The 141510-nt window shown below is 46.5% G+C and overlaps 4 protein-coding genes across 12 annotated transcripts in view; all 4 read left to right on the top strand.

Moving 5' to 3' along the window:
- Positions 1–1875: 1875 nt before the first annotated feature.
- Positions 1876–55673, top strand: DVL3 (dishevelled segment polarity protein 3). Of its 3 annotated transcripts, XM_081007942.1 has the most exons (17): positions 1877–2165; positions 32003–32072; positions 37306–37427; positions 38043–38149; positions 38858–38993; positions 40298–40391; positions 40586–40655; positions 41712–41851; positions 44364–44440; positions 45124–45191; positions 46113–46163; positions 46279–46428; positions 48257–48388; positions 49131–49298; positions 49912–50124; positions 51451–51843; positions 52280–55673. In XM_081007942.1, the coding sequence occupies exons 1-17, from the start codon at positions 1999–2001 to the stop codon at positions 52309–52311; spliced, it is 2190 nt and encodes a 729-aa protein (XP_080864068.1). In that variant the 5' UTR covers positions 1877–1998; the 3' UTR covers positions 52312–55673. The 3 variants fall into 3 exon arrangements, with proteins under 3 accessions (XP_080864069.1, XP_080864070.1, XP_080864068.1); XM_081007943.1 differs by lacking the exon at positions 46113–46163 and having other exon boundaries at positions 1876–2165; XM_081007944.1 differs by lacking the exon at positions 46113–46163 and having other exon boundaries at positions 1876–2165; positions 51451–55673.
- A 4211-nt stretch (positions 55674–59884) lies between these two features.
- On the top strand, positions 59885–92131 carry AP2M1 (adaptor related protein complex 2 subunit mu 1). Its single transcript, XM_081008164.1, has 11 exons — positions 59885–60037; positions 69855–69971; positions 76517–76782; positions 78619–78701; positions 82069–82204; positions 82317–82458; positions 84595–84714; positions 85649–85784; positions 89935–90032; positions 90174–90285; positions 91011–92131. Exons 2-11 carry the CDS (start codon positions 69898–69900, stop codon positions 91143–91145), a joined length of 1302 nt encoding a protein of 433 aa, XP_080864290.1. The 5' UTR covers positions 59885–60037; positions 69855–69897; the 3' UTR covers positions 91146–92131.
- A 1924-nt stretch (positions 92132–94055) lies between these two features.
- LOC308478437 (matrix metalloproteinase-23-like) lies at positions 94056–115771 on the top strand. Of its 4 annotated transcripts, none has more exons than XM_081008213.1 (9): positions 94056–97644; positions 98283–98410; positions 100544–100680; positions 106394–106561; positions 107233–107397; positions 110346–110459; positions 110631–110763; positions 114000–114237; positions 114885–115771. In XM_081008213.1, exons 1-8 carry the CDS (start codon positions 97492–97494, stop codon positions 114214–114216), a joined length of 1215 nt encoding a protein of 404 aa, XP_080864339.1. In that variant the 5' UTR covers positions 94056–97491; the 3' UTR covers positions 114217–114237; positions 114885–115771. The 4 variants fall into 4 exon arrangements, with proteins under 4 accessions (XP_080864339.1, XP_080864340.1, XP_080864338.1 ...); XM_081008214.1 differs by having other exon boundaries at positions 114969–115771; XM_081008212.1 differs by having other exon boundaries at positions 94056–96269; positions 96714–97644; positions 114000–115771.
- Positions 115772–123898: 8127 nt separating this feature from the next.
- LOC308478406 (cytochrome P450 2J5-like) overlaps positions 123899–141510 on the top strand; it is a 22326-nt gene continuing 4714 nt past the window's right edge. The window contains exons 1-8 of one of the 4 annotated variants that reach the window (XM_081008105.1): positions 125190–125325; positions 128475–128577; positions 130137–130299; positions 131125–131274; positions 134753–134913; positions 137021–137197; positions 139653–139794; positions 140612–140799. In XM_081008105.1, the coding sequence (XP_080864231.1) occupies positions 128575–128577; positions 130137–130299; positions 131125–131274; positions 134753–134913; positions 137021–137197; positions 139653–139794; positions 140612–140799 (984 nt within the window). In that variant the 5' untranslated portion in view covers positions 125190–125325; positions 128475–128574. Of the gene's footprint in view, positions 125326–127935; positions 128578–130136; positions 130300–131124; positions 131275–134752; positions 134914–137020; positions 137198–139652; positions 139795–140611; positions 140800–141510 lie in introns of those variants that run through there. The other 3 variants (XM_081008103.1, XM_081008104.1, XM_081008106.1) reach the window with 3 other exon arrangements.

Genomic DNA, 141510 nt, shown 5'->3' on the forward strand with positions numbered 1-141510 from the left:
CACTTTAAAACTGCCTTTTTATCAGTTCTCAGACTGTATTTAAGCTCCAGAACCAACATGGCTATAAGAGAAAAACATTAAGCACCCTTCATTCACTGCATCACCAATTAATTTAAAGCTTATCAGTAACCTAATGCTTACTTAAAGTAGCTTTATTGTCTGTAGCGACTTGAGCAACCACAATTTATTTTAAAGTCAACAGACGCTCTGCCTCCACTCATGTGCATATGGTACCTGCAAGAGAGATGGGAAACCACTAGCTCCAAAGAAGCAGGGCCTGCTGGCTAGTCCCAACAATGCATACTGAGCACCTGTCCTTGAAAACAACAAAACAAGCCTAAGTGAACATTTTTGCTTCTGAGCCAAAGAGAGATAGTAATACGTTTGTGCATATATGCTTGTTTTTGTTTTAACGGGGCTTGGCCTGGGCTTCCTATGGAATGTTTTCTGGTGCTGATTACTTCCCCTCACGCTGCAAGTTTAGCCCTGAAACATCTTACGAACAAAAAGAGATCAGGCCATGGCCCATCTAGTCCAGCATCCTGTTCTTACAGTGGCCGACCAGATGCCTATGGGAAACCCTTCAGCAAGACGTAAGCACAAGGCCCTTCTCTCTTACTGTAGTTTCCAGCAAGAAGCATTGCTGCCTCCATCCGCGGAAGTATAGAATCAGAGAGTTGGAAGGGACCCCAAGGGTCATCTGTTCCAACCCCATGCAATGCAGGAATATGCAGCTGTCCCGTATGGGGACTGAACCTGCAACCTTGGCGTTATCAGCACCACACTCTATAACCAACTGAGCAGGATAGCCCTCTCCTCCATGAATTGTGATATTTTGTTTCTGTCCTTAACCCATATACACTTTGCACATACCAGAGGAATGAATGATCAGTTTATTACACAAAACTGAATTTATATCTTCCCTTTTCCTGCTAGATCAAAAGAATACTGTGCGGGGCGGACTTGTTTCCATTTGTTATTATGGCACGTATTTTTGTATTCCAAACCGCCCCGTGATCTTCGGATGAAAGGCGGGGCAGAAATTCAATAAAGAGGAACAGCTGCTCTCTTAAAGCCATCCAAGCTGGTGGCCGTCCCTGTCTCCTGTGGGAGGGAGTTCCATAGTTTAACTCTGCTTATCCGTCCTGAATCTTCCAATATTCAGCCTCGCTGGATGTCCATGACTTCCAGTTTTAGGGAAGAGAAGCTTCTGTCTTTCAACTTCTCCGCAAGCTGTGCATAATGCCATGCGCATAAAAAATACTAAAAAGCATTGGAAGTACTCAACTGAGGTTCTGTTCCCCGCCCCCCAAAATGACCTGCTTTTTGGTGGTGTGTGTGTACATACACATATATACACCCATGATTTCCCCCAAAAAGCTCAACATCTTTGGCTGCCCCCCCCAATGATGTCATGAATTTCTATCATGGCAATATTTTAGTACCTGTTTCCTACTTCTCTGTGGCGCCCTTGGGAGTCCTTAAAGCGGTCTGGGTACCACCTCCCTCGGGGCAAAATGAATAAATGAAGAAACCCCACCCCCCCCCAATACCCGGCCTCCCCCTGCGAAGAAGCTTCTCCCTGAGGCGCGGCTGCCCCTGGCCACGGAGGCTCCATTCTGCTGATATTCCCTGAAGGGCAGCCCCGAGGACGAGGCGAGGGGCGCCGGCTGCCGTGGTGGGGACGGGGCCGAGGCCGGCGTCCGCGTGAGGCGGGGCTGGAGAGGCGGCGCTGGCGAGGCCCGGCGGCCGCGGAGGGGAGGAGCCGCCGCCGCCCCAGGAGGCGCTGAGGCGGAGGCGGGAGTTTGCGCGGTGAGGCGGCGGCCGAGGGGACCCGGCCCGGAGAGCGCGAGGCCTGCGTGGCCCGCCCAAGCCGCCCCCCTCCGGCTTCTGGAGAGGCCGCCGCGGCCGGCGGGACGCTCGGCTTGGGCTGCTACTAGGCCGCGCCTGGCTTTGCTCCAGAGGTCCCGGCGAGGAGGAGCGGCGGCGGCGGCGGCCATGGCGGCGGCGGAGACCAAGATCATCTACCACCTGGACGACCAGGAGACGCCGTACCTGGTGAAGCTGCCCATCCCGGCCGAGCGGGTGACGCTGGGCGACTTCAAGGCGCTGCTCAACCGGCCCAACTACAAGTTCTACTTCAAGTCTATGGACGATGATTTCGGGTGAGACGGAGGCCCCGCTCCCCTCCTCTTCCTCCCTCCTTCCTTTATCTTCTTCCCCCCCTTTCAAAATCAACGCCTCGCCACGGACACGTCTGCAGCAGCAGCGGCGGCGGCGGCCGAAGCCCTCGGGATCCTGCCGCAATGAATGGCCCCCCTTAGCCCGACCTGTGTTGCTGACCTCCTCTCCCTCTGCTCCTCGCGAGTAGTGCGGAGCGAGCACAGCCCCCTGCCCTGGCTCATCTCTAGTGGGACCCCCAACAGGCAGGCAAGAGCTTCTCCTTTCATAGGAGGGGACCCCATCCCCCCAGGGTCCTGTACTCCCCCCCCCCGCAATGCAGGGATCTCAACACAAGCATCCATGGCAGATGGCCACCCGTGTTTTGCTTAAAAACCTCCAAAGAAGGGGGAGCCCACCACCTCCCGAGGTTGTCCCATTTCCTTCTCAAGCTGATAGATTCTCAAGCCTTTGCAGAAGAGCCGAGGGAAGGGGAAAGAAGGGGCTTGGGGAGACATAAACCCACCTGAGCAAAGCCCCGTTCACCCCAAAGAGGTTAAATGTGGAGTGAACCTTAAATGCTCTTCTCTGCTAGGAAGATCTTCCAATGGCCAACCAGTGCCAGAATCGAGGTGTCTCTTTCTGGCTGCCTCTCACACACATTTCTCCCCATGTCACGTTGGTGGTTCTTTGCATTGGGGATGGAGGACTTGTGGCCTTCCAGATGTTGTTGGAAACCCCCCCCCCCATCACACCCAGCTAACATAGCCAGGGAGGCTGGGAGCTGGGTTCCAGCATTGCCTGATTCCCCAGACCTCCCTTGCAGGCTCTCTTCCCTCGAATGCATTAGAGCAAGGCACTTCATAAGTTCCCACTCCTGATAAATTTCATTCTTCCTTGAGGAAGGAGATTGTTGTTTGTGGGAACGGAGGAGTCTTCCAGCACCAGCCTTACTGCCTGCATGCAGCCCAAGCAAGGAGAGAATGGGGCCGCTGGTGACTTAAGTGCGGTTGTAAGAGATGTGCCCCAAGAATCTCTTGCCGGGTCAAGTGGATGGGTTCAATAGTTACCCTTTCTTTCCCCAGCATCCTCTGCAGTGCACTTCTTAGCTTGTGCAGTGCAGACCCCTGAAAGGCCTTTTGTATGCAGTTACTATCTAAAACTGCCCAGAAGAAGCAGCTACTGTAGAGTCCTGCTCTTTCACGAAACCTCAGCGCTCCCCAACATCCAAATCTTTGGTGTGTTGGGGACACTGACATCCCAAGGGAAATTAACCATGGTCTCTCTCCTGTCACTGTGCCCCCCTCCCTGTTTTGATGCTTCCTTTTGCAGGACAAGGTGGTGTCTCTGAGTAAAATGCAGGAGAGGTTGTTTTCTTTTGGGCTGGTTTAGCTTCCCAAAACCTATTCCTTGTAAAACCCTGCCCTCTGCTCTGATTGTGTTCTGCTCTGTTTTGTGAGCCTCTCCCACAATCCTCTGAAGGCCGTGTAATTTTCCAGACTCTGATTGTATGTCCTAAGACACAAAGAAATTCCTCTTTAAGGAATTGGCTATGTACGGCTGCTGCTCCTTTCCTCCTCCTTATATTTCTGTGACACTCTATTTCCTTCTTCCTAGGATCTTTCTGTCTCTTGCAAATACACACACACACACACACACACACACTTCACACCTTGCTGTCTTTAACATCCTATCTCTGTGAATCTTTCCTGGTTTCCTGCTGCTCCTAGGGCTCCAGTAGCATTCACAAGATTGAAGTGTTCCTTTGGTGTTTGCTTGTGAGAACTGGACAGCAAGTTTTGTTAGAGCTTTGTAGTCCTACAAAGACATTCTGCTTGTGGCCACCTATCCTGGGGTTGTATCCTGCTCAGAGCTCTTGTTATAAAAGCTGATCTACAAGTTGCAGCACAAGTTCATGGACCAGCCTTTTTGGTACTGTAGCAATTCACAGTAGAAATCGGTATTTGTGTGCATGCTCCCCCATACACAAAACATTCCAGCAAGAAAGCTAAGGTAGAATCTCTCTTTCCATGGGTAGGAAGCATTAAATGTGTGGCACATTTGATTCTGTGACTTTCCCCAACTGCATTCTGATATAGTACAGTCCCATAGCTCTCCCCACCCTCATCCTCCTGAATTTGCAGATGACTGCAAAGGCTGGTTTTGACCTAACAATGCATGTTTGGCTCAGAAGTCTGCACAAAGCTTGTGGAAAATGTAGGGAGTAAATCAATAGGAGGCATTTCCCCCCATATAAAGCACAGGCCATGATTTGCTGGTTTTCCTGGCATATGAAAAGTTCCAGGGATGCTGAGTTTTTTTGGCTCACATATTTGCTGGCTCTGTGTTTGCCATTCTTGATTTCAGTATATTGTATCTTGGTCCCTAAGCCCTAATATTTTAGCTGAGTCTGCTGTGTGTTGCTAAACAGCTGTTGCCTCCCAGGCAGAGAGGGCCTGCCCTTTCCTTGGTGGAGGAAATGCTGTGGATATAATGTTTATAAACCAGCACATTAGGATCTTTGAAATCTTACACTGGAAAATAATTGGTGCAGGTCTGTTGCAATCTTGCCATATGGACTGAAATTGTATAGTGGTAAATGAAACATATGGGAAAAGTCAGGCTGTTCATATCCAGCACTATGGTAGGATAGTGACTAGCGGATCAGAACGTGACCATGGAGACTTGCGTATGAAGCTTTGCTTGGCCAGTATCAATATCTCAGTTTAAGCTGCTTTGTAGGGTTTTTGTGAGGATAAAATAAGAATACTGCGCACCCCTCCTCTAAGTTCTCAGAGGATTGGTGGGATAAAAAATGTGACACAATGATAAAATACTTCATTTGGTGGCAAAGATTCAAATTATTTATGCAGAAGAAACTCTTTAAATAAATAGGGTGAACACCACATGCCTGTCCACCAGTCAAATGGACATCACTGGCAAAATACCGTATTTTTCGTTCCATAGGACGCGCCGTCCCATAGGACGCACCTACTTTTTTGGGGGGGAAATAAAGGAATTTTTTCCCCCTTTATTTCCCCCCCAAAACCAGGTCAGGGAACAGTGGGATGGCGGCGCTGCACCTCCCCGTTGTCCCCCGAGCTTGTGGGGCTGGCCGATGTCTGCCCGGCGTGAGGGGCGCTCTGCTTCAGGGCGCCCCACGCGCCGGGCGGCAGGCTGCAGACACCTGCGCGAAGCACGGGGCGTCTTCCGGAGGGCGCCCCATGCTTCGCGCTGCCGGCTGCCGCCCGCAACCCGTGCGCGCTCGGGGGGAGATCCCCCAGGCGCGCAAGGCTTGCGGACACCTGCGCGAAGCACGGGGCGTCCTCCGGAGGGCACCCCGTGCTCCGCGCTGCAGGCTGCCGCCCGCAAGCCTTGCGCTCCCGGGGCAGATCCCCCGGGTGCGCAAGGCTTGCCTACACCTGCACGAAGCACAGGGCGTCCTCCGGAGGGCGCCCCGTGCTCCGCGCTGCAGGCTGCTGCCCACAAGCCTTGCGTGCCCGGGGGAACTCCCCCGGGGTGCGCAAGGCTTGCAGATAGCTTCCTGGAGCCTGGAGAGCGAGAGGTGTCGGTGCGCACCGACGTCTCTCGCTCTCCAGGCTTCAGCGAAAGCCTGCATTCGCCCCATAGGACGCACACACATTTCCCCTTCATTTTTGGAGGGGAAAAAGTGCGTCCTATAGGGCGAAAAATACAGTAGATTCTGCCTGCAACCCCACTTGATTTTTTCCCCAGAGGGTTGAAGGTGGTAGGGAGGAGACATCGGAAGGGAAGGTCATCTCACACAAGCAGTGATTGTCGGCAATGTTAGAAACTAAGATGTGGAAGCTAGGAACTAAATGGCGCATTAAACCTAGGTTATGGGTGCCACAACAAAGTGTCTAGGCGGTTTTTATAACAAGAATGCAAAGCTGGAAATGAATGAACTGCAGCTACAATCTTATGTTCATTTTTCACATGGTCTAGTTTTCATCTTGGTATGAGCTTAAGAAGTGTGCATGCACACGAAAGCTCATACCAAGAACAAACTTAGTTGGTCTCTAAGGTGCTACTGGACAATTTTTTTTTTAAAAAAAAAATATTTCTACTGTGTCAGACCAACACGGCAACCTACCTGAATCTAGTTTTCATCTGAAGACTGAAAAACAACAACCCATACTTCCCCTGCCTTCCCTCCCTAATATTCTTATGAGGGCTCCTTCTCCAGTCTTAAGAGTGGCTGGAAGTGGGGAGGCAGAAAAAGGTCTTTCCTTCCAGCAGTGGCAGTTTTAATCTGAAATCCTAGGTGCCATACTGCACCCAGAGCTCAGGAACTGCTCGCATTAATGAAATTCCCTGTGGCAAAACGCGCCTAGAACAATGGGAGTTAAGAACACTGGTTTTCGGCAAGAGTATGTAAAGGTGTACATCAGCTCAGTTTGTGTATTGCACGTTTGCAAAACGTCTGCTTTTTTTTAAAGACAAATAGTGTGGATAGCATGTTAAGCCAGGCCTTAGATCTGCATTTAAGTACTACCTTTGCAAGGATACATTGTGAGTAAAAGAGGAAAAAAGGGCTTCTAGCAAAATATTACTCAGTGGCCTGGTTTGCGTGTTACACTAAAGTTTAAACATACTATGGTTAAATGCGTCCATGCTGCTCAAAAGTTCCTAGGGTGCTCCTTTCCTGTTCCTGCTGTTGCCATGCCAGAGACAAGAAAGCTGGAGTCTGGCTTGTCATGTTATCTGAACCTGGGCTCTTCAAAACAAACCACAATCAGGAACCAGGGTTTACTTTTGGCTTAGTGCTAGAGAAGCCAACCATGGGCCTGAGTTGGAGAAAACACCGCTGAGACTCTGGCTTTTGTAATCTGCAGCACGGCAAAAGCAGGAGTTGGGGAAGTGCTTTGTGGGAAAATCCTGAGCAGTGTTCACAGACACACTGCTCAATCACATTAAATCATAGCTTGCTTTAAGCTATGGGTTAAAGCAGGGGTGGGACACCTCTGGACCTCCAGAGGTTGTTGGATTACAGCTCCCATCATCCCTGACCATAGGTCATACTGGCTGGGACTGATGGGAGTTGAAGTTCAACAATACCTGGCAGGCTACAAGTTTCCACCCTTGGCTAACAGGATGTGTGGACAGGGCCAGTTTTCTTTAATATGCAAAAAGGAGATAGGATGTTTAAGAGTAAATGAAAACAGGACTAGGAGATAAATAAGGACATTTATATCTATATAGTCAAGTCAAGTAACCTTTATTGGCATCACATAAGAACATTCAGAATACATTCAGAATAGATAGGCCAGTGCGATCTCGTTGCCACCCCAACGGCACAGTCACCCGCCAAAGGGCAGAAGAGGCGAGCAATCCGTCTCATCTCTGTGGGTTTCCAGCAAGGGCAGGATCCTGTAGCATACTTCGGGGACAAAAAATCAGATAGAGGAACTTAGCTACTGTCTTGGTGAGCTCCTGGTCTTTCCCTTGTAATAAGAAGTGCATGACCTCAGTCTCTGGTTTCCACGTTGGAATACATAGATAGTCTAGAAACTGTTGGCAGAGGTCATCATACATTTTGCATTTAAGGGCCATGTGAATATCTATATAGTAATGGAACAAAAGATTCCTCAAAATAACTTGAGAAGTGCATTCCTATATAAGCGTACTTAGAATTAAGTCCTATGAGTTCAGTGGGGCTTCCTAGTTAAATGGCCTAGGATTGCAGCCGAAAGTGGATTACACAGCTCCCAAATCCTTTGCCAGTGTACATTTTTACATAATGAAGATTTCCACTTCCCGTGAGCATGTTCTAAAATTTAAACAGTACTGGAGAAATATAACAAATATATCATTTAAGAAATAAAACAGTTGAATGTTGGATATCATTTCCATTAATTTTGTTACTTTACTTGAAAGACTTCCATAGGAAACCATTATAGAAGCCATTACCATTGTATCAACAACGGCTGGAATAGGCATGACAAAGAATTGTGTCACTAAACTGTGATGGCTCTAGAAAACAGTGGGGTTAACTTAGTAGACATAGGTAGTCAGCATGTGGGAACAGACCCGACATCTCAATAGCTTCATTAAAAACATGTACTGTAATTTGTGAAGTACTTCATGCCTTTTTTACCTTTTACTTTTGAAAACTGCTGTGAGGTAAGCCAGTATTATTCCCAGATTTGCAGACTGAGGAGCTGAAGTGGAGAGGAGATGACTTGCTCAAGGCCTTGCCAGGAATCTGTGACAGATCTGTCTTTGGAGCCCAGCTCCCCCAGTTCCAAGGCCAACTCTCTTTCACAAGTTCTTGTTACACCTAACAAAGTGGGCTTGAGTCCACAAAAGCTCGTGCTGTAATACATTTGTTAGCCTTTAAGGTGCCACAAGACTCTTTGCTGTTCTTGCTACAGATGTTTTTCTTTTAACGGTGGGAATATTGAGTTACATCAGTAAGCAAATCAAGGTGTTTTTTTTGCGAATTTCCATATGTTTTGCTGTTCAGGTATCACTAATGTTATTTAAGCAAAGGTTCTAAGGTTCAAATGGAAAAGGTCCTATATAAATGGTAGACAGTAGTGAATTTTGGAGAGTGGTTTGTGTTAGGAGCAGTTGCCTTGGTTTCATAAATGGTTCCACAGAGAGAGAAGGGCAGGGTTTAATCTCGCAGGTCACAAATGGGATGTCTTTTAGATCCCAGCAAGGGCTGAAAGAACAAATGCGGAATGCTCAGGAATGGGCAGTAAACCTTGACTCACTTGGGCCCCAAAGCAGCTAAAACAGCTGTGGAGGAAATTCATCCTACACCCTCATCCTCTTGAGAACTGGGTTGCTTGCAAAGCAATGCAAATTTTACAAGATGTCAACTTAATAAAAGCCACTGTGTGTGTAATAATGGGCAGTTATGTAATGTGGCCCAGTCTGCCTGGGCCTGGGCCCCACTTCTATTCAGAAGAGAATCTCTTTCTCTGCAAGACAATAGGAACACCAGGCCTGGAATGTTGTTGTGCTCAGCCCTAGGCTTCTCAAACAAGAGGAATGAAGAACTGCTAATTTGGAGAAGAGCTTACTCATGTGTCTACTTGAGATTAGCATAAAGACAGCGGGCAGTTTGGGAGGGGGGAAGCTGCAACTCTGTAAATGCATTGAATTTCTCCAAAGGCTCAGGGGTGGGCAGCTGTTTTCCCTTCCCTCTTTTATAGTTGCATTAATCCTGCGAGTCAACAATATTCCTGTTTTACAAATGAAGATTCCTAGTCTTTGCAAGTATTATTTGCTCCTGTCACAAGAAGTGGAATGTGATGGTGGGGAGAGGCTAGAGCAGGGGTGGTTTGCCTGTGGTGCTCCGGATGTGGTTGGACTCAAACTCCCATCTGCCCCAGCCAGCATGGCCAGAAGTCAGGGAAGATGGGAATTGTAGTCCAACAACACCTGGAGAGCCACAGGCCAGCCACCTCTAACATAGAGAATCCCGAGTTCCATGAGGGAGGGTGTGACACTGATGTGATGGATGAATGCAGAGATGGCAAGGAAGCCCCTTGATGGAGAGAATAAAAAAACAAACTACTGAACCCTAAGAACACCTACAGTTGGAAGCATGCCAGACTGTGGGCAAGAGTGAACCATTTTGTATTGGATCCCTGAGTGATGGATTGGCTGCCGATCTTCTGTGAAGAGTTTTCCACCTCCTGTTTGTTCTAAGGTCCTGTTTGTTCAGCAACATGTATTTCGTTGTGAGCTGAAGTACTGTCTTTAACTGCCTTCTCACTGTTCCAGACAATTTGCCTTTTGCTTCAGGTTGTGTGGTGTCTTGTAACTGCTGTGTGCTTGGGTTAAAGTGAATGGCGGTCACCTTTTATATGGTTTTTTTTAAAGCCCTTCCCACTACATTCCTCACTCACTCACACAGGGACATGAATGGCATGTTGGCATCTTGTTATCTTGTTATGATGACTGGCTTCTCCAGGTTTTTTTTTTAAATGTCAATTAGTGTTTTGTACAGTTGTTACTCTGCTTGTTCTTGTGGTTCTGTCCTGTTTTGCACAGCACTGTTTTTAGGAGTCAGAAGTCCAGCAGGTGTCTTCCTAACTGCTTTCTTCCTAACTGCACATAACAGCCTCTCTCGCAGTGTTTGGGATGGGCACCCTGACACTTCTCATAAAAGCCAGATAAAACTATCAGTAAAGGTAAAACATACTAAACGCCTGGGCAGTGAGCCTTCCCCTGGTGCAGAAAATACAACAGTACTAGGCAAGCCTCCAGAAATAATATACTCCAATACATATTTTACTGGTCTGCGGATTCATAGTGTGACAGTCTCTCAGTGTGTTGCTGATTTGATCTCAATCTCTTTGGTCAAGTTTGCATTCTCACTCTTTCCATCAAACAGATGTTTCTGTTGTGGCCATTGATGAAGAGCATGATTACCAACAGAAGCTGATCCTTCTGGTCTTTCCTACATAACATTTCTGTGTTTGGCACTCTGGTTGCCTGTGCCAAGCATACAGCGCTTTACCACAGACTTTTGGGGCTAGTATGACACCCCCTCTTCATTACTAGGAAATTGTGGCAGCTTTCATAGAATCATAGAACTGTAGAGTTGGAAGGGACCACGAGGGTCATCTGGTCCAACCCCCTGCAGTGCAGGAATCTCTTGCCCAACATGGGGCTCGAACCCACAGTCCTGAGATTAAGAGTCTCATGCTCTACCGACTGAGTATCCCCTATATAGAAGTTCAGGAAGCATGTTAACGTGTCGCAGCTCTAGGGTGATTGGCTAGTGGTGACAAGGTTGTGCCTGAAGTTCAGCAGTAGGTTAGTAGTAGTGCTGTGCCAAAACGGTTCCTCCAATTTCTCCGAAAGCTTTTCCTCTAGGTGTGAGAGAGGCTTTACAATTTCAGTTAGTGCAGGGTTGAGCTTAATTTGCCCTTGAGAGATGGCTGTGCACGGTGTCAATTGGAAGGTATGTTGAGGTCCTGTAGGGTTAAAATATATAATTTTGCATCACAAGGGTGTGAAGACCTGCTCAAAACCTATCAATTTGGCGATTGGAGCAGAAGGTATGTGTTAATAGAGAGATAGTGACACCCCCTTAAGCTGTTGAAGGTCTCCAGGCAGGGGAATGTGTTCATTATCCTGCCAGCTGGCAGGCGGTGCAAGGTCGGGACAGCTGTAGGCCTGTACTCAGCTGCTGCAAAGCAAGGGTTCTAGCATTGCCCTATCCTGTGAAAGCAAAAGGGTTTTTTCTTCCTAGGTGTTGGACAGCTTCCCCCAAGCCATCAGATTCCTGAATACCAAGCTTGCAATATCTTGCTCTGCTGAGAGTTGGTTGCATCTACAGTTAGACACTTCACACCCACACCAGAATTATGAAGTTTGATTGCTTTTGGCCATTTTTCTGGATAAATTTTGGAGTCTGTGGCAAGTGATGGGTGGAGAGTGGACAGATGCTTTTGTGTGCAGTGGTGAGGAGACTACGAATGTGAGAGATACCTATCAGGATAATGAAGGTAGCCATTCAGATATCATCTTGGGTAGGTCAACTCACAGGCAGATTTGGATTCCTTGCTTATCCTGCCTTCTAGCTATGGCAGCCTGACTTGTTGCTGGAAAATATTTTTGATGGGAATTACATAGTTAGAAGTTAGAATTTCACCTCTCCAATGTATGCCACTTCATTTATTTCTTGAATTTATTTATTAAAATTTATGCAGTATACCGCTTGATTGCAAGAAAACACCTCAAAGTGTTTATAAATATAACCTGCCCCTCACTTTATGGTCCCAGAGAGGGTTACATAAGCAGTCACATTTTAAAAGAATGTTCAATTCATTGAAACCATACATTAAAACCACAATGCTAAAGAAAATCACAGCAACAGAAAAACAGGAGTTGCTTGTTATTATATTATGTATGTTTGTGGTTTTATACTGTAAACCACCCTGTGATCCTCGGATGAAGGGTTGTATAGAAATACAATAAATAACAAATCACCATCATCTTCAGAGGGGAAACATCCACTCAGCCCAAAGTCTTCCTGTTGACTTACTTGATGTGCTGTTGCACATTAATCTAACCTGGAGAGATCATCTTGGAATTCCAGTTCTCCAGGTAGATGTGTGTGCTGAATGTGGCCCTCACATTGCCTTGGGATGCCAGGTAAGGCATTGGGATGGAGACCATTTGTCTTCTCCATGAAAGTAAATGGTGTAGGATTCTTTCCATCAACTTGTATGAGGGGCCATAGTTGATACCCACTTCACCCCAGACTTGGTTGTTCAGGGTCCATCTCCCTTACCGTCCAGCAGTAGTACTCCATTGGGGGCCCCCTCAGTCACCCCTGCTCTCTGTCTGTGCTCTACTCCCATCATGATGCCCGGATCAAAAAAGATGAGGACTCTGGAGTTTGAAGAGGAACCTTGTGAATTAAGGATAGGAGTAGAGTGAGTTGTAACAGCCGGAGTATGAAATTTCAACCAGGAAGGCTTAGGTTTGTCTCCACTGAGCCCTGAGGCTCGCTGAACTCATTTGGGACCATCACTGTCTCTACCATAAAATGAGAATAAAATGTGGGAGCAGAGGGAACAATATGTGGCGGAAGGATGGGAAAAATGAAAGAACAACATTGTGCCACTGCTATTTTATAAAGTAAACATCAGCCTGGCAGCTGGCAGGCAGTCTGAAGCCTCTGGGTCGCTAGGCCTGGTATAAATGCCAGGAGCCTGGTCTTCTTGCCCGTACCTGTTCAACAAAGCGGCACCTTCTAACTGCTGCACACCTGGCTCCAGTTTCAGCAAAGGACAACAGGAACCCTGTGTTGCAAGCTCACCATCTCAGGTCTAAAACAGGTATGGCCCTAACTGCCCCCCCTTTACTCCTATTTGAGAATGCCTGGCTAGGGATTTACTTGCAAAGTAAACACTCTACTGCTAGCTGCAACCCTTCCCCTAACAGAGAAGCAAGCGGTCTTTCTGGCGATGAGATAGCTGCTTTCCCCTCCTGATTCTTGCGCCTCTTTTTGCAGCTGGTGTTTCCAATTTTAAGTTCCGAGAGATTCCCTGGTCTCAGCTGGTGAGTGAAAATTAGTATCCCAAGTAATTGCTGGTCTGATGACTAAGCCAGGGCTGCTTAATTATCACCCATCTTTCACGGGATGGGTTCAAGGCTGAGCTTTGTGGGACTTCGCAGAGGAGAGAACAAAGAAAGCGCTGCTGGAATTCCCAGTGTGTCAGCCAGACGCTGCTGGTATTTGGCAGCCTCCTCTCGCACACATGTGCATGGGGGAAATGTGTTGACGTGGGCAGAGCAGCAAATTGATTTATTTTTATTGTATGTCCTGTTTGAAATCAGTGCCAGGAACCCCTGTCCTCCTAGCAGAGACATTTTCCAAAAAGAGGATGGATCTCCTAATAAATTGCAGTCCTCAAATGATGTTCCACCTTCCCCTGCCTTGTGAACTGCTAGCCATTTGTATCCCAAGTTGACATTTCTTGCTATTGTTGACAGTTTGCAGGAGCCCCTTGGCTGTGTCATGCCGCTGGCTGATGATGGCTTCCTCTGTCACTTGAAGTGGGTTTTGTGGAGGGCCAAGAGAGAATGTGAGGACACTATTTGCAAGCTTTGGATGTGCTGTGTGGCTTGTTTGCTTTATTAATTTCCATTGTTGCTCATCTGGTTGAGTGGCAGGGCTGCCTTGCTTCTGAGCTCCAGGCACTGACTTGCTGGCTCCACCCAGATATTGTCGTCTGGCTCCTTAAAAGAGCCGGGAATGTTCTGCCCTTGAATTACCTTGGTTCGCCTATTGTCCACTGAGGCGCATTTTGCTGTTCTTTTGGTGCAGAATGATGTGATACCATGTTTTTTCTCTGTCCTTTCAAAATATTCCCACAACTCCACTTTCTCCCTAAAACCATTTTGTCCTCCCAACTGAATTTAACCCTGAGTATGTGGTGCTGTGGGTTAAACCACAGAGCCTAGGACTTGCCGATCAGAAGTTCGGCGGTTCGAATCCCTGCGACGGGGTGAGCTCCCGTTGCTCGGTCCCTGCTCCTGCCAACCTAGCAGTTCGAAAGCACGTCAAAGTGCAAGTAGATAAATAGGTACTGCTCTGGCGGGAAGGTAAACGGCGTTTCCGTGCACTGCTGTGGTTCACCAGAAGCGGCTTAGTCATTCTGGCCACATGACCCGGAAGCTGTACACCGGCTCCCTCGGCCAATAAAGCGAGATGAGCACCGCAACCCCAGAGTCAGTCACGACTGGACCTAATGGTCAGGGGTACCTTTACCTTTACCTTATGTGCACATTTGTCCATTGTTACCCTTGCCTCTCCCTTCTGTGGTCTCAACCCCTGCCCCCAACAAAATTAGTGTGTAGCTTCCTTGGAGCAAGGACCTGCTGTTTTGCTTATGAAATGGGGTGAACTTTGGCACTGTGTAAATAACTACTGATCCCCATCCCCACCCCGTGGGACTTGATGGCAAGTAATACCTGAAAGAATTCATCTACCTTTACTTGGGGGAAAGGAAGCCTATAGTTTTATTTGGGAAATTTTTGCAGCCATTGCAAATAAATCAATACAGTCCCCAAGTTTCCCTGGACCATTTTGTAGTACACTTCCTAGAGTTCCACTATCAAAAGCTCGTTCTCCTTTTCATACCTATTTCAGCACCATAGGCTTATAACACACCTCTTGTTTAGATAGGTTTCTGTAAACTGGTAGCTAGCTCGTTGCCGTTGCTGCTTTTATTATTATTTAAATGCATGGACTTGTAAAGCTCTTATGGAAGAGAGTAGTGGAAGGTTGTTTTAATGGTTTTTTTTTAATGCCGCTTTCAGTGCAACACTTAACACCAGGTTAAAAAACTAGTGAGCTGCAAAGTCGCTCAGAGGTCTCTGTGATGCAATGTAATGGCTGTTCCCTGAATAACGGACATTCACGTTTAACTTGAGGAGCACAGTGCTTTACTGTGTTTTATTGATGCAGGGCATTTTCCATTTCTGAAAAGAATGGCCTCAGATTCTGTACATTTTGGTGGTTTTTGAGGGAACCATCTAGACCAAATCTGCACAGTTGGCAGCATCTTAACCTATGAAGAATTGCCAGAAGACCCCGTGCCAGGTCAGGTCTTGTTAAAACAGTGAGTCATCCTCCCCCTCTGGCTACTTGGAGAAGAGGACTTGCGTGGTTTTCTGGTTTAGCCTGAACTCGCCTGTCTTAGGCTAACAACGAAGCTATAGCAGCAATTTGTTTGATCTGCTGATGCATCTTTTAAGATTTATTTCTTAGGACTTTGTTCAGATCCGGTTGCCATTTAGAATGCGAACACCTGCTGCAAATGGAGAGTAAATTTCAGCTTCCCAGAAGGACACATCCGGCACCTCTTTGAGGGCCTCTGTTATTCACTGCTGAGAGGGCTTCTCTGTCAGCATTATTGTGTCAAAGATAGGGTCGCTAGATGTCCCCGTTTCCCGGGGACAGTCCCTGGATTTGCAAATTTGTCCCCGGACAAATTCCATCCCTGGAATGTCCCCGGATTTCATTGAATGTCCCCGGGAAACGTGGCAGCAGCAGCGGTAGTCTCAGTAGCCCGGACCAGCCTGGTAGCTCAGTTGGCTCTGGCTGGCTTCAGGAGCTGCCAGCTGCCATGGCGCCCGCCATTTTGCCTTGCTGGAAGTCCCCATATGATGTGTTGCGCACAAGACACATCATATGGGGACTCTGTGTAGGGGCTGAAGATGCGGTGCTGGGCACCACCGGCGGGCAAGAGCTGCTCGGGGTTGTTGATCTAGGTGCGCCACTGTGACTTGGTGCTCAGCTCGCTGTCGGTACCACTGTCCAAGACCAGCAGCTCGGGCTCCGACTCGGCCTCCGGGTGGTGCTTGGGCAACTGCGGCTGCTGCTCGGCCTCTCCATTGTGCTCCTCGACTTGCAAGCGCCGGCTCAGCTTGTTGGCCAGCTCATCTTTGGCCATTGCGGACGAGAGGCGAGCAGGCGACGAGCTGATCCGGCCCAAGCGCGCCTCCTTCCGCTCGCTCCTTGCCGGCTCTGCCCCGGACCCGCTAACTGGGCATGCCGTGGCGCAGGTAGGCGGCCGCCGGACGATTCCTGAGCAGGAGACGCCCAGACAGAGGGGCAGGGCAGCAGCAGGAGGAGGGGGTTTCCGCTTACGCTTACTCCTGAGTAAGCCTGTAGGGGATCGCAGTGCAAGGAGGGAGAGGGAGGGAGGGGGGGAAGCATGGCTAGTTCTCCAAGAAAGGCCGGGACCCAGAGGAAGGCCGTGCAACAGAGGAGACCACAGAAGAGATTACGTCTTTCTTTTTTTAATAACTTCTCCCCTCTTTTTTATTTAAAAAAAATATTTATTTATAGTGTCCCCAGACTTACTGAAAAAAATCTGGTAACCTTATTCAAAGAGTTTTATTGAAGTATAATACACAAGGCTTGGAATTTTCTCATAATGAGACAATTGAGTTTAACTGCCGATAAGCCTTTTGACTGGCCAAGAAACCGAAACTAGGAATCATGGTTTAAAGTCTTCCTGTAAACTATGGGTTGGTGTGATGTCTGAGTTGACGAACAGTAGTTAGGGCAATTGCCTCGAGTGCTGAGCTGATGGAAAAAGAAAGCATGCGAGCATCTCTGAACTATTGGATGTTCAAACCATGGCTTGGGTTGTGAATCCATCCTTTTGAGTGTGGTGTAGTGGTTAAGAGCGGTAGTCTCGTAATCTGGTGAACCGGGTTCGCGTCTCCGCTCCTCCACATGCAGCTGCTGGGTGACCTTGGGCCAGTCACACTTCTCTGAAGTCTCTCAGCCCCACTCACCTCACAGAGTGTTTGTTGTGGGGGAGGAAGGGAAAGGAGAATGTTAGCCGCTTTGAGATTCCTTAATGGGAGTGAAAGGCGGGATATCAAATCCAAACTCTTCTTCTTCTTCTTCTAATCAAACTTTTATATGGATGTACTCCTTTCTGGCAAGTATTTCCTCTGCCACCTCTCTTCCTCAACATATCTTACCAAAGGTTTCCTTTTCCTTAAACCTATTACAGTACTCCTGCTTTTTCTCAGAATATTTCCGGTGCCTGGGCGATTGCTGTAAAGGTAAAGGTACCCCTGCCCGTACGGGCCGGTCATGTCCGACTCTAGGGTTGTGCGCCCATCTCACTTAAGAGGCTGAAGGCCAGCGCTGTCCGGAGACACTTCCGGGTCACGTGGCCAGCGTGACGAAGCTGCTCTGGCGTGCCAGCACCAGCGCAGCACAAGGAAACGCCGTTTACCTTCCCGCTATAACGCGGTACCTATTTATCTACTTGCACTTAGGGGTGCTTTCGAACTGCTAGGTGGGCAGGAGCTGGGACCGAAAGACGGGAGCTTACCCCGCCGCGGGGATTCGAACCGCCGACCATACGATCAGCAAGTCCTAGGGGCTGAGGTTTTACCCACAGCGCCACCCGCGTCCCTTGGGCGATTGCTGACCAAAGACTAAAGTCCTGCAGCTGTGCAGCATCAAACTGTTCTCTCCTCAGTCAACAATATGTCTGCTGTGTCTTCCGCACAATGGACCCTGTGATTCAAGGCAGCTTCTGAGCTGCCCCATTGCTGTTCACGGCCTAATTCCCTCGTAATTAAGGAAATAGCTGACAATGCGCAAAATGATGCAGCACACGGTGCTTCCTTTGTGCTGGGTGAGATCATCACTTGGACTGGGGTGGGGGCAGAAAAAGTATGTTGAATTGAGTGTTTGTCATTGTGTGTCAGCTGACTCATCCTGCCTGTTGCTTACCTCTGGTAGCAGCATCTTCTCCCACAAGCAAGGGAAAAGCCTGGCTAGACTAGGTAACACCCCTTAGATTCCAGTGCTTAACTCCCACAGTCTTCCAGGTGTGACTTTCCACGGCCCTCAGATCTTGCTAGCTGCTTGGAAGTCCTGTGTACTAGATAATCTAGTTGTGAGAAGCATGGTCTGGCTACTTGGCCTCTGGCTCCGTTTGCAGATTGTCTTTTAGGGTAAGCATGCAGAGTGACCCCATATTCACAGAGCACTGTCTGCATGCTAAAGCATTCCCACATTTACCAGTTTCTGCCAACTTCCGCTCACTTCTGATGCTTGGGATGATGCTACTCCAGGTAGTGCTATTTGCCCATCCCTAAAGCTTTCAACGGGGACGCAGGTAGCACTATGGGTTAAACCACAGAGCCTAGGACTTGCCAATCAGAAGGTTGGCGGTTCGAATCCCTGTGACGGGGTGAGCTCCTGTTGCTCAGTCCCTGCTCCTGCCAAACTAGCAGTTCGAAAGCACGTCAAAGTGCAAGTAGATAAATAGGTACCGCTCCAGGCGGGAAGGTAAACGGCGTTTTCTTGCGCTGCTCTGGTTCACCAGAAGTGGCTTAGTCATGCTGGCCACATGACCGGCTGGCTCCCTCGGCCAATAAAGCGAGATGAGCGCCACAACCCCAGAGTCGTCCGCAACTGGACCTAAGGGTCAGGGGCCCCTTTACCTTTACCTTTAAAGCTTTCAATGGAGCCTGGACTTGCCTTCATTTTTAGGTATCTGTAGCACGGAGCACTTTACTCTCTACCGTGTCAATTTCTGGCCAAAAGTTCTTTTCAGATTTGTTTTCCTGAACTTACTCGTCTACTTCCTTCAAAACCCTGTAGTTGGCATATCATATGTTCTCTTTAAACCCCTATAGTCATTACTCACTCCTGCAATTAAGAGTGAATTGGGGGGGGGGGTCCCTTCACTTGCTGCCCCTGTTGTTGTGCCCCCTGGCAGCTCTACTACCACACTGTCCACATGATGGCAGCATGCCTGCAGTGTCCCAAATGCACGTAGACTCAGTACCAACTGCTGAACAAAAGGGAGGCATTGTAATAAATTAACAAGCAGAAGGCAAGTTTCTCTTGATGTGTGTGAAATTTTAGTTTTTTCATATATCATGGTTCTACAAGTCCATATACATAAGAGCCTAGATATTAACTTCCATTACTTCATGTATTCAGGCTATTGTGCCTACAGGAGATAGGATGAGTGCATTGCCCTTTTGGCAATGATCTGTGCAAGCCTTAGCAGAGAAGCAACATGTTGGCCTTGCATTAAGCCACAGCTTTCCCCCTTAAATTGAGTCCAGATGTGTGATGGAGCTGTAGCAACATATGGAAAAACCCCACTGGCTGCTTGTGAGCAGCAAGTCACTTTGGCAATTGCAAGAGCTTGGCTTGAGGCCTTAAGACTAATTGCCAGTTGTCTTAAGCCACACGCCCCAGCCCAGGGAGCTAAGTAGCTGGGCAGGGGAGGGGTGTGCGATGATAACTAGCTTCTCAGAATTTACTTCTGACATTTTATCTTAGCCTTTGCTGCTGTAGGTCCCCTTTGAGCAGTGTAGATAGGGCTTGGCATCAAAATTAAGTGGGTCTGTCTAAAAATTAAATATTCTGTGTAGCCCCAGTGGGTCCTACCCACTTCATAGGCAAACTTCATCCACACTGCACTTGGCAATGAAATTTGAATGTCATGTGTGGGGCCTATATTTGGAGTGGCAAAGCCCCAAGCAATGTAGCACACCAGGGCACGCACATTTGGCAAAAGAGTTTTCACTCATAACTTGTCAGTTTTTACTCTCGAGCTGCAGTTACTATTTTGAGACGCCTGCAAATTCATTTCACATTCTTGATCTGGCACTATGCTGTCCTGTGGGGTTGGGAGCCTCCAAATTAGCTGCTGCTTATTGACTTTGTAAGAAACATCTACCCTTCTGAAAGCTGAAATGTGGCCAACTTCTCATCCAAAAAAATCTTTAGAGGGAAGGAAGAGTCCAAGTGAATGCTGTGTATGCTATGCTTTTGTCAGCTTGCATTTCTATGATTCAGGGTTGATTTCAACTTCTAGCTGGTTCAATATTTTGGAGAGGAAGAAGGGCAACACCCTATTTCTTGAGGGTGTGTGTGTGTGTGAGAACAAGAGCTGGGAGCCTCTGACTGTGAAGTTGGATGAGATGTAGTATGGAGGGAGATAATAAGGCTGTGTGTGTACTTAGTCCTCAGAGCCCTGTTCAGGAGCAGAAGGGAATGGCCGTATGCAACATGACACTCTGCTATTAGCAGGCAGGATAAAGCATTCAGATTGGGCCGGAATGTGTATAAATGCTAGGATCCTTCTGTCCTGGTCCGGTCAACAGAGCAGGACCTTTCTCCAGCTGCACTTCAAGCTTCAGTGAAGCCCCAGTTCAAGTAGAGAGGTAGCCCCCAAGAAAAGGAGAAAATTTAATATATTTTATTGGAGAATTTCAGTAGCTCGTAGCTGTTGTCACTTTTCTAGTTGTAGCAGGGAGAGGGCTTATGTGGTCCTTGCAGGCTTTGGGATGAGCTTGATAGGCCAAGGTGCCATGCAAGAAAAATCCCGTTGCAGAGAGAGGATAGCTGCCAGAAGGCCATATTGCCTGTGCTGGGAAACTTCTCTGTCCTATTTTAGCTTGCCTTTGTTTCTTTGCTGAAACATACCTTGTTCTTCAGAGGAGGATTGCATTGACTCATAGAATCGTAGAGTTGGAAGAGACCCTGAGGGCCATCTAGTGCAGCCCCCTGCAATGCAGGAATCTCAACTAAATCTTACTTGACAGACGACCATCCATCTGTCCAATGAGCTTCTTGGCCTCATTGGCTTCTCCTACCCGTTGCTTCTTTTTGTTGCTTGATAGTTGGCTTAGAAGATCCATTTAGAAGTGGATACTAGCAGTTTTGTAGAGGAGCATGCCTGTGTCATTGATTGCTTGCCCTGGCCTGAAAGAATTGAGTTTTAGTAGGAGCCTAACAACTTGAGAGATGAGGTTTGATACAGAAGGTGTCACTTTCAGTTGATGGAACCTTTCACCTTCAGGTTTGATAACCATGTGCCTGTGAGCAGCCACACCACAGTGGTCTCTCAAGTACCATTGGTTGGCAACTGGCTAGAATACTTTTAACCAGCTGCCTTGTATTAAAAATCATCAGTTATAAATACAATTACATTTGCATAGATTAGCATAATAACAAAACTGTTTAAATTCATTGGGAGTTTACTATAGATCCCCAAGCCAAACGGAGGACATAGATGATGCCTTCCTGGAACAGATGGCCAAGCATGCAAAAGGAAGGGAGATAGTAGTAATGGGGGACTTCAGTTACCCGGATATTTGTTGGATGTCAAACTCAGCCAAGAGCATAAGGTCAAACAGATTCCTCACTGGCCTTGCAGACAACTTCATTGTCCAGAAAGTGGGAGAAGCAACAAGAGTAACAGCCATTTTAGATCTGGTCCTAACCAATGTTGATGACCTGGTTAGTGGGGTAGAAGTGGAAGGATCATTAGGCGCGAGTGATCATGCTCTTCTGAAGTTTACTATACAGCGGAAAGGAGCAGCCAAGCATACTAGGACTGAATTTCTTGACTTTAAGAAAGCCGACTTCATAAAACTTAGGGAAGTGCTGGGTGAGATCCCATGGACAGTAATACTAAAAGGAAAGGGAGTTCATGATGGCTGGGAGTTTGTTAAGAGGGAGATAGTAAAAGCACAACTTCAGGCAATACCAATGAGACGGAAACATGGAAGGTGCCTAAAGAAGCCAGGGTGGCTATCTAAAGAACTTTTAACTGAGTTAAGATTAAAAAAGGATGTGTACAAAAAATGGAAAAGGGGGGAAACCACCAAAGAGGAATTCAAACAAATAGCCAGCACGTGTAGACACAAAGTCAGAAAAGCTAAAGCACAGAATGAACTCAGGCTTGCTAGAGAGGTTAAAAGCAACAAAAAAGGCTTTTATGGGTATGTTCGTAGCAAAAGGAAGAACAAAGAAACAGTGGGGTCACTCAGAGGAGAAGATGGTGAAATGCAAACAGGGGACACAGAAAGGGCTGAACTCCTCAATGCCTTCTTTGCCTCAGTCTTCTCCGATAAAGAAAACAATGCCCGACCTGAAGAATTTGGAGCAAATGATTCAGCAGAGGAAACACAGCCCAGAATAACTAAGGAGATAGTACAAGAATACTTGGCTAGTTTAGATGTATTCAAGTCTCCAGGGCCAGATGAACTGCATCCAAGAGTATTAAAAGAACTGGCAGATGTGATCTCAGAACCACTGGCAGTCATCTTTGAGAATTCCTGGAGAACAGGCGAAGTCCCGGCAGACTGGAGGAGGGCAAATGTTGTCCCTATTTTCAAAAAGGGGAAAAGAGAGGACCCAAATAATTACCGCCCAGTCAGTCTGACATCAATACCAGGGAAGATTCTGGAGCAGATCATTAAGCAAACAGTCTGTGAGCACCTAGAAAGGAATGCTGTGATCACCAATAGTCAGCATGGATTTCTGAAAAATAAGTCATGTCAGACTAACCTGATCTCGTTTTTTGACAGAATTACAAGGCTGGTAGATGAAGGGAACGCAGTGGATGTAGCCTACCTTGATTTCAGCAAGGCATTTGACAAGGTGCCCCATGATATTCTTGTAAAGAAGCTGGTAAAATGCGGTCTTGACTATGCTACCACTCAGTGGATTTGTAACTGGCTGACTGACCGAACCCAAAGGGTGCTCATCAATGGTTCCTCTTCATCCTGGAGAAGAGTGACTAGTGGGGTGCCATAGGGTTCTGTCTTGGGCCCGGTCTTATTCAACATCTTTATCAACGACTTGGATGATGGACTCAAGGGCATCCTGATCAAATTTGCAGATGACACCAAACTGGGAGGGGTGGCTAACACCCCAGAGGACAGGATCACACTTTAAAACGACCTTGACAGATTAGAGAACTGGGCAAAAACAAACAAGATGAATATTAACAGGGAGAAATGTAAAGTATTTCACTTGGGCAAAAAAAATGAGAGGCACAAATACAAGATGGGTGACACCTGACTTGAGAGCAGTACATGTGAAAAGGATCTAGGAGTCTTGGTTGACCACAAACTTGACATGAGCCAACAGTGTGACGTGGCAGCTAAAAAAGCCAATGCAATTCTGGGCTGCATCAATAGGAGTATAGCATCTAGATCAAGGGAAGTAATAGTGCCACTGTATTCTGCTCTGGTCAGACCTCACCTGGAGTACTGTGTCCAGTTCTGGGCACCACAGTTCAAGAAGGACACTGACAAACTGGAACGTGTCCAGAGGAGGGCAACCAAAACGGTCAAAGGCCTGGAAACGATGCCTTATGAGGAACGGCTAAGGGAGCTGGGCATGTTTAGCCTGGAGAAGAGGAGGTTAAGGGGTGATATGATAGCCATGTTCAAATATATAAAAGGATGTCACATAGAGGAGGGAGAAAGGTTGTTTTCTGCTGCTCCAGAGAAGCGGACACGGAGCAATGGATCCAAACTACAAGAAAGAAGATTCCACCTAAACATTAGGAAGAACTTCCTGACAGTAAGAGCTGTTCGACAGTGGAATTTGCTGCCAAGGAGTGTGGTGGAGTCTCCTTCTTTGGAGGTCTTTAAGCAGAGGCTTGACAACCATATGTCAGGAGTGCTCTGATGGTGTTTTCTGCTTGGCAGGGGGTTGGACTCGATGGCCCTTGTGGTCTCTTCCAACTCTATGATTCTATGATTCATTGAAGTAATATATACATTTCAGCATAACAGCCTCCATTAGCTTGAATTGTGCTTTATATTGCATCTAGTGGTTTTCCTAGGTAGGGTCATGCATCTCTTTGAATGGATCAGGGACACCCATCAAACCAGATGTGTACTACAGTGTATGTTTGGCTGCATATCCTCATAGCCTGCAAAGGGAGGTCTCCCTTGAGGGGTTGGGACACATGTCTCTGTGAGTTAAATATATATATGGACCTGTTTTTCTGCTTTATCATTCTGTTGGCATCCTGTAACCAAGATGGCCAGTGCACAAGCTTTTGATGTTCTGTGGCCTGGCCCTGTGATGGGAGCTAAAGGGGAGTGGGGAATAGTTCGAGGATCGCATGATGTGGCACACAGCTGTAGCAGCTTTTTGGGGGAGAGCATCCACTGAAAGATGCAACTGGTGTGGATGTCATTGCAATTTGTTGTTTCTGTTGATGGAGGCAAGGACGGTGCAGTCTGCCACAGCTGTTACTCGTTGACCAGTGAAATAAATGACTTTGTAAGACAAAGAGGAAACAAAGCTGTAGCTGAATGGTCAAGGGAGATCTGGAGTGGAATTCTTAGGCTGGGGCTGAAAACTCTTGATGTCCCTTCACAAAAACACTTGGCAAGATCCAGGAATGAGGCTTTGAAGCTGGTCGCAGCGGATAACCAAGGCCAGCCAACATCTTTCTGGCAAGTTGATACCTGCTAGAATCATCAAATTGTAGAGTTGGAAGGGACCACAATGGTCACCTATCTAGTCTAATCTTTTGTTTTGTTTTATTTGTTAAAGTCATATCCTACCATTCCTCCTAAATCTGTGATAGAACATTACCATTAAAAATAAAATCATGTTTGGAACATTTAAATACAGTAAACATAGCAAAGCATTAAACAAATGTTAAAAGAGATATGACTAAATCATGTGTCTGGATATGCCCACTGAATCAGAAAAGTTTCAGCAGGCGTCACAGTGTTAGGATGTCATCTGCCTAGTGCTAGTGGATAGGGAATTCCAGAACGCTGGGGCTGCCACATTAAAGGAATTATTGTCTGTGCCGTTTTGCATGAAGAAAGTCTGAGTTTTGCGCTCTGGAGAAACAGTGGAAATAAGCAAGTTGGTGGTATTCAAAGTTTTACTCAAAGTAGACTTACTGAAAATAATGGACCTAACTTAGCTATGTTTTGGTGTGTCTACTTTGAATAAAACTTAAAAACCACCCCATTTGCTGATAACCAGTTGAATGTTATTTCTAAACCAGTTGTTTCTATTTTTCCTTCTTCTGAAATTGCAGTATTGTTGGCATTATGGGGCTAGTGGTTAGGCAGCTTTTTGTGATAATGCTTCTAGGTGTGGGGTTGAAGAAGCTCAACTCTGTACTTTTCTCTTTTCTCTCTCCTCCTCGGCCCTTCCTGCCCTCCTGCTGAGTTGAGGCTTTTCCAGGAATGAGCAGTTTTGCTCACAAAGCACATTCCATAGCCTCAGTTCCTTTTTGGCAAGAGCATTTGCCTGCTATTAAACCAGAGCCAGGCCCAACTTGTCAACCCTTTTTCTAAGGCTGGGGCTAGAGGGGTGCAAAGCAAAGAGAGGGGTGCAGAGGTACTCTATTTAGCTGCCTGCTTGAGGGTTGGTTCTGCCTTGATACCTGCTAAGCCCTCGGTGTCTGAGGAGCACACACGGCTACTACCCTCCCCCCCTCCCGGCCCGCATTCTGGCCAGACAAACTTGCATGGGAAAGTCTGAAATCCATTTTACTACACCGTCTCCTGTGAATTAATTGAACTTTGTTGGCATACGTCTGTCTCAAGAGACAATGGAGTACATCTCCAGTGGTGAAGTCAAATCTGTGTTAGCAGCACTGAAATGACTTCCCCAGGGTGCAGGCCTGGGCAGTGTGTATGTAAATTCTGGGCTGCCTGGAAGGTAAGACCACCCTCTTGGCCTCGCTGGTGTGATCCAAACGAAAGTAGAGCAATACCTTTGGCACCAGCTTGGCTGCAGGCGTTGTCGGAAGGAGGCGTACAAGGCGCCGTCCCACCATCTTAGGGACTCTGGATTTGTGTAGGGGTTTACACTTTAGACTTTTCTTCTCCCGAAGAAATCCTGCAAGGTAGCAGAGGTTTAGGATCAAGAGTTTTCCTTCTCCTAGGTACACAAGCTCCATCTGCCCCCATATCCCTCTAGACCACGTGTAGAAACTGCCTTCTTGACCGTTGGACCCACTACTGGTCTCATCTGTTCAATCCATCAGAGCCTGTCTTTAATGCAGGGAAAGTCCCTAATTCACTGAGGGTTTGAGACCCATTGGCTCCCCTCATCTTTAGCCAGCCAGTCAGAGCTGTTCTAGAAGCTGTCAGCATTTACAGTGTGTGCAGGGCTTAGTTAAAGCACCAACACCTACCCACAGATTTATTGCATTCCTGCATTGCCCTTTTTCCCTTTATGGATCTCAGTGTAAAGGTAATGAACTCCTGGTCTCCCACTCTGTTATAGGCCAGCCTCAGATCTGCTTAGCATCTGTGATGGAACGACAGCAAGCACCTTCAGGCCATTTTCTGGGGCTGGATTTGAACAAGAGTTCACTTTGCAGCCATATTTGTGGGGTAAGATACAGAGGGTGGTGAAAGGCTTATTGCAGCCACAATATAATCATGTCTAGTCACAACATTTTAACTATCTTAATTACTACATGCAGAGGTAGAAAACATGTCACTAATGTGTTCCCTAATGGTCATTGTAGCCTCTTATTATCCTCAGAGCAATTTCAGCTTTCAGTGTGAGTAAAACACACTTCTAGGCAGTCAAGCTTTACAAAAGGTCGTTCTTCTCCCCATTATTTGTTTTTTCTTACAGGCTACAAGTAATTAAATATAGTTAGGTGTGTGTGCAGACAAGTAAGAATATTTGGAGGTTAGCCATTTCTGTGGATTTACTGCCAAGCTAGGATACAGCAAACAAAATAACAGACTTTTGTAGCTGGCAGCACAGCATCAAGTGACTTGTGTTGACAGTGGTGTAGATTGTGTTATATGAACAGAGGACACATCGCTAGATTCAGTCAAAGTAGCAAATTCATCTTGTGCAATTTGCCGTTCCTGTGAAATTTTGCCGTTGCTCATTGGGATGGCATTCCCAGTGAGAAACCGCTTATGACAAACACAGGTTTGATAATCCTGGTGTGTGTTAAGTTGCCTGTCTTATTATGGGCACTGCTCTTGAAATATAATCAGTAATAATTTCTAATAGCTAACAACATTCAGGGTGGGATGGGCAGCATTTGGCTCAACAAGCGCCTGGAATCCCTTCCAGTATGCTGCCTGGTCAAGGTTTGTGCGCACTGCAGCCTCCGTGTCCTGGGTGTCAGAAGTGGAGTGGATGCCAGCCTTGGCATCAGACTTGCTCTCAGCTCCCTCCATTAAAGGGGGAGGGCTCTTGTGTAACAGGATGGTTCCTTGACTGGAGAAGATGAGAGAGACATATCTGGAAGGCAGGTGATGGGAAACACTTCTCAGAATTTTCCTGAACCTTCTTTGGGGGGTGGGTCTCCACCCCCCCCCCACCTTCTGGGATGCTCCCTGGGATCAGACATCTTTCGGGGGGGGGTCAGCATCATTTACCCCGACCCCCTGGGACTCTCCTCCAGGTCTAACTCCCATTTTTCCTTGGGGTCTGACCACTCTTCCAGGGGACTCATGACAGATGGGAAGGGCTTCCAGCATTGATACATCTCTCTTGAAAAATGTAAGTCGCAGGCCATATGTATATTTAACCTTCAAGTAGATCCCATTGAACACAGTGAGGGTGATCTGAGCCTGGGTGCACGTGATCCAAGTGTGTGGGAGAAAGAAACGGAAAAAACCTGAGCACCCGGAATGCTTCCATGAATTGCAGTTAATGTAGAAGCAACATGTTCAGCATAATGAGACTAAAGATTAAGCAGTTCATGCATTGCAGTTTGACAGATATAACCCACATGTTTTTATTCCATTTCCCCATGAGGGAAATAGATGCCCCTGCAAATGAAAATGACAATCCTTGGGTTGCCAGCTTCTTCAATAAGTTCTGTTCTGACCCTATTGACATAGTGCCTGCCACCAAAATGTATTTTGAGTCAGACTGTTAGTCTGTCTCGTTCAGTATTGATTTTACTGACTGGCAGCAGCCCTCTTGGGTGTCAGGCAGGGGGTCTTCCCAGCCCTACCTGGGGATGCTGGTGATTGCACCTGAGATGTTCTGCAAGCATAGCAGGTGCTGTACCACTGAGCTATGGCCCTTTCCACAAAAGGACCTGCATGCAGGTGATAAATTTAAAAAACCTGAGCATCCATAATAAGCCTCTTTCACCTAGAGTTATGATCCTGTGTCAAGGTGGTCCCTTGGTGCTCTGCAGATTGCACTCCTGGTTTTGTGAGTAAGGGGTTGCCCACTGGCTTGCAGTTCAGATTCTTGGCACAGAGCCTTCTGGAGCTCTTTGAACCTCTTCTGCCTGCATCTCAGTAAGACACAGCTAGCTGGTTGGTTGGTGCAGAAGATGTGGGAAATGGTGTCACTTTAAAAGACTCCATTCAGATTAAATGAGTGCATCTGAGCCTTCAGGGCTACAAGGAGCAGGTTCCTTTGATGTATAAAGTAGGGACAGAAGGCGTCGTCTGGGTGGGGCAGAGTTAATTAGGATGGAAAACCCTATTTGCCTCCTGCAATTTTCTGTCCATGTTTTGAAACAGGCAGAAAAATCCTGCCTGCAGAGGAGTTCTGCAACTGGAAGAAGCACCAGGAGTTTCTGACTTCATCTTATTATCCCAGTTCCTAAGCGGATACAGGAGGCATGCAAGAGGGGTGCACCTCCAAAGCTAATCATAAAATGAGAAAACGTACTTAACATGCCCGCCGAAACAAACATGTCTTCACCAAGTGCCTGAAAGGGGCCTGTCTGATCTCAGCTGGGACTGAGTGACACTGAATTGAGCCCACAATATTGAACACTCCTGGTGGATCTGAGTCGTGTAAGACTACTCACAGTAATTCCTCTCAAGAGCTCTGTGATTGGGCAGGGATATAAGGCATCCATCAGTACCTAAGGTATCCTTGAACCCAAGTCGTTAAGGGCCTTGTAAATTAATACAAGAACCTTGAATTTGGCTCAGTAGGAACTAGTTGTTGTTGGCACCTGTCTACCTTGAGAGACAATGGAGTGTGCTTGTGGGGGTGAAGCCAAACAGCTGCACTGGGAGCACCAAAGTGACCTCCCTGGGATGCAAGCCTGGGCAGAGTGTATGGAGGCCCTAGGCTGCCAGAACGACAACACAAATACACACGGGCTCACTGATTTGGTCCAAAGGAAAGGAAAGCAATACGTTTGGCACCAGCTTGGCTGCAGGTGTTGCCAGAAGGAGACAGTGTACTAGGCGCCATTCAACCATCTTAGGGGCTCCACTTTGGATTTGTGTAGGGTTTACTCCTTGGCCTTATCTTCTTGCTTTTAAACACTATAGTTATATGATGGTAATAGCCTGTCCAGACTTACTCTGTGTCCACACATAATTTCTAACCCTCCTTCCCTCCTGTGCTGTAGACTGACGGGCCTTTAAAGCTCAGCTTGCACATTTTCCAAACCCATTTTGATGTATGGATCCTTGGAGCACTGGGAAAGCTGAAGATTATTGAGGCCATATAGGTGGCCATTTTTCAAATAATATTTGTGCTGTACAGATTGTAATCTTCATCTTGTGCATGAAGTTACTTGAGTCCGGTTTTTTACAGAACTCAAGTTCAGGCCAGAAAGCCAAGGATTCTTGTGTGACCAGAATAGCCAGTAGATTTATGAAGGGTGGGACTAGTCACCACCCCAACCAGTAGAAGCCACATTGTGCCTCAGTCAAGTTTCTCAGCTTTTTAGGCAACCATGAGGACTAGAAACCCAACATTCAGAAAGCTGAGCTTCTGAGGATTTTGTTGGAGTGAATACATTTTTCTCAGCAGAAGTGGGCTTGGTTGATCATGGCACATTCAGAGGTATCTTGCCTGAAGAACATAGGATTTCCAAAATATGAAAGTGATTGACTCCCCTTTTTAAAAAGATGGGGCCTCTCCTAACAGTAACACAGCGTCTGAGCTGAACCCTGTGGGCTGCCTTCTCTGCACCCTCCACCCCGTCAAGGCGTTGACCCAAACGATTGTACTTTCTTGCATGGTTCCATCTGGTGAAGCGACTTCAAAGTCTGTCTCATTTTGGCAGGAACATATGGCCTTCCATAAGTGAGGAGGGTTTTGCGGTGGGGATATCTCAGCCTCTGTTCAGCCTACACACACAATTGCTTTCATTTATGGAGCTTAGACACTGTGTATATTGAGGAGAAAAGGCCATATTTGTGTCTTGTCTTATGCCCCAGGATGCTCAAACATGTTGCTACATGTTCTTTGCTGGGATGGAAATAAAGCGATTTAAATAAGAGTCAGCTGAAGATTTCAATCTTAAGCTTTTAAAGGCCTTTTGTCAAATAGCTCTTGTTTTGCTGTGTGCCAGGGGAAGGTTAAGCCCATGTGCCTCTAAATCATCTTCACCAGCCAAGGATGCCTGAGGCCAGTTGCTGGAGGACTAAAGGAGGGCAAAGAGGCCAGCAATCAGACAGCTCCGCTCTGTTGGCCAGGCAACAGCAGACGGTCAGGCTCCTTGTCTTTAAGTTATGCCTGGCCAGTCCAAAGACCTTTTGCTGCTTCCAAATTCAAGCCAGATGTTGCTCACACCTGTTCCCTTCTGTCCTCAAAGGGGCCTCTGAGAGCTTGAGTGCCCCAGAATCCCTGCCACTCTGATCTGGAGGCATTGATACACTTGCGGAACAGAAGACAACAGTCCCTTCTTGTTCACAAATGTTGCATCTGTAGCATGGCTCAGCAAACTAAGGCCTGTGGGCCAGATCAGGCCCAATTGCCTTCTGGATCCGGCCTGCAGATGGTCCGGGAATCGCCACGTGGATCGCCTGCACGCGGATCCCTCATATGGCAGCTGCGCCTCCTCCCTCCCTCCTCCTGGCTTCTCCCTGCCCTGCCTAGAGGAGGAAGGGGGCTGGGTTTTGTTGGTGCCAGCAGCAGCAGCGCTCGAGTGGCCGCCATTTTGAGCAGCCCCTCTCTGCAGCCCTTTTGCACGCTGCTCATCGTCCCTCCACTGCTGCCACCAGCCCCTGCTGCTTGTAAGACACAGGTAAGCAGCCACAGGGGCTCGTAGTGCTCTTGCATCATTTCCCCCCCGCCAAAATATAGTCTGGCCCCCCACAAGGTCTGAGAGACAGTGGACCGGCCCCCTGCTGAAAAACTTTACTGACCCCTAATCTATAGGTTCACTTCATTTAGCCAGCAACTATAGATTTTCTTTCATATCATTTGCTCCAAGTAGGCTTGCATTCTAAGGAATCTCTGCTATTTTTTTTTAAAGGAAACATTAGTCTTGGCAATGCATATAATATAGGCTCCCCATAGTTTATGCAGGTTACAGAACCCAGTTTTCCTTTTTACAGGATTGGGACCATCCCACCATGTCCCCTTTGACTTCTGTCTTCCGGATATGTTACGTTATAGTCTGCCTTTCATACCTTAAAATACCCTTGTGGTAAGATGTTGTGTGTAGTCTAGGAGCCAGCAATAGAAAGGGGATCAGTTCTCTTCCTCAGAATAAAACATCAATTGAAATATTGAGACCTGACAGGATAATGTGGCTTACTTTGATTTATCATTTTAAAGTGAACAATGTTTTCACCTGTCATTGTGCAAAACAGCCTTGTTCTCCCCCCATCTTTCTTTTAAGGATTCCCATGCAGATTCGTGCTTAGTCATGTAGTTTTCCGGGCAGCCTAGACACGTCTCTACATCTCAATCTTGCTTCGCTTCACAGGGCTCTCTAAGGAACAAATGAACTGTTAAACACACACACTTCCTTTTATAGAAATCATAAATAAGAAGCAGAAATTTGAGAGGGCTTAGCTGCAAGTTGACAGATCCACAAATATGACCTGAGAAATAAGCAGATTAGGAAGTACAGATGTTTCTGCTTGGATTTGAGCTGTCTTGATTGGGTAGGTAGGGCTTAGGATGTGGAATTGAGATGCATTAATGTATCATGCCCAATCTCTGCCTCTTAAGAAACATCCTCAGGTTTTATTATCATGGCAATCCAGGTTCTTCTGGGGTTTTTTGCCCTAGAATCAGGCTGCCAGCTCTGTTATTTTTTGACCTCATGTGCTGGCCTGTACTTTGACATCTGTCTCTCTCTTCTTTTTGCAGCGTTGTGAAGGAAGAAATCTCAGACGACAATGCAAAGCTTCCCTGTTTCAACGGCCGCGTGGTGTCTTGGGTAAGCTGGATTCTTGACTGGGTCTTTTTCCAGGCATCCGTGTACAGGAGTGGCTTTACCATGTGGGCAGGTTAAGCAGCCGCTTCAAGTGACATATTGGAATCCAATTAGCTGAAGTGCCCCTCCTCACAGGGCCTGTAACTGCAATGCCTAATTCTCAGGTTTACTGTGCCTGTGTGGCCTCCTCATCTTTGGTTCTCTGGCCTCTACCCACCCAGCACCTCCTTTTCCATTTAAAACTGAGCATGCTCTATTCCACCTTGCCCAACTGGCCGCAAAGGAGCAGCAGCAGCAGCAGCCTTGCCTAGGAAAAAGAAAGGCAAACACAGCTTGTCTACTTGCTGGTCAGCTGGCAGGCTCGCATGCCGGTTTGAGCACTTTATACCACACTGGGCTAGGAGTTCAGCTCAACCATTGGAGAGGAAGGCAGCAGAAGCCTTAAAACTTGGAAGGTGAAAGAATGTGAGAGTTAGCGGCTGTGTGCATGTGCAAGTCTTCCCGGTAGTCCTAAACTGAAGCAATTCCCTGTTCTGTCTTCACTTGCCCTGCTTATACTTTGATGTGAGAGGAGCCAGGGCTTTTTATCCCCCCCCCCCTTTATCCCTTAAGAGGTTTTTGCAAGGTAGTTCCTTCCAGTGAATGCCTTAATTTTGCGCATGTTCAGCTGAAACCAGGTGGACCACCTCAGAGTAAGGAGCGTTGGGGTTCACATTCTAGGCTCTGGAGCACTTCATCAAGCAGGACGCAATCCATAAAACCCATTTTTGGATTCCTTTGGACTCTTAACCCAGTGGGTAAGAACCTAGCAATGTAAAACTTTCTTAAGCATATCTACTCAAAGGTAAGTCCCCTTCCGTTCAGTGGAACATACACTGAAGCAAGGGTGCATGGGATGGCAGCCTTGGCATGAAAGAGGAAGGAAGCAGGGAGAGACTCATTGGCAAGTGACAACCTCTTCTTTTCCTTCCATGGCTGGATATTGGATAAGCTCCAGTGCATCCTCATGAACTAACTGATTGTTGCTGGAAGTAGATGGATCTTTGGTATGTAGTCATCAAAACAATTCAGTTTTATGCCACTGATAGAAAAGTTGGGCAAGTTATTGTGTTTGGGGACATGCTTTAATCAATTTGAATTAAAATTAATCAAGACCTTAGTAATATGTAAGTGCAGCATGGTTCACCAGTGTTTCCCAAACTTGGGTTTGCAGCTGTTGTTGGACTATAACTCCCATCATCCCTAGCTAGCAGGACTAGTGCTCCGGAATGATGGGAACTGTAGTCCCAAAACAACTGCAGATCCAAGTTTGGGAAACCTTGGTTCAGACAATTATTCCTCATTCTATAAACCATTAGAAGAAAGGATCCTGGCTAATTTTCCTGGTTCATTAACCAACACTAATGTAGATTAAAATGCTGAAACTAGGTCAGTACACGTTTTCATAATGGGAAAGATCTCGTACCACTGCTAAGCTCCCAGCTCCTTTAAAGTCTCTTTCAGTGTTTGCCAGTGGAATGTAAACATCTACCCTAGTTAGGTCTAATGCTAAACTAGCAATCTGCTAAACAAATCAAGACAATCTAAATTAAAACCTCTAAAGTCACAGGCTGCTTGGTAGGTTCGATAGGGGTGAATGTGTAAAACTGATTTCTGACTGTTGGATATGCTGTAAAACAGCTGCTGTGTAATGAAGCAGTGTCTTTAGCAGCCTCTTTTTGTATTTATTTTCAGACACATCCAGATAACTTCTGTGAGCTTGCTTTTACAGCAGCCATAGAATGGGCTGGGCTGGGCTGCCATAGTGTGTTTTGCTTCAGGAAGCAAATGTCTTAGCCCAGTACTGGCTGCACAAGCCAGATGTCGTCTTCTAATACCACAGGTCCCAGTGGAGTGTTAGCTCTGTGAGCTTAGAGGCCCGGATTTAGGTTGACGCTTATGCTAGATTTGGATTCTGAATGCTTTACCATCAGTTACCCCTTTTATGACATGAATAATATCAAGACTGCTCTTGTCCCTATGATTTTAAGGAAATCCTGCACAAGTTGTGCTCTACCAGGTTGAGTAGACCTCATGTTTTGGGTGCCTGCCTGAGGCTGGAAAAACCAAGGGGTGGTTCACCACTGAAAGCCCGCAACTCATGACTGGTGCAATGTGTTGGTTTTATGGGTAACACATTGTGCTGGCCTGTTCTAGGGTGCAACAGTTTGCACGGTCGCTTTACTGTGGAAAAAGTCCTTCTTAGCTTCTCTCTCAGGGCAGTCAGTCACAGAACTGCTGATGCCATATTAATATTGCCAGATGCTCCAAAAATTGCTGCGCTGGCTGGTGGTGATGGGAATTGTAGTCCAAAACATCTGGAAGGCACCAGTTGGGAAAGGCTGTTGTAAATAGTTGAACTTCAGCAAGGCCTTCTTTGGGGCTCAGTCCTATTCCTGTAATGCAGGGACAGTGATAATGTATGTGTTCATACATCATGCATAGCCACTGCTTCCACCTTCTGTTGCACTGTGTCACCCACTTCTGGAAGGGGGCCACCCACCCACACGCAGGAGGAATCCAGAGGATGGAAGAGGAGGAGATATATACACACTATGAGCAGACATCTGTCCTCCCTGCTGCCTCGCTACCCCCCCCCATCCCTACTCCACCACCCTCCATTACAGATTTTGACCCATCTTCTCTTTCTCATAGAACCCAGTAGTCCTCATTGACCTGTAACGAAAAATGAATGAGGCTGCAGTAGGAAGATATTTGATGGGGTGGACAACCTGTCTTGATTATCTGATACTGGTATCAGTTATCACTTACCTGGGATTTGGGAGGGGGTGAAGAGACACCATATTTCCACAGCATCAGCTGTGTTTTTGTTTGGATAAAAGTTGAGGGGCAGTCAGAAACAGAAACTGAGGTAGGGGAGAAACAAGTCTCATAGATATAATCGGACCAAAAGTTAGCTGCAGCTGACACTGCAGCTTCTTTCCCCTCCCCTCTGATAGATGTCAGTGGCTGCCGTCAATCGCCATGGGAGACATTGACAGAGCAGCAGCTGGGAAGGTTGGGGTAGCGGAGAGGTGAGGGGCAAAACCTGCCCCCTTTTAGAAATAGATGACCTCAGAAACAGCTATTTGCTGTAGAATATCCTGCTGAACTATATAGATTACCAATGCTTAGTAGCACCCAGTCCTAGAATAGTCATTATTATTCCACAAATATGGCTTCTAGCACACAATCCTGAAAACTTCATTTTGAAGAATAAACGAAGCTTCTAGCCCATTTACCTGCAAATCGGGAAATACTCTAAACCTATTACTGTGTTAACAATCTGTGCTAGACAGAGTGTTGTAGGACTTTTGAATAGCCAGGTGTGAGACCTCTGCATTTATTCACCTGTCTCTTGGCAAGGTCCTGGCCCGCCTCCCTCCACTATCCTTTCCTTCCTTTTGCAATGATCCCACATTCTGCAACTCCCGAATATTATCCAATTAGAATAATCAGGTTTCCTAACTGGCAGGGTTTATTCCGGGCACAGAATTTTGAGATTTTTAGGCACAGCCTTTTGGCTTTGTATGCCATCTGTTTCCTAGCAGGACAGCTGGGCCCTTTGAGTGAAGAGTGGCCTCTTCCTTTGTGCATTGTGCCTGTCGCCTCCTGCTCTCATATCCCTCATGACTGTGGGGTGGGGTGAGGGTGTGTGTGTGTTGCTGGGTCCAGACACTGAGGAGCTATTTCAGGAGTGTGACTCTAATTTTAGGAAGATGGGGTGGGGGAGTTCAGCCAGAGTCCGTCCAGACAGCTCAAGAGGCCAGGGATTAGGCAGGATTGTTCATCCAAGGAATCCTGTCTTCAGGCATGTTGGTAGACGGATTCCCAGCCTGTCGCTCCTGGGAGAAAGAATCCACCTACTTCCTGTAGCTGCCAAGTTGGCTCTCAAGGCTCTTCTCTACATAAAGGTAAATGTACCCCTGACCGTTAGGTCCAGTCACGGACAACTCTGGGGTTGCGGTGCTCATCTCGCTCTATATGCCAAGGGAGCTGGCATTTGTCCGCAGACAGCTTCCGGGTCATGTGGCCAGCATGACTAAGCCGCTTCTGGCGAACCAAAGCAGTGCACGGAAATGCTGTTTACCTTTCCGCCGGAGCGGTACCTATTTATCTACTTGCACTTTGACGTGCTTTTGAACTGCTAGGTAGGCAGGAACTGGGACCGAACAATGGGAGCTCACTCCGTCGCGGAGATTCGAACTGCTGACCTTCCGATCGGCAAGCCCTAGGCTCTGTGGTTTAGACCACAGCGCCACCCGCATCCTTCTTCTCTACATAGGTTTCTTTAAACATATGCATTCATTTTAGCAGGAGGAAGTTACTATTAAATGATGGTTTAGTACTTTTAGGAAGTACTTGATGCAGGGGAAATGGTTGCAGCAGCACCGGCAACAATTAAAGAACATCAAATATTCAGTGGGCTATCCTTGCATCTCTGTTTTAGTGTCAGTAAACTGTTAGGGACGTGGATGGTGCTGTGTCTAAACCACTGAGCCTCTTGGGCTTGCCAGTCGAAAGGTCGGCGGTTCAAATCCCCGCGACGGTGTGAGCTCCCGTTGCTCTGTCCCAGCTCCTGCAAACCTAGCAATTCGAAAGCACACCAGTGCAAGTAGATAAATAGGTACCACTTTGGTGGGAAGGTAAATGGCATTTCTGTGCACTCTGGCTTCTGTCACGGTGTCCCGTTGTGCCAGAAGTGGTTTAGTCGTGTTGGCTGCATGATCCGGAAAGCTGTCTGTGGATAAATGCCGGCTCCCTTGGCCTGAAAGCAAGATGAGTCCCGCAACCCCGTAGTCGCCTTTGACTGGACTTAATTATCCAGGGGTGCTTTACTTTTTTTACCTTAGGGTGTCCCCTCCCCATCTTTTGTAGCTTTGTTTGTTAGTATTATTATTTTTAGCCTCCAAAGCTGATTTTTAGTCTTCCTCTGAAGCCGCTTTTTGCAGGTGCCTCTGTAAGTGCTGTGGTTTGTCCTTTATCCCTGCAGTTAGAAGTTAGATCTTGGCTCCCATCCCAGCTGCACAACCTCAGAGTGACATCCTTATTTCTTATAGTGTCACTAAACAGATGTACCTAACTAGACCAATAGGCTGCTTTGTTATATTGCAATACTTTGAACCTACCCTTCAAAATGGAAGAATATTTTTATCTGCCTAGGCTAGCTTACCTTCAGCTTGTTTTCTCCTTTCAGCTGGTGTCTGCTGAGGGGTCTCATTCGGATGCCGGGTCTGTCTGCGCCGACAATCAGCCAGAGCTGCCACCCTCCATTGAGCGTACTGGAGGGATAGGAGACTCCAGGCCTCCTTCTTTTCAGTAAGTTGTGTGGCTGTGTATGTGTATAAGGAGCAGCCTTACCTTGAGCAGGGAGAAGGTTGAGCAGTTTCTTTGCAGGAAGCGTGTTCAAGGTTCCATTCTCTTCTGGCGAAAGGGAAGCTTAGTCTCTGCCTGTTTCAAGTGGCAGGGATAAAAGTTAACACTAGAGAGACCCAATTCCTGAGCATGGTGGCCTCATGACCAGCCTTGTGCCTGGAGTGCTCTCAGCATGGGATCCGCAAAGGAAACTGAGACCACTGTTGAACCTACTGGGCTTCTTTCCTCTTCTAACACTTAAACTTGACGCAGTGGCTTATGGACACTGCTCTGGCACCCACCCCTGCTGTATGTAGGAATGTCATACATATACAAAGAAGAGTGTGCATTTGGTTTTTAAAAAAAGAAAGCACAGGGAATGCCAAATATTCAGGCCCCCATCCTGCCGCCTGACATGGTACAGTCCAGAAAAGATTGCACAGCACACCTTTTGCATGTTTTAAGTTCTGCCCTCAGTCTTTTCTTTTAAGCCTCACACTTCTGTGAGCAAATTTGAAGGAGGTGCTTCTGCGCAGTTTTCTACTATGTGTGTGTGTTCGTTTGTTTTTTACTCTGCAGTCCCAATACTGGAGGAAGTCGAGAGAACCTGGATAATGAGACGGAGACTGACTCAGTGGTATCGATTCAGAGGGAAAGGCCGCGCAGGAAAGATGGACCTGAACATGGTGAAGTTTATTTTCTAGAGTTCAACTGGCTATAGTAGTAGTCCCTACCCCACCTCTAAGTCTGCTCTGCAGGCTGTGCCCTTGACTCTGCTGCTGTGTGCATGGGTCAGGTTCGTCCCCATCCCCGGGGCCTTGGGAGGTCCACCTTCTCTGCCGCCATCCCAAGCCAACAATTTTTGAAATTCCCTTGCAATTCAGGGCCCCAGCAGCCCAGTACCCACTCAGGGCCTGGCTCCTCCATGGACCCAGCTGCCCATCTGACCAAATGGGCAGACTTTAAAACAGAGAAGAAAAAATGATCTGACAAGTTGTGGAGAGAGGGACCCTGCTCAAAGATTGCTTGGGACTCAGGAAGACCTTCCCCTTCCCATACTGCTGCTTCTCACAGAGTGAAAACTGGGTTCAGATTTTTTGTTTTCTGCCAATGGAAAGAGTTTGCCAACGAGGGCTGCTATGTTGATATAACCCTTTCCCACTCAACCCTGCCAACCTCCTTCAGGGTTGTTGTTCTGTAGGATTGCCTAGTTTGCACAGTGTGTTATGAAGGCACCATTATTTGTAGGCCCCCCTATATTTTCGCTTCCCCATTGCTAGGAAGGCAACTGGTGATCCTTTCCCAGGTGGGATATATATTTGTTTGGCTCTTTGAAGGCCTTCTCTTCTGAATTGCTCCCCATGGCCGTTGACCCTCTCCTCCTTTTACTCCAGCCCCCAGGGTGAATGGGACAGCCAAGGCAGAACGGCGGCGGGAACTAGGGGGCTATGAAAGCTCCTCCACCCTCATGAGCAGTGAACTCGAAACCACCAGCTTCTTTGACTCAGATGAAGATGATTCTACAAGCAGGTAAAGGGATATTCATGGCTTGGGCCAAAATGACCTGCTATGACTGGAGTCTGGTGAAGGATCCCAAATAAAAACTCCTCAGTTCCTCTTTCCAATCTAATGCTTCTCCCTTGACTCGCCCCAGTCATTTCTTCCTCCAGATTCTAGTCTCCCTGGAACAGTTGTGGAAGCAAAGAACTGATTTGAGTTCCAGAGATTTGGCCTTTCTTCACATTGTGGCAGTCAGCCAGGGTTTGCAAAAGTGTGTGGACTTGCCAGGGACCTGACCCTGACTCTCTTGACTGTACATGTAGGAGACACTTTGTTCAACTGTGCTTGTCTTATTTGCACACAGTGCAGTATTTACCTGTGTATCGTTTTTCTTCTAAAGAAGAACCATAGCTTCCGTATTAGCCTGGAGTTTGGTAGACTGCGTGCAGGATATTTTTCATCTTCCAATTGCTCACATTGCCAAGCTGGTTTAGGCAGTTTTCCCTCTGTCCTGAACATTGCTCTGCCACAGTTAGGAACAGCTGCAACCAGAAACAGACTGTTGAGTGATGTGAACACCTCCCCTGCCCCCAAAATACTCTGTAGGTATGTTTTGTTCACCACCGGCTTTTGTTAGAAAGTTGCCCACCAAACATGTTCAAAGGAGGACAGTGTGTATTCCAGTTCCTCCCCAGTTCCCTTAACACCAGGAATGGGGTACCTATGATCCAGATGTTGTTGGGACTCGCAACGCCCACCTGCTCCAGTCAGTGGTCAGGGAAGATGGGAGTTGTAGTCCAACAACACAGGCTCCCCCTCCCTGCTTTATGCAAGAAGCAATAAATGAAACTTTTTAATGGTTCGCCAGGTTCCCCACGGAGTCATATTTCTCCCACAGTGTAAATCAGTCTTTGCCGAACTGGTGGCCCCCAGATGTTTTGAACGACAACTTCCATCAGCCACGGCTATGCTTGTAGAGGCTGATGGGAATTGTGGTCCAAATCTGAAGGGCAACATGTTGGCAAAGCCTGGTACAGAGTGCCTCTGCAGCATGTGGCCTAGCCTGTTCTAATCTCTTGGAACACATTTTTGTGATGTATCTGTTCATTTGCTGCTTTGTTTTTGTGTGTGCTTGGGGACAAGAAATGGATGGAAGAGGAGGTCCTCTCTTGTGCAAGGGATTGGCCAAGGTGGCTCCCTGACATCTTCTAATTATGTTCCTAGTTACCCAGAGGGTTTTGTTTTGTTTTGTTTTGTTTTGCCTCCTTGCTCCCTTTTTCTGTGGTTTTCCTGGTGGCCAGCTTGTGAGCCTTGTCTTTGCCTCCATACTGTAGGTTCAGCAGCTCAACAGAGCAGAGTAGCGCCTCCCGGCTGATGAGAAGGCACAAGCGACGCAGGCGGAAGCAGAAAGTACCACGCATTGAACGGGTGAGATGCCTGGGAGGGTGTCTGGGAGTGGCGGGAGTGCTGCAAGTGACCTCACGAGTGGTTGGGCACAATTTAAAAATTAAGGGAAAAAGGGAGAGAACCTATGAGGACATTGTTACCCCACCCTCTCCACAGGTCTTGTAAGTGGCATGTAGGTTACGTTTTGGGTCTCATCCTCTTCCTTTCTGTTGTAGTCCTCATCCTTCAGCAGCATCACAGATTCTACCATGTCGTTGAACATTATCACAGTTACCCTCAACATGGGTGAGTACAGGTAGTTGCTTGAAGCCATTTGGCCCACATAACCCAGACTAGGATGGCGGGAAGGAAGTGGGCAAACGGATATTTTGCATCTCAGGCCTGATTGCTGAAGAGCAAACTACAGTAGTACTTTGGATCCCAAACACCGAACGTTTTGGCTCCTGAATGCTGCAAACCCGGAAGTGAGTGTTCCAGTTTGCGAACGTTCTTTGGAACCCGAACATCTGACACGGCTTCCAATTGGCCGCAGGAGCTTCCTGTAACCAATTGGAAGCTGCACCTTGGTTTCTGAACATTTTGGAAGTCTAATAGACTTCTGGAACGGATCTCATTTGACTTCCGAGGTACCACTGTGCTGGATTTCTTCTACCATAGACAAAATGTTATTTCAGAATGTAATGTTAAATGGCCTGTGCCATTTATTTATTTTTTACTAAGTGCTACATGTTTATATCATTTTCCATTTGTCCACAGTCTCTAGTATGTGCTACCACACAGGTAATGCCTATCTCTGTGTGTTCCCCTCCTTTTCCCCCTTTTCCTTTTTTTAAAAAAAGCAGTTTCCTTTTTTGCTTACCAATAAAACAAGAAGATTTAGATTTGGTCATCCAATCCCCCCCCCCCAACATTTTCAGCCTGTCTCTATTTTCTGTTGTCTAAAAATACCTCAACACTACAAACAACACAAGCAACACGATGACCAGTATACTAGCTAGCACTGCAATTCTTATTGCATAATATACATAATTTGGTACAAAACAAAATAGTGTTTTTGTTTTTGGTTTTGGTTTTGTTGTACCAAATTATGTATATTATGCAATAAGAATTGCAGTGCTAGCTAGTATACTGGTCATTGTGTTGCTTGTGTTGTTTGTAGTGTTAAGTTTGCAACACAGGGGTTTGTTGTTCTGTCTAAAAATACCTAACAGGCATTCCTTGTAGCTAGTTAATGGCCTGACTAGATTAATGAAATGCTGGCCATTGGTTGTGTGCTGTTCTAACTGCACAGATATCTCCCCTTCGGGTCCCTTCCAACTCTATGATTCTATGTTTGTACAGAGAAGTACAACTTCCTGGGCATCTCCATCGTCGGGCAGAGCAACGAGCGTGGTGACGGCGGCATCTACATTGGCTCCATCATGAAGGGAGGGGCTGTGGCAGCCGATGGAAGAATTGAGCCCGGAGACATGCTGCTGCAGGTGCTTTTTAATTTTTTAAAAAACTTTGAGAGCCAAATGTCCAAGAGGCCTTGGTTTCATGCTATACTCACAATACGCGAAGCTCAATGCGATGCGACGCGCAAAGGGCTGGGGAGGAGCAAAGCAGCTGCAGGTTTCTGTCCAGGAGCCCACACAGTTGAACAGTGAGCCTAGGGTTTGGCTGAGCATGAAGTGAGAACCAGGCCTCTTTCTACAGAATCTGTTATCCTGTGATCACGACAGAGATTTCAGTTATGGCTCAGTTGGCAGAGCGTGAGACTCTTAATCTCAGGGTTGTGGGTTCGAGTCACATGTTGGGCAAAAGGAGGCTGGGCTTAGATGATCCTCCTGGTCCCTTGCAACTCTACAATTCTGTGATTCTATACCAGAGAGTGTACTTGCTATCTGTGGAAGGTGGAGTTCACATTTCCGTAGAGAAGCACAGCGACCCAGGACAGAGAAAAAATCAGGATGGCTGATTTAGAATGTCTTGTTTGTGTAAATGATGTGGTTCTTATCTCAAGGGAACCCTGGGGCCATGATAAACCCTCTGGGCTGTGTACCTAAGGCTTTGAAAGTTTAAAACCTGCCTGTTACTAGGCAAGAACCGTCAGATCTAGGAAAGAGGCCATAGGTGGGGGGCAGAGCACACACTTTGCATGTACAAGCCCAAAGCTCAGTCCATAGCATTTGTTTAAAACCTCTTTAGTCAGCCCTTCACTGACAAGGAACCCCAGGGCAGAGAACAACAAAGCAATTAGTATTCCGCAGTACAAACACTAGAGCCGATAATACATCAACGCAACCATACCCCACAAATGCTTGGGTGAAAAATAGGTCTTCAGGTGGTGGCAGAAACTGCTAGGTGATTTCTGTTTCAGATAGAGAGTTTTCTATCTCAGAGGAATTGGCACCAGGGGACCACCACTGAGATAACTGCATAGCAGATCTCAAATGCCTGCAGCACAGCCGGGAAAGTCTGCCCTGCTGATCTTAATGCAGAGGCAGTTTCATATATATGAGCAGATTTTTCAAGTATTTAGGCCCCATGTTCTGTAGGGCTTCATAAATCACCCCTAGCCCCTTGAATTTTGCCCAAACAGCATATTCTGAGCAAATGGAAATCTTTCAGGGTAGACGTTCCATGCCCCCAATGGGTTAAGCCACTTAGAAGCCTAGCTGTCACATTCTGCACTCGCTGCAGCTTCTGGATCTTCATCAAGGGTAGCGCCCCCCCCCCCCAGCGATTATAATAGTCCAGCCGGGGAGTCACCACTTCATTGGTCACTGTAATCAGGCACTCCCTGTCCAGGAACTGCTTTACCTGATGAACCAGCCATAGCTGACAGAAGGTGCTCCATGCTAGCCATCTCATTGTCCAAGGAAAGGGCAACCCCACTTGGAACAGGCCAGCAATCTACTTCTCAGATCTGATAACAGCCCATGCACAGCGCCTCTGTCTAGTTTGGTTTCAGTTTTGTGACCCTCCTCCAGTCCACCACTGTGTTTAGGCATTGTTCCAAGACGTGTACAGCCTCACCTGATTCAGATGGGAAGGAGAAACATGGCTGGGTGCCACTTTGCTCCGTGATGCTAAATAGCATGAGGGATACAATGGAACCTTGCAAATCCCCGCAGCACAAAGTGTGCCACAAGGTTGAGCAATAGCTCCCTTCTGAAACTGGCCCTGCAGGTAGTAGTGGAACCCCCAGATCACTGTAGGCTTCCTAACCCACGGAGCTGGTCCAGGAAGATGCCTTGGTCAATGGCATCTAAAGCCACCAAGAGATCAGGAGAAGCAACAGTCACACTCCTGCTGTCGTGCTCCTGATACAGGTCCTCAGTCAGGGGAGCCAAGGCTGTTTCAGCCTGAAGCACAGGACTGAACCCAGACTGGAAAGGGTCAAGGCAATCAGTTTCTTAGAAGACTATCTGATGTGGAGCAGCCACTGCCCTCTCCAGCACATCTCTACCTAGAAAAGGTGGTAGGGCTGGGAAATACTTCTACCTGATGGCAACCAGATTGATCCATCTATCCCAGGGGTCAGCAGACTTACTGCACCTCGGGCTGGTGTCTCCAGCGCCAATCGTGCAGTGGGCTGGAGGGCGGGGGAGCGCGTGCCCATACGTGTGTGCACACACGCTATTTCCGGCGCACTTCCGGGTCAGAGGAGCATCGTAAATAGCTTGTGCACATGTGCACGGGCCTCCTCTGACCTGGATGTGCACTGGAAATAACTTGCACATGCGCATATAACGCTTGCACATGTGCACAAACTATTTCCAGTGCTTCGGAAGTGGGCAGCCGCGCAGCGCAGTGCCGGTAAGAGCGGGCGGCAGCAGTGGGGGTCGCTGTGGGCTGGATAAATGAGTCCCTTGGGCCTTATCCAGCCCGCAGGCCTTAGTTTGGGGATCCCTGATCTATCCCAGTACTGCTGTTGGGCATCTCCACATGTTCATTTAAGATCCATACACTTTTGTGGGGCTCTTACATTTTCATCTTTCTGTGCAGGTGAATGACATCAATTTTGAAAACATGAGCAACGACGACGCTGTGCGAGTGCTGAGGGAGATTGTGCACAAGCCAGGGTAGGTAGCCTTTTCTCCCCCTGCAGCTCCAAGGCAGCTCACTCTCTAAACCTACAACTGTTCTTGGGAGTGTGGGCTTGGTGGCGTCTGGTAATGCAGGGCTGGCGCTCAGTTTCTAGCAGTGCCCCCTGGTGCCCTGCAGAAGATCCATGGCCATCTTGGACTGCTGACAGTTCCAAGTGAGCCTAGAGGACAGTTAAGTCCCGCAGATCAGTAAAAATAAAAATTTTCAAGGAAAGATAGCCCAAGGCTTACAGGTTCATTGTGTGTGAGCAAAAGACAGATAGTGGCACCAGCCTTCATCTATTCTAGTTGCTGCATTTGGGTTTGGTGGCAGTGGAATTCTGTTTAGGCAAAAGGACAGCCTTTCTGGCCCCTGACACTTTGTTTTCCCCTTTCTATTATATTATGTTATTTACTTTGATATAGCAGAAAGAGGAAAACAAAGTGTCAGGGGGCCAGTGTTCAAAGCAAGTGAGAGCTTCTCACATGTTTCCCTGTCTTGTTCCATCATAATACCCCAGTACTGAGCTTTAGGGATGTAAAACTCACCCACTCAGTTTATAGGGGAAGATTTATTCTTGTTTCTTCTGCATGTCTAGATGTGTGTATGTGGGTGGCTTTTCTGCGAACTGAGCTGACCAGATCTGGTAGCAGTGACAGCCATTATGTTTCTCTTCCAGGCCCATCACTCTGACTGTTGCCAAGTGCTGGGATCCCAGCCCCAGGGGCTGCTTCTCGCTACCCAGGAGTAAGTGGTTTTTGCTTCATTTCTTGGTTTGCTTAGTAGTGTGCATGAGGACTGGTGTTCTATAGAACCAACAGTTAATAACGTGCCCCACCCCAATATTGTTGCAGGATGCAAGTGGCCAAGGGAGTTGCATGTTTGGATGCTCCTTTACTGGGACGGAGTGGGGGCTCCTTGTACCCAGAAAAACAGCGTATGGGAGAGAAAGCTAGGCCCTTCACCCTGCTAGTTTTTCTACACACAGGGAGATTTTACATACATGAGACCCAGTGTGGTCTAGCGGTTAGAGTGCTGGACTGGGATTTGGGGGGCCGGGGTTCAAATCCCCACTTAGCCATGAAGCACCCTGGGAGACCTGGGGTGCCAGTCTCAGCCTAACTTACAGCACATGGTTGTTGGGAGGGCAAAACGGGGGGGGGGGGGGAGAAGCATGTTTTGCCACCTTGAGTACCTTGGAGAAAGGTGGCATAAAAATGTAACAACAAATAAATATTTTGTAGGCGTGATCCCTCACCTGCATCAATAATAATAATAATAATAATAATGATGATGATGCTGATGATGTATTACTTATACACAACCTATCTGGCTATCTTGGAAACACCTGACTGCTTCTTTCTGTTGAATGTATAAATCGGCCCTAAGGGTGCGATGGAGGTTTCGAAACCTTTTTTTCTGGCCCTCTGTGCTGCGCTCTCTCTATCTGCCTCTCTCCTGCCCCTCTCCATCACCCCATGCCTAATCAGTCCCCTATTCCACATCACACCCAAGACAAGCTACCAAGTTAGCAGGCCAATTCCCTGCATGCAGCCCATGCCCCGCATACCCCCCCCGTGCCCCCCTGCCCCATGCCTGCCTCCGCCTAGGGGGAGCTCCCCCCCTGCACCCCTCATGTTGATCCTCCCTCTCTTCTTTCTCCCCCAGTTGCTCCCCAGCGGATCTGGGCTGGGCCAGACTCTCCATGCTCCGATCCGGGTGAGTCCCGGCTGATGCTGGGGGAGGACAGGACTTGCTCAGAGGTGGCAGGTTTGGCGAGAGGGGATGACTCTTGAGGAGGGGCCTCCTCACGTGCCCTGTGTGTTCCCTTTAGGTGAGCCCATCAGGCCCATTGACCCAGCAGCCTGGGTTTCCCACACCGCAGCGATGACCGGCACCTACCCAGCGTACGGTATGAGCCCATCCATGAGCACAATCACTTCCACCAGCTCCTCCATCACCAGCTCCATCCCAGAAACCGAACGTAAGTCCTCGTGCCTGTGTGTCCCCCACCCCTGCTCGGCTTCTGGTCACCTGCACGCCGTAACCTGATAGGAGCAATACATGCACAGGGGCAAAACCCAGATTTGAGGCCTGGAAAGAGGATGGTTTCCCTCAATAGATCTTGAGCTGCTTGGAAAGAGGTGTTTGCTCCATCTTTTGCTAAAGCAACAGGGATGCTTTTAGAAGCTAAATATTTTAAACCAAAGATTGGAGGATGAGCAGGATGAGGGACCTGTGTGAGGCTAGGTGAAACAGAAGGCCACAGATTTCTTCACTTGGTTGCTTCTTCTAGGATAATGAGCAGTTCCTGTTTGTTTGTGTTTGGTGGGAGAATCAAGAGGGTTGCAAAAAGGAGGGAGGAGAACCCTGACAACTTTACAGGGCTTTACAGGGTTTTATTTATTGTATGTATTGGTAGCATTTTTACATCCATGCCTCAAAGCGACTTACACGTTGAAAATAAAAATAACAAAAGACATCACATAAACAAGTAGCAGTGTGCAGTGATTTTTCTGGTGGAGCAATATCCTTCTCAGTGAAGCAGCATTGACTGAATTGCTTGAGATAAATGGCTATGTTTGGGGCTTAAACACTGCAGAGTCCCTTGTAAATGGATTGAAGTTAAGCAGTCGCTGGCTGAAAACCCTGAACAGTCCCAGAACAACTTCAGGGAACATGGGTTATTCAGGTGGACGCAGTGCTGGCTTCCTGTTAGGCAAATGGTGAGGAAGTTGGAAGATGTGATGCTGAGCACAGGAGAACTTACCCTCTCTTCCAAAAGGGAGCTCAAGAGAGGAAAGGTGGATGTGTTAAGAATTGTGCAGCAAAGAGGTGCGTTTGGGACAGCTGCCTCATAGCGCTGGCCTCTGAGTGGGTTTTGGCCAGAGGCTATGAAGTTGGCCCGTTGAAAAGACTGGCAAGACCTGGTGCTGCAGCGTTACTGAAACTAAGCAGATGTGTACCTGATCAGGTGTTTAAGCTGCTCTGAGCTTTCTTTAAAAAGCTGTTGTTGAAGGATAAAACAGTCTGGGTAGTAATGGAGGTTGCGTGCCGGGGACTGGCAGGGCTCTGCAGAGCAGATGGAAGGTGTAGTGGGCCAGAAGCTGACCTGGGGGAAGAGGGTCATGATTTATGGGGTTTTGTGCCTCCTGCGAGGCAGCAGCCAGAGATGGGGGAGGAAGGACAGGATGTGCTAGGAGAGGAGGGAGATGCGGTGTCTGAATACCCTCCCCACTGTCCCCCAGGACTAGGAGCAGCTTGAAGAGGCAGGCACAGCTACAACTTCCGTGTCGAAGGACTCACAGGCTGTCAGATGAGGGTACTTAAGTTTGGGGTGGCCACCCATTGCGCCAGCAGTCCAGCTCGGAGCATAAGCCCGGGGAGGTGCTCTGGCTGCCTAGTCACCAGAAGTGTGTGTGTGTGTGTGTGTGTGTGTGTGTGTGTGTGTGTGTGTGTTTAGTGCACCTCTGGGGCAACTGTAAATTTGTGCTTTGTCAGTAAGGGATTAAACCACTGGCCATTTGTCCTGCTTGGGCTGGGTGTGCTCAGGGCGTTGTGGTTAGACTGCAGTTGACTGTTTCTAGGAAAAAGGCAAAGAGCAGCCCGTTATGAGGCCTGCTGCTCTCTTTTTTTGCACCTTCAGTGGTTCTTAGCGGGAATCCTGACCCAAGAAGGATTGCAGAAGCTTAGGGTGTGCCTGTGATGTATTGTTCCCTTGCCCTACCCTCCTGTGTGTGGCACCTTCATGTGCTCCTCTGCCTTTCCATCCCCTCTCATCTCTGCCTCCCTTCCCTCCGTCCGACCCGCAGGTCTCGATGACTTTCACCTGTCCATCCACAGCGACATGGCCACGATTGTCAAAGCCATGGCTTCGCCAGAGTCGGGCTTGGAGGTGCGCGACCGCATGTGGCTGAAGATCACCATCCCCAATGCCTTCATTGGTAAGACGCAGGCCCTCCATAGGGCAAATGGGTGAAGGGCCACGGGAGAACCACTTGCTCTTTGCCTCTCCCAAGCAGATAACGGTCTCAAGCCCCTATTTGAGATAAGCGATGGGAGCTTCATAAGGAGGACAGGTTAGATGTGTATCAGAGGGAAAACATACTAACCTGTTTGCAAGAGAAGTGTCTCTAAAAACAGGATTATACATGGCATCTGCTGCAGAATTGGATTCCTTAGAGTCTCAGCTTTCACTCTCTAGCCCTCAAGATCAGCAGAACAAAGAGGATACTTAGCATTTACACAGTGCACTTAAGTGTTTTATGTGTCCTGTAAGATGGGTCTTACTATGCCTGTTTCAGAAGTGGGGCTGGGGTGTCCTTGAGGCTTAGAGCATAATAGCTTGCCTGAATTGAGTTCGGGGTGAGAATTGAGTTCAGGGGTGAGTTCAGGGGTCAGAAACTTCTGGTTCACAACCTTCATTCTAAGCCACTGTGTTGCACCAGATCGAGCACAGAGGTTGGCAAGATGTTATTGAGCACGTCAGGAGGAGCATCTAGGTACATTGTGACTCCATCATGACTTCTGAACATCATCTTCTTTATAGCCCAGTAAGCTGGACTAAGGCAGCAAAAGAAGGCTGGGGCCAGCTTCCCTCCAAGCACCTTCCTCTCCTCAGAGCAGAACAGGGTGCTGTCTGCTTCCATCCTTGCTGAGTCCCTCTTTGCTGCTGTCTCTTGGCAGGATCCGATGTGGTAGATTGGCTCTACCACCATGTAGAAGGCTTCACAGACAGGCGAGAATCCCGCAAGTATGCCAGCAACCTCCTGAAGGCCGGTTACATCCGACACACTGTCAACAAGATCACGTTCTCGGAGCAGTGCTACTACATCTTTGGCGACCTCTGCGGCAGTAAGACTCCTTCTTTGCACTGTGCAGGGGGTTGGGGAGCAAGAACAGGTAGTGGGTGGTTCTGGCAGGCTCTCAACGTGGCCATCTGTTTCCTGGGAGAGCAGAAGTAGGAGAGCCCTCAAAGCAAGTCCATGTGGCTTTACAGAATCATAGAATTGTAGAGTTGGAAGGGAACCCGAGCTCCTCTAGTCCAGCCCGCTACAATGCAGGAATCACAGCTGAAGAATCCACAACAGATAGTCACCCAAACTCTGCTGTAAAATCTGCAGCGAAGGAGAGTCCACCCCCCCCCCGAGGGAGTCTGCTCCACTGTCAAAACAGCTCTTATCACCAGAAAGTTCTTCCTAAAGTTCAGTTGGAGTTTCCTTTATTGCTGAACCTGACATTGTCTTTTCCCTTTTGTCCTGTATTTTGGAGTCAGACTAGTCACCTCCTCTGTGGGGATCTTTAGCTTTCAATCAAAAACTCCCCACCAGGAGATAAGCATCCTTCCATGCCGCTCTTTCCCTCTTTGCACTACAACCTGAATTTCATAGGTAAGAAATGAGGATAAGCTCACTTATGCCCTTGCTCCTGGTGTAACCTTTGCCCTTTCTCTGTCCCTATTTCACAGACATGGCCAGCCTGTCCTTGCATGACCACGATGGGTCCAGCGGCACCTCCGATCAGGACACCTTGGCTCCTTTGCCTCACCCAGGAGCTGCCCCATGGCCCATGGCCTTCCCCTACCAGTACCCGCCACCCCATCCATACAACCCCCACCCTGGATTTCCTGACCCAGGCTACAGCTATGGAGGCGGAAGCGCGGGCAGCCAGCACAGCGAAGGTAAATGTGAGCCGTGTGGGACATGGGCGGAATTCCTCCCACGCCATAAAGATCGTATCACATGCAAGCACTTGGCTTGTTAAGTCTGAACAGCTGGGCTTCCTCTTGAGGAGCAACCTCGCTTCTGCCCAGAGATAAATGGGCCAAGTGGGTTGGGGAGGGGGGATTTGTTCCTTTGGATTGCAGGTGTTTGTTAGGGTCAAGTTCTTGTGAGTGTCCCAGAGCCTGAATTTGCTCAGTTGTGGACCTCTTTTGGCATCTCTTTGTCAAAGTCAGGAGGTTTAGTGGCTGATCACAAGGTTGTGAGATCTGCTTAGAGACCCTGTGGTTCCCAACGTGGGGCACCTGCCCCACGGGGGGTGGGGTTGATTTTTAAGGGGGGCAATTTGGGAATGAGTTATTAACAGTGAATGGCCTTTTAGGCTTCCTCCATATGAATAGGAGTTCACTTTTTGAATAATAAGAATATATGTCACGGTGGGGGGGGGTGTGTGTGTGACACCAGGATTTTAGAGATGCTTAGGTGGGGCATGGCAAAAAAAGGTTAGGAACCACTGGCTTAGACCTTTGGGGGGGGATTTCATTTAGGGCAGAGAGATCTGCTGAAAATATTAAGAGCCTTCTCTGTAGCAGCACCCAAATGATACCCAAAGGGCCTTCTCGGTAGTGGTGCCTGCAGTTTGGAACGCCCTCCCATCAGATGTCAAGGAAATAAACAACTATCTGACTTTTAGAAGACATCTGAAGGAAGCCCTGTTTAGAGAAGTTTTAAGTGTTTGATGTTTTATCGCTTTATTATTATTATTATTCTGTTGGGAGCTGCCCAGAGTGGCTGGAGAAACCCAGACAGATCGGCGGAGTATTATTATTATTATTATTATTATTATTATTATTATTATTATACCCTGGGAGATCTGTTTGGCTCTTGCCCTGGCCGTGTTTTAACGCTGCCTGGTGGGCTTTCTTTATTTCTGAAGGCAGCTGTTTATAGGGAAGTTTTGTAATGTTTGATGTCCTACTGTGTTTTCATTTAGTGGAGGATGCCCATAGCCTTTTGTTATATGATTGCCACTTTCCTTCTACTGGAGATCATATAACAACAACAACAAAATTAGTATAACACCACTTTGCTTCCTGCTCTCTCTCTCTCTCTCTCCCCCCCCCCCCAATTTGCCTGGCTTCCCACTTTTGTGCTGCACTTCCATGGACTTTGGGCCCAATCCAGCAAAGTGACAGTTGAAGGCTCATGTGAGGTTATTCCTACCTATTCTGATGGGCCTGACCCAAATATTCTCTTGTCTCCCCCCCCCCCAATTTCTTGTGCAGGAAGCCGGAGCAGCGGCTCCAACCGCAGCGGCAGCGAGAGGAGGAAGGAACGAGAGCCCAAGGCCGGGGAGTCCAAGTCGGGCGGCAGCGGCAGTGAGTCGGACCACACCAGCCGCAGCAGCATGCGGAGGGAGCGAGCGGCCAGCGAGCGCTCGGTGCCGGCCAGCCAGCGCAGCCACCACTCGATGGCTCACAGCATCCGCAGCCACCACAGCCAGCAGTCCTATGGGCCTCCCGGCCTGCCGCCTCTCTACAGCCCTCCCATGCTGCTGATGCCTCCGCCGCCTTCCGCCCTGGGACCCCCGGGGGCTCCCCCTGGCCGAGACCTGGCCTCTGTGCCCCCTGAACTGACGGCCAGTAGACAGTCATTCCGAATGGCCATGGGCAACCCCAGTGAGTTCTTTGTGGATGTAATGTGAAACGCCGCCCCTCCCTCCGCCTGCCTGCCGCCCCCGTTGGTTTTGTCTCCTAGGAACAGCCCGGCCTGCGGGGGATTCCTTTTCTTTTCTTTTTTTGGTCTTGGCAATTATGAAAAGGGAAAAACCCCCGAAAATAAACTGAACTAAATGTTTTTGATTCTAATCCCTGCCTGCAAGAGGGCCCAGCAGCCTCGCCTGAACCACCCCTGGACTTGATTGCAGAGGCGCGTCCCCCACCCCCTTGCTTGTGCCAACCCCTCCCCCCATAACCCCTTCTCTAACCCATTAATCCGCATCTGCCTGGGGACTCTGCTGCTCGCCTGTGTTTTCCCTGCCGGCTCACTTCTCCTGCCCTAAACACATGCCCTCTTTCTTCTCGCCCCTTTTTTGTGTCCCTCTCTGTCGAGCAGCCAAGAATTACGGGGTGTTTGACTTCCTCTGAGCTGGCCGCCCGTGCTGGGGAGAGCCGCAGCGTGCTGTGGTGGTTTGGCTCCCCCACAACCGAGGAAGATGCAGAGCCCTGCAGGCAGGCACTTGGCCATGTGGGGGCTGAAGATGGCTTCTTTCCATCCTGGTGGAAGGTGCCCCACCTTAACCATAACCCCTGGAAGGGAGCAGGGCTCAGATCCAGCTGTGCCTTCAGTCTTCCCTCTGATAAGATGTAGCAGCTTGGTGGCCATTGGCATGAGGTTGAGAGGAGAGCTCCCACCTTGCCAGGCAGGTGAGAGTTCCCCTTGAGAGCTTCTCAGATGGTGATAAGAACCAGAAGCCGTCGAGGAGGCTCACACTCTTCCTTGATTCTTTGCCTCCCATGTCTTGATTAGCGCTAATAGCGAGTGTGCCAACCCCCAGTATCCATAGTTCACGTTCCTGAAGGTACTACAGGTACAAGTGCCCCCTTTCTAATATGCTTTCTTTCTCTACCCGAGCACTCATGGTGAGCCATCTTCTTGCTGTATCTCTTCGATGTCCGGTGGCCTGTTTAGTAGAGCCTTTTTTACTGCCACCTTTTCACACCCAGGTCTCTCTTGTGCCCATCAGTCCGTTGTCTCTTAAGCCAATCTGTTTTTAGATGCTCTCCGTCCCCCTCAGCCTGCTCCACTGTTTCGTTTAAATGCCGTGCATCCACACTACATAACCCTGGCAGCAGTATCCCTTGGTATTCCCTCTGCCCACCTCCCCCTCTTCTTTGTCTCCTACCTCTCTTTCATCCTTCCTTTTCTTTTTAACAATCCCAAAACTGAAAAAGTGATGGGGGGGGGGGAGAGGAAGAGATGGGGGATGGGGAGATAGACAAATATCATCAAAAAGACAATTTCATTAGCACAAATAGTATGAAATAAGTTCTGTGGGATTCAGGTTTTTAAGCAGAGATTGGAAGGCCATCTGTCATGTATGATCTAGTTGCGATTCCTGCATTGCAGGGGCTTGGACTGGATGAACTTCCACCTCTACAATTCTATGAGGATTTTAACAAAGCAACTTTTGGGGTCGCCATGGTTGTGAACATGGGTGGATCTGCAAAATCAGAAGAGTTGCTGCACTAGGCTTATGTCCCAGGGGCCAGATGAGTTGCCCCGAGTGGACCCCTGCACTATGATTCCCAGCAGCAAAATAAACAGTAAACTTATGCGGTGCTCCTGTTCACTGTTCCTGTCACTCAGCATTGTCCTCTGCCATGACGCTACAGTCCGTTTCCCTCCTCCCCCAAACATTCATTCATCTTTCCTTGGCCATTGAGAATACACTGAAATTTTTATTGGGTTGTTTTTAGGGTCTCCCCCCAAAAAAGTATTTTATGTACTCCAGCAAATATCAGATTGCTGAGCCTCCTCCCTCTTGGATGCAGAAGTCCAGTAAATATTTTAACTGTATTTTTAACCATAACTATTCTCAACCATAGCTGCTACTAGAGGTGCGCTTAATTTACCCAAGTGCCAAATTGTTTTGCTGCAGCGCCATCACCCAGGCTAAGGATCAGTGGGGAGTGGCTGTCTGTCCATAGCTTTTTCCTCTGCTACTTTTTAAAGACTGCTGTGGTGATCTGTAATCATGGACTCTTCCCTTTGATAGCTGAGGGACACGTAGTAATTTTACCAATGAACTATGACCACCTTTATTCTGAACGTGCCCAAGGTTAGCTGAAGCCTCACCCTTAACTTAGACCAGCACATTTTATGCCAGCTGTCATGCCACTATCCATCCCAAACTGATGCTGAGCCATGCTTGGAAACGAGGCCTAACTTTTCACTGTTGTGTATCGAAGAGGGGGCTTTAAAAATGTACTCTCCAAGCTGAGTGCTTGCTTCTGCTGTCCCCACCCTCTGAACGAGCACCAGCACACCAGTGAAAAGCAAGTGAGCAGGGCATGTGTAGAAAATAAGGGCTCACTCTTGTCTCCCTTGCCGTCCTTTCCTTAGCAGCTGTTAGGCCTTTCTGGTTTCTTCCCTTTTCTTCTCGGACACAAGTGCAGCAAGGTTTGGGCTTGAAGGCAGGGGGAAAGAGTCCCACAACCAAGCCCAGACCGCTCTGTGGGCACACTGTGTATTTCTTGGGTGTCTGGGATATAAGCAGTGCCTCTGGCTTACCCGCATTGCTTGCTGCTGTGCTGCAACATAGACATGCCAGAATCGCACATGGCAGAATGTCAGTTTCCAAAACATTCCTAGCCCTCACACTTGCAGAGGGAGCACAGTGGCCATGTTTGTTAAATCATAGAAAATACAAATGGTTGAAGAAGGGATTTAGGAAGTCCAGAGACATCTTCACCCAGTGTAGCACTGTGTCCTTCCTTGTGGATTCTGTTTAATCCCCCTGCCTTTTCAATACTTGCCCTCTCCACTCCCTGCATTTCTCAGTGAATCCTAGCCCATCCTTCTTAGCCACCCATGTGCAGAATTTCTTACAACTGCAGGCAGGGAAGACTTGCAATAGAGGAGTTATACTAAACTGCAAAGCACACATACAGTCATGCGTGACTTTACACAATTTTCACGCAGTTTCCCGTACAGAAGTTCTTGTAGGAAACTCATCACACATGAAGCAATACTTAACTCTGCTTGCTATGGCAGGGATTTGTTCACTGGAGAATTCCAGAGCCCTTGACCATCCCACACCGATGCAAAAATTTGTACGATTTATCACAGCCCACCTTTAGCTAAACTGCTTTTGTGCTCTTGCCAAGGACCTGGTTGGGAGAAGCACCCTCTATTAGACGGTACATTCTAGTCCCCTTGCGGCCCATAACCACCTTTGGCCTTCCTGCCATGCAACAGTTGTCTTCTGCACCAAATATCAACCTTTTTTGGAATGTCTTGTGGGGTTTGTTGTTTTTAAGATTGAAGTGTTCCTTCACTCCTGCTTTCCTCTCCAGTCCAGCATCGGCTCCCCCTTTTTTGCTAGTCCCCTATGCCCACCACCGTGATGCCAGTTCTTCTACACCTTTGCCACTGCTCTGCTCATTTGGTCTATTGAACCATTTGCCCCCTTTCTGCCTACCATTAGTCTCTCTTTCAGGGCAGCATTGCCCGTGTTCTCAAGTGTCAAGTTGCCAGTCCTCCCTCTCTCCTCCTCCTGGTGCTATATTGCCATTCCGTCTTCCCTCTTCCTCCTCCTCCTCCTCTAGTCCCTTCCTCACCTGGTACTACGTCGCCATCTTGCTCTCTTTTCAACTCCTTCCCCCCCACTTTGGTGCTATTTTCTCTCGTCACACATATTGCCCCTTCCCTCACGCACCCTTCGGTTTTATATAAATTGAAACCACCCTACTTGTTTTTATTTATAAAATAGTTTTATTGGACTCCACCTTGCCTGTGTGTGGCTCATTTTTGTCAGTGTCCAAAAAATTTAACCTGCCCCTTGTACACATGACACCATCATAATCATATACAGTCGTACCTTGGATCCTGAACACCTTGGTACTCGGACGTTTTGGCTCCTGAACGCAGCAAATTCGAAAGTGAGTGTTCCGGTTTGTGAACTTTCTTCAGAACCCGAATGTCCAACGGGGCTTCTACGGCTTCCAATTGGCTGCAGCCAATCAGAAGCCGCACTTTGGTTTCCAAACATTTTGGAAGTCAAACGGATTTCCAGAATGGATTCTGTTTGACTTCCAAGGTACGGCTGTATTTTTTATTATTAATTATTATTATGTATGTGCTACCCATGTGACTGGGTTGCCCCAGCCACTGTGGGCGGCTCTTGACAAAAAATAGTAAAAAACGCAATACTACAACACGCACTAAAAACTTCCCTGAACAGAGCTGCCTTCAGATGTCTTTTGAAAAGCACATAATTGTTTTATCAGTTTGGCATCTGCTGGGAGGGCGTTCTGCAGGGGGGGTATGACTGCCGAAAAGCCCCTTTGCTGGGTTCCCTCTAACCTCCCCTCTTGTAATTCGGGAACCACCAGAAGATCCTGGCGCTGGATCTCAGCGTCTCAGCTGAGTGAGATGCTCCGGCCCCATTCACATTTTCAGCTTTCATTTCGCTATAATGTCTACACACCCACATACTTTAATGCTTATGGAAATGCCCCTTTTGGCTCCCTCCTGCTTCTGGAGTAGAGCCCAAGCACTGAATGAGGTTTTGGAGCAGTGTCTTGGGAAGCTGTGGCTCAAATGTAAGCCTGGTTTCCAGGGAAGACCATTGTACAAAAAGGAGCAATTGGACAGATAGGAAGCAGGGGAAAGAGGACCAGAAAGCTGAGATGTTAAAAACAGGGGGAATGGAATAGAGAATAAAATACCAAGTGGACAATAAAAGAATGGAAGAAAGGGATGTGTAAAATATAAGGAAAAGGTTGTGGAGAAAACAAGCAATGGTAAAATGGGGGGTGGCTCTTCTGAAAAGGCAGGTAAATTTGAAGGAGGAGGTGGAGCAACACCCTGCACAAAATGGCAGCAGCACACAGAAGCCACTTTCTGCTGTTCACCAACACCTGTGTCAGCTCCCCGTCTCAGTGGTGTCTACAATTTTCCATCCCTCAGCAGAAGAGTGAACTGGAAGGAAGGGAAAGATGCAGCAGGCTCTACCAGCAAATAGCAGATTAGTTGCATTTGTAACCTCACAATGTATTTTGACAGTACAGCGAGCTTGGGAAATTGAGAATTTTCAGGCAATTATCTGTGCAAACGGGACATCAAGATAACAAGGCACTGGTGTACTTCAAGTAAATGGGAATAAACGCAGCAACCTATTCTGCCTTGCTCAGACCGCACCTGGAATACTGTGTCCAGTTCAGGGTGCTACCATTTAAGAAAGCTGTTGACAAGCTGGAACATGGGCAGACAAAGGTAAATAAGATGATCAACGGTCTGAAAACCAAGCCTTATGAGGAATGTTTGAAGGAGCTGAGGATATTTAGCCTGGGAAAGAGACTGAAAGAAGATCTAGCCAGTGTTGGTTTTTTTCTGTGGGAACTCAAGCACACTCGGTACCGGCACTTCCATCTTCAGATATCTAAAGGGCTGCCACATGAAAGATGGAGCGAGCTTGTTTTCTCCTCTGGGTGGTAGGACCCGTACCAATAGATTCAAGTTACAAGAAAGGGTGTATATATAGGTGTGGGGGTGTCTTATTCAACTAAGTTTTACTCAGAGCAGATCCACTGAAATTAATGGACTTAGCCATGTTCATTAAATTCAGCTAGTGTACTCGGAATAATACCACCCATCAACTACACACACGCAAATGTTGAGAAAAACATGTAGTACATGCTTCTGGAACTATATGGACCACTTCAGAATGCAGGCAGTGGATCGTTTTTCTTGAAGAGAGATTTTTCTTCTTGAGCCAGTCTGTTCAGCTGCTATGCCGTTGCTCTGTTGGCAAAAATAAGTCTTGTGGCTCCTTAAACACTATTTTGGGGGCAGAAACTTCATAATACTGCTACCCCTCTGTCAGCTTTTTTTTTTTTTTAATGTACAAGTCTTTTTGAAGCGTAGGTGTCTATTTCTAAAAATAAAACGGACAGGACAAGCCTTTGTTTTGTGGGGGGAAACCCAAAAATGATCAGTGTTCTTTGGCTGCCTGTAATTCCCTTTGTTTAAGTTCAATTTACTTGAGTTGCTTGGTGCTATTTACAGTCAGACATGACAGTATGGCATGGCTATAAAATATACATGTGATAAATGCCCTTTAGATTATGTTTGTTAGCTGTCTGTGGGGTATACATCTTAATGAATTACAGTGACCAGGTCTAAAAGAGAACAGGTTATTTAATGGGCATATAGAAGATGGAATTTATACATCTCTTAACAGGTGTAACAGGGACGCGGGTGGCGCTATGGGTTAAACCACAGAGCCTAGGACTTGCCGATCAGAAAGTCGGCGGTTTGAATCCCCGCGCCGGGATGAGCTCCCGTTGCTCGGTCCCTGCTCCTGCCAACCTAGCAGTTTGAAAGCACGTCAGAGTGCAAGTAGATAAATAGGTACCGCTCCGGTGGGAAGGTAAACGCCGTTTCTGTGCACTGCTCTGGTTCGCCAGAAGCAGCTTAGTCATGCTGGCCACATGACCCGGAAGCTGTACTGTTCCCTCAGCCAGTAAAGCGAGATGAGCGCTGCAACCCCAGAGTCAGTCACGACTGGACCTAATGGTAAGGGGTCCCTTTACCTTTATAACAGGTGTAAAGAAGAGGGAATTTCAGCAAGTATAGCTTGTCATATAAGCTACTAGTAGTGCAGATAGGTAATCTAAGACTAGAGCCTGGGACTTCCCCTCCCCCTTCCCTTTAAGCATCTATGTGTATTACTTTACTACTGAATCACACAATTAACACCATTCCTTCTCCCACCTGCGGCCAATTATCGCTGCATTCCTAATAGGACAAAACCAATTTGTCATTCCTTTTTTAAAAAAAACAATACTCTGAAGAACACAAATAATAACACCATCATTACAGGAAATAAAATGCGAGTTTTTCCAGCTTGATGCACAGCTCATTTCAAATGAGCAGTTTTGTTTTTAGAAATATATAATACATTTCTAAAAGTTAATTATACAAATTACTGGAAGGAGCATCCATGAAAAGGCTCAGCCAGCCTCTCCCCTGTTAAATGTTTTGTATGGTTTAAAGTAGGGTTGCAAATTCTTCTTTTACTGTTTTGTAAACGGCTTTGAGGGTTGGTTTTTATTTGCAGTCAAGTGGTGAATAAATTGTGTGCATACCTAATGATCGTCTTCCAAAGCAACTACTCTATTCCGAACTTTAAAATGGAAAGCGTAATGTTGGTGGTCAACAAAAGAGGTTTAAGGACTGTCTGAAGGCAAATCTAAAAAAATGTGGTATAAACACTGACAACTGGGAAACACTGGCCTGCGAGCGCTCCAGTTGCAGAACAGCCTTTACCAAAGGTGTCATGGACTTTGAAGACACTCGAACTCAGGACGCAAGGGAGAAACGTGCTAAGAGAAAGGCATGCTTGGTAAATCCACACTGTGATCAACTCCTGCCCAGAAACCATTGTTCCCACTGTGGAAGGACGTGTGGATCCAGAATTGGCCTCCAGTCACTTACGGACTCATTATTAAAACTGTGTTTATGGAAGGCAATCTTACTCGGCTACAAGTGATCGCCAAAGAAGAAATTTTACGAAATGTCACAGTTGGGTGGGGCGGGGGGAGATGTCCCTGCCTGCCCCACTGCAACCTCCACCTGCTGAAAATCCCTCTACAAAAAGAAAAAAGGCAACCTCCAACTCAACCCTATTAAAAGTGCAGGAGCCTCGTCCACTTTTCCCACTAAATAAAAATAATAGAAAACAAACTACCCCCCCCCCCCCCAGTATGCAACGGCGGCAGCCTCATCATCCCGTAAACAGTGTCTGTAATCGAACGGAGGGATATAAACTACACTTCCCATCGTGCCCTGCACGCCACCTCCGCCTCGAATGGAATCCGCGAGCTTGCGCGTTGCATTCTGGGTTCCCGCCCCTCCTCCCCGGCACCCGCTCGTCCTTAACCACCATCCCGAACTCGCCCTCGCCCTCTCTAAGGAGGGCGGCGGCGCATGCGTCCTGGGGCCCGGGCGCGACCCGCGCGTGCGCAGAGACGCCGGCTCTGCAGTGATAGGGGAGGGGGGCGCGGCCGCCATCTTGCCAGTCGGTGCCGGAGGGGGCGCAGCTGGAAGGACCGGCAGCGGCAGCCGCCTCAGCGACGGCGCCACTAGGTGAGTCCGGCCGGGCGGTGGTGGTCGTCGCCTTCTTCTTCTTGCGGCCCCTTTGCCGGCTCTTTCGTCGTTAGGGTGGTTGTCATTGTGGCTCCTTCTCCTCTTCTGAAAGGGGGCCTCGCCGACGCGAGGGGCTTCTTCTTCGCCCTTGTTCCTAAGCCTCTTCCACCCTTCGAGGGATGTGGTCGGGCGCCCTTTCCCGGGAAGCTTTATGGCGTTTAATTACGTTTTTTCTATATGTTGGGGGTCTCCCAGAGTGGCTGGAGCAACCGGGTCAGATGGGCGGGGTACAAATAATTTTATTATTATTTATTCTTAATTAATTAATGTGGCCTGCTGTGGCGACAGCCGTGCAGCGGGCTGAGGCGCCGGAAGCGGGTTTCTGAGGGAGAGAATCGCCCTTCAGCAAACGGGGCGTGCGAATAACGGGGCTGGCTTCTCCCTGTTCTGGCGTGAAGCTTCCCATGGCCGCTTCGGCTTTTCAGACCAAAAACACCACCGCACGTCCTCGGTAAGGATGTGTCTCCTCCGAGTGCTCGTGGTGGGATCGGGACGAGCCCGTTGCTCGTGAGGAGCCTCCCATTAGGCTTGGCACTCGCGGAGCGCAGGAAGCTGCCTCATGCCGAGGCCACCCAGCTCAGTGTTGGCGGCACTGGCTGGCAGCGGCGCTCCGGGGTTTTTGCTGGCCCTCCCTAGAGATGCGGTCAGGGGTCCTGACCTGGGACTTCCTGCTTCGCGAAGCAGGCTGTGTACCAGTTAGCTTGGGCCCAGAGGCGGGGTGAGAAGGGAGAGATTCTGTACAGAGAGACAGTGTGGTGTAGTGGTTAGTGTTGGGCCTGGGAGACCAAAGTTCAAATCCCCGGTCGTTGGGCGAACCTGGCCTATTTACTGCCTCTCAGCCTAACCTACTTCACAGGGCTGTCTTGGGGATTAAATGAGGAGATCCATGTGTGATGCCTTGAGGTCCTTGGAGAAAAAGGTGCGCTATAGATGCAAGAAATGATTAAATTTAAATCAATCAATCCTGCAGGGTGTGTGAGGCCCGTTGTTTTTGAACTTGGGTCAGGGGAAAGGCAGCGGGTCCGACCTCATCACTCTCTTCATCCCTTATTTATAATGCTTCTGAAATTACTCAACTGGCATGCAGCGAATCCTTAGCGTGAGGTAGAAAGGCCTTGCGTGGTTCCCCCATGAGGAAGTCCCTTTGCCTTTTGTCCTTTACCTTTTGAGTGCATTAAGTCAGAAATTGTATTTTGAGGGCAGTGCTGGCTGTCCCAATGTTTGAGGCTCTATGCAGCTTAATGCAGAATTGGAAAGCTACAAATGTTTGCCGCCCCCCCCCCCAACTTGGGGTCCTGTTGATGTAATAGCTCAGGATTGTTGGGCTTCAAATTTGGCTAGCATTTGTGGGATCAGGGCCAAGTTAGTGTGACTCAATATTTGAGGGGGGGATGCTGTCAGCATGATCAAGCAAAGATGGTACTACTGGTATTCTTTATGGGGCAGGAGACTTTTGGCTTCTTGGTAGCTCTTCTCTTTTGTTCCCTGCCCCCACAACCTAGCCCAAAATTCCTGTGGTGTGGTGTCTTGCACACCCCGTTGTAAGAAGCTTTGAAGATGTAACTTTATCATTTGAATGAGGCATGTGGCAAGTGCAAGAATAAGGGAAGGTTTTTATTTGGAAGTGTATTCAGTTTAATTGGCTAAATGCCAGGAATAACGGACTTCATCCAGAGCTGGCTGCATGTTGTTGACCAAGGCAGTGAAAAGAGGCATTTCCTTGGGAAGGAAGTTGGAATTGCTGTTAGTCCTCTATCCAAAAGTTTTAAGTAATTTATGTCCAAAGGAAATACAGTGGTACCTCGGTTTAAGAACAGTCCGGTTTAAGAGCAATTCGGTTTACAAACTCTGCAAAACCAGAAATAGAACTTTACGTTGGTCTAAGAACAGAATCCAAACGGTGGAAGGGCGCTGGCGGCGGAAGGCCTCATTAGGGAAAGCGCGCCTCGGTTAAAGAAAGGTTTTGGTTTAAGAATGGACTTCGAGAACAGATTAAGTTCGTAAACCGAGGTACCACTGTACCAGTAATGTCTCTGCAAGTGTGAAGCGGGGGTTGGGGCAGAGGGTGCAGGAGGTTACTGCCGACTTGCTTGAGTTAGCATAAAATTCAGCTCCCCCACCTTCCTCCCAACATTTGTTGGTAACATGTATGTTTCTTTCGGTTGTGGAGTGTTTCTGGGTGGAGAGCGGCATATAATAGGCTATAAGGACCAAGTGATGTATGCAGTCTGTGCACATTTATTTTGGAAAGCAGTAGAAATATCACAATGCTGAGAAGATGTGATTTTTTGTTGTGTTCTAGACATGCTAATTAACTATGCCTGGAACTATGCACTATGTGCCTGGAATACCAATCATACCAACCATGGTTGCACATAAGTATTGTGACTGAAAAAAATAGCTGGCTGAAATACACAATAAATCCTTTTCTCTTAAGCCAATTTCCAGTGTGCAGATGGCTACCTTATTTTTCTTTCCTCCAGAAAGGAAGGCAGGACTAGTAGCCGGCATAGCATTCTGCTGTGACTCTTCTTGTCTTAAAGTGCTAGTATCTCTTTTAAAAGTAGGTGGAAGAATGAATTATACAGGTTTCATAGTGCTTCATATTCCACAGGACCATGATAACTGCATGGGTGGTACTATTCCTACTGCCACTATAATAGTATAGCTGTAATCCTGACTATAATAGTAGTGTTGATATCTTGCTGCTTGAGGGTGATTATGACTTGGCCAAAGGTCACCAGAACTCATTAAATTTTAAGGCTGCTTTATTGTTTCAGTGGTCTGGTAAACCTGGATGAAAGGACGTGGGTGACTCTGTGGTCTAAACCATTGGACCTCTTGGGCTTGCCGATTGGAAGGTCAGCGGTTTGAATCCGTGCGACAGGGTGAGCTCCCGTTGCTCTGTCCCAGTTTCTGTCAACCTAGCAATTCAAAAGCATGCCAGTGCAAATAGATAATTAGGTACCACTGCGGCAGGGGAGGTAAGTGGTGTTTCCTTGCACTCTGGCTTCCACCACAGTGTCAGGTTGCACCAGAAGCGGTTTAATCATTCTGGCCACATGACCTGGAAAGCTGTCTGTGGACAAACACTGGTTCCCTCGTCTTGAAGTGAGATGAGCGTCACACCCCATAGTCGCCTTTGACTGGACTTAACAATCTAGGGGTCATTTACCATATTTTTCACTCCATAAGGCGCACCTAGTTTTTAGAGGGGAAAATCAAGAAAAAATGTGTAGCCTGTCTGCTTCTCCCAGAGCTTTTCGGGGCTGCTGGGGGAAGCCCCCCCCCCCAGCCTCAAAGAGCAAAGAAGCCAAGACAGCAAGCAGGATCCATCCCACTGGCTGTCTTGACTTGTGTCTTGGCAGCTATCCCTGAAGCCTTCGGAGCGCAGCGGGACCTCCCGCTGTGTTCTGGAGGCTTCAGGCGGCTATCCCTGAAGCCTGGAGAGCGAGAGGGGTCGGTGTGTACCAACCCCTCTCGCTCTCCAGGCTTCAGTGAAAGCAACGCGAAGCCTCCGGAGCGCGGAGGGAGCACTCCCTCTGCGCTTCGGAGGCTTCGTGTTGCTATTGCTGAAGCCAAGGAGCCTGCATTCGCTCCATAGGACGCACACACATTTCCCCTTAATTTTTGGAGGGGAAAAAGTGCATCCTATAGAGCGAAAAATACGGTACCTTTTTAAACCTGGATTGCCCCAGCCATTCTGGGCGACACCAACAAAATATTAAAAACACAAGAAAGCTTCAGACATTAAAAACATCCCTTCAGATGTCTTCTAAAAGTCATATAGTTGTTCAATTTATTTTTGGCTTTAATGCTCATGGACAAATCCAAAGGTTTCTGCTAAAGAACTGGCTATATATGTATAACAATTGCATAGATAGACTAGAAATGATTGATGGTAGCAGTACCACCTCACAGTCTTGCTAAAAGTTTACAAGGAGGCCTTCTGGGACTTGGGGTGTTTGTGTAATTGCCCATTTCTGTTTGAATGTTCTAAAATTATATTGAGATCACTAGTAAAGATCAGCTATCCTTGCTGGAGGACAAGGTCCAAACTCTTCAAAGAGCATCCTTTTTCCTGGAATGGCTTTCACCTTCCCCTCAGGTTTTTGCTAGTTAATAGGGAACCTAATGTAAATTGTCAGCAGCTGGGCTGAGAGGGGTGCCTTTAAGGGAAAGGTAGAGGGCTAATGGCAGAACTTTTTTGCACTGCCACTTGCTTTTGGCCTTTCTTTTTGAGGAGAAGCTTCTTCTTTTTTTGCATAGTCACTGCTCTAGGCTTCCAAACAGGAGGCAGACTTGGAACAGTGTCAGTCAGAAATGCCAGTGGTGGACTCCTCCATAGTTGCGTAAATGCCTTGGCTCACAGAAACACACATTTCTTTTTGTCCAGTGGCTTCTCATTTTCAGTACTGAAAAGTGTGCCTTCAGTGTTCGAAACTCCCATTGTTCTAGGCACAATTTGCCACAGGGAATTTCATTAGTGCGAGCTGTTTCTGAGCTCTGGGCACAGTACTTCACCCAAAATTTCAGATTGAAACTGCAGAGTGGAAGGAAAGGAGAAGAGACCCTCTTAATAATATTAGGAGGGTGGGCAGGGGAAGGACTAGACCATGGAAAAATGAACATAATATTTTAGCTGCAGTTCATTCATTTTCAGCTTTGTATTGTTATATAAATAGGAGGCCAAGACATTCCATTGTTGCGCCCATAACCTAGGTTTAAGGTGCCATTTAACTCCCTGCTTTCATATCTCAAATACTGTGTGACTTCTCTGTTAAGAGGTTTGAGAAATGCTACTATAGTTAACTGGGTAAGGGGAACAGCATTCATTATAAGTGATTGTGACTTGAGCTGATTAATCTGTGTAGCAGATGGCTCTCAGAGATCAGAGAGCCATATACTGTCATACCTCATATTATGTTTGATTCATGATACGTTTTTTCAGGTTGTGTCCTGTGGCGACCCGGAAGTACCGGAAAGGGTTACTTCTGGGTTTCGCCGCATGCGCACAAGCACCAAATTGCGCCATGCACATGCACAGATATGGCACTTCATGTTGCGGGCTTTTCATGTTGCAGACGGGCCTCCGGAATGGATCCTGTTCGCAACCAGAGGTACCACTGTAAATCTAGGATTTTCCAACTGGGGCTGGGTGTTATATTGATACATTGTTGCAAAACGGTTTGAAGTCCATATCATGATATTGGTTTCATAATTTTTGACCTGCCAAAAACCCTGAAGCCAGCCAATGCCTCTACATAACTCCATCCTTATTTCAGACATCATGATTCATCACGATGTTGAAACATTGTGATATATCACATTGTTGAAAACCAGCTATCACCCAACCCTACTTCCAACAAAGTGTTTCTTTGAGATTAGGATACGGCTAACTCCCTTTTAAGTTGGTGGCCATTTCTTGTTACAAATTCCATAGCTTTACTTCTCACTGTATGAAGAAGCTCCTTTTGACTGTCTTTGGTGTTCTACCACTCATTTTCATTGAATGATGATTGGCTTTAGTATTATGAGAGGTGGGGGGAAACCTTTCACTCCACTCTATGCATACTTTTGTAAATCTCTATCATATTTTCTCTTTCTGATGAGCCTGTTCATATTCTGCTCATTTGAGCTCTGACTACTTAGCTTGAGCTGAGCTGTGGAACTCCTTGTGACAAAGTTAGTCAGCAACATAAATTTCTCTAATTTGTTGGGGTGTAAATAATATTTGATACATGGAATAGAAAGCGTTCCACTTTGTTGAGAGGAAGTCTTCCCAATAGGGTTGAGAAAAGCAGCAGTGCTCTAAGACAGTGTTCTTCAACCTTGGGTCTCCCCTCATGTTGTTGTGCTATAGCTCCTGTCATCCCTGACCATTGGCTATGTCGGCTCAGGATGATGGGGAAGCAAGGTTGAAGAATTGCGCTCTAAGGAGCATGAAGTTATTTGAGAGAGATACTAGTCTGTACTGATGCTATCTGCATTATTTGGAGAACGGAACAAAATATGCATGGCTGGCTGTGATCTGTAATTGCCATCAGCTCAAAATGGATATCTGCAAGTCTGCTGTCTATAATCTCCCTTGCACAGTACTGTTAGGAAGCTAAGATAAGAGCCGTTGTTAAAATGGATGTGCTGATTTGTGTACAAGACGAATTTGTGCTACACCCTTCAAGCAACGATAAAGCCGCTTGCTTCTCTCAGAGCAGTTTGTGAAAGTGGTAATCCCAATTTGATATCAACTTGGATGCCCACAATTCTGCTTGCCAGGGCAGACTATCTTTTCCCTCCGACTCGCAGCAGCCTCTAACAGGTGTTCGCTTGTGCAGTTTGGATAAGAAAAGAAAATGGCTGTAATTTCCTTGTCCTTGAACCAATGAAGCAAGACCCTGTTGTGTTTGCAGAATCAGTAGCCAAAAAGGTAGAGACTTGGCTAGTAGCCCAAGCTGATACTTGTGGATTATTGTATAAGAAGCTAGGAACAGTGGTACCTTGGGTTACAGACGCTTCAGGTTACAAACTCCGCTAACCCAGAAATAGTACCTTGGGTTAAGAACTTTGCTTCAGGATGAGAACAGAAATTGTGCGGTGGCGGCAGCGGGAGGCCTCATTAGCTAAAGTGGTACCTCAGGTTAAGAACTTCAGGTTAAGAACGGACCTCCAGAACGAATTAAGTTCTTAATCCGAGGTACCACTGTACAGTAGTGTCTTATTCCACCTAGTACTCTTGGAGCATGACATTGAGGGGGGAAATGCAAATTTAGAGCCTAAGGTTATTGATTATGAAACAATTTTTCTCTTTCATGTGACAACCCTTAAGATATTTGAAGATGGCTATTAGGCCTGGCCAGGGATGCGGGTGGTGCTGTGGGTAAAACCTCAGCGCCTAGGACTTGCCGATCGAAAGGTCGGCGGTTCGAATCCCCGCGGCGGGGTGCGCTCCCGTCGTTCGGTCCCAGCGCCTGCCAACCTAGCAGTTCGAAAGCACCTCCGGGTGCAAGTAGATAAATAGGGACCGATTACCAGCGGGAAGATAAACGGTGTTCCGTGTGCTGTGCTGGCTCGCCAGATGCAGCTTGTCACGCTGGCCACGTGACCCGGAAGTGTCTGCGGACAGCGCTGGCTCCCGGCCTATAGAGTGAGATGAGCGCACAACCCTAGAGTCTGGCAAGACTGGCCCATACGGGCAGGGGTACCTTTACCTTTACCTTTATTAGGCCTGGCCAGTGTATTGATGCATCTGAAAAGTTCTCACTCAACCCTCCCACCCATCCCCAAAAACTCTCAGCTGCACTGCTGGGAAACTACACAGAATGTGACTGATTGTGACATCTGAATCTGGGCTCATAGTTTGTGTCTCTCCAAACAAACCATAAATACTAGCCAAGATTTTTGTAAGTCACGTTGAGGCTTTTTTCTTTTTAACGATCAGATGGTATATAAATTTTATGAAACAAATAATAAATTATTGGCTTACTTTTTGTGGTTTATTTGGAAAGCAGCAAACTGTGTGCCTCTACCTTGGATGTCATGATAAACCAGATTGTGTCTTGTTTCCCAGCTGCATGGCAGCAGTAGGCACTGGGTAGGAGCAGAGTAAGAATTTGGCTGCTCATTCACATTAAACCATTTAAAAAAAAAAAAAACTTCCGTGCTATTCCATAATTTGGTACAAATGGTGGATTCTGTACCCAAGCCTACTTTACATTGTTTAAAATATAAACATTCCTGCTACATATCATGAGCTGTTGGTTCAAGGCAGAACTGAGAACAAAGCTTCCTCTTCTAATTCCAAAGAACAGCTATGGACAATTACTTGGAACATGACTTTGTCTTTATGTGGAACAAATCTTGGCAACCTTCCGCAATGAGTCATCCTGCTGTGTAATGTACTACAATCTAATGTTGCCAGTTCTGTGTCTTACAAGACTGTTCCGTTTTTGGAGTTGCCAATCTGTTAATTAAGGAGCCACACGATTCGTTCAGAATACTCATAGCACTATCTATGACACTTACTCCTGAGCTACTTCCTTTCTGTTATATAATTGAATGCACACACGTTTTCTGGCCCAGTTGTTCCCAGAACTGTGGTGGTACATCCTTGAATTCTTATCTAAAAGCATCTATCCTACCCCACTTTCCTTAAGATGTCTAGAGCTCCTGGTTTCTCTGGCTGGAGGTAGGCATCTGTCAGAGTTCCTCAAAGAGCTGAGGTGCATCCTGGCAAATAAGAATACAGTGGTGCCTCGCAAGACGAAATTAATCCGTTCCGCGAGTATCTTTTTTCGTCTTGCGACGCAACCCTATTAGCGGATTAGCGCTATTAGCGGTTTAGCGGCTATTAAAGGCTTAGCGGCTTAGCTGCTAAAAGGCTATTAAAGGCTTAGCGGCTTAGAAAAAGGGGGGGGAAGCGAAAAAAAATCTCAAGACTCGCAAGACATTTTCATCTTGCGAAGCAAGCCCATAGGGAAATTCGTCCTGCGAAGCGCATTGAAAAACGGAAAACCCTTTCGTCTAGCGGGTTTTCCGTCTTGCGAGGCATTCGTCTTGCGGGGCACCACTGTAAGGCTTGTGGAGAGGCAGTTGTTGCTACTCTCTTGCTTCTATCTCCTTCATGCTTTGCTCCTGGAAGGATGCTACCTTCCTGTTTTAAAAAGTTGAGTCAAGTGTACACATTTGTATCTGCTTAGGTGACAATCATAAAGCTCACTGCCACACTAAGTGAAAATTGTAACATATTTTTGCTCTTATGCAGCTTCTGAAAATGGTTATGGCTGGCTGGCATGCCTTCTTAGCCCTTAGCAGAGCACTTTCATAGCTAACGTTACATCATCCAACCTATAAAGCATGCCACTTATCAACATAAAGAGTTGGTGAAACATGAGAATTGTGGACCCTATGAAATCAATACTTCTTATTCCTACTTGAGAGCTCTCATCAGCTCTAAGTTTCCATGGAGAGCCTGGGGAAGCCCAGAACTTTAAAGCTTCAATTAGAAATCACCCAGCAGGTGGCTCTAGAAATCTCTCCTGCAGTGTTGGGACAGGCTGCATGCAGATTCATGTAACTAGGAGCCTATTGAGTGGTGAAGTAACTTGCACTGTTTGCAAGTGTGCTTTCAAGAGCTGCTTTTGCAAGGCTGATACTGAAGTTAGACCTATGCAGGTACAGACGAGCAGCTACTTAACTCTTTAGCTGCACCTTGCAAATAAGTCTAGCTTAGACTCTAAGGAACACAATATGAAGTTTGCCTTGACCAGAGATCATAACAAAATATCTTATTGGACTACCTCATTTAAATATTTCAGTTCCATGTGACTAATTAGGGGAATTGGACAAGCTTCCAAGCCAGTGTTTGCTTATTAGGCAAAGAGTAGTTTTGGGACTAGAAGTCCACTGATGTCAGTTGGTATTCTACCAAAACCTGAAAGGACTCAGAACCTTGTTCTGGCAATTGGATTTATAAATTTGAGCACTGCATATTATGGAACTGTCTGTGTAGTAGGGATTGTTGGTAAATGATGTAAGCATTAAGATGACAGCATGTTCTGTTAGGATGCATAAATACTGATTGTTTGGAATAGAAGTGCAAGGCATACGCTTCCTTGATGGGAACAGGCCAGTGTCCAAGAATAATCTTGATCTGGTGAAATGGGAGTTGGTGAATTAGCCGATTTATCAAAGCTATTAAATTGTCTTAAGCCTATGCTCTGTACTGTAAGTCTCATAATCTCCTCTCTTGTATCTGTAGATATGATTTAAGCACCATGGAAAAGAAAGATTAAGATTTCAACATGATTGGAGGCCTATTCATTTATAATCATAAGGGAGAGGTTTTAATCTCTCGAGTCTACAGGGATGACATTGGGTAAGTACTTCAACAACATTTTCACCCTGCTTTCATTCTGCACCCGCATCCAAGTTCTTGTAGCTTCTGAGCTGCTGCTTTAACTGTGTATGCATGTAGAGATTGTGTGCTATGTGTTGCATCCAGTCTGTGTCTATTCTGCTACGTCTCTGGGTATATCATGGCTTGAATCATTCCCAGTCAAATGTCCATCATGGTAGCGTAGTTGGGAATAGTTCTCCTTAAATGCCGTATTGATTCTAGTATGAGGAGAACTTCTTTAGGATGGTCTCTGATGGTTACAGGGCTACAGCCATCAATATGACATTGATCATCGTCTGAACAGTTTCATAGGCTTTAATTTCTATAGGAAAGTACTTAAAGCCTATGAAACTGCTCAGATGCTGATCAGTGTCACTTTAATCATTGTACTCCTGTGACCATCACAGACCTGTCTTGAATGCAGCACCTTGGTGTCTTGGTTCAGATTCCTGAGTGCTTCACTGTTGGGTTTAGAGCATGGTTTAATTCTAGCTCCCTAGAAGTATAGCTGGCTTCTGGATCAGGACTAGATTTTAGTATCTTTTTTGTCTCCTGCCTTCCTTCAGCTTAAGAAACTGATGCATGCTTTGTAGAATCCTAGAACTTGGCCCAATGAGTCAACCTTGCAAGCATTTACTATAATTCTGCGCTTCAAGATTTATTTATTTATTTGGTCTATATACTACCCTTTATCCAAAGATCCCAGGGTGTGTACAACATTAAGAACATACCTTACACAGTATAATATTAAAAACATAATACAGTACATAATAGTAAACAGCATAATAAAATAATCATAAAAAACAACAACCCCAGCCCAGCCCTCAAGCCTGCCTTGATGTTGTGCCACATACCTGGGTGGGCACAACTGGCTGAGAGCAACTCCACACTTTTCACCCACCAAGGGCTCAGAGACTTACAATTGCTGTAGAGTAGTGGCCTACTCTCTGTTCTGCTTGTCAGGGCTGCTTTGCCTTCCCTGTTCCAGCCCTTGTTCCAGCAAAGGAGGAATCTGAAGCTCCTGATTGTTCGCTTGAAGACCTACCCTAACTTGCTGCACATCTGATGGCATGTATGATGCTTGGTGTAGTGCAGCTGAGCATGGCTTCCTCAGAATGGTCTCATGGGCCAAATTGGGAAGCATGGTGGGTCAGTTTTGGCCTAGGGGTCTGAGTTCCCTGCCCCTGAAGTACAAGTTTAGCATCGTTTCCCGTATCTCTGCTTCAGACTTGGGCCTGCTATGGTGTTTGGTGTCTGATCTTTTCTGTTATGCTTTAGGCAGCAGGACCTTGGATCCCTTTGGTGTCTGTTGGTCTCATAACCTGTTACTGTTAAGCACTGTTCTGGCAGAAGCTGTAGCCTTTAAGTGCATAATTATAGTCTTAAAGATGAGTTTTTCCTCTTAAGGAAAGGTAAAATCAGGTTCTTAAAATCAAGAAAAAATCATAACCATACATTAAAACATACAAAAGAAAGAAGAAAGGTAAATACTTCTTTACTAGTTATAGATTTGTGAAGTATAGCCACACTCCAGTAGCTGGCAGATGAGACGTAATAGAAAACATTCTGCACACCAGATGAGGGAAAGTAAAAGTCAAATTCTACAGCTACATAACTTCTCAGGGAGTTACTGTATTTTTAATGAAAAGAGTGCAACTATAACTTACAGCCAAGGCCACACTGTCAAATGAGTTTTTGATTTTGCCTGCAGTGTCTTATTCTGGATCTACTGGGCAGCTGCATGTTCAGCTACAGTACCTAGTCTCCAAAATATCACTCCTCATATCAGCTCAGTGTAATGCATAATGCATTATGCGTGAATGTGTCTTAACTTTGTTCCTAGCCTTGGAAATTTGTGCTTTAACGCTTGGAACATGGCACCTGACACTTAAGCATGGCTCTACCCCAGGAGCTCATGCTAAACTGGTTCTCATCTCTTTTTGTATAGCTAATGTAAGCCTCACTATTCAGGTTTGTAAATAGCAACTTACCCATTACCTGCGGCTATTTTATCCCTGCCAGGAGTCCTTACAAAAGTTGTTAAAGCAGAAAGTTGTTGGTATATGTGGGATAAGAGGTCACCTACTTCTTGTGGACTGATAAAGCTGGATCAAATTTATTATGATGAGCCCAGCATTCACTATTACTTATTTGCCAGAAAGTTGGTGCATTATTTTTTTTTGGTCTTGTCAAAGTGCCTCTTCTGCCTCCTGAATGGTACATTAAACTATTGGTTTTGGGGAGGGGAAGGGGTTTGAAACCTGTACACTATGGACACACAGAATAAAACTTCAAATGACACCTTTATCTGGTGCCTAGACATGATCAGGGTGACTAATGTAGACTGTGGATTGGTCACAGCTCAAATTTCTAAAGACAAAGAGGGCTAATAGTAGCATGCCTAGCTGCCTGCATGAGCTTGGAACTTCTGCACAGCTTATTACAGCTGATCTGTGCTGCCATCTTCTATCACAGGACTCTCAATCCTCTTCTCATAGGAGGGCTGTGATATGAAACTAGTTAACTATTTTGAAACATGTTTCCCTTTAACTATTTTTAAACACACTTGGCTGCAAAGGATTGGGGCAGAGCTTTAAAAACCTGTAACACTTGTGGCCAGTCTCAAGTGGAGCTTCTGGCTTTCATTGAACAGCATATGTGAAAGTAAATTCCATGAACTTCGCATGGTTTAAACAGTGTAAAAATTAGTGAGTCAAATTAAGAGTTCTGGATTTTGTCTGAGAGCTTTGTACTGTACAGATCACAGTTAACACTTTTTTAAAAAAACCCTTATGCATGTATAGAGAAGTGGGGTGTAATTTGCACAGATCCCGTTGCACGATTATGTATCGATACAAAACTAATACAGCTAATCCAGGATATGTAGTATGGGAGATAAGCCCTACCTGCTATTCTTGGGTGCATCTGGTGCATTATGGAAGTGCTACAAGTAGAAAATAGATGATTGAATCTTGCTATTAAGCAGCCTGCTTGTCAAAGCGGAAGCTGCAAGGAAGCAGGGTTGCTGACTAAGCCACAATTGGGCCAAATGATAGTGAGATGGGAAGGAATGTGCATGCTTGCAACACTTGTCCAGATAATGTTGTTATTTCCCAATAGATTCCACGCTATTAATAACTCTGTCCAGGGCAGCAAAATAATGTAACAATGTTATAAGCCTCATGTAATTCACTTGGCAACAGATTTGTTAGATAACTCCATCTCTTTGCTGAGATATAATTTTCATTCTTGGAACAGCAAGTCCCAAGTGACACTCCAGAAGCCACTGATGCAGAATTGGCTGCAGTTCTAAACAAAAGTGATGCCACTACTAAGTTTCTACTTGCAGATTTTAGTATTACAAGCAGGTGTGGGGAGCAGAATTTATCTGTGCTGGTGTCTTGCAGAGAACATGCAAGGATCTATTGCTGCTAGCCATGCCTTTCCTAGTTTCTACAGAAGGAAAGCTTTATTGGGCAAATCATAACTTCTGTTATCCATGAAATGTGTTTTCATGCATTGAGGACAAATTACCAGAGCCATGTGGCTTTGGAATGTTGACCTAGTATGCCTATATAACAGTTCGATAAAGCAATGTCCTGAATTACTATACTGCTCATGCAAGACTTCTCTGGTCAGGTTTGTAGTATGCATGGATCATGTCTGTCTAGCGTGCAGCAGTGATCTTCTAGCTGCATGTTGGCTTGGCAAAAAATAAAAAATATTGCAGTACAGACAATCATTAGGCAGCTATGAAGTTTGGGTACCGATCCCTCATTGTATTTCCTCATTAGCATTGCTGCCAGATACTGAATTTTGAGAACTTGCCCCTTCAGTAGCTTTCAAGAATCTGTTCCAAAACATAACTAGCATTTAGGTATTTGTATTTCTACCAGTTTATCTCAGTTAGAGCACACTTGTTCAGATTAGGATATATTTCAGTGCATTGACTACTTCAATGAAGTATTCTTTAGGAAAGGACATAGAAATATCAGATTGCAGCCACCACTTTTAGATGGACAAGGATGTGGCAAAGGATGTGTAGGCTAGATATAGGCTGCTCTGCCCACAACAGCTCACTGTCTTCTTCTAAATGGTAATAACAGAATCTGAGCATATTCTAACTTGAACTTGCATATGTAAAGTTGCTGCCTTAAACATCAAAGGAAGTGAGGCTTTACAACTTGCTACTTGAATTCTTTTAAAATTTGTGTTTCTTCATATTGCATTTGCATAGCAGAGTCAGAATGGCTTGAAAAGCGGAACCATCCCTCTGAATCTTCAGTTGATGTAGAAATTGTCAACTGGGGCTAAGGGCAAAGAAAAGTGTTTGGCAGGGACTTTCAAAACTCGAAGTATTTGTTCCAAGAGTACTTGTTATAAATAGGATGAGGCTGCACTCATAGAAACAGAGTAATTTATTTCAGTTGGTGGTTTTGTGCCTCAAAGGACTTTTGAGAACTGGCAGGCTGATGCTTCCCATCTCCTAAAGCAGCCGAGTTGGCCTCCAAAGTTGTAAGATGGACTTGAAAGCTAGCTAATAATGCAAACTCTAAAACATTCTGAGCATGAATGTTGGCATTCAAGTTTCTGCAGCTGAGGACTAGAAATAGTTAAAGCCCAAAGCAAAGCAGGCTATTAAAAGTGTGGCCAAAGGCTAATTCAAGCTTTGGCTTCCTTGTCCCATATTTTATCAGTGGCATCAAATGCCATGATCTGTAGCTGTCTCTTGACCTTGGGTTCTCCATGAACAGTGTTAAACCTGTATGTTTTGCTGCCCCTGTAAGAGCTTCAGCTGCTGCTGCCTAGGGAATTTAAGTACCACTTTGAAACTTGGGAGTGGGAGGGGGTTGCTGTCTGTCGTCTCTTCTTTCTTTTCTTTCTTTTTGTTCAGATTCATTGTGCTTTGTGTGTATGTGTGTGTTCTAACCTTTCTCTTGTTGCTGTCACTCCTCCTTTTTCTTCGCTGGCGCCATTTCTGTTCATCCCATCTCATTGGCTGCTGTAGCAATAGGTAAGAGATGTATGGCAGGATGTAATGGGCACTGCAGTATGGGGGAACTGATTTGATATAGCAAATTTAATAGTATGGCCAAAGTCACTGTAGTATTACATCAAAAGCATATGTTAACATTAATGCAAATAGTCTGGCCCATTTCAAAGCAACTCAGCACCCTTCCAGTTTAAGAGGTTGAAACCTACAGACTCTTAAGTCGCTTGTAGAACACATTGTCTGACCTCAAGAAAACTGGTGTATTGAGAAGCTGTGTACACCTGAGTCTCCTCCCATTATTCTTAGAGCTAGTATTACTTGAGCAGATTCATCATGTAGTAACGTTGATGCAAAAGAAGCTTGGAAAGTGCTCTCTCTTAAGAGTGAAACAGACACATATAACATCTGTCTGCAGCACTAAAGGCAGTTTGGAGCTCTGAGTAGAGCAGGCAGCTGAGTACCAAAGTTTCAACAAATCAGGTGTTCTGTCTTTCTGGCTTCACCTCTCTTGGTTTTTCCTTCAGTATTCTTCCCTGTCAAAAGGCAGATCTGGGAGGCTTTGGAGAAGATAAACTTGTACATTTTATAGTTCTCTATCCTTGCCTTGCTTTATTTATTACACCCTGCCCTTTCTCCAATGTGCTCAACGTAGTTTGGAAGGTCTCTCTCTCACCTCCCATTTTATCTTTGCAGTCCTGTGAGGTAGGCTAAGCCAAGCAGGAGTGACTGTCCCCAGGTCTCCCAGTAAGCTTGGTTTCTGAGTGGGAATTTGGGCCTGGATCTCCCTGGTCTTACTTGGCACTCTAGCCATGATGCCACACAGACTTGATTTGAGTTTGGTGGAGCATGTATATTGCAACAGACTCTCATTCACTACTGCAACCAAATATTCAGTATGCATTGGCAGATGCATGGATGATGAAGAATGATGTGCTTTGGTACCTGAAAGCATTAAATGGTAACTAAAAGGTGCTGCTTTGAAGTTTCTTACCATAGCTGAAAGGGACCCAGTAAGTTCCCTGGGAAGTTCCCTGTTGTTAACATTCCCATAGATGCTTGCAGAGCCTCCTGATTGACGATCTCCCCAGGGTGGAGATTCCTTGCCCTCCTGGGCAGCTTGTTCCACTGCTGAAATTGCTCTTACACCGACAAGCAGTTGCTTCATGTGCAATATAATATACTGTTGTTCTGTCCATAGTGTTGCTTAGAGCAGTGCTTTTCAACTTGTGATACTTCACCATATGCCTGGCTGTTCAAGTGTCATTAGTTGAAAAGCGCTGATTAAGAGCTAAATTTTCCATCTATTTAATAATAAACTTGGTATAGACTATACATGTAAACCAGATTAAATCCTTAAGAAGCATGCCTTCTGAAGTTGGAGGAATAGGTCAGCATGCCTATGTCTGTCAACAACACTTTGGTTTCTTCATTAGAGATATAGGTAAACAACTTGGTGGGATAGTATGTATCCTGTCTGCCTGGTGCTTTTGGTCTCTCACTCTTGTCTTCCTGCCACATTCCAATTCTCCAGGCGGAATGCAGTGGATGCCTTCCGGGTCAATGTCATCCATGCACGGCAGCAAGTGCGCTCACCTGTTACCAACATTGCCCGCACCAGTTTCTTCCATGTCAAGCGTTCCAACATCTGGCTGGCTGCTGTCACCAAGCAAAATGTCAATGCTGCCATGGTCTTTGAGTTCCTCTACAAGATGTGTGATGTGATGACTGCCTATTTTGGAAAGATCAGTGAAGAGAACATAAAGAACAACTTCGTGCTCATCTATGAGCTACTGGATGGTGAGGATGAGCTGTTCTGACTCAATGCTGGGGGGCTTGTTTGCAGTAGATGCCCAGAACTTTCACTATAAATTTGGGGTTGCCAGTATGGGCTAGCAGGTGTTGGGCATGTTGTTGATGTAAACATTCAGGTCTCCCAAGTGCTTAGCCAGATGGGCGGGGTATAAAATAATAAAATTATTATTGTTATTATTAGCCTTGCAATAACTTTCCATTTAATGCTAAATGCTAAAGTTATAACGAGCTGGTGCAGCTGGGAAAACTTTGAGTTGGGTGTAGCCCACCGCAAGCACTTCATTTTCTCTGTACAGTAGTTTGCTTCTGCTTTGTATTTAATTCTGCATAGAGTTTAAGATGGGGAGGTTACCTTGTCTTCTTCCATCAAGTGAATGAGATGACACAGTCATCCTAGCTTTGTAACCAAGATTTCAACTCATAATGTGTGCTTTGTTTGTAGAGTTTGTAGAATTAAGTTGCAGACTGAAGACTTTATTTAATGCAGGGTGTGTGTAGTACAAATACCACTTGTTTGGGAGGTAGAACTCTGCTGAACAGCCTTAGCTTACACTAACTCCATAATTGTCACTAGTGTACTTATAGAAATTCTGCTTTAATGAAAGTCTCATGACTTGACTAGTCCCTAACTTGCACCAAGGAGACAATTGGCTGCATCTGAATTTGCTGCTCTAACTGCAATCTTCCAGTTGGCACCCCTAATTCTGTTCCTGCTGCATTATTTGACCATTCTGATGCAGGGACTCTGCAGAACTACCTGCCCTCAGATTAGACACATCGTGGAACATTTCACATACAGAAAGATGTGATTAGGTTTGCGAGGGCAGGTAATTCTTCATATTACATGCTTTAAAAAGTGAACCATGTGTTCGAAAAGCAAACCTTTTCAGGTGAAAAGTGAAGTGTGCTTGCAATTTTAATTCAGGGAAAAATATAGACCCTCATTTAACAGTCTGGTAAGCCTTGGTTTAAAGAAACCTTATTAACAGCTGCTACTGAGAGATGTTTCAGTTCAACTCTATTCCCACAGGCTATCTACTACTCAAAAGGTTCAGTACTTTCATTTACAAAGTGGCAGGTGTCCACTTTAGTTCTTAATGCTGGCCTTTCTGTGATCCAAAGAATGTAATTAAGCTTCCTTAGTTCCCAAATTCTGTGGTCATGGTTTAATTACTGCTGTATCAATGTGACAAAGATAGTGGAATTCCAGGAATGGCACCAGTGTGCTGGAATTTATGAGCCTGGTTCCTAAAGCTTCATTCAAGCCTGTCTGGTAGAGAGAGTGGGAAGGCTTTATAGATCTTCAGCTTGCTGGAGTCTAGCAGGAAGCAGGTCCTCAAGCACAGTGTCACTTCCTATTTGTGTTGCAGATCTGGATCCTGAGAGGCAGCTCAGAGGGTGGGGTTGGGTGGGGGCAGCTAATGGCAGTTTTCTTTTTCCCAAGCCTGGCTGGTCGGCCTGCCCTGCGACACCTGCTACTCTGCTGTTATTTTTTTAGGTTTTGATTTTTATGGTATGCTCATGCGAAAATCAAAACCTAAAGAAAACGCTGCAAAGATAGATTATTCTGCTGCTGTTGGATAATCCTGCTTCAGAGCAGGTTCCCTTGGATGTCTGGATTCCATCCTGTTAAGTGGACTGTCTGTCTTACCTTTACTGCTGCAGACTATAGGGCAGCTCCGTGGGATCAATGTCGAACATGATTGCAGTTGGTGTGGGGAATTGGGTGGTTGCTTGTCAGCGTGAGCAAAGGCTGCAGTTGATGCACCAAACTTTCTGGTGGTTGCCTTTTCTCTGATAACTCTTTACCCCCTTCTGTAGAAATCCTGGATTTTGGTTACCCTCAGAATTCCGAGACGGGGGCCCTGAAAACCTTCATAACTCAGCAAGGAATCAAGAGCCAGGTAAAAAATGGGAAAGAGGGTAGGAAGAGTTGGGATATGAGGTGTGCACTTTTCTGTACATGATTAGTTAGAGTGACCACAGACTCTCAATGACTGTGACAGAAAATGGCTATTTTTAAAACATACTATGCCTTTTTAAAATGTGGTTCTTTTGGGGGGGGGGTTATTTGGTTGCTGTTTTTATTTTGATTATATATATTGTGGTTTTATATGTTCTTGTTTTGTGAATGCCCTGAGACCTCCGGGTATAGGGCGGTATATAAATTCAACAAATAAATAAATAAAACACGGAGCTCCTCCTATTGGGAGATGGATGGTTTTCTGGAGTCCCTCTTTTCTCATTGGGAAACAAGGTGTATGAATCCCTGAAGTGCTCTTATTGTCTTGGCTTATATCCTCGGACTGTTTTAAAAGAACAGCGTAATTAAAGGACCCTATTCAGCTTTGCCAGTTCTAGAATAACCTGCCTGCCTCCAGTTCTCTAACATGGTCCGGGTAGGTGCTGGTATAGAATATCAAAGTTGGACGCCTGTGTGTTTACTCAGAAACCTTTCAGTCAAATATTTCAGGTGTTGGCTTCTGCATTGTAATGACTCTCTGGCGTTAGCAATTGTATCAAAATAAGCTGAGATGCTGACTAAAGACTAACACTGTTGTAATAAACCTATGTGAGAAAGCGACAGATCTTCTGCCCTTGGTCTCTTAGTATAGGTGGAAAGATAAGAATGAGATATGGCTTCAAGTTACAAGAAAGGAGTTTCCAACTAAACATCAGGAAAAACTCTGACATTAAGAGCTGTTTGACAGTAGAAGGGACTCCCTTGGGAGGTGGTGGACTCTCTCTCCTTCCTTGGTTTTTCAGCAGAGGTTGGATGGCCATCTGTCATGGATGCTTTAGTTGAGTTTCCTGCATTGCAGGGGGTTGGACTAGATGACCCTTGGGAGTATCTTCCAACTTTACAATTCTATGATTCTATTTTTGGAGTGGAGGGCAAGAGAAGGATGTTGGAAATGGTCTGAAGCACAAGACTGGAGCAGAACTATAGCACTGTAATTCAAATGATGCTTCAGAAATTAGTTCAAGGTGGCATATGGAAGGAGTCATGAAAAGTGGCATGTTTTATGCTGTAAGTAATCTGGGACAGATTAAGTATAGATAAACAGGGCTTGTAAATTGGCCAAAAGATTTGACCTGCACTAATACTAGTGGTGCCTGTACAGCCTCCATGCAATGAGTCCTGGACAGTAATTTGTCATGCTGTCATGAGGTAACAGGAATGTGGTTGATGTGTAGATAAAAGGCTGCCCTAGAACAGGGGGACTAGTGAAGAGTTGTCACTGTGGGCAGCTGATATGGATGAACAGTCTGGTCCTGGGAAAGAGCAGTGGAGACCAGATTCATATTGCTGCTCGGCAGGTACCTTTGGGATAATCAGTGGCCAGTTTTGGATGTAGTATTAAGCCAGTGATGGGGAAACTCAGCCCTGGGGGCCAAACCCTGCTGGCCTCAGTCTGTTTCTAGGGACTCTGCCCCCCACAAACCCCCTTCTCAGGCACACCTGCCTTACTTTGCACCCGCCTTCAATTTTTTTTACTTGGCTAGAATGTGTCCTTGAACTCTCTCGTAATGCCTCTTGCTAGCCTTCCTAGAGAATAAAGAGAGGTGTATGAGTCTCTCTAGAAACTAGCCTGCTGTTCAAAGGTAAATTTGACATTTGCTGTTCCGCCTTGTTTGCCCACCACTGGCATGTTACCCACCTCCTGGATACCAGATGTTGTCAAAGACATGGGTGGCCAACATGCCAGCCAGTTTTGAGAGGTGGAGTGTGTTCTGGTATTGATATAGGCATGGAGTTGGGTCAGGATGTAGATACTTGCCATGTCCACCCCCATCGTTTAGCCCGGACACTGAGGTGCAGCACCGAGGGCTTTCTGGCAGTTCCCTCACTGTGAGAAGTGAAGTTAGAGGAAACCAGGCAGAGGGCCTTCTCGGTAGTGGCACCCGCCCTGTGGAACACCCTCCCATCAGATGTCAAGGCAATAAGCAACTATGTTACTTTTTAGAAGACATCTGAAGGCAGCCCTGCTTAGGGAAGTTTTTAATGTTTGAAGTTTTATTCTGTTTTTAATACTCTGATGGAAGCTGCCCAGAGTGGCTGGGGATACACAATCAGATAGGTGGGGTATAAATAATAAATTATTATTATTATTAAGAAGAAGAAGAAGCTAGCCTGTGGTCTGAATTGATCCATTGCCATGTGTCAAGTCACATGTGAATGGACAAATGGTCTCTCTCTCTCTATATATAGGTTGTAAATTTAAGAGGAAATCATCCTCTATTTCTGATGCTTCTCTCAAGGGGCAGATACTTAGCTTAGTACAGCATTTTCTGTCTCCAGCTCACCTGAGTTGCAGAGGCATCCAGGCAATCTGGCCTTGAGTCTCGCCCTGCAGTCCTGCCTGTTAGATTATTTATTCCCCATTGCTGGCATTCTCAGCCTAGTCTAGTCCAGCCTTTCTCAACCTGGTGCCCTCCACATGTTTCGGTCTGCAGCTCCTACCAGCTCTGCTCAAACCAAGTTGAGAAGGCAGGTCTACTAGAAGACTCCTCCCTCGGCCAGGCTTATTAACCGAATAGATGAGCAGCTTTGTAGAACCTGAGATTGTCCTGAGCATAACACTCTTCTCTCTTCCTCCTTCCCTCCCACTGACCTGCTTGGCTCCTAACCCTGTATGTGCTGCGCTTGCTGCTATGCATCTGTTTTTCTCACTCTGCGTGTGACTGGTGGACCTGCCTATAGCATCAGGTAGGAAAATTTGCAATTCCTCCCAGGTCCTTCCAAAGGGGCACCAGTTATGAGACGGTTCTGAAACGGGGACTGACCAGTGGCCCTGCACTGCATGAATGATTGTAGAGTCTTTTTGGGATGAAAAACCAGTTGATTGGGCGGAGTGGGCAGTGACCCTTGCTCTGGCATAACTACATCTTCAGCCTCCTTGTAGTATTCAAATTGTGTTTCCTTGTCGTACTCCTGGCTTGCAAGTGCCTGCTTCCAGAGCACATACGAGGGCAGAGTGCACTTTCAATTGTAACATTTCCAAACCCAATGGGGGTGTAACTTTGAAATCTTGACCCTTAGAACAGATGCACCTAAGAACTTACCTCCTTTCCTAGTTGACGTGACTGATGTTCTCCACACTGATCTGCCCACTGGCCCCTTGGGTGTTCATAGAATAAATGGGTAGTGGTTGCAGGTATGTCTATTTGTAGCAAGTTTATTGTCATGCAGGGCAATCTTCTGTTGTTGGTAGAGTTTGCCCGTGACATATTGGGCTCCTAAAAGCATGTATGTTCTTTGTCCTTCAGACTAAGGAAGAGCAATCTCAGATTACTAGCCAGGTAACTGGTCAAATTGGCTGGAGGCGTGAAGGGATCAAATATCGTCGCAATGAACTCTTTTTGGATGTGCTGGAGAGTGTGAACTTGCTGATGTCACCACAAGGTAAGTGCAGCAAAGGGGCTCCTATTCTAGTGAAATAAAGGAAGGAGGTTGAGGATGATGACACTTTCTTCTCTCCTGCTTTAGCAGTTGTTCTTTCTGCGTTTCTCTCCAGGTCAGGTGTTGAGCGCCCATGTCTCTGGCAGGGTGGTGATGAAGAGCTACCTGAGCGGAATGCCAGAATGCAAGTTTGGCATGAATGACAAGATTGTAATTGAGAAACAAGGCAAAGGGACTGCGGATGAAACAGGGAAGAGGTAGGGGTGGGGGCTGACTGTGGGCCCCAGTTGGCACAGCTGAACTTTGTGTGTCTTTCTGCCCTGTCTTGCTCCCTTCTCATTTGGGAAGCCACTCTAGCTTTCTTGAGGGTGATTGTTCTTGTTTTACACCCTGCTGAGACCAGAACCACTTTTGTTTATAACCCCTTTCCAGTAAGCTAGTCGATTGTTCTCTAGTCTTGCTGCTACTACTTCCAAATCGATGATGTTTTGAATGGGAGTGAGAACAGCAGAAGGTATAAATAGCGAATCTTGATTTAACGAGGTACCAAGCAAAGCTGATTTTTCATTCCACTCAACATTCCCCTATTGTTGGCTTGGCCAATTAGCAAACTATCCTAATCTAGTGTGTATTATATGTTATGAGCCTGTAAATGAAGAGCCATGAAATTGCGTCCCTTCCCGCTGGGCTAGCTAGTCTGTGGAATGAATGGGAGTGGTGGGGTGGAATAATGCCACAACCAGCATTGGTCTGCTTCTCCCTCCACGTGTCAGCTTCAACTAAAGCATAGCTGTCTGTGGTCTTGTCAGTTTTCAAATGGACCACCTGGGGTGGTGCAGGCTGACTGGCTCTGAGGCCCTCCTTACTCCCTGATAACCACTTTTGTTAATGAATTCTTTTTTTTTTTCCTTTTTGTGTTCTGCTGACTCCAGTGAAACAGGAAGGTAGATAACCTGCTTACTGCTGTGTGCACGCACTCCTCACCCCTTCCCCATCTTTTTGCTTTGTGTGACTTGTGCATGTGCCACCATCTTTAGACACTTCCACACAGGTCATGCCTGTGATTGAAGGCTGAGCTGCCACTTGCCTGTTCTAGGGAACAAAGCCCACTACAAAGTGTTGCTGTCCCATCAGGCTGGTCTGGGGACAGTCCTGCGCAAGCTGGGCGAGTTTCATAAGGCTTTATAGTAGGGGTTACTACTCCTGGCGAAGGCTGTGGTTGGCTTCTTGCATTTAGCAGAGTAGCCAGATGGCGCAGGAACTCGTTCCTCCTCCCAGGTACGAAAGCAGGTGGGGAAACCCATGAGAGAAGTTTGAATAGGAAGATGAATCTAAATATGGTTTTATTGTGATAACAGTGGGCAGAGAAGTAAATTCATTGGGCTATGGGAAAATTACTTTTCTTCAACACTGCATCATATGTGTGTGTGAGAGAGCCTGAATTTCAAAGAGATATTCCCAGTAGAATGCAAGAGACAAGTTTCTAAGTGAAGCCTTTACCAAACCCTTTCGGCAAAAGATACTGGTCAGGCTGTTCAGCCAGCTCCCTCTTGAAACAAAGCCTGAACCATATAAATATGAAGCAAGCTGTTTCCTATGCCCATTCCATGTCTTGGGCACCCCCTTCTGTACCCTGTGGCCCGGAAGCAACCCTTCTGTACTCTGGCACACCCTCCTTGAATGACGTCTGTGTCTTGAGTGTCATTCGCTTGCTCCCATTCAACACTTGCACTAGCCAAGAGTTGCAATGAGATCTTGGTGGTGTTGGATTGTTCCTGGAGTTTTTCTTCTACAAGTGGCTGCGGGGAGCCTCCCCTGCCTCTTTCAGCAAAAGGTGCAAAAAAGTGAGACCTCACTGGATGCTGTAAGTCACCACTAAACTCCAGTGACTTTGCTGATCTTTTAAGCCTGCTAGAGAGGAAATTTTCTGGCCCCCAAGTCCTTTCTGGTACATGGAAATGCAAAGGTTGGAGGGCAAAGAGCTCCTTCCGCCTTGTGTTGCTTAATGGTCTGAACAAAATCCCTCTTGTAGGGTTATGTTGCTTCTTCCACCCAAAGGGCTTGGGCAGGGCAGACTGGACTCCAGTCTGCCGGATGAAGTGTTATGGGCAGAGCAGGAGTGAGCCTTGTATAGCGATCACTGGTGGGCTGCTGGGGAAAAGCCTATTACTTGAGTCTTGATGGATAGCCAAACAGCCCTACTGCCTGTGAGGGAATCGGTTGGCTCCAGTTGCTCTCCTCTCTGCCTCGTTTACTTCATAATTCCTTCTGTGATGGCAAAGTGCTCCGTAGAGTAGTCTCATTGCAGCTGATAGCCTGAGTACTGCTGCAGCCTCAGATGCATGCCAGCAAGTGCTTCTGATTGTGACTCTGCTTGTGTTCTTGTGCCGTAGTGGGAAGCAGTCGATTGCTATTGATGACTGCACCTTCCACCAGTGTGTGAGGCTCAGCAAGTTTGACTCGGAGCGGAGCATCAGCTTCATACCCCCAGACGGCGAGTTTGAACTCATGAGGTATGGCTGGTGGGAATAGGCTGCTGCACAGGTTTGCCTCTGCCTTGGCTGCCATAGGGGAATGATTGGGGGGGGGGGCTCCCTGCAAGTCACAGCTAAGTATTTTTCACTTGGTCACTTGCATTTTTGAGTACAGAACTGGCACAAGGGGTGGAGCTTATAACTATTGCATTGATCGTGAGGTGGTGATGATTGACACTTTTCTGCTTGAGACATTGGAGGCCAAATGGTGCCTAAAGATATATAATGAAGGCGCCAGGTAAACCTCCCTGGGGAGAGCATTCCACAAATGGGGAGCCACTGCAGAAAAGGCTCGTTCTTGTGTTGCCGCCCTCTGGACCTGTTGTGGAGGAGGCACATGAAGAAGGGGCTCAGATGACAATTGCAGGGTCTGGGTTGGTTCATATGTGGAGAGGTAGTCTTTGAGTTATTGTGGTCCTGAGCGGGCTAAGGCTTTATAGATCAAAACCAGCACTTTGAATTGGGCCCAGAAACTAATTGGCAGCCGGTGCAGTTGGGTTTTGAACGAAAACTCTGTTTCCCTCTCCCCAATAAATGTACATAAGCTCCACTGTTCTCGGCACCTTTTTGCCTGCTGGAAATAGATGTGGCTGCCTTTTTAGGTTTTTAAATTGCATTTTCATTTAATTGTTCTGCAAAGTAGACTGAGAGCAGTTTTTAACTTAACTGTACTTAACACCTGCTCTGTCCATTATGTCCTCTTTCCTTTCAAAAACTAACAAGTGGTTTAGCATCAGGCTGTCCTTTCAGATCAAGTGTCCTCTCAAGGAGAGGATTTGCAGACTGTGGCATGGCCACCCTCTGTTTCTGTAAGCGAAAGCATATCTGTTTCTCTTCTTGTCACCATCCAGTGGTGAGACACTGGGATGCCTTCCCCTCCATCCACTAAAGGATATTAAATCTTGACTCTCAGGTATCGAACCACTAAGGACATTATCCTGCCCTTCCGTGTGATCCCCCTGGTGCGGGAGGTGGGCCGCACCAAGCTGGAGGTGAAGGTTGTGATCAAATCCAACTTTAAGCCTTCCCTCTTGGCTCAGAAGATAGAGGTAAGTGCAACAAGGGCATCAGGTTTGCACAAGATGCAGCAGTATGTTGTAGTGGTGTTGGGAGGGGGCTTCTGTGGAAGGAGTCACTTCACCTCCAACTTGTTAGCCTATGAAAGATGGGGGCAGGGGCTGTTGTCCCTGCTTTTCCCTCTTGGTGCCTGAGTATAGATGCTGCCAGGCCTTTGCAAAGCCTTTGCTTTTTCTGAAGATCAGAGTGCTGTAACTGTCCTTGGATATGATGCAGGTTTTGGCTGGATATGTTTGTGTTACCATAAAGCACCAATGCTGCAGCAAGCAAAGGCTCTAGCAGCTCAGCCAGCTGCTTGTGGCTGGAAAGCCAGACAGGATGTTTGTGACTGTTGCCATGGGAACAAAGGGGCAGTCCATTCTGTACTGAGCACCGGATGTTAGCTCAGTGTGTGTGTGTCATATGACCCGTACTGGATGTACTTGGGAGGAGTTTTCTTCTTGCTGTTGTTGAGTGCAGACATGATTCTCTGTACTGATGTAAGAGGCAGAAATAAATGATGTAAATAGTTTTCTGTCTGCTTCTTTCCCCTCCCTGGGGACACCAAAGGGGAGAGAGGAAGAACGGTGTGTTCCTCTCATACATCTGAGAAGAATCGCCGGACCTCGCCTGCTTATCAGCAGAGGTTGGGAGACGCGGGGAGGTCGACAGGAATATCTGCCGGTGCCTACGCTTGTGGCACATTCCTCTGACCCAGGCAGAATTCCAACAGTGGCAGCCTTCGGATGGTTGCGATTCATCGGACATCTGCATGAGAGGCTGGTGGATTGTCCTCCTCTGCTCCAAGGAGGAAGAGAAAAGCGTCTGAGAAATGCCAGAGGCTCCACAGACAGCTGGTGGAAAGAAGAGGTGTTTTCCAGAGCAACAAAGTTCAAGGTATGCTGCATTTCGGGCTAAAAGTGTGAACGCAGGAAGATTAATTCCCTGGTTCACGGAGCTGCGTTTCAAAGAAAACAAAAGCTCCGGAGAAGAGGCCTGCATTCCACAAATTTTTGTGGTTAAGATAAGAAGTCCTATTGAAATGCATTGTTGCTAAGTAACGGAAAGTTACTGGCAGAGGGGCTGGACTGTGAGCCTGGGAAAGCGAAACAAAATCAGAGAATGTTTTGGCTACAAGCTTAAGTGCTCTTGGAAGGGACTTTCAATAGCAGCCAGAGTTTAGCTGCCAGGTGCAAAAAGCGTAAACAACTTGCAGTTTTGCCTGCGTGAAAAAGGAAAAAACAACTGTTGGATTTTACAGCTTGTTTGAAAGTAAGAGAGGCTTGGATTCAAAATGGATGCCAAGAAGGGGGGAGACTTGCCTAACTCATCTCCCTGACCAGAGACAGTTATTCATCAGGGTCTGGATGGATAACTACCCCAGAAGGGGTGAGCCAAGATGATGCTGGCCAAGTTCCTAAGAGCTCAACGAAAGCTGAGGAGAGCTTTGACCCCAGAGGGGAGAGTGCAGGAACTGTGGTTGTTGGAACTGTTGGTGTTCCTGAACAAGGTGCAATGGGTGTTGCTGACAGGGGGAGGGAAGAACAGAGTTCAAATCTCCCCACTGATGAAGCTACTGGGAAGCATGGAGTAGCATTGAGTACTGTCCGATGCTACAATTGTGGACAGACTGGGCATCTACAGCGAAACTGTAAGAAGCCGCGCCAGTCAAGAGGAGCAAAGAGCAGCTCTACGAAGCCTCAGGCGTCAGGCAAAAGCCGTACCAAGTGCCAGGTGAAACCTGCAATGGCTATGATGGCGAAAGGAACCACGCCAGATGTTGGGAACTCGTTCATAATCGACACGGGCTGTACAAAACATTTGTGCCCGCACAGAGGACTGTTTTCGACGTTGGAGAAGCAAAGCTTCACTGTGAAACAGGCCAACGGTCAGGAGCTGGAAGCGACTGGAATTGGGACTGTGTATCTTGAGAGTCTGAACTTGACTATAAGTGATGTTTTCCTGGTTCCAGAACTGAGATTTAATCTGCTGAGCGTGTCGCAGATTGCAAAGAAAGGACTGAAACTGTCCTATGATGCTAAAAGCTGCAAGATCTACAAAGATGGAGAACTGTTTCTTACTGCCAAAGAGAAAGATGGACTGTATTTGTTGACTTTTGATCAAAGTGATTACATGAAATGTAATTCTTCTGTATCTAACGAAATCTCTCTTGCAGGGGTGACCAAGACTAGTGTGAGCACCAGGAAGGTGACTAAGACGAAGAAGGTCGACAGAGCATTTCAGCGGGTGTATGCTGATGTGATTGGTCCTCTAGAACCATCTAGGGGCAATGCAAAATATTACCTTTTGTGTGTGGATTGTTTCACTAATTATTCTTGGGTTTATATGATGGAGAAACCGCAAGAAACTTTAGAAAAGTTTCAGGAGTTTTGTGACAAGGTTAAAAGTATGCATGATGCTAACATTGATTGTCTTTTCACAGATGACAAACAAGTTTTTCTGTTACAGAAGTTTCAGAAGTTCCTGGATGGAAAAGGGATAGACCACAAAGTGGCAGTTTCGCAAGAAGCATGGAACAGGGGGGTCTGTGTAAAAGTGAACAAAGAATTGCAAAAGGGAATGCATGCGCAATTGCTGAGTTCACATTTGCCACATGTATATTGGGCCGAATCGCTAGCGTCCTATCTTCATGTGTGGCTGAGAAAAGTCTCAACAGAGTTGGGATGTTCTCCTTTTGAGAAGCTGTTCAATAGAAAACCTTCTGTTGCCTACTTTAAGGTTTTCGGGTCTCATGTGAGAACAGAAGCTCCAGGTGGAGTAAAGAATGCCAGAGGCATTTTTGTGGGTTATGAAAAAGGTCTCTACAGAGTAATTTTGTCTGAATCTGGTCAGGTGATTCTCACAAAGTTCCTAGAGAGTGCTCCAAAGCAAGAGCGGATAGTACAGACATTTCCCACAGGAAACGATTCTGATGATGATGATGATGAGTTTGATCTTATTGAGTTCAGTAGTACTGATGATGACAGCGATAGCTCAGACAGCTCAGTTGTCACAGTCATTGAGAGGAAATCTCACATAATGACTAGACCCTCAGAAGAAGAGGATGAACCATTGATTAAGCTTAGTACTGGTTCTCCAGAGAGTTCAGAGGTTGAACCAGTGAGCACAGAGGATCAGAACCTCATACGCAGGTCTGAGAGAGCAACGAAGGGTGTACCACCCAAGAGGTATTCAAAGGAGTTTGCTAACCTTGCATATGTTGCTATTGTAAACGACCAAGGACAGATTGAAGCTGTGTCTGAGTCAGAGACAAAGGCACAACAGAGAGTTGTTAACCAAGGTAATGCGAAGTCACACAACCAGAGAGGTACACTGGTGAAACCAGTGGCGGGTAGTTCCAAGGGTGGAACTGAAACAACAGGGGAATGTTATAAATATAACAACTGTTTGTTTTCTTCTCTGGATGACGCTTTGCTCGCAGCACACATTGATACTTTAGGGGGAGTATGTTACCATAAAGCACCAATGCTGCAGCAAGCAAAGGCTCTAGCAGCTCAGCCAGCTGCTTGTGGCTGGAAAGCCAGACAGGATGTTTGTGACTGTTGCCATGGGAACAAAGGGGCAGTCCATTCTGTACTGAGCACCGGATGTTAGCTCAGTGTGTGTGTGTCATATGACCCGTACTGGATGTACTTGGGAGGAGTTTTCTTCTTGCTGTTGTTGAGTGCAGACATGATTCTCTGTACTGATGTAAGAGGCAGAAATAAATGATGTAAATAGTTTTCTGTCTGCTTCTTTCCCCTCCCTGGGGACACCAAAGGGGAGAGAGGAAGAACGGTGTGTTCCTCTCATACATCTGAGAAGAATCGCCGGACCTCGCCTGCTTATCAGCAGAGGTTGGGAGACGCGGGGAGGTCGACAGGAATATCTGCCGGTGCCTACGCTTGTGGCACATTCCTCTGACCCAGGCAGAATTCCAACAGTTTGCACTGCAACAGAACCACACTGCTAGTACCTGAGCATGGCTACAGTCTTTTGGCATACATTTCACTATCGATGGCAAAGCCAGCTGCTCCTTATGTGTCCTGGACTGTTTGTTGACAAACGGGAAAAGTTCTGTTGAAATGACCACAGAAATGACATTTCTGTTGAAATGGAATTCAAACTACTTCTGTCTTCCAGGTGCGAATCCCAACACCTCTTAATACAAGTGGCGTTCAGGTCATCTGCATGAAAGGGAAGGCAAAATACAAGGCCAGTGAGAATGCCATTGTCTGGAAGTAAGTCAGTCCTCTCACACTTCTTGCTCTAGGCAACTGTAGCCTAATAAGGGTATTGGTACTGGCGGTTCTCATACTCCCCTCCAGGCTTTCCTGATTTAGAGAACAGCTTCCTCTTTATTCCCTTTTCTCGTTTCTTAGAATTAAGCGTATGGCTGGAATGAAGGAGTCTCAGATCAGCGCAGAGATAGAACTGCTTCCCACCAACGACAAGAAGAAATGGGCTCGGCCACCGATCTCCATGAACTTTGAGGTACGAGGGCAGAGTCTTTTCCTGGATGGCTGCTGAAGCCACCTATGAATTATTCCAGCTCCAGGAAGGGGCAGCATTACTGCAAAAACAAAGGTGCAGTGAGCACAGGCATTAATTTCTTGTATGCCCCTGTTTAACAGAAGTCATTAACAGAAGTCATAGCTTTTGTGTGTATGCCCCCAAAGGTCACTATAGGACTTTTCATCCTGATTCCCATTATGATGCAAGTTTAAGAAATCCCCTGCAAACCGAACTGCCATGCTTTCTGTCTTCCTAAGAGTTGAAAAGCTGGAATGAGAGAGTCATTGGCTTCCAAAAGCCACGGTAATTGGCAAGGTAGTTTGCTTAACTGGCATTCCACAAGGACACTACAGGGTAACTCTGGAACATGGGATAGAAGTGGGGGGTTGAGGAAGATCTCAAGTATGTCCCTGCTGGGGAATGAACAGGATCCTGCAAGCCACTTGTGTATTTAAATCTGTCTCCCAGTTGTGTGCTTCTGGGTAACAGCTGCAGATTTCTTACTGGAATTATTAAAGAGTAGCCAGCAGTTTGGCTTTTGACTTAAGGAGATCTTCAGAACTGCTGAGGTGGTAGAGAACTAAAAAAGACTCCTGCTATGAGCAGTTTCTTCAGTGCTGTATGTTGGGGTGGGCAGCTTTTACCCACGGCATCCAGGCTGTAGACTTATTTCTGCTCTCCATCCTTGCTCTCCTTTTGCACAGGTCCCATTTGCACCATCCGGGCTGAAGGTGCGCTACCTGAAAGTCTTTGAGCCAAAGCTGAACTACAGTGACCACGATGTGATCAAATGGGTGAGGTACATTGGCAGGAGTGGAATCTACGAGACAAGATGCTAGCCCTCAGCAGCCAGCTGGCTCCCTCTTCCCCAGCCTTCCTTGGTCTCAAAGTACAATTGAAGAGCATCTCTCTGGCCCCTCCTCCATACAGAGGCTGGAAGCTAGACTCCTGCAGCTTCTCTGGAAAAAGAACACTGGTGCCTGCTCTGGCTTCAGTCACTGTTGGAGTTTGCAGCTGGCGTTGGGTGGCTAGAGAGCCCCCCCGCCACAGCTTACCTCTTGCTTCTGTCCCAGGGTATAAAAGGGCCAGTCTAACCACCACCCCCTTGTGGTCATTCTAGGGAACATCCACCACCATGTGATAAAACCCTCCTCTTCTGTTGGTGTCACTACTTGCATCATATCCTAGTATTTTTGGAAGTTCTTGTGCATATGTACTTGTAGAATAGGCCTGAAAACCATAGGCTGGGCAAACCTTGAGTTGATTCTGGCTCCTGTGCTTGCTATTGCTGTTGTGATTGTTGCTGTGCAGCCAGAGTGGGGCTCACACTTCCCCTCCCTCTTTGTTGTGTAGAGTCCTTGATATGGAGCCCTGCTCTGGGAAGGTTTGTGACCAAAAAGGCAGAGGGTTGGCATCTGCTCCTTGTTGGGCTGGGGTGGGTGGGCATAGCACAACATTTCAAAGCCTTGGGGCCCTGCACCTTCCCCTTCCCCACCCCCAATCAGAACTACACCCTCCTCCAAAAAGTAAACCCAGCAGGCACATGAGGGCAGGTCAGCTTGTCTTTCAAAATCTACAGGTTTTGTCCTCTTAATTTGGAACTGGCCAGTTACGTAATTCCCTTGCCTCCATTCTCTTCTCTCTCCCTTGCCCCCGCCCTTTTTTCTTTTTGCCCAATCAGTTTATGCTTTCATTTCCCAAAATGCTTTTGGGTCAATAGAAATGCTGCTGCAACCCACAGTCCTCTGCTTCTGATAGTGTGGTCTACCATTTTGTACACTTGTGATTTGTCCAGTTCTAAACCCAATAAAAGTATGTAGAACCAGCTTGTTTGTAAGTGGTGCTCTTATTAGGGGAGTCACGGGTTGGATCCATGCTGTAAAAACTGGGAAGGGACCAAAGCTGCATCCCTGTGCATTTGCCAGTTGTTGGCCTTCTGCAGAGCTTTCCAAACTTCTCATGTTGGTGACACACTTTTTAGACATGTATCATTTCATGACACAGTAATTCAGTTTTACTAGCAAGCAAGAGGTTAAACTAATTGCTTTCCAGCCCCTGGAGGAGCATGGAGAGCGTTAGCGCGACGCACCTACACACTGCAGCTGACACACTAATGTGTCGTGACACATAGTTTGGAAAGCTCTGTCCTATAGTGTCAGCAATCAAGCTGTATTTTTCAGCCTTGCAGTCATTGCCTACAATTGAGGGAGAGCAAAGTCTTGACAGCATTGGCACTCAGGGCCGCCACAGAACTGCCACAAAAGCACATTTCTGTTACTGATACACAACTCACATCTACAAAGGTCATTGTGTTAAAGTACTGAGGTTTCTCTGCTAAACAGTCCCCACATGACTGCTGTGGAGTTCTTGCCTGGTGCAGGTTTCTGGGAGGTGTTCTGCCATTCACTCTCAGTTCCGTTAGGGAACCAGCCAGATCTGTTGGGATTTATCGTAGCTCATAAGAACAGCATGAACGCCACACTGCAGCCCACCCCTCCCTTCAGGGCTGTGTCATAACAAGTGATTGGTCGAGGTGGAGAAGAGGTCTTTTGAATAAAGTGTTTCAGTTAAAATCACACTGACGGGAGTCATATCCAGCGCATGTTGAGGTTTTTTGGAGAGGATCAGCCTTGGAAGCATTAACTTATGCTCAAATGTTAGTTTTTGCTTCACTATGGAAATCGGTCAGTAACTGTTGAGACAGTAGAAACTGCCTATAAAAACCAGGCAGCCAGCAGGGAGATGGCCTGGAGATGGCCAGAGTGAATTCTACTGTGCCACATCGCAGTCCTGGACCCTGCAAAAAACGAAACCTTGAAGAGGATTTTTAGTCAAAGCTCACTTTGCACTTGGAAAAGGGTACTCTTCATATAACTTTGCTATAGGGCAGCCATCTCCAACCTGGTGCCCTTTGGGCTCTGATGTAGCTGCTTTAGTGCTTTACCAGCTCAACCTTCCTATTAGTATTTTTGGGTTTAGTGGCAGTTCACTGAGCCAGTCCACCTCCCCTGCTTTTCCAGGCAAGCCAGAAAGTGGATGCTATCACTCTACACATTAGGCTGTGGCGTGGAGGTGTTCCTTATGTTGCTGTCATGAATGGATTCTGGATTCTGCAGCGTCATAGAAGGCTCCAATTGAAAATGTTATCTTGCTGCTGTGAAGGAACTTCACCACCAGGGGGATTTATTCTCTGTGAAGCCTGCCAGCACGGTTTGAGCAGTGGGTGGCTGCACATGCTTCTCTTAGTCTCTCACGGCGAATCTAGCCTGAAAGGTATATGACATATTTTAGGTGATTGGCAGATTACAGGGGAATAATCATCCAGGGTATCAGGTCAGGGCCAGGTAGAGTGGACAGAAACAATGTGATTCATCTCACTGAATGCATCAGCCTGTTTATGGGGGGCGGTCATAAGCCACTTGATTTTGCAGCCTGGCTTACCCTGTCAAATGCCTAGCAGGCTACAATCTATAGCTGCCTTTGGCTAGTTGTCAGAGGTACCGGATGAATGTCCAGACAGCTTGCGGATTGCAGTGGAAGTGGAAAGCTCAGTAGACTAGAGCCTCCTTATCTTTCATTGCACAGCTGCCTCAGAGAGTAGGCCAGTTGTGTCTTTACCACCTAGTAATAGCTGCCTCTACTTCCCTCTCAACTCCTAGCTCACCCAGATAGGAAGGAATACAGGGGAGCCCTAGGAAATACTAAAATCCTGAGACAATGCACCCTGCATTTCCCAGCCAAATCCCTGGCTTTCCCAGAGATCACAGCATTTACTGTTTTTTTACACCTGCAATCTTACGCTCCTATACAAACCCAAGTGGCTTAGACATATGGGAGATCATTAGATTCCCAGATTTTGGCAAACACACACTGCAGATCCCAGTAGCCAAAGTACAAGATGTTTTATGAATAATAGAAGGAAGGGAAGGCGGCAAAGGGATAAGGCAGGGTTTTTTTTTAAGGAGTGTTGTGGCTGAAAGCTACCTATCGTGACCTAATAAAAACTGGCTTCACAAGCATTATAATGTAGATGGGCATGTTCTGATGGTTGAGGGCAGATGATGAACCCCAGTAGTAGGGAGGGAATCAACAGACCCTGATGTGAGGAGTAGGGAATAAGGCAACAACTCAAATTTAAAGGGCTTTTTTTCGCACACTGGTTTGAGTGGTCAAAAAGAGACAGGTGTCATTCAGAGCCTGTGTCACAGTTGATACCGTTGGTGAGGAAGTGGGAAGGTGCTAGACACCTTGGGGCAGATGGAGCTGGTTATTTTTCCAAATTTCCTGCCAGATAGCAATGGAAGGACAAGAGATCAGGCTCACAGTGGCTATTATAGAGCCTTATGCCAGGAGACCCAAATTCAACTCCCCACACTTCCATGAAGCTCACAGGCTGACATAGGCTAAGTTAGACTAAGAGTAACTAGCCCAATCTAGTGACCGTAAGTATAAAAGGGTAGGGGAGTATATTGATGTATTTTGGCTTGAGTTCCTTCCAGGAAAGGCAGGATATATAAATTAAATAAAAATGGAATCCAATGACTTCCTCACCAACAAACTCTGGCAATCTCACTTCCAGGCTCAAGTGGCTTTATTTACACTTCCATGTTGATTAGCTGTTAGCATCAGAAAGAAGTTGAACAAGTACAACTAACCACTTCAGACTCGGTCCCCTGCTTGCAGTGAACCCTTAGTAACTTTCTTAAGTGCCAAACTAGTAACAGGCTAATTTCATCCATCAAAAACCTGTTTTTAATATTCAGCACCAGAAAGTTAATGTAGGGTTCTCATTATTTCAAGAAGTGAAAATCCAGACACAAAAGTTGTTGAGCTTTTGGGAAGGTCCTTTTTGGGAAGTTCCTGCCATGGCTCAGCATCAGTATCACTAGCAAGATCTCCTGCTACTCGTGAGTGAGAGAACAACTTTTAGGCACTTTTGCAAACTTGGAACTTTAAATTTGGCAGGGCTGGTGCACCAGATGGAGATGGGACTCTTTCCTTCCTTCCTTCCTTAAAAAGCAAAACAAAACATGTCAATTTATCACAGCTCCTCCATGGCTCCTATATTTTAGCTCTGGTCCTAACTCCACCATGATGAGTTCTCAGTCACAGAGGAGCCTGGAAGAAGAGGAGGTGGGGTTAAAACAGTGCAGGAAACGAGAGGAGCTTGAAAAAATAGCAAATAATGCCCTCCCCATCTCAGTGCAGATTTCAACCAGAGTTTTGCATGCAGGCCAAAGCAGCACAAGTCTTCGCTTGTCTGTAGTGTTGATTCTGGCCTGGGCAGCTATTCTGGGACAGTAAGAGGCAGTGTGCAAATTCGGAGTAGGAAACGGCAGGCCTTTGCTGAGCAAGAGGGGCTGCACCAACAATATGCTGCACTCTCCAAAAGCTGCTGGCTGGGTACTCTGCTTGCAACTGCAGCCCACACAGAGGCCCTGAGGCCCTACATGTGGCAAGTGCTTGCACAGGCCAAAAATGTGAACATGGGACGCTATCCTGTATTGTACCAGGGAATTCATCCATCTGTCAGTGTCGTCAACACTGACTGGCAGTGCGGCTTTCTGGGTTTTCAGTTGGGAATCTTGCCAGTCCTGCCTAGAGGTGCCTTGCAATGCAATTGAGATCTTCTGCAAGCTTAACACTAAGCTCTACAATCCTTTCCTTCCACGCCACTGAGGTTTGCTGGAGGACAGCGCCCCCTTCTGTCCTGATTGCAGCAGCGTCGATACTTGCTAACTGCTAACAGTTGCTTCTCCCTCCCCTTCAAATGTTTTCTTTGGCATGCTTGAATCTCTACTGCTGGGTCTTCCAACAGTAACTCCATTTGGTTTAGCCCCAGACCTACGTCTGGAGAGTCTTGTGACAGTTGGAGCACTGCCAGTGGTGAAGGCCTGGCAACATGGATGCGTGGATAGGCCATGCCAGATTCTCCCTTTCCCTTCAGACAGAAACAGCAGCAGGTAAGATTAAGGAGGGCATCACCAGGGCTGCAGGACAAGATGCTTCTCATGCCTGGGAGGGTGGGGTAAGATGTACTCTTTGCATGAAGGATGGTGACCAAAACACTTAATTCAGAAGCGAAACAGAATTAAGGCTGTAAGCTGAGTTACAGCTACATCAGTTTTGCATATTGAATGTTCTGCTTTTTTGCAAACACTTTTGTTTGTGGTGCTCCTGTTCCAGCCCTCTTGCACCTTCACCCTTCCAAAGCTGCCGTAGTAGTAGTAGTAGTAGTAGTAGTAGTAGTAGTAGTAATTTTTTATTTATACTCTGCCCATATGGCTGGGTTTCCCCAGCTACTTTGGGCAGCTTCCAACAAAATAGTCAAAATATAATAAATCCTTTCCCCCTTTCTGACCTTGCTGTACAGCCCTCTCCTCTTTATCCCTCTTCCTGTGTTTCAGCACCAAAAATATTGCAGCAACAGATGAGAAAGGCTGGCAGCTTTAAGGCTGTAGGGAGGCAATAAAGAGCTCTATGCTTGGTCCACCAGAAGGTTCGTCAAGTTCTGCAACCTGCCACATGATGAATCTCGCAAGCTCAGCTAATACAGCCAACAGCTTTCTGTTCTTTTGTTCCTGACAACTGGTATTCAAAAGTACCTTGTCTGCTGCAGAGGTTCCAAATGGCTTTTGCGGGTAGGCTCATCCTCTCTGAATTTGCCTGCATCTATCAAGGAAAGAAAAAATACATCAGTGGCTGTCACCACACCGGCTGTGGCAAACTGCGGGGTGGCCCCAGCCTGGTGGTTGAGCATCTGCTTGGCATGCAGAAGGCCCCAGGGTCAACCCCCAACATCTCAAGGGAGGGCTGGCAAAGATTCCCCGTCCGCAACCACAGAGAGCCATCGCCGGTCCGAGCAAACACTCCTGGGCTGGGTGGCAACTTCCTGTGTAATTTCATACATTCGTTGCGCCTTGTGGTTGCGGTGCCGAGGAACTGGGATGTTGGCGGTTCTCTGGATCGTAGGGAAGAGATGGGAGTCTGCATCTGGAAGTTCCAGCAGGCGCCTGCTTTTGTTCCTGTGTATTTTGGACAGATGGATCCAATCTGGCGAGGCTGGGGGCTGGCCGTCTTGCGGCAGCAGCGGGGCTCCTTTTTGCAAGGCTGCACATCTTCATGGGGTAGGCGGCAGCGATGGGCGAATCCTAGAGGCCCAGGACGTTGGCAGGAGTGGCCTCCATGCAGAGTCCTGGACTTCCTTCAGCTCCGAGGCCCCCTGTGTGCCCCAAAATGTCAAAGTGGGGCTGGGCAGCAGCAGTAGCCGCTGGAGCAGCAGTTGTATTCGTTCTGCTGCCTGCAGCTCCTTGGATTCTGCAAGATGTGGAGGCAGAGGTGAGTTGGGGGGGCTGTGCTTGGCAAGGGAAGCTGATGGAATGTGGTTGACAGGAATTGAGGGGGGGGAGGAATTTAGAGGGGGGGTCTCTTCGCTGTTAGATGGGAGCAGCTTTCTACAGAGAGGAAACATTTGTCCCTGGAAAGGGGATGCAAATTAAACAATACCAGTTCCGTTCAAGTTCATGGTGGAGGGAGGAGAGGTTGCAAAGGGGACTGGTCAAAGGTAAGACCTTTGCAGGGCAATCCTAGGCATGCCTGCGACTCAGAAGGAAGTCTCACTGAGTTCCGTGAGGCTTACTCCCAGGTGAGTGTGCACAGGGCTGCAGCTTTGAATTCCTTCTTCCACGCACACCTCCCTGCCCCTCTCCCTGGTAGCTTCTCACAAACCCCTTTTCCTTGACAGCCTCAATTCGCTGGAGGCTCCCAAAAGGTGGGTGAGGAATTTCTCCACATGGCAGCCAGCCAGGAAGACTAGCATTTGCATAGCTTGAGGTTAAGGGGAGTGGCATGTGTGTGAGAGAGTGGGGGGGGGGGAGAACATGGGATCCTCCAAGTTTAAGACTAGAATGGGGCTTTCAGCTGGAATGGCTCAAAATATTTGCTGAATGGCCTCCCCTGCCCTTGCTTTTTTGCAGGGGGACGAAGCAGCCCAATCTGTTGTGGCTTCTGCTACTTGGCAACCCAACAAAGGCTTGACCAGAAGGAGGCGCTATGCAATCAACCCTCTAGGCTACAAATGGGACCACGTGAATCTGACCTACAAGTAAGCATGTTTATTTGGGGTGGGGAACCAATAGCCTGGTTATTGCAGGCTTACTAAATACAGTGTCACAGGGCAACTTATTGTTATAAGAATTTTTTTTTTGGGAGCTGTCGTGTTGCTCTGTACTACTAGATTTGATGCTTTCCATCTCTGCTTGACAACTGGACTACCTCCCGGTGGGTGTGCATGTTACCTCATGTAAGGTCCTCCAGACAATCTGTTTTTTGAGCATTCACCCTGATTTGCTTGTGCAAAGCTTCCATGGGGGTTTAATGTCCGCTAAGCATTTGTTCTGATTGGTTTTCAGGGAAGTTAAATGACAATGAACATTTGTTGTGATTTGCTTTTGCAGCAGTTATACATCTTATCATCAAACTATTTCACCTCTTTTATTCCATTTCTCCATCACTTTCCTAACTGCAAAAATTCAATTTTTTAAAAGTGGACTTTTTTTGTGCCAGAGTACGGAAAAAAAAGTGAGCCAGGAAGGGCTGGGCGATGGGCTCCGTGTGGTGGCAAATGCCTCCCTCTGTGAGGGAGTCTTCCCAAACCTGCTTAAAGAAGCTGCACCCAGCCAATATGGCCAACTATTGCCCAGTCTTAAATCTTCCATTCTTGGGCAAGGTGATTGAGTGGATGGTTGCTGAACAAATTCAGACACACTTGGAGGATGCAGACCACTTGGATCTCTTCCAGTCGGGATTCAGGCCTCATCATGTGACTGAAACTGCCTTGGTTGCACTGGTTGATGATCTCTGGTGGGCCAGGGACCAAGGTGAAAGCTTTCCTAGTTCTGCTGGATCTCTCAGCGGCCTTTGATACCATCGACCATGACATACTTCTGGACCGTCCAGAGGAGTTGGGAGCTGGGGGCACTGTTATACAGTGGTTCTGCTCCTTCCTCCTGGGCTATGTCCAGAAAGTGGTGTTGGGGGATGAGTGTTCAGACCCCTGGGTGTTCACTTGTGGGGTGCCTCAGAGCTCCATCCTCTCCTCCATGCTTTTTAACATCTATGAAGCTGCTGGGAGAGATCATCAGGGGGTTTGGGCTGGGTGTTCATCAGTATGCGGATGATACCCAGTTCTACCTCTCTTTTAAATCAGAACCAGTGAGGGCAGTGAAGGTCCTGTGTGAGTGTCTGGAGGTGGTTGGAGGATGGATGGCGGCTAACAGATTGAGGTTGAATCCTGGCAAGACCAAAGTATTGTTTTTTTTGGGGGGACAGGGGGTGGGCAGGTGTGGGGGACTCCCTGGTCCTGAATGGGGTAACTGTGTTCCTGAAGGACCAGGTGTGCAGCCTGGGAGTCATTTTGCACTCACAGCTGTCCATAGAGGCGCAGGTTAATTCTGTGTCCAGGGCGGCTGTCTACCAGCTCCATCTGGTACGCAGGGAAGACCCTACTTGCCCGCAGACTGTCTTGCCAGAGTGGTGCATGCTCTGGTTATGTCCCGCTTGGACTACTGCAATGCGCTCTACATGGGGCTAGCTTTGAAGGTGACTCGGAAGCTACAACTAATCCAGAACGCGGCAGCTAGACTGTTGACTAGGAGTGGCTGCTGGGACCATATAACACCGGTCCTAAAGGATTTCAATGGCTCCTAGTGTGTTTTTGAGCATAATTCAAAAGTATTGGTGCTGACCTTTAAAGCCCTAAATGGCCTCAGCCCAGTATACCTGAAGGAGTATCTCCACTCCAGTTGTTCAACCCAGACACTGAAGTCCACCTCCAAGGGCCTTCTGGTGGTTCCCTCACTCTGAAAAGCGAGGTTACAGGGAACCAGACAGAAGGCCTTCTTGGTACTGGCACCCTCCCTGTGGATTTTGCCACTGGTATGCATGGCTAGACCTGGTGGTTTTTTGCGCGTGGGGTGGTGGTAACGTGACAGTATTCATATTTCAATGAAAGTGCTGAGGTTGCCACCACGAAAGAGAGAGAAAGAGACGTGAGTAGCATCACCCAAAAAATACTGGCTAGACTGACCATTTGAGGATTGTATCCTCCCTACAGCACCCCCTGGTGGAAGAACCTGCCAGCACAAGAGTTTGAAATCACCCCAGTCTTCTGCTGCTCATAATGTTCCTGGTTATGCTTTTCCCCTGGCTTGCTCTCTCTACCTCTTTCTGGCTGCAGGATTGTACAGTTCCCCAGCACCCTCAACAAGGTGGACACCGAGCGAGCCATAGCGAGCGCCTTTCGCATGTGGAGCGATGTTTCTCCCCTCAGCTTCCGGCGCTTGGCCCCTACCCAGCTGGCAGACATCACTATAGGTAGGAGCTGTATAATGAACCCATCCCTAATGCAATATTACTGTGTCAGGAATATGTTGCCCAAGGCACCTGCCATTGCACACCAGTCTGGAGGGGCCACTGCCCTAATTCTGCCCATCACCCCATTCCCTTACTGTCAGTCATTTTCCCACCAGCTCCTCTGTCACTGTAGAGAGCAGTTTCCTAGTCGCTTTTCATATTCCAAGTGGCAAGTGAAGCTGTTGCTTCTAGAAACAGTTTTGAGGAGCAGGTAAGAACCTCAGGCGCTCCCAGCTGCTGCATCAAGACAAAGGCCCATCTAGTTCAGCATCCCTGCTCTTGCAGTGGCGGAATAGAAATCACAGAACTGTAGAGTTGGAGGGGGGACCCTGAGGATCATCTAGTCCAACCCCTGGTAATGCAGGAATATGCAGCTGTCCCCTACATGGATCGAACCTGCAACCTTGGCATTATCGACACCATACTCTAACCAAGTGAGCTATCAGGGCTGATGCCTATGTGAAGCCCCCAGGCAGGACCCATGGGCAATAGCAACTAGCATTCAGAGCCTTACTGCCTTTGATAGGGCAGGTATATCTTAGAAGGGGTTGCGATCTTCTTGTCTCCAAGATCTATTTCTGCATATCACATATGTGACTGTAGTGGTGCCATTTTGATTTTTATTCCACATGTGAAAACGCTCAAGGTTGGGACTTCCCTGGAAATATTAGAAAGTGCCTGTGATGGTGCCCAGATGCCTTGTGCTCCCAGACGTGGATTTAGCTCAGCACAACTGGTTCCCCTGCCCTGGGCGTAGAGTTGAGGGAAGTGCCACAGGGCCTTGCAACTATGACACAAGGCGTGTGCAGAATGGAAGGCTAGAGGTGGGGGGGACGGGACGGGACACAACCAAATTTTGACCTTGCACAGGGCACTGCTGAAATTTGAAAGACCAAAGTCCACCCCTGGTGCTTCTCTACCTCCTTCCCCTCCCTTCTGCTACTGTTTTAACATCTCTTCCAAACTGCTTCTGGCGTAACCCAAAGAGCGGAAGAGAGACTTCCCCTGGCAGATTTATTACATCTGGGCTAGTTGGAGAAAGTTCAAAGGAGCTCAGCAGAGATGAAAAAGGCAGCAGAGGGAATGGAAGACACATGGAGAGAGGCAGCAGGAGTGGGATTTATTTCGCCTGGATGCAGGAGTGTGGGGGAGAACAAGAGAAAATGTTGGTCTAAATGGGTGATTGTTACTTAAACAGAGGGGCTGTAGGAGAACGACTTGTGTCTTGTGTTTCTGAAGGGAGATTTGGTAAGCGACAAATATCCAACATAAAATAAGTTGGGGATTCCTAGCCCTGCTTTGGTTCAAGGAAATGGTTTGTAGAGGTTGCCAACATGTTGCCTTCCAGATGTTGTGGGCAACCATTCCCATGGCCACTGGCCACTGGTCATGCTGGCTGAAGCGGATGGGAGTCTGATACATAACGTTGGCTACCCCTGGTTTAGAGTCTGGTGATGCTACATCTTTGTCTCATCTATGATTGTGGGATTCACACCTTTTCTCAGATATTTTCTCCTGCATCAGGGCACCCGGATCATAGGACAGGGGCTCAGAACCTATTCTCTTGACTACAATACAATGCTTCTTTCAATTCTGTGAGCCGCCCTAAGGGGTGGTTGATGAAGGGCGATGTGTAAATTTAATAAATAAACAAAATAATCCTAATTTCAGCAGGGGAGAGGAACCCCTGAGGGCATCAGGAATGGCCTCTGCAGGCACCATGTTGGAACACCCCCTACTCTAAGATAAAGACCATGTCTGTATTCATTTAGACTCGGCTTCTTGCACTTTTGCCAATCACTAGTAGGGAGGCTGGAGAAATTTATTCACAACACACATACACCCCACGTTTTGTTAGACCCTTCTTCAGAGCCTCAAAATGCAAAGGAGAAAAGGCTCTGGTGTTAACGGATATAAGACCTTTAAAATGAAAGCACCATTTTTGTTCTTTCTGCTGCTTTCTTCTCTCTCTCCCTGCATTCCGATTCTATAGTTCTACAATTTCTTCCAGAGACCCCCGTAAATTATGGCTTAGTTCTCAGTGAGGCAGGGAAACCTGATTCTGGCCTGTACCACTTCAATTTGCTGCTGGTGGTGGGGGAATCACAGGACTGAACGCTCCTCCAGAAAAAGTTCCAGCACACAGAAAATAAATAATCTCAAGGAGATGGCTTTTCTGCCTGACTTGCTAGCTTGCCAGGTGGAATGGAATTGTTTTTGTGTGGGCAAACATTCAGTCCAGAAATCTTCAATAAAAGGAGATTTCTGAATGTCTCATATTTGCTTGGCTCCTGGTCTGCAGAACAGGGAAGCACGGCATTTTCTTACCCCACAAAAACAAAACCTAACACCTACCTCTGTGGTTCTCTTATACTGCTTCTGCCACCACCGTTCAGTTTAACTTATTCCCCCAGTAACCTGGCAGCTGTGAGGTACAGGAGTAATATTAAACCAGTCAGGTACAGATACAATATTTAACAAAGGTATTCGAATAAATAAATTGAATAAATGAAATACTTGCATTTATTTATTACAAGATTATTCTGTGCCCAAGCTTATCTGGTCCCTTTAAAATAGCACTGGCTCTTTGGATGAGTCAACCCAATAAGGTATAGGGTTATAAAGGCCAGGACTAGCCGCCTGAGAAACAGTTTCTACGCAAATGCAATTCTGGTTCTAAATGCAGCATAAGGGGTCTCTGTAGTATAGTGTATTTTAAAATGGGGTTTTAGAGTTTTTAGGGGTTTTTGAATGTTTTATGTAGTTTTTATGTAGTTTTATGTAGTTTTGTGGTAGTTTTATGTAGTTTTTCAATTTCATTGTTCCGCAAGGGACAATGACAATAAAGATATCGTAATCGTAAAAACTTGTTACTGTCACTTGAAATGGCAATTACTTATTGTCCCAGGACAGCTTGAAGGAAGCAGTTCATCCCCCCCTATTAAAAACCCTTTAGCCAAATTACCGCTTTATTATCTCCACCCCCTGGTTAAACCTCACCAGTGGGATAACGGAGCCCTCCACTGGAAAGCTCCTTTCCCAAGTGTTTACTGGCCTGTACTGAAGCTCAGGTTTGCCTTGCTGCCCTGCCCTGGAAGTCTTCCCTCTGGTCCTCTTCCTACCAGTCACCAGAGGCTGACGTCCCACGCTGCTTCTCACGCCTCCCCTCAAGTGCTGCAGACGGGTTCCTCCACCGTCTCTTCAGCCTCTGTCTCGTGACGCAGCTCCATAGCTCATCTGGCAGAACACGAGACTCTTAATCTCAGGGTCCTGAGTTTGAGCCCCACATTAGGCAAAAGATTCCTGCACTGAAAGGGGTTGGACTAGATGGACCTTGGAGAACCCCTGTCTCACTGTACAATTCTATGATTCTAAGTCTTCTGCCACTAAGGCACTCCACCTGCCTCTCAGGTCTTCCTCTGCTTCCTTTGATTCTCTGCTGTTTTCTTCTGGCTGACTCCAGCTAACTAACTCCTTTCTCCCCAGCTCCTGGCTATATATACCATTCTTCTGGCCCCTCTTAGTCCAGCTCCAGCCAATCACACTGTCTAACTGAAAATTCCCACCAACTGAACCCACCAACTGAAATATGAGTCCCTTCAAACCTTGTTATTCATAATGAGAATTCTGACACCAGCTGTCAGTTAAGGCCCCAAGTGACAGTTAAACGAACTTCTGCTGGACCAGAGAGAAGACTTCCCACACCAAATGCATTGCAATGCAGTTTACAATGCAGATGTCGGAAGACATGACACAATACCTGTTAAAGCTTATATCAAATGGATAGGATTTCGGCATGAAGGAAAAGGAAAAAGTTACAGAAGTCGGCCAAGTCCTCTTCAGATGTTCACACATCTTGGGTGGTAATCAACTACATTTTACTCCGAATAGACTCATTGGAAATAATGCCTCAAACTTAGCCAGGGTTGTTAATTTCAGTGGGTCTACTCTGAGTAAAAGTTAGTTGAACACCACCTGTTGGATTCCACGATACCAATCGCAGACTCACAACTAACTCAAGTCCAAGCAAAATCTGACTGACTGCGCAAATTCGGTCTCTTCCACCAAGGGCTCCCTGCTGATGAGCAGAGATTTGGCAGTGGGCTGTGGGAGAATCATGTAGTCCAACCTCCTGCAATGCTCTTGTGGTCCCTTCCAACTCTACAAATTCTGTGTTTGTGGCAGTGGCCCAAAGGGCCACAATCAATGCAATAACGTGTATCCCTGTAAATCCTTGAGTATGCTTCTGATAGAGAAGTTATGGTAGCCTGTCACTTTAAGAAACTGCTGATTCTGCAATTTGCCCCCCCCCCCCCAATTGGGGCAGAAATACAGCTAATATGTAAATCACAAAGATACAGCATAAATCTAGAACATACGTTGCTAAATGATGCAAATAGCTACACGTAACACAGGTTCTCAACATGCACACTAACACAATGTATTCATGCAGGGTCATAGCAGAACACTGTGGGAATCAGAGCTTAGTCAGCAGAAACAGCCAATGCTTATGCATATGATTAGCCTAACAACTTAAATGAGGTAATGATGTATATAATTGGTGGAAATTGAAATGCTTTCTTTGAAACTTTATAAATACCACTGCCCGAACCACTGGGAGGGACTGCAACCTTAGCAGAGCTATCCCATTGTAACCTATTGCTTTGCAGTAAGCAACGTTGGACTCCTAACTCCTCTCGTTTCTGAGTTTTATTGGCGTAAACTCAGGAGATAAGCTGTTTTCTGGCTTACTTCATGTTTAGTTGGAATCTCCTTTCTTGTAACTTGAATCTATGGGTTCGAGTCCTCACCTCCACAGTTTACTAGATGGTATTAGATTGGCCTGATCACTGCAGATGGTGACAACAGCCACAAAATTAAAAGACGCCTGCTTCTTGGGAGAAAAGCAATGACAAACCTAGACAGCATCTTAAAAAGCAGAGACATCACCTTGCCAACAAAGGTCCGTATAGTTAAAGCTATGGTTTTCCCAGTAGTGATGTATGGAAGTGAGAGCTGGACCATAAAGAAGGCTGATCGCCAAAGAATCGATGCTTTTGAATTATGGTGCTGGAGGAGACTCTTGAGAGTCCCATGGACTGCAAGAAGATCAAATGCATCCATTCTTAAGGAAATCAGCCCTGAGTCTCACTGGAAGGACAGATCCTGAAGCTGAGGCTCCAAGACTTTGGCCACTTCATGAGAAGAGAAGACTCCCTGGAAAAGACCCTGATGTTGGGAAAGATGGAGGGCACAAGGAGAAGGGGACGACAGAGGGCAAGATGGTGGGACAGTGTTCTTGAAGCTACCAGCATGAGTTTGACCAAACTGTGGGAGGCAGTGGAAGACAGGAGTGCCTGGTGTGCTATGGTCCATGGGGTCACGAAGAGCCGGACACGACTAAACGACTTAACAACAACAACATTAGATTGGCCTAGGACTGCTGGGAGCTGCTGTTCAGAACACACCAGGTTGGCAAATCCTCTGCCAGGTTCTCTCTCTCTCTCTCTCTCTCTCTCTCTCTCTCTCTCTCTTTCTCTTTCTTTCTCTCTCTCTCTCCTTATCTTACCTTGCTGGATTGTTGGGATATATGATGGAAACTTTGTGCACTGTGTTATGGGAGCAAATGCTGGCAATAACCAATCCCTCTGACGTCTTGGCTGCTGTCAAGCAGGTTTCTACACGTTCAACCACACCGACTGCTGGTTCTCCCCGCTGCACCCTTGCTTCGATGGGCTCAATGGGGAGCTGGCCCATGCCTTCCTCCCTCCCCGCGGCGAGATCCACTTCGACAATCATGAATTTTGGATTCTGGGACGCTCCCGCTTCAGCTGGAAGCAAGGTACTGTGCACAAAGTAGCGCCTACACGTTTTGGTGAGGGCAGGAGAGTGGATGGTTTTTGCTATGGGGTGGGGAACCAAATGTGGCCCCCGGGCCTCTCTAGCTGGCCCTTGGAGAGGAGGCCACGCCCCCTCTCTGCAGACCACAACTCTGCAACTGTCTCAAATGTCTTTGCCTGTCTGAACTGTGATATTGCCTCTGACTTACCTGAACGGAAGGAGTCTCTGTATGTAGAAACACTTGACTTTAGTGTGGCTTGAATGCACCTTACTGTACAAAGCAGGGGACACATTCACCCCATGTCAACTCTACAGGGGCTGCATCCAGCAGTGAATGTGGCCACTGGCACTTGCACAGACACTCAGATACGCAGCCCACCCGCTGACCCCATGCAGATCTGTTGAGGGGAGGGTTGAGGGCTGGAGCCTAACAACACCACTATTTTGAAATATTAAGTGGTATATTAATGCCTTCCAATAAACACATTTGGAAGCCTAAAGGTTCTCCATCCCTCTCAGAAGAGAGTGAGACTGGTGGGATGTTGTTCCAGAGGTTCCTATAACTTTCTGCATGGGCTTTTATTTGGAGCTGGCCTGTGGAGATGCCAGGCAAAGGTGGCAGAGGAATTCTGGTCCTCTTCTTCTTTTTCTCTTGCCTTCTCTCTTTGGCAGGCGTCTGGCTGAATGACCTGGTGCAAGTAGCAGCTCACGAGATTGGCCATGCCCTGGGGCTCTGGCACTCCCGGGATGCCCGCGCCCTCATGCACCCCAATGCCACCTACAGTAGGACGTGGCGCATTGGCCAGGATGACGTCTGGGCCATACAGCGGCTGTACGGTGAGGAGCACACCTGGCAGGCGGTTCCAAACCAGTAAGCTCCAACATCTGGTACCAGTAGACTTCCCTGTTCAGCTTGGGAGCACCTGCACTGCTACGGGGCAACTGTGCGGAGATTGTCACTCCTTTGCTCATGCCTCACCTTTTCTCGGGTGCTGAAACGGGATGGGCTGCCCCCAGTTTCACAATATGTACACTATACAATATGTCGGATAAGCACAGGGACAATTCACAACAGCTGTTATTGGTGGTAATAATATAACCCTCCTAGATTAGCTCTGTAGTGGATTTGTTAAATTGTACAAGCAGGCAGCTGTAGGCCAGAGGCAGAGAGAGTCAGCAATCCAGCTCACAGTCTTATGCAGCTGTTTCTGTTATCAGAATCCTTTTAGCAAACTTCCCCAGCCCACCTCCAAACTCCAGTTTCGATTTCTACCCAAATGCAAACTTGTTTCTTTTTTTTTTTTATAATTTTTTTATTAAGGTTTTAAACAAAGAAAAACATCACACACAAAAAACAATACAAAACTTAACAATAAAAACATAAAACATAACAATTAAAAACAAACTCTCTTTTCCATTTCCAATTTTAACTTACTTATTTTCTGGACTTCCTCATACCTCCCTCTTTTGTATTCCAATCCACATTATTTGTCCAGCAGTTTCTTTTCCACTTTTTTATCCCAATCTTTAATTTAATAAAATGTTAAAATATATAACTTCAACTTTTTTTTTTAAACCTAATCCTTACTCTTAATGTCATATAGCTTTAAATTTTTCCCTTTTATTATCAAATTTCCATTTCTTTAAACATCTTTAATCTTAATCTTTAATCTTAATCTATCCTTAACTTTAACCTGTACAGCTGGAAACCACTTATTTTCAATCCAACATCACTCTAACATTCCTTAATTTTACAGTGTTTCTGAAGATAGTCTTTGAATTTCTTCCAGTCTTCCTCCATCGACTCTTCTCCCTGGTCACGGATTCTGCCAGTCATTTCCGCCAATTCCATATAGTCCATAAGTTTCATCTGCCATTCCTCCAGCGTGGGAAGTTCTTGTGTCTTCCAATACTTTGCTATGAGTATTCTTGCTGCTGTTGTTGCATACATAAAGAAAGTTCTATCCTTTTTTAACACCATTTGGCCCACTATGCCCAGGAGAAAGGCCTCTGGTTTCTTGGGGAAGGTATACTTAAATACCTTTTTTAATTCATTATATATCATTTCCCAGAAAGCCTTAATCTTTGGGCACGTCCACCAAAGGTGAAAAAATGTACCTTCAGTTTCTTTACATTTCCAACATTTGTTATCGGGCAAGTGATAGATTTTCGCAAGCTTGACTGGGGTTATGTACCACCTGTATATCATTTTCATAATATTCTCTCTTAAGGCATTACATGCCGTAAATTTCATACCTGTGGTCCATAACTGTTCCCAGTCAGCAAACATGATATTATGTCCAATGTCCTGTGCCCATTTAATCATAGCCGATTTTACCGTTTCATCCTGAGTATTCCATTTCAGCAGCAAGTTATACATTCTTGACAAATTCTTAGTTTTGGGTTCTAACAATTCTGTTTCTAATTTGGATCTTTCCACCTGGAAGCCAATTTTCCTGTCCAATTTAAATGCCTCCATTATCTGATAATAATGAAGCCAGTCTCGCACTTTGTTTTTTAGTTTTTCAAAACTCTGCAATTTCAGTCTATCTCCGTCTTGTTCCAAAATTTCCCAATATTTCGGCCATTTGACCTCCATATTGACCTTTTTCAAGGCTCAAATGCAAACTTGTTTCATCCCTCTCATTTTTAAAAAAAAAATAATATTTATTACTTTTCCAAAAATTTAAACACTAAAAAGACAATACAATACAATACATTAAACTAACAGAACAAAACAAAAACAATAAAATAAATCAAACAATTTCATTATCCCATCTTTCATTCACTTATTTCCACGACCTCCTCACACCTCCCTTTTTGTATTCCACTTCTGTTAATTATTTCAGCAATTCCTTTCCATCTTCCTCTGTTTTCTATCCTATAATTATCTTAACTCATTCTAACCTTATTTTTTCCTTTAATGCTCTATTAATCTATTTATACTTAATTCCTTATAACGTTTCTACTAAAAGCCATATAACTCTCAGCCCTTAATCTGAGCCTGACTTTCAGCTCCAGTTTAGGCAGGAAGGGGCAATGCCTCTACAGCTGGTCTGGGCAGGTTGATGGCCTGTTTTGGACTAGGTTGCAAGAAGGCTTTGAATAGTATGTCTACAACTCCTGTTGGGCCAGAGCTAAAAGACGGCACTTGTGAGTTTGGATGACCACAGAGGAGCAGTCATGCTAGTCTGCTGTAGCAAAAAATATTGTGGCACCTTACAGCCAAACAAGTTTATTATGGTTTTATAGACCATAGTCCACTTCATCCAATCCAGGACGGCTACATTCTCTCTCCACTGTCAGAGCCTCTGAGTACCAGTTGCTGGATATCTCGAGTCAGGAATGGTTGCACTCAGGTTCTTTGCATTGAGACATCTGGTTGGCCACTGTGAGAACAGGATGCAGGAGGACTTGATGGGCCTTTGGTCTGATCAAGCAAGGTTCATTTTCTTATCTTAAGCTGGCAGGTGTTATATACACACAGGTGTAGAGAAAAACAACTCAAACAGTGAAGGGAAGTGAAAATGAAATGTAAGGATTTCATCAAAGCTTAAATGTGTGCAAAAATAAGAACTGCGAGTTAATCAACATTTGTAGTGAGATGGTAAACTGTGATCGCTATTTAAGCCAGAATTGACAGAAATGAATTTCTTCATATATTTTAATTCAGCTCCTCTACCCTTGCAACTTGAAACCTCCTCTGCTCCCTGAAGCCAGATCTGTTTCAACCAGGGTATAGACACAGCTGCTTTACGTGTGATTCCCCCCTCCTCAATTTGCAGGCTGTGTGGATGAGAAGAGGCAGTGCCAGCTGTGGGCTAAAAAAGGCTTCTGCACACACCGACGGCGAGCCTTCATGAAGAAGCACTGCCCCAGGATCTGTAATGCCTGCTTTGGTGAGACTGGGAGCTGCTTGCTGCTCTTGCTCTGCAGTGGGCTCTCTGGTTTTTTTTGAAGGGGGGAGTGACGGTTTGTTGTGCAAGAGCTCCAAATCAGCTTCAATTACGTAACCTGAATTTGAATCCCACCCCAAAATAGCAACAGTCGTTTCTGTCTCTTTCTTACAGAGCACCTTGCGGCCACCACCGCCTCCTCCCTGCCTGTTCGTCCGTCGCGCGTTCACACCAGATACATTTCCAAGGGCAAAGTCATCACCTTTCGCTGTGGACTCAACTCTTCCAGGCTGCACTTGCAAGCCAGGTGAGAACCCCTGTGTGTATTCTCAAGCAGACTCTGCAACACTGGCCAGTGCGGTAAATAATATTTGCCTCCTGACCTGAGCACGGTGCATGTTTCTTTTAGAGCTCTGGAGAAGTAAGTGTGGTGATCACACAGGGCCCCCGGACGTTTCACGGTCTATTGACCCTGTGCCACCACTGTGGTTGCTTTCTTCGCTGCCACCACCCCGCTTCTCACGGGGACACACGGAGTCCAGACAGTTGTTAACATAAACAAATAATCAAGTTTATTTTTAAATGCAGGAATAAGCGTATGGTTTCGGTTTATTTTTCTCTTGTCAGTTTCTTAAATCTTAGTTCCTACAACTTCAAACTGAATTATTCCCAACTATCTATCTAACTCCCTAACAATTCCACTCACTCTCTCACAATACAACTCAACCAACCCACTGCGTATTCCACCCTCTTCCTTCTCCAACCCAAGCCTCAACTCCCAACTGACAACCCTCAACCCTCAACCCTCAACCCTCAACTGCCAACTCCCAAACCTCAACTGCCAACTCCCAAACCTCAACTGTCTTTTCAAAACCTCCCACTCTATCTTTTACTCCCCCCTTGCATTCTCACTGGCCAATCACATAACACCCATTTTTAACTCTTTCCTTGATGCATCCTAGGGGCAAACGCCACAGTAAGAAACCCTGTGATTTCTCTCCCACCCTGCCCAAAAGGCTGCAGCAATCCAGCCACCTGCCCACCTCTCTAACCCAACTTCTCTCTGTGGCCAGTGGGACAATATGGTGGGCATGAGGTTGGAGTGGTAGGCAGCAGGGTTGTAGGCAAGATATAGGAGAGACATCTCCCTTCACTGCATGCTAAGAGCACAGTCCAAAATATGTTCCAAAACATTTAAAGCAAGCATGGGAACCTTTTGTTATAAGAATTCTAAGGTCCCAAATATAAAATAAATGTTCATAAATGTACAAGGCAAGCACATTCATACCGGTAAGTATATAAACCATGGTGTCTGAAATAGTACAGGAGAGCAATCCTGAAGCCATTTTGACTCTCCCAAACCATTTTGATTACAGGTAGGTAGCTGTGTTGGTCTGCTGTAGTCGAAACAAAATAAAAAAATTCCTTCCAGTAGCACCTTAGAGACCAACTAAGTTTGTTATTGGTATGAGCTTTTGTGTATCTGAAGAAGTGTGCGTGCACACAAAAGCTTATACCAATGACAAACTTAGTTGGTCTCTAAGGTGCTACTGGAAGGAATTTTTTTATTTTGTTTAAACCATTTTGACTCCCAAATTGTCCTCAATATATTTCTCTGGAAGGAGGGAGAAAATGGGGAAAGCCTTCCCTTTGTCTTTTTGCTTACAAATCCTGTCTTAAGGGCATATTTGTGTATGAATAGGGTAAGCTTGTGACCTGTATTCAAAAACTAAAAGTATTAACCATCACAAAAGAATGGCCAGACTACCCAGGTAAAGCAATCAGTGACCATTAATAGGTATCTGGCAGACAGGATTTCTGCTGTAGACTGCCTCCTTCTGTGATGTATGTATGATGTTTAAGGGGGTGGTGGTCTTGAGCTACAGGGTGGGCAATTTCAAAAGTCTATATAAGGGCTTGCATGCCAGTGTTCAGGGTTCCCTCCTCCCTCCTGTGTGTGGTGAATGGGGACCCTATTGAAACAGTTTAATAACAGGCTTACTAGCCGCTTTGCTTCTCAACATTCTCTGGTTGGCCTCTGTTATTTTCTCCCACCAATAGGGAACCCACTTAAGGACTCTATATAGGCTCTTGGATACCCCAGAGGGGAAAAAGAGCAGTTTTTTCCTATAACACTTTGTTCCCAGGGCGGCATTCCCCTGGGGCTACATTCTGGCGGTGGCCAGGACTGAACCCCAAAGTGCAGGAGGCTGGACAGGAAGTGACCAGGGCACCCCCTTCCCCCTCTCTGCCATCCCCTTCCCCCCCACACTTGCATGGAATTAGGCCAAGGACCACATGGAATTTTGTCAACGGCCACGTGTGGTTCTTGGGTCACGGGTTGTCCACCCCTGATTTAAATTGATGGTACTCTCACACCCCTGCCAAACTTTATGATGGGATTCATAGAATCAAAGATTTGTAAGGAACTCCAAGGATCATCTTGTCGAACCCCCTGCAGTGCTGGAACATGAATCCGTATGAAGATTGAACCTGCAACCTTGGCGTTATCAGCACCACGCTCTAACCAACTAAGCCCAGGGGTCAGCAAACTTTTTCAGCAGAGGGCCGGTCCACTGTCCCTCAGACCTTGTGGGGGGCTGGACTATGTTTTGGAGAAGAAAAATGAACGAATTCCTATGCCCCACAAATAACCCAGAGATGCATTTTAAATAAAAGCACATATTCTACTCATGTAAAAACACACTGATTCCCAGACCGTCCGCGGGCTGAATTTAGAAGGCGATTGGGCCAGATTTGGCCCCCGGGCCTTAGTTTGCCTACCCATGAACTAAGCTAACTGGTCTTTGCTTGCTGTCACTTATGGCAAGTGTTAAGGTCTTATTGTTTAATAAGTTATTGGTTAATATAAGGCAAGGTTACTCACTTTGCAGGTCCAGAGCAGGACACTGTTAGCCTGCTCATAGATGAACACACAGCAATGTAGGAAAACGAGAGTAGCCACAAGCTAAAGGGTGGAGTGTTCGCTCCAACCCGCAAGAACTGGAGACAATATTTAACTCGCAATTACAAGTTACTGCAGTGAGCACCAGACCTCAACATTATCACATGTGGATAAGTCCCTAATGAAACAAGGCGCTGTTAGGTGACAGAATACATATGAGAGGGTAATCCCACATTTCCCTAGCCTGAAGTAGGGAAGTTTGCCATACTAGCATGTGAAATGCAGAGGAGCAAATGGATGTTGAAATATACTTGGAGTCGAGAATGGATTTCATGCTCTTTATTCAGCTCATTTATTCAGCGAGGAATGGAAGTTCCCCCAAAACGTCTGCTTTATATACATTATTTACACAATGGGCCCCACGTGATTGGCTAATTCCGGGATTCTCCTGTAGGCCAATCAGGCTGTGGATTCACTTCCACCTGGAGCTGGATTGGGTGGCTCCTGCGGACCAATCAGACTGCTGCATTTTGGATCCTATTCAACTCAGTACATAACAGATGTGGTTTTGGTGAGGATGCAAATTGTGGGGCTGAGCTAGTCTCCTCCCTCTGACTCCTGCCTTTTCCCACTTCCAGCTGGTATAAAGATGGAGAGCCTCTCTCTCACTCGCTGCCAGGCTTCGAATTGCTGCCCAGCCAGGATCTGCGAGTCGTCGCCACTGAGTTCAGCGAAGGGAGGTACGCCTGTTTGATCCGCCACGGCAGCAGGACTCTCCGGGTTAATTCCTGGCAGATAAAGCTCAAGCCCAGAAGTCCTTTGCCTCCCACAATGGGCGCACAGGGGAGAGCATGAACAGGAGCACCATTGTGTGAGGTGTGTTTATAGTCCTAGCTGGCTTGGCACTACCCACATGGACCTGGCATGGCATCAGTCAGTCAGCCACTGCAGACTCTGGTCTGGACTCACCTGCTCTGTTGCCAGATATCTTGATTCGGGAGGTCCTGTGGGGAGGAACATGTCCCAATTTTGGTACAGAACCTGGATGATGTGTAATTTGTCTTCTGAACCCACTGGGTTTTCACCTAATCACATCCAGAGGCAATAAGTTGAGTGTGTGTTGTCCCACTAATTTGGGGACAGGGTTAGAGTCACCTCAAGATTGTACCTGAGGCCTTCTGCATGCAGAGCAGATTCTCTGCTATTGAGTCTCACAACTCTTGCCACTTAAAAAACCTGTTGAAGCCAACATTATTCCAAGACCGGCAGCAGAAGTGGGGAACCTGTTGTCTGCCTGATGTTGTTGGGCTCCAATTCCCATCAGCTTGCCTAATGGTCAGGGAAGATGGGAATTGGGAGTCCAACAACATATGGAAGGCCACTTGTTCTCCATGTGTGTGCTATCCCCGAGAAAAATTACTTCATTTGAGTACACAGAGCAATCCTAAAGCCATCTAGGCTCATTTTGGAAAACCTTTCCCAATAGTTGTTTCACTCACAAATCCTTTAAATCCTGTTCATAGATAAACCTCTGCGAAACAGGTCTGGCAAGTATTTGTTAAAGCCAAAGCAGACTGACTGAAAGAGCATCTTCTGTCTATAAATAGGTATTTACCATTTCAAAGGAATGGACCAGACTAGCAAGGAAAGACAATCAGCAAATATTATCTTGACAGACAGGAGACAAGCTACACTCTCAAATTTCTGTTGTTGACCGCCTTTTTCTGTGATGCTTGTATGATGCTTTTGGGTGGCCTTTAGCTAAGGGGCTGGGCAATATCTAAAGCCTTTAAAAGTTATTACGCTCCTTTGTTCAGGTCCTCACATCCTTGCAAGGGGACTCTGTTGCAACAGAAAATTAAAGATCTTCCTTTTAAAATTTCTACTGGTTCCTTTCCTGCCTCCACTCATGTTTCTCTGACAGACTTGGGGGACACCGAGTCCCTTGATGGAGAGTTGGGCTGTAAATGCCAACCCCATTCCCCCCCCCATGCCAGGAATCGGGGCCTCCTTCTGCATGCCAAGCAGAGCTCCGGCTTTTGCCCTATGGAATCCTCCCATGAACACTGCCAATCTTCATTTGCCCTCTCTATGGGCTTGTCCATGGCAACTTCTGGAATTGGGCTGCCTCACACCTGTATTGCCTGAGGACAATCGTCATTTACCTCCAATCCTTGAGAAACAGGTAGGCAGCTCAGGTCCCCATTTTGATTAGGAATTTATAGGCTTTGGGAAGCTTCTGAGTTCCTAGAGAAATTACACTGGCTTTTTCAGCTGGCAGATGAAGACTTATTTGCTCTTACAGGATCTGGGAACTGACTGTTTTTTAAGGAATGGGCTTTAAGGAATGGTGATGTTTTTATTGTAATGTTTTAATAAAGCACATACACACACTTCTGTTAATGTCCAACTGTTCTTTAATGATTGATTTCCCCCTGTGTTTTAGCGGTTTCTAGTTTATCAGCAAGCTTCATTGAATCCGTATGGGGGGGGGGGGAGGAAATGGGATACAGTGGTACCTCGAGTTAAGAACTTAATTCGTTCTGGAGGTCTGTTCTTAACCTGAAGCACCACTTTAGCTAATGTGGCCTCCTGCTGCCGCTGCGCCACCGCTGCACGATTTCTGTTCTCATCCTGAAGCAAAGTTCTTAACCTGAGGTAATATTTCTGGGTTAGCAGAGTCTGTAACCTGAAGCGTATGTAACCCAGGTACCACTGCATAAATAAATATAATGATAACAATAATCTCAACATTTTCTAGAAGGTCAGAAGGAATTTCCCACCCACATTTTATCTTCTTTTTAATTTTAAAATATTTCCTCCCATTATTTCTTTTTAAAAAATTTTTTCAGCGTACAACACTATAAAGATAAATAGTGATATATCCCACTCATTAAACAAACTCATCTGATAGTGTGTGTGGTATAAATATGATAATATATTCTTCTTTCTATAAGCAGAGGTATGGCATTTGCCTCATGTTGTTGCTTGACTAATGTTTCCTAGAGATCATTCACGACGCAGCACCTGACAGATTAAATTGCTTCAAGGTATGATGAAGTTATATTGAATACAGAAGTTCCTGGAATGCCAAACATAGCAGCCTTTGTGTGATGCAATTGTAATCTGAAGCAAACGGAAACTTCTCAAGTAATCACCGTGCTAAAAAGAGCTCAGTGCAAAGGTATCTAGCTTGCTTCCATCCTGTGCTAGTCTTTTGAGTCTCTTTAGAATATGGTAATTTCTTTTTACTTTATTATTAATTTTATTATGAAACAATAAGTACCACAAGCTAACAGGTAAGATGAATATATAACAAATATCAGAAAGCACATTTTGCAAAGAATTTGGGGAAATGACAAATTTGCAAATAATATTCAATTTCGGTGGATATTTTGCTCTTCTAAAGGTCCCAACTGGGTACAGTGGTACCTTGGGTTAAGTACTTAATTCGTTCCGGAGGTCTGTACTTAACCTGAAACTGTTCTTAACCTGAAGCACCGCTTTAGCTAATGGGGCCTCCTGCTGCCGCCGCGCCGCTGGAGCACGATTTCGGTTCTCATCCTGAAGCAAAGTTCTTAACCTGAAGCACTATTTCTGGTTTAGCGGAGTCTGTAACCTGAAACGTATGTAACCTGAAGCGTATGTAACCCGAGGTACCACTGTATGTGGTTCTGCATTTTCCTACGTTTTGCTTTTGTTGGCATCCATCTGTCTCGGGAGACAATGGAGGGGTGAAGTCAAACTGTTGGAGAGTTACAGCACCTGCTGTGGCTGCAGAGACCGATATGGGAGAGACATGTTTTGTTGCAGCTGGGGCAGATGGAGGCGTCCGGTTCTGCTGCTGCAGATGCACCATGGCGTTTCTGTTGTGCCAGTGCCGGAGGAGGAAAAAACTTAAACACGTAGCAGAGTAATAAAAAATAGACCAGAGGCAATTGTACTTCATCCAGCAGAGCTTTTACTTTCTACTGCAGGCAAATGAGCATAAATGGTCACAAATCCAAAATGTTCAGGACTGGCACACTCCATAAAAAATCCAGTTGCAGCAAAAACAATAAAACTTACAAACTTTTGATAAGGCTAAACTCTAACACTAAGCATACAGAACATCAGACTAGAACAAAGAGACAGAAAAGAGAAAGCGAGCGAGAGCCAGGCTCCTCCTGGCCTTACTATTATAGTCAGCACGACCTTATAGAAAGATAACAGAACCAGTTTAAACCAGCTGTACACAGCTTCCCAGAAGGAAAACAACCCAAACAAAAACCTTCCTGTTTCTCTCACATAGAAATAAACCTTCTTTCACACAGAAGAGAAACCTTCTAGAACCCTCTTGAACTAATCAGGATAGGAAAGATCTCTACATACATTCTGTACTAAGAAATGAAAACTGACAGTTTCTTCTCTCTGCACTCTTCCCAGCGGTAATTTGTATTTAAGAACATAGGAACAGCCTCCTGGATCAGGCCCATGGCCAGCATCTTGTTCTCACAGGGGCTAACCAGATGCTTGTGGGAAGAACGTGAACAGGAGCCAAGTACATTGTTCTCTTCCTCCCGCGGTTCCCAGTTCTCTCCATGCTGTGCAGAATTGTATAATCTTATATTGTGACACCTCTTTCTCATCTTTTCTCTGAACTAAAAAGTCCCAAAAGCTGCAACATTTCTTTGTAGGAGAGTTGATCCATCCCTTTGATCATTTTGACTGACCTTTTCTGAGCTTTTTCTATTTCTACACTATTATTTTTGGGTGACCTTTTAAATAATAATAATAGTAATAATAATAATAATAATAATAATAATAATAATAATAATACTACAGTGTGTGGCTTATGGGGCACATAATTCCTTGACTCGTCTACACTCACACAATTTTGCACCAAGCTCTGATGAGTGGCCTTTGGGTTTCTCATAAAAAATAAAGTACATTTCACAAGATTAAAGTCCTCCCTCTTCTGTATTATCCAATGACAAGAAGTCAGAAAATGTTGCAATCTACATTTGACAGGGAGAGGGATGGGTAGCATGCTCTCTTAATGGGTACCAGTCCATAGTGCCTTTAAGTGGAGACATGAATTTGTTTTGTGAGCTTCTCCCTTGAAGGCTTTGATTATCGTTAATCAATGTGACTTCTGGGAATGGAAATGGCAAATTGACCATCTATTGAACATGTCTATACTGATAAAAGATAATTATGTGTTGATTGATGAAAGTTTGGCAGATGGCCCGACTATTCAATCTCTCCGGAGATAAGGGTGATCAGGGAGAAACCTCAAAGGCTTTGATCAAGGCTGTTCTCTTCTGTTTGTGCCTGGGGGCTTGGACAGGAACTAGAGGAAGCTGGCAAGCTCAGGAGCTGATATCACACCCAAATACCATGTAAGCTCCCTTTGTGGTTAGAAAGATCTGCATCCTCTCTTAAATATTTATGGGACAAGAAAAATGGCAAATTAGAGAGATTTATCTGTCAGCTGGTGAAAATCTACAACTGGAAAACTTGTAGTAGCCACTTTTTGTCTCTAAGAAAAAAGAGATAACTTGTCACGAAGGTGTCCAAGAAGTCTGATTTATGGTCGACAATAATGATTAAAGGGATGAGGGAACTCCTTGTGTGAAAATCTTTATTTTTCTTTCTGTTTCTTCTCACAGAGAAAGTCAAAGTTAACCAGCCATTGCCCCATCAGGGAAGTGTTTTGGACATAATTATAGAGATTGTAATGTTTGTTAATGCTGTTGTTCTTGTGAGCTGCTTTGAGTTCCAACATTGTCGCTGCAAAAGTGGAATACAAATATTCACGTAAATCTCAATTGAATCTGATCACATCAAATTCCCATCTCACGCTTGGGACAGCTCTTTGCCAATAAGACTCACTCTGAACGACAATGAGCAACATTTTCTCATTAACAGGCCAACTGCGCAGGTTCTTACCCCAAGCCACAAACACCAATGCCCAACCATCGTGGTCCATTGTTGCTGGTGAGTACCCATTTTGGAGCTGGTGGTAGTTAGCCTAAATGGACAGTTCCCACACACACACCCCCAAAGTCCATTTGGGAGAAGAATCAGCTTTTAAAAGATGAGCTTTTAATAACACACTGGGACATTTTTAGTTAGGAGGTGCAGGTGACAATAAATGGGTCGTGTCACTTTCTCTTTGGGGCTGGCTTCCTGGAAATTGGCAAGTTAGAGTTATTAAATATATTGAGGAATAAGACTTAATGAAGAAATATTACCATGTATTATGCAAAGGGAAGACTTGTCTCATCAACTTTTTGGAGGTTCAGTGAGAGTGTGTACAAACAAGCTGATAGGGTGTTCCAATTTGCGCTTCAAAACAAGTCTGTCAAGAAAATGTCTCATGAGTAAACAAAGCAGTCATGAGATAACAAGTTAGGTCGTTTTATGGGGTGGTAACTGTTACAGCGGAAGTGTGACTAACTTAGACTGGATCCAAGCCAATATAAGTGTAAGCTAATGCATACTGTGACAAAAATATATATCATATATCTCTATTTCACTGACTGCGTTTGAACTGACTGCAACTATCCCAGAAATAGATCTTTGGATTATCGTGGATCGCTCAATAAAAATGTTTTGTTCAATGAAAATGTTAGCAGCAGGGATAATAGTAATTTTAAGCTGGCATTTTTGGGATGTGGATTGAACATAAGCTAGGATCACAATGCTGTTGTAAAAATCAATGATACAGCTTTTGGAACACTGTGTTCTGGTCACTTCACTTCAGAAAGGACACATGGAAGGAGAGCAGAAATGAGCAACCAAAACAACCACAGGATTGGAACACCTTCCCTACAAAGGAAGGCTAAAGAGTTTGGGGCTTTTTCCTCCTGAAAAAAGGCAACTAAGGCTGCAATCCTGGGACGCAGGTGGCGCTGTGGTCTAAACCACCGAGCCTCTTGGGCTTGCTGATTGTAAGGTTGGCAGTTCGAATCTGTGCGACAGAGTGAGCTCCTGTTGCTCTGTCCCAGCTCCTGCCGACCTAGCATTTCAAAAGCATACCAGTACAAGTAGATAAATAGGTACTGCTATGGCAGGAAGATAAGCAGCGTTTTTGTGTGTTCTGGCACTTGTTATGATGTTCTGTGCACCAGAAGCAGTTTAGTCATGCTGGCCACATGACTCGGAAAGCTGTCTGCGGACAAACGCTGGCTCCCTTCGCCTGAAAGCAGAGACACGTGCCGGACCCCATAGTCAAATTCGAATGGACTTAATCATTCAGGGGTCCTTTACCTTTTTACCTTTACTAGGGACTACGGCAAGTAATGATGCTTACTTCTGAGTGAACAGGCAAAGGGTTGCTCTGCAAAAAGGGTATATGATAGAGCAAGGATCAGGAACCTGCATCCCTCCATAGTCGCTGGAGAGAAAAATACGGAGTCTGTGCTTTTGATTCCTTAATCATGTATATCTTGCCTGCAGTCTTGAGCAGATTAAAGTCTCTACCAAATGTTTATTGAGTCTTTGTGCACCTCCGTTCTTCAACTGCCTACATTCTTCAGAGGTGTGGCTTGTAGACCTGTGTTCTCATGTCAGGTGCTTTGCCTACACAATCCTTTGAACGGCAGCCATCATCGCTGATGTCAGGAATGATGGGAGCAACAGTCTGGTAACATTTATATGGACACCAGTTTCTTGCCGCTGTGACAGACATCTGCATTGTGTGGAGAAAATGGATAGAAAGAACTTTTTCTCCATTTCTCATAACAGTAGGGTTGGAATAGCATTGATTGGCAGGAAATTCAGGACAGACTGTATTAAATGAACTACGTAATAATGGGTTGGACCAGCCCAGAGGCCTTGACCCTCACTTGGCTGGGAGGCAGAGAGAACTCAGGGACTTAGATTGCTCCTACCGAACCCTCTTGCTGTTCCTAAGCAGCCCTGCTTCTTTGTTAAGCACTAATAGTAGCAAGATTTTCCCAGCAAGGGGCTGTAAGGACCTCAAAGGGCTGCAGCAGAACTCAGCTGCTTCTTACCTCACCGTGGACAACCTCCTAGGATGGGAGATTAATCAAGAGAGTTGTGTTTTCTCCTGCCCCAGCCCTATATGACCCTCTCCAATGGTAACTGGAGGTGTTGAAGGAACTAATTTAACTGAATAATGAAGATGGAGGAGGAAGGAAATCCCATTTTTTTCTGGAACTGTGCAGAAAGAGACGTGATCTTGTTTCATTTGCTCCAAGGAGATGCCATTCCCAGACATCCCTTCCTTGTACGCTATGCCTTCACTCCAGAGTTGGTGAGGGAAGGAGTTTGCAAGTCTTTCCCACCCCAATATGTTCACTAGCTAGCCCTGATGCTGTGAATAACTTCTATAGAATACTTAGCATTTTAGGGAGCAAACTTAAGTATGGGAAACCAGCTATTAAAAATAAATAAATCACAGGATGTGAAGCAAATCCCATTGTTGCTATGCATTTAATAATTAAAGGTGTGTGTGTATGTTTTACTGTTGCTTTCGTGTGGGTTTAAGTTATTGCTTAATTTTAGGTTTGTGGTTGTTTTTTTAATCCCCTGGTGAAAAGGTTTTTGTGAAAAGGTGGCCTAGAAATATAGCTAATAAAACCATCAAATAAATCATCAAATGCTATCAATAAGAACTCCAATGTCAACCATCAAACACAGCTGCACAAACAGAGCAAATAACTTCCCAGAGATATTCTGGGCCTGAGCCCTTTCCCGAACTTTCAGCTTCCCTCGAAAGAAAGGAAAAAGTAAGGCTCCAGGGTTGTTGTTTTTATTGCAGTGAGCCCCACGTTGTGCAAAAGATTCCTACATTGCAGAGAGTTGGACTAGATGACCCTCATGGCCCCTTTCAACTCTACAGTTTTATGATCATGAATAAAAGCTTGCAGGTACTAATCTTCTCAAGGGTTGTTTAAGAACCAAATCGACACCTGCATTCCAATTACTGTATTTTTTGCTCCATAGGGCGCACTGGACCATAGGGCGCACCTAGTTTTTAGAGGGGGAAATCAAGAAAAAAAATCTTATTTCCCCCCCAGAGCAGCGTACAGGCTGCGCGCAACCTCTCCCTGCCAGAGGGGTTGCATGCGGCTATGGCACAAGCCAAGACAGCGAGCGGGATGGATCCTGCTCACTGCCTTGGCTTCCTTTTTAGCTGCACGCAACCTCTCCAGCCGGGAGAGGCTGCGCGGGCCTAAAGAAGCCATAGCCCCGCGCAGCCTCTCCCTGCCTGAGGGGCTGCGCGCGGCTATCCCTGAAGCTTTTGGAGTGCAGCGCAAGTTCCCACTGCACTCCTCAGGCTTCGGGTTCCTTTTGCTGAAGCCGGGAGAGCAAGACTCTCCCGGCTTCAGCGAAAGGAACCTGAAGCCTCCAGAATGCAGCGGGAACACACGCTGCACTCCGAAGGCTTCAGGGGGCTATCCCTGAAGCCTGGAGAGCGAGAGGGGTCGGTGCACACCGACGCCTCTTGCTTTCCAGGCTTCAGCGAAAGCAATGCAAAGCCTCCGGAGCGTGGAGGGAGCGCTCCCTCTGCACTTCAGAGGCTTCGCGTTGCTATCGCTGAAGCCAAGGAGCCTGCATTCGCTCCATAGGACGCACACACATTTCCCCTTAATTTTTGGAGGGAAAAAGTGTGTCCTATAGAGCGAAAAATACGGTATGTGGCCAAAGAATGCAAAGGTTTAGGGTTGGAATGGCTAAATGCGGTGCAAACTTAAACATGGTCTACTCAGACAAGAAACAAGTGCACTTGAGTTAAGTTGGACTTACTCCCACGTAAGTGAACATCAGGCTGAAAGGCTAAATATGTTTCTGATCCATGCCATTTTTCTTTCATGTGCTCACCAATAAAGATTTTCCATTGATCTTCAATTATTATTATTTTTCATCCACATAAAAATTCATACCATCTGGCCTGATGAAGAGTTCTGGAGAACACATAAGCTTACACACTATTTTGTGACAATTTGGCTAGCCTAACGTGGCTTCTGGAATATTTCAACATTTTCACTCAAAATGTGCATATCTCAATGTCCTTGGATGCATTTTCTGAGCCGCAGAACATTAAGGAAATGCAAAAACTGGTGGATGACCAAGTTATGCAGATTAGTCCAAGTGTGCTCAGCTTGCATCAGTAAGTCACAAAAAGGTCAACTTCCCCACTTATACCTGGGAGAGAAGACTGCTACACACGGTTAAATATATTAAATCTAAAGAATGTACATTTTTTTTGGAAGGGTAGCCTGGATGTCTTCTGAGGGATCCCCTACAGCCATGCAATTCTTGATGGTAAGATTGAGTTTGGTCAGCAGAAGAGTGATGGAACAAGCAGAATGGACACGGACTGTCCAAAGTGTTGGTGCTGACCTATAAAGCCCTAAATGGCCTCGGCCCAGTAAACCTCAAGGAGTGTCTCCACCCTCATCGTTCAGCCCAGACACTGAGGTCCAGCTCTGAGGGCTTTCTGGTGGTTCCCTCACTGTGAGAAGTGAGGTTACAGGGAACCAGGCAGAGCACCTTCTTGGTAGTGGTGCCCACCCTGTGGAACATCCTCCCATCAGATGTCAAGGAAATAAACAACTATCTGACTTTTAGAAGACATCTGAAGGCAGCCCTGTTTAGGGAAGTTTTTAATGTTTGAAGTTTAATTCTATTTTTAGTCCTCTGTTGGGAGCCGCCCAGAATGGCTGGGGAAACCCAGCCAAATGGGCGGGGTATAAATAATAAACTGATGATGATGATGGTGATGATGAAAGGTCTGGCAAAAGTCAGCCACCATTCTTTTGCTAAGGAGATGTTTCTCCATGGATAGGCTCTTGTGGAAGGCAAAAGCCATATGTGAAGCACGATGTAGTTGCCCCGCTCTGCTGGCTGGAGGTGATGTCATCAAAGTGCACCAGAGAAAGAAGTGGGAGGGGAAGGTGTTTTGTCTTGAACAGAGATAGACCAACCAGATCTCTGTGAGAATATCCAAAGCCATGGCTTTGGTTCTCTCCCACTGCCTCCAATCCAGCTTAGGTCAGGACTCAGGAGCACAATACCTCAAGGACTGCCTCCCCCCATATGAACAAACCCAGACACTGCAATCACAATTTGAGGCCCTTCTTCATGTGCCTACCCCACAAGAGGTCCAACATATCCTTCAACTGCCGTGATTAAATTGAGGCATCCCATTTTTAGGAGCTGCGCCCCCCAAAAACACAAGTTTTGGGTCAAAATGCCCAAGAGCCAGAGTTAAAAAAAAAAAGTTTGTTTTGGGGCTCTGTTAACTCACACAGGTCACATTTCTTGTGTGGGAACACAAGAAGGTATGGTTTTCAGCCTCAACATGCTGGAGGGTATGGTCCAGAGGGTGGCAACAGGGGAGCGGGCCTTTTCTGTGGTGGCCCCATTTGCAGAATTTTCTCCCCAGGGAGGCTCTCCTGGCACCTTCATTACATATCTTTAGGCATCAGGTGAAAACTTTCCTCTTGTCCCAGATTTTTGGCCAATTAAATGTTCAGTGGCCTTTTAAACTGTGTGGGTGTGCAGGGTCTGATGGCAATTAAGACCTTCCTTGCTTTATCTGAGCATCTTGAATGTTCACACCTCACGTGCCAAAAGAGGACAGCCACATTCCTAGGCTATAAATGTGCCTGAAATGACCGCATAATTCTCCCCTGCTTAATTATAGCGTATCTCTGGGTAGCAGCTCTCCATATGATGTGATGGAAGGGTATAAAAGAGCACTGAGTCTTTTAAGAGAAACCAGGAAGTCAGCCCAGAACAAAGTCATTCATCTAACTCAGAGAGAACGGTCAGGTAAACATGGGGCCAAGTGAAGTTCTGGTTGCTGTGGTCATCTGTTGTCTGACTGTGCAGTTTGTAAAGCTCTTTTGGAAGCACCGACGGCTCCCCCCTGGACCTCTTCCATTCCCTCTCATCGGAAGCCTGTGGAGAGTTGGCTGGAAGATTCGTCAGGATACTTTGATGAAGGTATTTTTCTAAACGATAATAGCAGCCGAACCAACAACAGCATAGCTGGAGAGGTGGGTGGGGAATTCGTCCTGAAAGACCAGGACAACACAGCGAGTTTTATCATGTGTTGATTAATGTGCCACTCGCTTTGTGGTGGTCCTCAATGAGATGGTGGCTCCTTCACGGAGCTTCAGGGAGCTGTGGGAGTGTGTCCGAGGGTGGAATCAGAGCACTGCAGCAAAAATCGCGTTACTACTCCTTCCTGTCCTTGTCTCAACTCTTTCCAGTAACATGTAATGCAGTGTCAACATGGGACATCATCTAGCTGGGCCTTTTCTTGCCCCCACTAGGTATGTGGGTGAACAGGGCAGGAAAATACCCTGTATGCAGTGGTTGCTGTTGCCCATTGGGAACTAATAAAATACAGAAAGACAGAACCAGGTACACTGCCTTGAGAAGAAAGGTGGAATATAAAGGTAATAATAAATAAATAGATAGGTCGAGCCAGTTTGCTCTGGTCCTGTTGCGTTGCCCACAAAGGCAACTGTAGTGAGTAGAACCACGGAGTAAGGAGCCAACAAGCAGTGGACAGGTTCTACATAAGATGGGCAGGTGGTGGTGCTTGAGGGCAAACTGAGGTTGGCCAACCAGTGCCCCACTTGCCCCAGTGGACTGCCTATATGGTGATGCCCTAATCCAACACTGAAATTGGTTTGTATTTAATTGGACTTACAATGTTGGTGTAAATCCTATAGGGTTGTCACAGGAGCATGCTGGTCCATAATCACACAGTTCAAAGCTGGAGTTAACTCTTCATGAGTAAAAACACGATCTCCACAGAGTTGGTTGAGTGTCAGGCCTAACAACCACAGCAGCTCCTTCCTGGCGGTCTTACTCCTTAAATGTCAGCTGCCAAGACTGAAAGTCCCTGCCTCCCCACAGCTGCCTAAGTCTCTTCCTCTCCAGGGCTTTCCCCAAGCAATCGGAGACCGTGTCTGTCTGCGTGCCGCCAACCTATTTTCCACCCTTTTCATGCCTCTTCTGGTTCTGGGAGACCAGAGGGGGAGGGGAGCAGCAGGAAGGGGAGACATTTGTGCCTCTTCACCAGCTGGACTCATCTCTGACGCTGGATTTCTCTCTGCCACCACCTCCCCTACAGACCCTCTCAGCTGCTGAGATCGGCAGAGGAGGCCCTCAGAGGCTTGGTGGTTGGCGGCTGGGGAGAGGGCATTCTCTATGGCAGCCCCAAAGCTGTGAACTCCACCCCTCCAAAGAGGTGTACCTGGCACCTTCATTATGCAGCTTTCAGAGAATGCTGAAAATGCACTCCTTCCCCTGGATTCTGACACTTGATGTGTATGTTTACAGGGCCCACCTAATAATAATAATAATAATAATAATAATAATAATAATAATATGTTGGATCCAGCCTAAGTTTCCTTGCCCCACCTCTTCTGTTTCCACACTTGGCACTCCCCCAGAACGCCCCCTTTCCACGACTGACACCAGCTTAAGACCTGCTGGGTTCAGCTCAGCCAACTGAGCCCCAGCTAAACCTGGATGAAGGACTTAGGCTGACGTATCTGCAGCTCAACCAGGATGGGGGATTTAAGCTGGCATAGCCCTGCTGAGCCAGAAACCTCTTAGCTCAGCTGGAGATCTACTGGATCCTAACTGCTCATCCCCATCAGATTTTTCCTTAGGATTGTGCCATTGGGTGGGAAAAGTCATTTTGCTCTTCTTACTTTGAAGCAGCAGGGGATAGGAAAGCCTTGCTGTTTTAGTGCATATCCCTCAAAGATCTACCACTTGATCCCAGTCTACCTTATTCCCACTTCTGTTCTAAACAAACAAACAAACAAACAAACAAACAAACAACCAGCTGAAAGAGAAAAAGAAGAGGCAGAGCTGAGAAGAAGGCATGCCAAACAGTAGCAGGCGACGGATGGTTAAGCATGCATTGGAAGTATCAATCTTAGAATCAAAAGGAGATAATTAAATAATCATAGAATCACAGAATCAGTGAACTGTAGAGTTTGAAGGTGACAGCAGCCACGAAATTAAAAGACGCCTGCTTCTTGGGAGAAAAGCAATGACAAACCTAGACAGCATCTTAAAAAGTAGAGCCATCACCTTGCCAACAAAGGTCCGTATAGTTAAAGCCATGGTTTTCCCAGTAGTGATGTATGGAAGTGAAAGCTGGACCATAAAGAAGGCTGATCGCCGAAGAATTGATGCTTTTGAATTATGGTGCTGGAGGAGACTCTTGAGAGTCCCATGGACTGCAAGAAGATCAAACGTATCCATTCTGAAGGAAATCAGCCCTGAGTGCTCACTGGAAGGACAGATCGTGAAGCTGAGGCTCCAATACTTTGGCCACCTCCTGAGAAGAGAAGACTCCCTGGAAAAGGCCCTGATGTTGGGAAAGATGGAGGGCACAAGGAGAAGGTGACGACAGAGGACAAGATGGTTGGACAGTGTTCTCGAAGCTACCAGCATGAGTCTGACCAAACTGCGGGAGGCAGTGGAAGACAGGAGTGCCTGGCGTTCTCTGGTCCATGGGGTCACGATTAGTTGGACACGACTAAACGACTAAACAACAACAACAACAAGAGTTTGAAGGGAACATGAGGGACATCTAGTCCAACCCCCTGCAATGCAGGGAACTTTTGCCCAACATGGGGTTTGAAACCACGACTCTGAGATTAAGAGTCTCTTTCTCTACTGACTGAGCTATCCCTCAGTCTGATTGTGGTGTTTTGTTGTTGTTATAGCCTGCTCTGAGATCTGCCGACAGAGGGCGGGGTATAAATTATCTAAACAATTATACAAAAAGTGGAGGTGCGTGTGAGGAACCTACGGGTACTTCCAGATTCTTGCTATTTTTGGATGGGGTTCAGCTACATACCTGCAAATTCACGTTGCACAATTGCAACCTGATTGATGAGATTCTGTGCAACAAAACCCATGTTGTGATGAGCAAGTGAGGGGAAAATGCACTAGAAGGTGTGGGATATCGGCCATGTAATCTGCAATGTCCCCCAAGGTGCCACAGAAATAGAGACCCAACTCCCACACTGTGTGGAACAGTCCTCCTGACAAGATGCAGTCTGCAGGCTATGAGAATCTCATCTTAAATAGATTTTCACATGTTTTTTTTCTTGTAGCTGGGAATCATTGCTTGGCTGCTGCTTGTTTAAGGAAGAACAGAGAGAAAATGGGGGAGAGAGGAAGCAAAGGCTGTTGACAGCTTGCTAAGTCCCACCCATGGTAATATGAGCTCAGGGTGCAGGTTAACCCTTTCGTGTGAGTCAGTAACTGTATAATACAACACTGATTTGGAATGCAAAAGCAGAATTGCAGCAGGGTGGTGGTGGTGGTCCTAAGCCCTCTCCCAGCTAGCCTCTTCACGACAAACTGCCTCTTTCCATCTCTGTGGGAGGGTTTAAACAGGGAGGGGTGAAGTGTGGATTGCATTGCCTGTTGCTTGAGCAAGGTTAAGCCCCGAGCTGACATTTTTCTTTCTTCGGGTGCAGGTCATTGGGAGCTTTAGGAGAGTTTTCCTAAAATGCTGAGAATTTTGGGCTCCTGCAGGCATTCCAGATTAGAAGGTCTTTTCAGGAAGAATCCCCAGTGCAAGTCCACTGTTAAGCACAGGGACACAGGAAGTGGCCTTGTACCAAGCCAGACCATTGGTCCAGCTAGCTCAATATTGTCTACAATGACCGGCAGGGATGCTCCAAGGTTTCAGACAGTGGGCCTCTCCCAGCCCACCCTGGAGATGTCAGTGGAGATTAAGCTTGGGTCCTTCTACATGCAAGGCAGATGTTCTGCCACTGGGCTACAGACTTCTTCTGTTTTTAGCAGCTGCAGCAGCCTAACTGCCAAAGCAAAGTGAAGGCCTACTTGAGTGTGAGCTGGTTTACTCATGAGGCGAAGTAGGGTGGCAGAATCAGAAGGGCAGTAAAATTCAAAAGGCAGTGAATATTTTATGGTAGAGATGCTGAAAGGAAGTGCCAGCATCCACCAGTCCCTGTGGTCTTCCTCCACACTTTCTATTTTGTTGGGACAGGGATGCGGGTGGCGCTGTGGGTTAAAACACAGAGCCTAGGACTTGCTGATCAGAAGGTCAGCGGTTCGAATCCCCACAACGGCGTGAGCTCCTGTTGCTCGGTCCCTGCTCCTGCCAACCTAGCAGTTCAAAAGCACTTCCAAGTGCAAGTAGATAAATAGGTACCGCTCCGGCGGGAAGGTAAACGGCGTTTCCGTGCGCTGCTCTGGTTCGCCAGAAGCGGCTTAGTCATGCTGGCCACATGACCCGGAAGCTGTACGCCGGCTCCCTTGGCCAATAATGCGAGATGTGCGCCGCAACCCCAGACTGGACCTAATGGTCAGGGGTCCCTTTACCTTTAGCTAATGGGACAGACTTTTGTCAACAGAAACACTAGGTGTTCTTGTCCCAATAACGGAATCATATCAAATTCTTCTCCGTGGCCCCAAAGAGCATCAGCAGAACAAACATTCAGGTCAGAAACACATGCTTCAGGCATCAAAATTTCGCCTAACAATTCCACAAGTGTCTCCACTCCACCAGTCCCAGGAGCCATTGCAGCTTTTCAATGGGAGTGGAGGGGAAGTGGGTATTTTCCCCAGAACCAAAGACCTCCCTCCCCATACATTGTGGTCCTGATCCAACTGCAATATAGTAGTAGTAATAAATTTAATAAATAATAATAATAAATACATTGTATGCTGTTATACAATCTGCATATCAACTAGCTTGGCCCTGAGCATAACATTTGTTTTGTTTGCTTTGACTCCACTTACAGCTTGCAAACAGTTATGGAAACATTTTCACGTTATGGATAGGACATACTCCTGTGATTGTATTGTCTGGGTTTGAGGCTGTTGATAATAGTCTAACGGACAACCCAGAAGCATTGTCTGGACAACCAATGTTCCCTGTTGTTAAAATTCTGGGCAATGAAAAGGGTAAGTTGTTGCACTCAGCCATTTTTATTTGGAATGTGGGGAGGGGTCTTTTCCTTTCTTTTCCTCAGCCAGCATGGAAAGTGTGGGATATATCCAGTTTCATGTAACCAATATGCTTAACTCTAATTAATGCATTAAAGGGTTAAGACCACAGAGCAAGCTGTCCTGCCAGGCTGAGCTAGGTAGGAGGAAGGGTTACCAATCTCTTTGTTTTCTCTTTCCACCATGTGAACCCTACCAGGAAGGATGTCTAGGGTGGTTGCTCCAAGCCTAGACTATGTGGCTTTAGCAAGCCATCAAATAATTTAGAAACTCTTACCAGTGGTGCACCATGCTCCACCGAAGTGAGTGTGTCCTTCTCAGGTGCCCTCCAGCTGAGGGTAGCTGAGGGGGATGCATTGGCTGTCCACCAGCCTCTGTGCTGCCCCCGCGAGTGGCCCTGGGCTTGCAGGGCACCTGGGCTGCTGTGTCTGTTGGAGGCAGGGGCGTAGGAAGGGGGGGAGGTGGGGGCAGTGTGCCCCGGGTGCCATCCCTGAGGGGGGTGACAAAAAGGCACACCGCAGGGGGCTCGCCCCCCGTGCGCAGCGGCTGGAGCCACTGCCGCAGCGTGCAGGAGATTGCTCTCCCCACCGCCGACATCACAGCAGTCAATCAGAAGCCGCGCTTTGAAAGTCAAATGTTTTGGAAGTCGAATGGACTTCCGGAATGGATTCTGTTCGACTTCTGAGGTATGACTGTATTGATTCATTCACCTCTAGCTGTGAACCACCTAACCAAGAACGACCCAACACTGGGGTTTTTTTTAATAAAAAAATATTGTTGCAGGTATTATGTTCTCCAATGGCAAAACCTGGAAGCAGCAGAGGCATTTTGCACGATCTACCCTGCAGAAGATGGGGCAAATGAAGATGTGTCTGGAGCATCAAATAGAAGAGGAAGCTGCTCAACTCGTGGAGGCCTTTGCACAGGAAAAAGGTACGTAAGCAATGGCTAAAAAATTAGGCGCTTGTACTTGCTGATATGCAGCTGCTGGCTAGCTAGCCTACCTGCTGGATTATAATGCAACAGCTGCAGGAATTTTGCTCTGCAGAAATGGTGATTCCTGGCCCTTCATTCCAACCCATCAATGGAGCTTGAACACATCCTCAGATCTGCCCTTAAAGTGAAATAGATGCTTCCAAGTAGGTAACAGTCTTCCAGGCTCATAGAAGAAGACCCGTGCTTGGAACTCTGCTTTACAATTTTAATCCTGAGATATATAAATATATGGTGAGTCCTTCTTCATCAGACCACAGGGCAGCCAGATGCTCATCTGGGGTACTGTTGCAGGCCACCCCAAATCTCCTATTGGTGAGAGATTCCAGGGGTTCCAGACACTTACCCAGGGTTCGGTTTCCTTGGAATGAGGGAAACCAGAGACTGTGGCGTCTTGAGGATACATGGTTTATTTACACATATAGGCAACCTGAGCCAAAGATGGAGGGGCTCAGAGAATTAGCACCCCAACAGATCTTGCTTCCTCGAGAGTCACAGCCTTGGATTCCAGCAGTAATCAAGCATGGCTCTCTCAATCCGGCTTCTGCCTGCTTCTCTTTCAGCTCACACACAATCTGTCTATCTTATGCAGGGTCTCTCAATTCAGTCAAATTCTCCCCCCTTCACCCTGCAAAAAGAGGGGTCTCTTCCAACTCTATGATTCTATGATTCTATGAGAAAGTTTCCTTGGAAGTTTTAAACATTCTTTTAAAATTGTCAGCAACAACTGCTTTCACTTTTACTTCAGTGGAAAGGGATCGACTTCCGTAATTTAAATCCCTTCAGTCCAATTAATTGTCCAAATTTAAAGCCTTTTTTTACTCACGATTGTCCAATCTTTTATAATTTGGTCGGAGAAATTGGTTGCTCATGATTGCCGGACTTCGGAGCTTCACGCAATGAAGAAAGCGAGTAGATTCCACAGTACCCGCGTCTCCAACCCCGCTCGCTCTCGGGGCTCTTATTAGAGCTTACTGGGGAGCAGGGGAGTCGCAAGGGGTACGCGCGGGAAACCAGATCCTCAGAACGCTCGTTCTGAGGTTTTTTCGGGGCTCCGCGACGCTCTCGCGGTCACCCCTATCTTCAAAGCACAAGGGCTCTTTCAGATGAAAGAGCTCTCATCCGCCATTAATTGCACGACCAACTGGAAGTCTTTGTCCATGGAGTTTTCTTGGCAGGGATACTGGAGTGGCTTGCCGGTTCCTGCTCCAGGTGGATCACGTTTGGTCAAAACTCTCCACTATGACCTGTCCATCTTGGGTGGCCCTGCACGGCATACCTCATAGTTTCTCTGAGTTATTCAAGCCCCTTCGCCACGGCAAGGCAGTGATCCATGAAGGGGATCCATGAAGGGGAGATGTATAGACAATATCTAAAAGAACCATGTCCCCATATAAAAGCTTTAGAATGCTTCGAATAACTCTCAAATGGAAATAAGGTAAAAAGAATACAAACAAGATTTAGTACAGATCAAATTTGTTGGAATATCAGAGGCAAGGAATTGAGGAAACAAGGACCCATATCAAGGAGGTCGGAAGTTGAAATATTTTTGTGTATTGGTGAAGCAGTGTTACAAATCTTCGCTTGTTTGTTTGTAAAAAATGTGTTGTATACTTTTTCAATGCAAGTGTGTGCTTGTGACGAAAGAGAGAGAAGGGCTAACTGCCGTTGAATGCAATGAATTGTGGCCATTGCCTGAAGATTTGTTCTGCAGAAAGGGGAGGGACTTTCCCTGCGCTCTTGCTTAAAGGCTGGGTTCGGAGGGTGGTACAGCGTCTACGGCCATACTACCCTGAACACGCCCGATCTCGTCTGATCTCGGAAGCTAAGCAGGGTCAGGCCTGGTTAGTACTTGGATGGGAGACCGCCTGGGAATACCGGGTGCTGTAGGCTTTTGCCTCCTTTTGCCGCTCAGCTTGCCGCCCATTTCACGCCAGGCGCTGCTGCCTGCTCTTCCGATCTTTATTTTAATTTCCTTTCCTTCTGACTCGCACCTTTCGAACCTGCTTTTCCTTTGCAAGGCCCTGCCCCCTCCCCCTGCACTGCTCAGGGCGGCTTGCAAGCATTTAAAGTCACAGCTCAGCTGAAATCTATCAAGAGGCAGCAACTGCTGGACATGAAGTACAGCACAGGAGAGCTGCAAGTGGAAAGCGTCCGCAGGACGGTCAGTTCAGTTGTATTCAAAGACAGCCACAAATGGACAGGAACTATGCAACGTGAAAGCCGCATGTGGAATCCTCCTTTCCTTTCTAACCTTTAAAAAGCAAATTTTGTATAATTTTGCTATTTCTTTGTCTGTTTTATTTTTGTTTTCTTCTTTGCTTTTTTCCTAAATGTTCTTTGTGTGTATGTGTTGATTTTAAACCAATAAAGATTAATATTTTTTAAAAAAGAGATGGTAGAGCATGAGATTCTTAATCTCAGGGTGGTGGGTCTGAGCCTCATGTTTGGCAAAATATTCCTGCATTCCCTTCAAACTATACAGTTGTTCTTCTTCTTCTTCCTCCTCCCCCCCTCCTTCTCCTTCCAATTATGTATTTATTTATGGCCTGCCGTTCTCATCCTAAGGTCCCAAGGTGCGTTGCAACATTAAAAAAACTATTATAAACAATTAAAAACATTCATCCAGATTTGCCTGCGGGGTGTTTATACACTTCCTGTTAATCATTTGTCCACCCCCCACTTTTCAGTGCATTTTTCTAATTGTAAAAAAGTTGTTTTCTTCTTTTTTTTAATATAAAAAGTGGGGTTTATTGAAATAGGTCAACAGAGTATTTTAATTCACTTTAACCGCATAAACCCGAATCTCCAGTAAACCCTTGTATCCTTTTTGCAAAATAGTGACAGACTCGACTGGAGGCACCTGAAATGTCTGGTTCTGAGGCCACAATACTCTGAAACATTCAGAGTGGGGTAGATCTGTGGTTCTCTCCCAACGTCTCTAATGCAAGGGTTGGCAACCTAAGGCCCATGGGCCGGAAGTGGCCCACAGAGGCCATTTAACCAGTCCATGAGCCGCCCGCTCGGTGAGTCCTTGCGCATTGCGCTAAATTGGCGCAGCGTGGCGCGGGGTCTCTCTTCTGCAGCTCTGGAAATCGCCTCTGCGCATGCCCAGACACCAGAAACTGCGTCTGCGCATGTCTGCGGCGCCAGAAATCGCTTCTGAGCATGCCCAGACGCCAAAAATCACTTCTGCGTAAGCGCGATTTCTGGCATCTGGGCATGCGCAGAGGTGATTTCCGGCACTGTGGACATGAGCAGACATGATTACCAGTGTTGTGCTGTGCCGGCCCGGCCCATGGAGGATCTCCGCGGCAGTGATCTGGCCCATGCCCAGTAAGCCTTGCCGACCCCTGCTCCAAAGCCCTGGGCCAGTGGAATGAATGCTGATGAGATTGTCTTGGCTGTTTGTCTGCAGGACGGCCTCTGGACCCTTCGCTGCCCATCATGCATTCAGTCTCCAAAGTGATTTGTTCTCTGGCATTTGGACATCCTGTTCCCGTGGAAAAGAAGGCCTTACATGAGCTGACTGAACACATCAGCACTGTTACAAAATTTAGGGGCACCGCTGGAGAGATAGTGAGTAATGAATTATCCCCTGTTCCTTCTCGCTCTCCCAGCTCCGAGGAGGGCAACGCTGTATCTGCACACAAACATGTCCAGTGTTGAGTCAGAGCCAGGCCAGGTTTTCCTCATCCCTCCTCACTGTGGTCCTTTTTCAGTGGAAGTGATGGAGAAGGGACCTGCCGCATTCTGCATGCAAATGGTGCATTCTGCCATTAAGCTATGGCTCTTCCCTAAGAGCTGCTGTATGATGATGATGATGATAATTACCCACCCTTTATCCTAAGGTCCCAGGGCAGGTCACAACATTAAAACAAAACATTGTTGTTGTTGTTTAGTCATTTAGTCATGTCCGACTCTTTGTGACCCCCCTGGACCAGAGCACGCCAGGCACTCCTGTCTTCCACTGCCTCCCGCAGTTTAGTCAAACTCATGCTGGTAGCTTCGAGAACACTGTCCAACCATCTCGTCCTCTGTTGTCCCCTTCTCCTTGTGCCCTCCGTCTTTCCCAACATCAGGGTCTTTTCCAGGGAGTCTTCTCTTCTCATGAGGTGGCCAAAGCATTAAAAACAGCTTAAAACAGGTTACAACCACAAAAATAAGGTGGCTACTCAGTCCCAGTTTTGAGGCTTCCTGTAGGCATCCTGTTGAACACACTGAGAACAGGTTGCTGGACTAGATGGGCCATTGACCTGACTCTTCTGATGCCCTTATGTTCTCCCAAGTGACCTCTTTACCAGCTCTAGTCATATCAGTCATTTGGGGTGGTGGGCATTCTCTGTGGCAGCCCCTGAGCTGTGAGATTTCCTCTCCACAGAGGTGTTCCTGATGTCTTCCTTGTATAGCCTCCATTGCTTCCTTCTGTTAAGTACAGTTGTTTAATTGACACTGAAATGGAAAATCCCTCTGGAGTCTCCTAAGCAAGAAGAGCTCTCTGAGCTGCCTAGATAGGTTGCTAATTAACTATTGTTATTGTTTTCTGGTAGCTCTGATACAGTGTTTTAACTTTAGATCACATGAGAGGTACTGAATTGCAAATTCGCCTTCTTGGAAGGGTGGTGGCTGAGTCTTTGTTCTCAGGCTCTGTAAAAGTAAGATGCCTCTTCAGGAACTGCATAGCCTAGGGAGCTGGAATGCAGGCTAATGGAGCCTGTGTGTTAGAGAGAGCTATGTTTGTCAGCTCTGGTTATAAGTTCATTTTATTTCTAAGATGCTGAGCCTGTGCTGGACTTGCACAAGATATTGTATAGAATGATTTGGATGTATCATTTATTGGCATTGTAGGGATGCGGGTGGCGCTGTGGTCTTAACCACAGAGCCTAGGGCTTGCCAATTAGAAGGTCGGCGGTTCAAATCCCCACGACGGGGTGAGCTCCTGTTGTTCGGTCCCAGCTCCTGCCCACTTCAAAGTGCAAGTAAATAAATAGGTACTGCTCCATCGGGAAGATAAATGGCATTTCCGTGTGCTGCTCTGGTTTGCCAGAAACAGCTTAGTCATGCTGGCCACAGCTGGAAGCTGTCTGCGGACAAACGGCGGCTCCCTCGACCTACAGAGCGAGATGAGTACGCAATCCCAGGGTCGTCCGCGACTGGACCTAACCGTCAGGGGTACTTTAACCTTTTTATTTGGATGTATCGGTTTTTGTTCAGCTTTTTTGTTCAGCTTTTGAAGAAAGTTCTTCAAGTAAAGTTTTGAACAATCTAATGAGTCTGAACAATGCTTCATTCCCAAAGGAGTCAATTTTTATATCGAGTCGCTTCAAACAGCACAATATTCAGTACTGTTTTTCTAGAAAAAGAGGTGCCAGAATTCACCATGAATGCCTCCCTTGTTCTCTTAGAATGGCAATGGGACCAACCTGAGAGGTGCTAGAACTGAGTTCTGGTGAGTTCTGGCTGGAAAAAAAAGCCCTGGAAATACTGATATATGCAATATCTTCCAGTTCTGAACTTTTTGCCTTGCTCCCGAACCGCCATTCCCAAGCTTTCTGTCTGCTCCCAAGCCTGTCCCTTGACTTCCCTGAATCCAGGTCTCTTCCTTAATTACAAGAGCCCAAACAGGGGGATCAGGGATTACATTGCCAAAGCAACACTCACACATTTTCTTTTGCATTTCCTGCAGCTATATAATGCTTTCCCTTCACTGATGCGGCACATTCCCGGGCCTCACAAAAAGGTTTTCTCCTCCTGTGAATTCATGCGTTCTTTTATCAGGAAGGAGGTAGAAAATTGCCAGAAAGGTGGGGTTTCCCAGGAGCAAAAGGACTACACTCACCTCTATTTGGCTCAGATAGACAAGGTAAGTTTCTGCTGGAGTGCCTGAATTTGGCACAGCTCATGAAACACTGAGACAAAAGCCGCCCACAAATGGCTGGGAAGCTGTGGCTTTGCAACAAGAAATTGTGTCTCTGTGGCGATCACACAGGGCCCCCGGACGTTTCACGGTCTATTGACCCTATGCCACCACTGCGGTTGCTTTCTTCGCTGCCACCACCCCGCTTCTCACGGGGACACACGGAGTCCAGACAGTAGTTAACATAAACAACTAATCAAGTTTATTTTTAAGTGCAGGAATAAGCGTATGGTTTCGGTTTATTTTTCTCTTGTCAGTTTCTTAAATCTTAGTTCCTACAACTTCAAACTGAATTATTCCCAACTATCTATCTAACTCCCTAACAATTCCACTCACTCTCTCACAATACAACTCAACCAACCCACTGCGTATTCCACCCTCTTCCTTCTCCAACCCAAGCCTCAACTCCCAACTGACAACCCTCAACCCTCAACTCCCAACTCCCAGACCTCAACTGTCTTTTCAAAACCTCCCACTCTATCTTTTACTCCCCCCTCACATTCTCACTGGCCAATCACATCACACCCATTTTTAACTCTTTCCTTGACGCATCCTAGGGGCAAACGCCACAGTCTCACACAAGACTTTCTTTCCCTAACGGAGCATAGCCTGTTTATTTCCTGTTACGGTGAAAATATCTTATTCAAGGTGCTCCTACCAGACCCTCCAAGTATCCCCATTTTCCAGGGACGGTCCTGGATTTACAGAAGCCATCCTGGTTTTTGATCTGATCCAGGAATGTCCCGCTTTTCCTTAGGATGTCCCTAGTTTCATCAGAGAAATGTTGGAAGGTATGCAGTTATGCAATGCCCCCGGCTAAGGAGATAAGTAACTATACAACCTTTAGAAGACATCTGAAGGCAGCCCTGTATAGGGAACATTTTTAGTGTTTAATATTTTATTTATATATGTTGGAAGCTGCCCAGATTGGCTGGCGCAATCCAGTCAGATGGGCAGGGTATGATGACGACGACGACGATGATGATGATGATGAATAGAGTGTTCCTATTTTCATTGGAGAAACGTTGGCAGGTATGTAGTACTGAACTATTAGAGCCCTATACAGTTCAGGACTAGGTTACTTGAGAGGCTGCCTTATCTTGTATATAGCCAGTAGGTCACTGCAGTCTATGGGAGAGTATTTCCTAAAGGTTGCGAAGAGATCCGAGGCCCTCTCCGTAGCAACTCGGAGCTTTTAGCATGGTTGCCCTAGTTCTGTGGAACTGCATTCCTATCAAGATCTGACAGGCAGCCGTTATCCGCACCTCCTGGAAATAATTGTAGGCATTTTTGTTCCGACAAGCTTTTCCAGCTGGGCGAATAAGCCTCTTCCACGGATAAATATCACTTGCGGTGTGGTAAAGCAGCATTTAAATAAGCCAAACCAAATTAACACAATACAAATCTATAAGCAGTTTACAGAAAAGCAAGGATTGGTCCTGTGTGTCAGCACCAGCATCCATTCCAGTCCACATTGTTTAGTATATTGAATAATATGGTACCGTTTTGGATAGAAGTCAACTGGGAGTGAAGCAGCACTCCCTGACGGTTCAGTATTAGTGATAAATTGTTTATTTAAATTGTGCATTGTTTCTGAAGATTGGATGTTCTGGATATGAACTCTCTCCACTGGCTGTTACTTGTTTTGCTTACAATTATGGCTTACTATGTTGATTTACAACAACAACAACAACAACAACAACATCCTCTACCTGCAGAAAGCTAGCCTGTCAGGGAGAAAGTTCTTAGTCCGGCTTCTCCCTTGACATGCTGCTTTTCTGTGTGCAGAGGTATTTTTGACGCAGGTGGCACATACAGTCATGCAATTCTTTTGTTTGCTGTCTGCAGCTGCACAGTCCCATTATCAACATACCCATTCATTTGCCAGGCCACACTCATTTTTATTCCAGCCCCACCCACCACTGGCATGTGGTCCCCACTAAGTTGTCTACAAGGTAAGGTGGCCCTAGGCCTTGTTTCCCATCCTTGCCTTAACCGGCTCCCAAATCACAGGAATGGCTGGCGCAGTGGGGCAGGGCTGCGGATCTGACACCGAAATTGCTGCCGTTTACCTGGATGGGGCAGGACACAGGTGAGGTTGTGGGTACACAGGCCCAGCGACAGAGTGAATCTAGTGTTCCCACTGGTGCACCGACCTAGGTCAGTGGCAGGAGGGGGGCTTCATGGTGCAGCCTCACCATCCTGGCTGCTACCACCAAATCACAAAACCCCAAGTGTTCTTGCAAGCTAGGAAGTGAGGCAAAGCTTCCATGGAGCCAACAAAGGAGGTAAAAATTAGTCTCAAGAACTGCACACAGGGCAAAAGCAACACAGTGGTTGCAACTGAGACAGCCAAGCTTTTGAGTACCTTGGGTTGAAATGTCATGCTTCTAATCCACAGGAGAAAATTGACTCCACAACTACATTTGATGAAGACAACCTGGTACAGGTTATTTTTGACCTGTTTGCTGGAGGCACAGACACTCTAGTTGCCACTCTCTCCTGGGCTTTGCTTTTTATGGTGGCCCATCCCAATATTCAAGGTGAGAGGGGCTGTATGGCGCAAGTGAAGGATGCTTATTCTGTTCTATGTACAGCTTGGGAGGGGCGAAGGCTGTAGCTCGGTGGCAGAGCCTCTGCTTTGCATGCAAAAGGCCCCAAGTTCAGTCCTTGGCATCTCTAGCTAGGGCTGGGAATGTCTAGAACCAGAATTGTAGAGTTGGAAGGGACCGCAAGGGTCTAGTCCAACTCCCTGCAATGCAGGAATCTTGTGCCCAGTGTGGGGCTTGAACCCACAACCCTGAGATTAAGAGTCTTATGCTGTACCAGCTGAGCTACCCCTGAAACCCTGGAGAGCTGTTCCCTGTTGGTGTGGACAATATTGTGCTGGGTTGCCAAATGACATTAAGCAGGCCCAGATGTTAAAACAAAATTCTGGGGTTGTAATTGAGGGAAGCCCTATATATTATTTGAGAGCATGGTTGATTGATTCTGCTTCAGTTTGTTCTCTGATGCTTCCCCAATAAGGGAAAGAGCAGGACAGAAAATCATGTCTTTCACATAGAAAGTGATGGGATTTCAGGAAGAAGTTAGAGGATATGCACTGATTGGAAATGAAGCAGCATGACCACCCCAAAACATTTGCAGGCACAGACATGATAGAAAGCATGATCATGTGTGACCGCCCCAATAGCAGTGTGAGAACAAATCATCGTCAATGTGCTATAAAGGGCCAAGGGGTTCTCTTTCACAGCTGTTTAGTGGCTGGCACTCTGGTGACCCTTGAGAGAAGAGTGCTTCCCAAATACAACCTTCCCTCTGCCCACCTATGAATTGAAACACATTTCCCCCCGCCCTCAGAGCAAGTCCAGAAGGAGCTAGGAAGTGCTCTCAGCCCCTCCAAATTGGTCTGCTATGAGGATCGGAAGCGATTGCCCTATACCAGTGCTGTGATTAAGGAGACGCAGCGCTTCAGCAACGTCATACTATTTGGGGCACCCAGAGTTTGTGTAGACGATATGAATGTGCTTGGCAACTTCATTGAAAAGGTACAGAGCGACTTCTACCACCCCCTCCTCTTTCCCAGGTTGAACGATTGTTTGGCAACAAGTTTTAGCTAGTGCAATTGTTGCGTTGGATTCCTCTGTTGAGTGGCATTGAAACTCACCCATTCACTAGTGCAAGAGCCCTTTTGTGAGCAGACGGAAAATGTTGAATATATATATCCTTAAAGACCTACCTTGGCTCCCAGAATGTTTCGGAGCACAATTCAAAGTGTTGGTGCTGACCTTTAAAGCCCTAAATGGCCTCAGCCCAGTATACCTGAAGGAGTGTCTCCACCCCCATCGTTCAGCCCAGACACTGAGGTCCACCTCTGAGGGATTTCTGGCGGTTCCCTCCCTGTGAGGGAACCAGGCAGAGGGCCTTCTTGGTAGTGGCACCCACCCCGTGGAACACCCTCCCATCAGGTGTCAAGGAAATAAACAACTATCTGACTTTTAGAAGACATCTGAAGACAGCCCTGTTTAGGGAAGTTTTTAATGTTTGAAGTTTTATTCTGTTTTTAGTCCTCTGTTGAGAGCCGCCCAGAGTGGCTGGGGAATAATAATAATAATAATAATAATAATAATAATAATAATAATTTGCTTGACTTACAGCATTCCTAGGAGTATAAATATTGATTTGGCTTTTATTGCAACATTAAGAATATATTTCTTTGTTCTGTGGAACAATTATGAAGTTGGCTTCCTTCTCTTACT

This window comes from Podarcis pityusensis (assembly GCF_964106645.2).
Source record: "Podarcis pityusensis genome assembly, chromosome: 5".
Classification (NCBI taxonomy): domain Eukaryota; kingdom Metazoa; phylum Chordata; class Lepidosauria; order Squamata; family Lacertidae; genus Podarcis; species Podarcis pityusensis.

What these genes read in the sequence shown, in the direction of transcription:
- LOC308478437 (XM_081008211.1), top strand. Translation starts at nt 97,492, where the DNA reads ATGCAGAGTCCTGGACTTCCTTCAGCTCCGAGGCCCCCTGTGTGCCCC. An exon ending in CACGTGAATCTGACCTACAA is followed by an intron (nt 98,411 to 100,543) that starts GTAAGCATGTTT and finishes TTCTGGCTGCAG; the next exon opens with GATTGTACAGTTCCCCAGCA. An exon ending in GCTGGCAGACATCACTATAG is followed by an intron (nt 100,681 to 106,393) that starts GTAGGAGCTGTA and finishes GCTGTCAAGCAG; the next exon opens with GTTTCTACACGTTCAACCAC.
- DVL3 (XM_081007942.1), top strand. Translation starts at nt 1,999, where the DNA reads ATGGCGGCGGCGGAGACCAAGATCATCTACCACCTGGACGACCAGGAG. An exon ending in ACGGCCGCGTGGTGTCTTGG is followed by an intron (nt 32,073 to 37,305) that starts GTAAGCTGGATT and finishes TTCTCCTTTCAG; the next exon opens with CTGGTGTCTGCTGAGGGGTC. An exon ending in TCCAGGCCTCCTTCTTTTCA is followed by an intron (nt 37,428 to 38,042) that starts GTAAGTTGTGTG and finishes TTTACTCTGCAG; the next exon opens with TCCCAATACTGGAGGAAGTC.
- AP2M1 (XM_081008164.1), top strand. Translation starts at nt 69,898, where the DNA reads ATGATTGGAGGCCTATTCATTTATAATCATAAGGGAGAGGTTTTAATC. An exon ending in GCGGATGAAACAGGGAAGAG is followed by an intron (nt 82,459 to 84,594) that starts GTAGGGGTGGGG and finishes CTTGTGCCGTAG; the next exon opens with TGGGAAGCAGTCGATTGCTA. An exon ending in CGATCTCCATGAACTTTGAG is followed by an intron (nt 90,286 to 91,010) that starts GTACGAGGGCAG and finishes CCTTTTGCACAG; the next exon opens with GTCCCATTTGCACCATCCGG.